Source organism: Cervus canadensis, chromosome 20 (genome assembly GCF_019320065.1).
Source record: "Cervus canadensis isolate Bull #8, Minnesota chromosome 20, ASM1932006v1, whole genome shotgun sequence".
Lineage (NCBI taxonomy): Eukaryota > Metazoa > Chordata > Mammalia > Artiodactyla > Cervidae > Cervus > Cervus canadensis.
In genome coordinates this window covers 46403595-46547773 of record NC_057405.1, presented here as the reverse complement: position 1 = coordinate 46547773, position 144179 = coordinate 46403595, and the positions used below count along the sequence as shown (strand labels likewise).

Sequence of the window (144179 nt, the reverse complement as noted above, 5' to 3'; positions counted from 1 at the left end):
GCTATGTGATCTAGAATATCTAGAATATGAAACATATGATCTAGAATATGAAATAAGATTTGGAAGCAACTAGAGAGCTATATGGGCTTCCCAGGTGGTCCTAGGGGTAAAGAACCTGGCTGTCAATGCAGGAGATGTAAGAGAAGCGGGTTCCCAGGAGTCAGGAAGATACCCTGGAGAAGGGCATGGCAACCCACCCCAGTGTTCTTCCTGGAGAATCCCATGGACAGAAGAGCCTGGCACGCTACAGTCCACAGGGTCACAAAGAGTCAGACACAACTGAAGTGACTTAGGACGTAAGCATAGAAAGATTTATTCAAAACCGATTTCTAAGTGGAGTTTAAGACTTCAGAAATTTGAAGGTTCTAAATTGAAATATGCCTTCATTATGATTTTGACAAGGCATTCCAGAAAGAGACAGAGTGGCAGACCTGCACAGCACAGCCACTGACCCAGTGAACGAAACTGAAAAAGGAACTGGCCATCCAAAGATGTCAGGCGAGCAATGGCCTGAGAAACTTGAAGTAATGGGTAGAAAGAGAAAGAGCTTCCTTGTGTAGATAGTATCGGAATTCGACAGTCACCTGAGCCTGAAACCTTGCAGTCATCTTTTACTCTTTCCTTGGTTTCTTTGAGCTAATCAGTCACTAAATTCTACTTGTCCATCTTTTCATTTACTCTACATTTTTAATCCCTTCTGAATGACATTTGGGTATTGGATAAAACAAATATTCTTCCCTAGATTATTGCAGAGGCCTCTAACAAATCTCCTTTCCTCCAGCTTTTCTCATCTTCCACACCACTCTCAGAACAGTTATTGTCGTAGTAACAATGCCAGAGGGGATATGAGTACTAGTAAAAGTAGCTATCAGTTTTGAGGGCTTTCTCAGGGCCAGGCACTGTGCTAAGAATATTACACGTGGTGATTTATTTAACTATCAGGAAAAAAAAACCTACGAGGAAGGTAGTTTTTGCTGTTGTTGTTTTTTCTTTTCTTTTTTTAATGAAGAAGAAACTGAAGCAGAGAGGTTAAGTTACTTGCCCAAGGTCACACAGTTCCCAAGTAGCTGAACCACAAGTAACACCCTGGTCTCAATCTGACTCCAGCCCTGAAATGTTAACTCCTTTGTTTCAATGACTCTTTGCCTGCATGCTTTGTCGCTAAGTCGGGTTGGACTCTGTGACCCCATGGACTGTAGCCCGCCAGATTCCTCTGCCCATGGAATTTTCCAGGCAAGAATACTGGAGTGGGTTCCCTATTCCTCCTCCAGGGAATCTTCCTGACCCAGGGACTGAACACACATCTCCTGCGTTTCTGGGTCTCCTGCACTGGCAGGCAAATTCTTTACCACTGAGCCACCCAGGAAGCCCCTTCAGTGACTTTTTAAAAGGCTAATATTCTTTGTAAAATCCTTTGTAAAATTCTATTCCAAAGCATGTTTGGAATAGAATCTAATGTCTTTAGCAGGACGCACAAGCTTCTGGCAGTTTCTTGGACCTCACGGCCCCTTGCTCCTGCACAGGCACACTGTGATCAGTTCACAAGCCACCAGCGGCCCCGAGGCCCAGGCTCCTCTTTCCTGGTGCATCTTTGCTCCCTCTTCCACCTGCTTCCCTGGTGATTTTTCCAGGCCGGTTAAAGTAGCATCTTCTCTGCCATAATGAACTAGAGGACCCTACTCTCTGTGCCCTTAAAACCTGGCACACACACTTCCACTTGATCCCCTATTAAATTCCACTTGATTTCCTTACTTGTTTGCATTCCCCAAGGGAATAAAATTTCCTTCTCTGACTCTGCAGTGCCTTATACAATGTCCAGTATGTAAGTAGTAAATATTCACTAAGTATTTGTAGAAAGAAAGGAGGGAAGGAAAGAAGAAAGAGGGAGGGAGGGAGAGAAGGGAGGGAAGAGGGGTGGGGCAGAGGGGAGGGGAAAAAAGGAAGGAAGGAAAGAAGGACCAGGAAGGAGCAGTGGGGTAAGATAAACACTTTGACAAGTACTCACAAATGAGAGCTCAGAGTGTGGAAAGAGCAGGGAGCACGAAGGTTAGTGACCTTCTGTCCATTGCCTTTCAGTCCCCTCCTTTCTATGCATTGTTTCCCGAATGTTAGTCCTTTGCCAGCCTCTTAAACCAGTTTTCCCTTCCACAACCACTCTCTTCTCATCCTTACAGCACCCTGCCTCCACATCAGTCTTCTTAAATCACTCTCCTGCATAGTAACCTTCAACAGGTCCTCATTACCTGGAAAATACAGCCTGGAATTCAGGACTAAAGAATTTGTTCTTTATTCGGTCTTTATTAGATGTACTCTTTCAACATCCACCTTCTATTACTGCCTTAGATTAACCCTCCTACTCAGCCAAATAGACTTACTGTATCTCCAATAGGTCTTACTCATTCCCATCCCTGATCCTGTTTCCATTCTTTTGCTTGGTGTTCCTTTCCTTCTCAGCAGACTCCTGCCTGCATTTTGAGGCCTGAATAAAAATCCCACACCTCCTTTAGAATTACTTTGTCCGTTTCTGCCAAAATAATTTTTCTCTTCCTTGATTTTTTCTAGGTCCTACAGCCCCACATCCAACACACACACAATGTTAAATGAATTTAGCCACGCTCCTATATCTGATTTGTTGAGCACTGAATAGCTGAAAATTCCACAGCTACTCAGTTCTGTACCAGGACAAATTAATGATCTCCAGCTCCTGCTAAGCCCTTATCACCATTCTTTTATGTGCCGGTCCACTAAGATGTGGTTCTTGTCATTTTTTCATAGCATTATTCCAAATCATCCCCCATACTTCTCAGACTGTCTGCAAATATCCCTTTTCTCTAGTGATGAACTTGTCACTGAAATTCACAGAAATTCCAAATCTCTTCAACATTAACAGATTCAATGTCCTTCTCCTGCATCAAAAAGATATATCTACATCTGCAAATCCCTGCACCTTTCTTTCCTTCTGAGACAAAAACATCTACTTGCCTGCCCAGTGTCCAGTTTCTTCTTCCTACTAACAGAACCTTACTTTTACAGAAGTGAAATGCTGGAGACTACATTTCTCACTCTTCCTTACAACCAGAAGCGGTCAATACTTAGGGCAGGTTCACATTGTTGTATAGCAGAAACCAACACAACATTGTAAAGTGATTATCCTCCAGTTAAAATTAGAAAAGAAAGTAAGTAAAAGTCATTGGTTGGAGTTTCAGAAAAATCCCTTATGAAAACAGACTCAGCTGGAGAATCTCCTCTTTTCCCCTTCCCTCTCTTCGTTTTCCTCTTGCCTGAAACTCGGTTGAGTTGAGATGGCTAGAGTTCCAGCAGACATCTTGATTATTAGAAGCCAACATGGACTCAAAAATGGAAAAAAGAAAAAAAAAGATGCCAAATTCACTCCAATTTTTGCAAAGGGAAAATGTTTCACTTATAGCAGCACTTGTGCATGCATGCATGTTCAGTCACTTAGTGGTGTCCAACTCTTTTGTGACCCCATGGACTGTAGTCTGCCAGTCTCCTCTGTCCACAGAATTTCCTAGGCAAAAACAGTGGAGTGGGTTGCCATTTTCTACTCCAGGGCATCTTCCCAACCTAGGGATAAAACCTGCATTGGCAGGTGGATTCTTTACTACTGGGCCACCTTGTATAGAAGCACTTAGGGGAATATCAAAGCCAAATCTGTTTTTCAGAATTAGTTGAAACAAGGTAAAACTGTTGAAGGATATGAATTTTGAGGGACATACTAGATCCTTACTGTAGCTAAGGCATCCTTCCTGATCAATGACAATAGACTACTTTGCTGCTGCTAAGTCGCTTCAGTCGTGTCTGACTCTGTGCGACCCCATAGACGGCAGCCCACCAGGCTCCCCTGTCCCTGGGATGCTCAAGGCAAGAACACTGGAATGGGTTGCCATTGCCTTCTGAAATGCATGAAAGTGAAAAGTGAAAGTGAAGTCGCTCAGTTGTGTCTGACTCTTAGCAACCCCATGGACTACAGCCTACCAGGCTCCTCCGTCCATGGGATTTTCCAGGCAAGAGTACTGGAGTGGGGTGCCATGCCTTCTCCAACAGACTACTTTAAACATAGGCAAATGCTGAACTCATTCTGTCCTATCCAGAGGGTATGTTTTTAAGAGTATTGCCAGGAAACTCCATTTCTAACACTTCAGAAACCATCATTTTTTCCCCTCAGTGAACTATGCCGTGAATTTCTTTACTGATATGAATCTCTTACCTGCAAGTAAATCAATTCAGTTTCAGAGAGAAAACTTTTAAAATTTTTAACTAAAGAAAGGTAAAACCTATTTAAAACTCTTTGTTTTGTTCTTGGCACTATCAAAGATTTGAAATAGACATAATATGTCTAGATTTCAGCATGATACTAATGAAATATTCTAGAGATATCTGTAAAGGGGTAATGAATTTTCTTTCTTTCTTTAATTTTTGTTGGTGGCACTACTTGGCATGTAGGATCTTAGTTTCCTGACCGGGGGTCAAGCCTGCAGGGGAAGCGTAGTCTTAACCACTGGCCCACCAATGGAAGTTCCACTTGCTTTCAAAAAGGAGTTAATATTCTCATATATACAATCTCCTAGAAGCAACTGATAAGCCTTTTCTAAGACAGAGATAGATATGCATGGTTCACTCAGGTGGTTTGTCCTTCCCTGTTAAACAAACACTTCATTAATCAAGGTTCTCATTTATCTAGCAGCAAAATTATTTTAGTAATCTTCAGGACTCTCTCTAGTCTGTTAGCGACCATCACGATTTCCCCAAATGATAAAAATGAAAACAGCTAGAAGTCTCTGTTTGTTTGTTTGCTTTTTCCTTAAGCCCTTCTGTTATTTCAACAAACTTGAGATAGAAAATTTCTGGCTGGATAGACAGAGCATGAGCATGTATAGTATTAAAGTATGCTTCCTACTGTTAATCTTATAAGTTTCTTGACTAATTCCAAACTTCATGTGCAAAATAAGATTAGCAGAGCCATGCCTCTGTTGGGGCTTAACTCCTGTCAAAAGATTAAGTCTTAATCAACATTGCTAGGAATAAGATTTTTCTAGTGTACATCAGATAATAGTGAAGTTAGAATCACAACTGGCTGAAGAAATGAACCCAAATGGCACTTCTTGTTAACAATGTCATTTGGGTGGAGGGCTCTGGTGTACTGTCACAGGGAGGCATCATGTCTTGTGGGTGAGATTTCCTGTTCCCTTGGCACTCTTTGGCCGTGTGTTCTTGGATAAATTCTTGACTGCTGAGCCTCAGTTTCTTCTTCGGTAAAACACTGACAATTCCTAAACAGTAATGTTTACCCTATAAAGTTATAAAAATTAAATGAGAAAATGCATTAAAATTTTTATCCCACTGTCCAGAACACAAAGGTGTCCAATAAATATTAGTCATTAATGTGAAAATATGAACTGGGCCACCTCACTTGTATTACTGAAAGCGACTAAGGAAATTGTCACATTTCCAACTCAATTCCCTCTTCAAACAAAAGCAAAAGGCAGGCTACATATCCAGTTTCAAAAGCATTGCTACATACATAGCCAGAACTATTGTTCTGTGAGCATATGAAGGAAACAGTTAGATTGCATAGGAAAACATCCTTTAAAATCTCTGATTTTCCCCAGAAATTCTCTCCATATGACTACTATCCTACCCATCATTTCTGAGTTCTCACCCTCCCCAACTGTATCCCTTTCCTCATCTCTCATCATTCTTTCATTTGCATTTTTCTTTCAGGAAAATAACAATTTATAAGTTTGTGTGAACTAACAGTAAAATTATACCGGCATCACCCAAGTAGATCAACTAAAATACGTTTCCATCTTATATTTTGTGTTATTTTAAGATTTGGTGTTAAAAGACACCAAAATACGAAAATTTGCTATAAAATTTTAAATGATAAAAGAATGTTACAGAAACACTAGAATGCCTTTGTTCACATCTGTTGTGTCCTAGCCCCATGAATGGGGTGGAGGAGTCTCTTTCTTGCTCTTGTTTCAATACGAAAGGGCCTTTGAAAAGTCTGAGAATGGGTCTGTATGAGCCATGTAAGTTAACAGAGTCACTAGTAAATAGATTGTGTGTGTGCGTGCCCATGTACACACACACCACAATATTTCTGTTAATGAGATAGATTGGAACCTACAGAAATCTATCTCAGATAAACATGTGGGAAAGGGGGCATTTAGAAAAAGTGACATCTAAACTGAGACTTGAAGAAAGAATAAGAGTTACACAAGAGTTTCATAAGAGTTACATAAGAGTTTCTTACTCTTGAAGAAAGAATAAGTGAAATAAGAATAAGTGAAAAAAGAAGTGAAAGGGGGAGTGAAAGATGGAAAGTGTGCCAGGCAGAAGGAAAGCAAGTGTAGAGATCCAGAGGAAATGGAAGAACTGGTGTGCTTTGAAAACTAAAGGCTACCCTCACTTGACCATTCCAGGAGATCTTATCCAGATCCAGAGAAGTCTCAGTTCTGCTTAACTTCTCACATCAAACAAGAAAGGACTCAAGCTGAGGGACCTGCAGATGGTCAAGGGAAACTGGCTGGGCTTTGGACTTCCTTCCATTCGTCTCACCTCTGACACAAAGCATATCTGAGACGGCATCAACATTGATGAATTTGATCTAGCCTGGCTGCTCCTCAGACTTGAATCTGCTTGTGTGAAAACATAAATTCTGGGATTTAGATCTGGGATGAGGTCTGGGAATCTGCATTTCTAAAGAGGCCTCAGAGGATGCCTTCACTGCTGATTTCTAGACCACAGTTTGTGTAGCAGAAATTTGGTGACAACTCTCAGCTTGACTCTCTGAGCAAGACACCAGCAAATAAATGCTCAGTTGGCAATCAGTTACCTTTGAAAGTAATGCTATTGTCTAGTCTCTTAGATTTTTTTATCCTGAAAGAGATTTTAAAGACCATTTAGTCCAGTTACCTCATTCTTTGTTTATTTTTTAATTTATTTGATTTATTTTATTTTGGCTGCACTGCATCTTCATTGCTGCACAAGGGCTTTCTCTAGTTGCGGTGAGCAGACACGACTCTCTAGTTTTGGTGCCTGGGCTTCTCATTGCAGTGAGTGCTCTTGTTGCAGGCTCTAGGGCACACAAGCCTCAGAAGTTGTGCCTTAGTTGCCTCATAGCATGTGGGATCTTCCTGGTCCAGGGATGAAACCCGTGTCCCTGCCTGCACTGACAGGCAGATTCTTAACCACCAGACCACTAAGGAAGCCCCAGTCACCTCATTTTTAGAATGAAAGAAATAGCTCAGAAACAAGAAGTGAGTTGCCTCAGGTCACTGAGCTATTATTGATGATAAAGTCAGGAATAACCAGCATTCCTGCCCTGGAGGATCCTTCCTCTCCACCACATAGAATTCTGCTTCAAGAAGTTCAGTCAAAAGAGGATTCCATGCAATCTTTGGTGTCATAGTTGGGGGAAGAGGAACCAAGAAACAGAAGATGAAGAGGACCAAGGATAATTTTGATATGGCCCTATTCAAGATCCCAGAACCAGGTTATGTTAGCTTCAGGATAGGGCTCCAGTCTCCTGATTTTCAGTCTGGACAACTTATTTTGTATCCTTCTAATTGTGGTGTCTGGACTTCCCAGGTGGCTCAGCAGTTAAGAATCCATCTGCAGAGCAGGATACATGGGTTTGATCCTTGGGTCTGGAAGATTTCCTCAAGGAGGAGATGGCAACCCACTCCAGTATGCTTACCTAGGAAATCCCATGGACAGAGGGGCTTGGTGGGCTATAGTCCATGGGATTACAAAGAATCAGACACAGCTTAGTGACTGAACAACACCACCAACAATTACGGTGTCCATGAATCATCTAACCTGAACCCAGGCTTCCCTTTCTTAAAATGCTTCATTTATGGTACGATAGGTCCCAATAGTACTTTTTTTTAGTATTCTTAGTACTTGCAAAAATTTTTTCACAAAATCCTAACCCAAAGGGTGAAAGGTATATTGCCATGTGTCCAACAGGCATTCTCCAATTAAAAGAGATTATATTAGGTTTATTTCTGTTATTCATTACCAACAATAACAAATGCACTGGTTCTTACTTATACATACGTGATTTTATATAAACACAAAGAAAATATTATCAAATACACTAAACTTCCCAGATTTAGAATTTTCCAATGTTCATGCCAAGTAATTGGGCAGAGCTTCAAGAATTTCCTGTTCTGCCAGGCCTTTTTTTGTGTCTCAATAAATAAGTAGTATATTTGGCATTCTTTATTTTGATATTGAACTATTCCTAAGTAACCGCATTTAGATTTACACTGCTTACATAAGTGGCTATTATCTAATTGTCTCATTTTTAAGCATTTCTTTTCCTTTGTTCCTTGATTTAAAAGAAAAACAAATCCTATTATTTTCATAAATTCCTACTATTGAAAGTCAAGGTTAAGGAAATATTTGGGTTGACTTCAGATAAATACCTCTAATAAATTTTCAAAAATAACAAAAGACTCTTTATGATGGTTAGATTTTTTTTCAAACTCCTGGCATTTTAATAACTAAGCTCATATTAATGATGTTTTAGCAACATTTATATTGAAAATCTCTTGTTAAACCATATAATATGTAGAAGTGCGTATGGCACAATGATTTACAGACTTCTACTTGGTGTAATTGCTGTCCTGTACCTTGAAAGATGGTTGATCATCTTGGAAATGTAACCAAGTCTCAGTATTTATGTTCCTTGGAGAATTATCAAAGAAAATATATTCAGCATATAATAAAAGCCTATTAGAAGGTAGTTTGCATTTCCTCAGTTGAAGTTAAACTACAAGTCACATCTTGACCCTCATGTACAGAGTGATACATGCATTTGCTTCATGTTAACATGAAGGACCTATAATCTGTGTGCTATATTCATCTTTGGAAAAAAGTATTCATTATACTATGGTTGATTGCACACATTTTTGTTGTTGTTTGCAACTCCATGGACTGTAGCCCACCAGGCTCCTTTGTATACATTTTTATATCTCCCCAGTTAAAAGAAATTCAGAATACCAAGCTTAAAATAGTATATATGAACTGAGATGCAAATCCATGCTACAAACCTAGCCCCAACTGTATAGACTGTGACAAACCTCCCTCTTGTCACTCTTTACTGTCATCCAGCGGAGGTAGGTCTCCAGACACTAGAAGTCATCTGTTAAAGTTCCACTGCCCCGTTGTGTCCAATGCAATTGGAATTTTGTTCAATTACCGAAACACCCATCTATCTACTAGCCTATCAGAAGCAACTGTGTGTAACACTTATGCTTTAGAAAATTAGACCATATATTACTAATAGACTGACTGAAGAAAGCACACTCTAGGGACTGCTGTATAACAGCGGCTTATCTATTGACAGTTATTTACTTCAGTCATCCTCAGGGCTTATCTCCTTTGCTTCTCTGAGTCAACGAAGGTTACTGAGCTCCTATCATGTGTCAGGCACTGGGTTAGTGCTTGAGGATATAAAATAAGTCAAACAAGCATTGTTTTTCCTGTGTAAGGACATTATTGGGCTTCCAAGGTGGCGCTGGTGGTAAAGAACCCACCTGCCAATGCAAGAGACGTAAAGAGAAACAGGTTCAGTCCCTGGGTCAGGAAGATCCCTTGGAAGAAGGAATGGCTACTCACTCCAGTATTCTTGCCTAGAGAATCCCTTGGACGGAGGAGCCTGGCGAGCTACAGTTCATGGGGTCGCAAAGAGTCAGACATGACTGAAGTGACTTAGCACACACGCAAGGACGTTATTGCAAACCAAAATACTGATCAGATAAATACTGTCAATACAAAGGGAGATACAAGTCTAAATAAGGTATATATTTGTTTGGAGGTAATGTCTCTCTCTTTGACTTCCTCATGAGTTTTTTTCTTTTATAGTATATTCAGTAGATTATCATTGAACATCATCTACTAGGTATTAGGCATGGTGCTTGCTCTTGAGATTATATTAATAGGCATGAAAAGAGATACAGCCCATAACCTATATAGAATATATAAACGGGGGTAGGAGACAACATGACACAAATAGTTGCAGAAATAATCACTGCTTGCTAAGGACTATGAAGCAGAAGTACCAAGCTCTATAAGAATACTGTTGTACTCCATTATACACAAGTCCTTAGATCCATACTTCTTGCATCTTTGTATCATTCACAGCATTTGGCAAAATAGATTGAAGAAGTTGACACTCAAATGAATATTTGTTGAGTGAGCCTTTCATTTGAGAACTAGATCAGAAAACACTGCTCCTTAAAAATGAAAATATTAATCAAAATAACTAGATGTGGTATTTATTATTGCTGTTAAAAGATATTTCTAGTTTTCCTCTTCCAAGTACATAGTAGAATTGTTCTTTCCTATCCCGTTGACTGAACTGAACTAAACTGATCCCGTTGAAGGTAAGCATGACCACATGGCTTGCTTTGACCAATGAAACACTATTAGAACTAGTATGTATCACTTCCAAATAGAAGCCTGTAAGAGGAAGAGTGCAATTAACTACATTTCCTTCCCTACCATGACAACAATGTCCCAGACAAAAGGTGATCTATTAGCCTACATCCCTGACTAAGCAAAACATGGAAAGAAACCTCACTTACCAGGCAGATACATATAACCTAAAGGAGACATAAACTTGGTTGTTTTAAGCCTCAGAAATTTTAAGTATTGTTTCTTGCAGACTTTAACCTAACCCTAACTGACTGATAATGCAGATAAAGTTAGACCTCTGTGGAAATATTACCAGAGAGTTGGGCAGTGGGAGACATTTAGAAGAACATCAAATAAACCTCTGGTAAGATTAGAGTGATTCTCAAATCTCAGCAAAAGACTTAGGGTGCTCCCTGAAAAAGGAAGTAGCCCTTTGAAATAGATTCCAATAAACGTAATATGTTTGTCACGAGGAAATTTGTTAGGTAATTATGAAGGATTTTTCTGGGTATGTTACTGACAAGAAGAATTGAAAGAGAGGAGTAAACAAAAAGAATATTTTAATGTGTCTCTGCTGTATGTACTCTACTTTTGGTTATCAGTTATAATTACAGAATTTTGGTAAGAATGAGAAAGGCTCCCATTCTAGAATATATTAGAGTGAAGTCTCATTTTCTAAGTAACAATTTACTTTTCCAGATTCTGTGTTCAGTAAGCAGTTTTCTTTGTGTGGGGCTCCTGAATGTACCTTACTAATTTCACCAAGTATACCTTTAATTTGGAGTTAAAATTTTGACATGTGTTTCATAAGTCATTCTCCCGTGAATATGGCTAACTAGGATATATTTTATAAATTTAATCATTTGGAGTAAATTGATTTTTTTAAAGTTTCGTAATATATATTGTTGAGAACCAGGCCCTGCATCAGCATTGACTCTACTAAGGTATTGATGCTCCAAGACACTCAGTCTGAAATGCCTGCCATCCTTAGGTGACACAGCATTTGGTGATGGGAGACAGCATTGTCAGTATCTTAACTAAACAGCAGCTATGGCTGGCAAGAGTTACGTATGTTGAAGCTATGAGAAAGGAAAGAAACATTTACAATAATAATTTTGGTCTTAGACATGATACAGAAGTTAAGCAGTTAAGTGTTGAATTGTTAAAACAACAGCAGGCAGCGCTCCTTGCTGTCACAACATATGAGGCAGCATTTTCTTAAAATAATCTTTCTGAAATGGACTGTCTTTTAACATTGAATGTATTTTTTGCCATTTGTAAAATACTACCATTATGAATATTTTGAGAATTGTTACTGTTTTGTTAAAAGGTTTTACTTCTCTATTTTACATAATTCATAAGCTTAACCAAAAACTTAAGTAGAATTTTATTATGCTGAAAATCCCATTTTCTTCCAGGTAAATATACTTTTAATTTTATCCAGAAAAATGTAAGAAGGGGGCAAGAATTCATGTAACAGAAATTTCAGGCAATAATCCTGACTAGAGAAATATCTATTCTCTTAAGCAATGAGTTTCAATAGTTACTCTTAAGTAATGACGAATGTCCCTTTTAAACTAGATAAATTTCAATGGAAGAAAAACCATGGTCAATGATTTAGAAAACCTTAACTGGAAATAAAGAGATGAATTGAACTTAACAGGAAACAAAATGCGTCAATACAATAACAATAAAAATAAATAAATTTAGCAGAAATCATTGTTGGAAACATTAAATAACAAAACACTAAACTTATTAAAGATGAAAGGGGAAACAGCAGATAACTGATCATTATTTTAAAACTCTTCCAAGAAGACACTACAGTCTATGGCTTATTTTCCTTTATGCATAATATTATGTAGGAAACAATTTTTCAATTCATTCAATAATATTTACACTGCACTTCTCCATTTAAATGTGTTCATAAATATTAATCAATTCCCACAACAACACTGTGAGATAGCTAAGAATTATCCAGAGTTGACAGACTGAGAGCTTAAAATGATGTTTGGCTATGATGCCAAGGACTGCTGAGGAAATTAATAAGAGAGCTGACAACAAAGTCCAAAATCCTGGCTCCTGGCGGCTGCTAGGGCAAAAGAGGCTGTCAGAGAATTTCTTGTCCTGTCCTGACTCCTAATCTCCAGAGACACAAAAATCAGAAGCACCTGCTCCTATGTTACCCCTGCATGGTCTGTGAAGCTATCACAGATGCTTCTTTATCACCTAGCTCCTGCTGTTTCACAGACTTAGATATTTTGCATCTTCCTAGAAAATATTAAGAAAAATTTCAAACCCACAATTCAGAGACCTGCTGAAGACTCAAGAAGTCCTCAATGAGTCTGAATGAGGAGAGGCTACTTAGAGCTTAAGATGGAACATCAGTACATTCTGCAGAGCTAAAACCAGTCATACTTGGACTGACTCATCTTAATGTTAGCAAAATATGATTTGTGTGCAGGTGCTAACTACCCCGATTTACTAAAGACTGAGGATCTCCTGATACAAAAGACTTTCTGTGTTAAAATGAGGAGGTCCAAGTCTAATCCATATAGTTGATGATGACCTTACCTCTAGGTAATGAAATATACTAGTACTTCTTTATTTTATGTGACAAAATGAATTTAACCAGTTGTTTTACTTCTGCAGGTCATCAGATATACATGGGACAAAAGTAAATTTGAGCAAAAATGTTAAACTTATTTTTAAAATATTTTTTAAAAATTACATTATGGTCAAGTGTTCATAAATAGCAAAAGTTCACATATAGTAATCAAATTTCTATGGAAACCATCAGTAGACATAAAAATCCATTTTGAAAACTTGCCTTGATTCTTTACTTGCCGTTGAGTCAGACTGGAGAGATCTAACTCCCCTTGTCTCATCCCAAGGCTTCTTCTCATCTTTGGCTCTCAACTGCCTTACATCAAAGCCCTATTTAGGGACATAGGAAACTTACTACTGTTCTCCAAGGACACAAGAGAATTGGAGTGGTTGTCTTGATTTATGTCTTGGCTCCTCCTCCTGTCATGCCTTGCTCGGTGAGGTCTTCTCTGGTTACAACCTGGAAAGCAAAGGATACTCCCTGCACTGGGGGCCCCCACCATCCTCTCCATTGTGAATGCTCAGCTAGAAAAGGAGGAGCAGAGATCAGACTCATTTCAATCACCCATGGGGTTCTCAGCTCTCACCAAGCTCCCTCAGTTTCTCTTCTTCCACCTGCTTGTTGAACTCTCTCTCCCCTTGGGGGAGAAAAATCTGGCTTTTATATCATCATGCATTTGTTTGTCCACTTGTGGATAAAATAGATGAAATAGACTACTAGGTCACCACATTTTGTCTCTTCTATAACTACTTACCATCTATGTGATTATGGACAAGTTTGGGTTTTTTTAAATCTTGTTATTGCCAGTTCCTGATCTATAAAAATGAGGATAATTATAGTATCTACACCACAGGATCACTGTGAAGATTACATGAGCTGATAGCTGTAAAATGCTTATAAAAATTTTTGACACAAAGTAAGCCCTCAATAGGACCCAGAGACCCCACGGAGACTGAGCCAGACCTGCTGTGGAGTGTTTGAGTATCTCTTGTGGAGGTGTGGGTCAGCAGTGGCCTGCCGGAAGGGCAGGGACTCTGGATACAGCAGACCTCGGTGTGGCATAAGTCCTCTTGGAGGAGGTCGCCATTAACCCCACATTACAGCCCTCAGAACCTACACAGGACTGGGGAAACAGACTCTTGGTGGGCACAAACAAAACCTAGCCTCTTGATGAAAGTGAAAGAGGACAGTGAAAAACTTGGCTTAAAACTCAACATTCAAAAAACTAAGATCATGGCATCTGGTCCCATCACTTCATGGCAAAAGATGGGGAAACAATGGAAACAGTGACAGACTTTATTTTCTTGGGGTCCAAAATCACTGCAGATTGTGACTGCAGCCATGAAATTAAAAGACACTTGCTCCTTGGAAGAGAAGCTATGACCAACCTAGACAGCACATTAAAAACCAGAGACATTACTTTGCCAACAGAGGTCCGTATAGTCAAAGCTGTGGTCTTTTCAGTAGTCATGTGTGGATGTGAGAGTTAGACTATAGTGAAAGCTGAGAACTAAAAAATTGATGCTTTTGAACTGTGGTGTTGGAGAAGACTCTTGAGGGTCTCTTGGACTGCAAGGAGATCCAACCAGTCCATTCTAAAGGAAATTAGTCCTGAATATTCATTGGAAGGACTGATGTTGAAGCTGAAACTCCAATACTTTGGTCACTTGATGCAAAGAACTGACTCACTGGAAAAGACCCTGATGCTGGGAAAGATTGAAGGCAGGAGGAGAAGGAGACAACAGAGGATGAGATGGTTGGATGGCATCACTGGCTCAATGGACATGAATTTGAGCAAGCTCCCGGAGTTGGTGATGGACAGAGAAGCCTGGCGTGCTGCAGTCTATGGGGTCGCAAAGAGTTGGACATGACTGAGTGACTGAACTGAACTGAAGTCCTCATGGTTAATAATATTATTTATCTTCTTGTGATTATTTAAATCCAAGTTTTAGAATTAGGAAACTAATAACAACTCTTTTTTTCTCACCTCTTACCTCATTCAAATTTCTAACTTGATCCTTATATGTAGGTTCACAGAGCTATTTCAGTATGACATTTTAGTACATTTATGGTCTCCTCTCCTGGAGAATCCCTGGGACGGGGGAGCCTGGTGGGCTGCCATCTATGGGGTCGCACAGAGTCGGACAAGACTGAAGTGACTTAGCAGCAGCAGCAGCTCCTCTGGTTTAAATTGTGATTACCCCCTTAACTTCTTTCCTGCTTATTGTATTTATTTACACATTCCCTTACTCATTGAACAAACATTTTTGACCACTTCCTATATTCCAGGGACTGTACGTGGAGAAAGCCAATGCTTCTTAATTTCAGAGAAGATGGAAAATCACCTTTGCTTCATCAATCATAATGCAAATCCTGCCTGTGACCAGATTCCTTCCTTTTTTCTGGCCCTGCCAGATCAACGCATGCTCTTAGAGCAGTTACACAAAGCTGAACACTGAAAAAAAAAAAAAAAGCTGAACACTGATGTGTCTTACATGACAATGTACCTTGGAAAATAAAAAACTGGAGGAAACAATTTTTTGATCCAGGAATACAGTGTCACATCTTCTGGATACCCTCAGTATCTTCCAGCAGGTACAAACATGACATGCCAGGATTTGTTAGACAGAGGTATTTAACTTGTTTGCTAATATTATTGTTTATTCACAAGATCAATAACAATAGAACACTCCCATGCGGACAGCCTTGTTCTGCTGTTAATGCCCCTTGACCGATCTGGAAAAAATGAGTCTAGCCAGGCTGGAGTCCAGTTATTGGATAGAGGAAGATTCAGAAGAGTTTGGGATGGACACACAGATACCTAAATGCAAACATTGGCTATGGAATTTTTATAGTTCCAGGGTTTGTGTCAGGTATTTCAGTCCTCACAGCTCAAGCTCAATGTTTGCTATGTCTCCACTCATTGACAAGCCCTCCCCACCCACATGCAAGTGCCTTGTGTGAGTGTGTTCACACACACTCATCACAGAGAGCAAGAGGAAGGACAGAGGTCACATGTGTACCCGGAGACTCTAGCACTTTGTACCCTGCTTGAAGTTCTGTCATATTTGTGGGTGAAAAAAAGAAAAAAGGAAAAAATGGACCTGTTGTTTGTAACACCTACTTGGCTAATTTCCAGAAGAAATTAATAATAATAAATTATGCATATATTGACACTTCCACTGCAAGCCAAAAACAGAATTTATTCAACCATTCTCATTAAGAACTGTTTGCATATCCAAATGACATTTTAAAAAATATAGCTTGAAGAATAAGAATAAATTATAGTGTATAAAAAATACTATGTTCCAAGGGTCAACAGTCCTAATGAAGAGTTTAATGGGGAGTATTATCTCAATATAGGCAGAATCTATAGGCAGAAACTAGAAAAATTCTGTGAACTTTACCATTAAATATATAAACCAAAGTTTCTAAAGTGAGTATTTTTCTACATGGATGTACTGTTAAAAAGTAAGTGTGACTGGGGGAGTTAATTCTTAGGTTCTCAAAATGTTGGCGTAGGCTATTTTTACCCCATGATAATTTATACAGCCTGCATCAGAGCTCTTGGTGCGCAGAGTGAAGAGTCTATAGAAGGTCAAATAAAAAATCTGTGCCTGATACACTTATACTAGTATTTGACAGGACTAAAAATTAATGGTTGTCAGAACCCTGCCTGAAACTGGCTCCAAGAGATTAAAATCTTTATTATAAATCTGTGAAATGTGAATCCTGATTTATTGATTACTGAGAACAGGGATTTAGAGTGTCAGTGAAATACAGTGCCTCCCGCCTTCCAAGTAAAAACTTCCTTGCACCCATTCAAAAATTCACAATGGATGAAGATGGAAATTAGGAAATGGAAATTCATTCACTCAGTGGACATTATGTGCCAGGCTGTGTGCTACAGACTAAGACACATAAAGATGAACAAGACACAGTTCCCAGTCTGAAATAACTTACAGCTGGTAGAGAAGTCTGACAGAAAAACAGTCAATAATGAAACAACCCTGAAGGAAAAATATTTAGTGTCCTTAGTATTGGGTAGTGTGTGCCTTACACAAGTGGGAGGATTTCCTATTACTCAATTCCATTTCTAACTAGAGCTCCTATTATGAGGCAAAACTAGCTAATGTGGTCAAAATGACAAAAGCTTTTCTTTATGCTAACAAAAATGGTGAAAGGGTTAAGAAGCAGCAACCATCAAAAGACCTGAGAATTGCTCATTGTTTTCCTCATCCTTGATCCTGACATGCCTGGCCACGTTTTTAAAGGACTGTTAGCCACTTGTGAGTAGGAACTATGGACAGGTGTGGTCTGGAAACCCACCTTGGCCAACAAGATGTGTTTGTGTTTCCACAAATCCCAATACCAGTTCTGGGCAGGTAGGTGTGAAGAACAGAGAAAGGAGGTTAAAAGCAACTCAAAAACAGACATCAGGGAGATAATACATGACTTCCTTCTTGCTTGCTAACAAGTCTTTTGATGACTGATCTGATTTTGCTTTATGAACCAGAAATTTAGAAATCTAAGCAAAAGTCCCTCTTCATTTATATATTTTATTTTTGGTTCTAATAAGTCAAATTAATAGAAATATGCTAGAGAAAATTAATGAAATGGATCACTATACTAGAGTTTTTCCATGATGGCAGATATCTCATGGTATACCTCCAATTTTTTCAAATGTTATTATAGCTTCACGTGTAAAGTTGGTTTCTTTAGATGGCATACTCGGATCTTGCTTTTTGAACAAAACTAACAACTTCTAACTGGAGTCTTTAGATAATTCACATTTAATATAATTATCATTGGGGGGAGTGGGAGGGAGGCTCAAGAGGGAGGAGATATATGTATACATAGAGCTGATTCACTTTGTTGTAGAGCAGAAACAAACACAACATTGTAAAGCACGAGACTCTAATAAAAAAATTATCATTATACTTGTGCTTAAATCTACCATATTTGATTATTTATCTCCATCTAATCATGCATTTTTAGATGTACAAAGTGTTTCATTAAATCGATAACAATACCTCTCATAATTTAATATTTCTATTGCTCCCAAATGTTTAGCATTCCTTTTATTTTTACTCTCTCTGCCTTCTTTTGTTTTGTTTTTCAAAAATCCATTTTAGAGGAATGGTGATTGGAATGTTTAGCTGAAACACAGGAGTTGGGCAGATTATGGAAATGTCACTACCATTACCCAATCACCCTGTTACCTGAGGTTTTTCTGGGATAGAAATCTTAGGACAGATGTCTAGAATCGGATTAAAGATGTTAACACATATAAACCATCTCTAAGATTCTTGACATTTACACATTGCTTTTCAAATGGGTTAGTGTGGATGATAAGAAAGCAGATGCTGCATGATTTCAAAACCTTTAGACCATGAAATTTTTACACCTTGTTTTATGTCCCTGGATACATTACAGTTTCTCTGAGTTTATAGTCTATGGGAACTTGAGTAGAATTTGTATCCTACTGTTGTGTGAAAATTGCATAAACCTTAATTATATTGAATTAGTTCATGGTGCTTTTCAGGTCTACTATATCCTTATGCTTTTCTGTATATTCATTCTATTAATTTTTGAGATTTGATATTGAAACTCCAACTAAAAATCTTCATTTTTCTATTTAAAAAATAATTGTAATATATAGTGGGACTATATGTAACTTTATTCTGTATTTTCCAAGTCTACTATAAATGTGTTATCATACTTTCATAGTTTAAAAAATAAAAAAGAAAGAAAAAAAGGGTTGGTGTGAATATTTTTGTTAAGAGACATTTATGAAAAAAACAATGGTAGAGAAGGATGGACAAGCAATAAAATAATCAATTTTGAATGTTGTTGTTAAAATAATAAATAGATACTAGTATTTTTTTTTAATTTCAAATATCTGATTCTACAGATAAAGAAACTGGGGCAAAAAAATAAAAAAACTGGGGCAATATTAAATTATGAGAGGTATTGTTATCCATTTAATGAAACACTTTGTACATTGTAAAAAATGCATGATTAGACATGGATAAATGGTCAAAGATGAAAATACAGAGGTAAGATGCATTCAGTCATTTAAATCATGAAAATAAACATCCTGCTTAAGAGGTCTGGAGACAAAGAAGCTCTTGATTCATGCCTGAGTCATGCCTCCACATTGACTGGATCACTCTTTGTAAGGGGTTTCTGAGATATGTTCATATTTGGATGCCTTGGAAGACTCAAAACTTTTACTCACCTCTGTACTTTAAAGACGGAGAAGGCAATGGCAACCCACTCCAGTACTCTTGCCTGGAAAATCCCAAGGGCAGAGGAGCCTGGTGGGCTGCAGTCCATGGGGTCGAGAAGAGTCGGACACGACTGAGCGACTTCACTTTCACTTTTCACTTTCACGCATTGGAGAAGGAAATGGCAGACCACGCCAGTGTTCTTGCCTGGAGAATCCCAGGGATGGGGGAGCCTGGTGGGCTGCCGTCTACGGGAGTGGCACAGAGTCAGACACGACTGAAGGGACTTAGCAGCAGCAGCAGCAGTACTTGAAAGACATTCTGTATCTTATCGACAATGTGAGTCCTGAGGGAAACAGGATGGAGAGCATCAGAGTGAGTCACTTGTGTGGGTCTCTGAGAAAAGGACCCTACATTCTATCCCATTACAAGGCTAAATCCCCTGTATGGGAAACAAAAGAATCTTCCACATGAGCTTGAGGATCCAAATGCAGAGAGAATTGAATCCTTGTTCTCTTTTCAAAAGCTTTGCAGAATGTCCTATGACAACATGGGGCCATCACTAGAATAGGAACAGTGGGTGAGGTCACAGCTAGGTAGAAAGAGGGTCTGAGGTAGCCACCCGGCCTTCCCTCACCGTAACATGTACCTTCCTTTTCTGTGGCTCCAAAGCTGAAAGTCTGTGAAGGTTTCCTTGAACTGCTCAAGAGAGGAGCAGAGGTTGGCTGAGTGAGGGATGATTTCATGGTTGGGGTCAAACTAACCATTTTCCTGAGGACACTGTAACTAGAGGTGTTTCAGAATTTAGGCAGCATGGATGGATGCTGATGGTGTGGCCAGTGTGGCCAGAGGCACCCAAAGACTGATACGGATGGTCTAGGTGAGGAAAAGCAGTTATATGGATGCCAGTAACCAACGACCTAAAGTCTCTTCCCAGACTCCTTGACAACATGGTAGACCTTCTGCAATTTAGAACCTTCATACCTCAGACAGCCAAGGCAAAGGGGAGTATTGTGAAGTGACAGTCAATTAAAGAGGAACTGAATTCAAATCAGAGCTGGCTGAGTTCACCTTGAGTTTATCCATATTTTATTTCTGACAACATCTGATCAGTCGAGATGCTCCATAACAGACTGATAAAGTTGATTACTTGACCCTAACCCCAAAATTAACATTTGTCCTAATTAAATTTCAATCCACTGTTACACCATTTGAGATCTTTTTGAGTCACAGTTTTGCTAGTTAGTATTTTAGTTTTCTCTCCAAGAGGCACTCATTTCGCATTGTAAACATTTTGGTTTTTTAATTCACACACATCTTAATAAGCAGTTTCTTACCGAAGGACTTCATTCCATCACATTCTCCCCCTACACCATCACAAATAAATATACACAAAAAAAACCTACAGTAAAATTTCTAAGTAGGCCTTTCTTCTTGTGGCAAGAGGAGAAATGGAGAGTAGAAATAATGTATTTAAATTTGAGGATTGTTAAATTAAAGAAATCAAATGAAAAATATTCCTAATGCAGAACTACTGCCATCTTAAGGCCACAGCCCAGTATTATAAATCAGCTTTTGGTTCTATTTCGCTAAATGACTTAGAGAGATTAATTTTTAGGCATTTGTACATTTTAAAGTACTAAATAATATTTATTATTCCCCTTTAAACAAATTATATGATCCAGAGAAGATGTGTAGATTGGCTTAGATTACATAAAAGGTTAAATATTATAATGTTTATTTTGGAGTATTTAAAAAAGCACATTTTAAACTAATGAAAAATTAAACAGACTATTTCCCTCCCTCCCCTTAATAAGCCTGGTAAATATTTACAATTTATATGTTAAAATACAGTATTATAAATCCACAAAATATCACTTAATGTGCCATTTTAGTATTTAAAATTTAAGCTAGCTGATCACAAAGTTATTACCTAGGTAGTAATAAATTAAGTAAAAGGCATACCTAAGGTTAAAGTTCCTAAATTATAGTATTTTCATTATTAAATCATAGGTCATTTATAATGGTAATATTCAAACATACAAAATGATCAATAAAAATCATAACCTATTTACCTATTTCTGAGCATTTCAAAATTATTTTATAACTTCCTAATTATAAGAAAAAGTGTATACGTATTTATATGTGGAACAGTTAAAAAAAAAAAAAAAAAACCCTAAAACTCCACAGCATGGTATCCACATTACATACAAATAGAAGTATCAAAATTTTTAAAACTAACAAATAACTTAAGCAAAGTTCACATCACTTAAGGCTTCCCTGGTAGCTCAGCTGGTAAAGAATTCGCCAGCAACGCGGGAGACCTGAGTTCGATCCCTGGGTTGGGAAGATCCCCTGGAGATGGGAACGGCCACCCACTCTAGAAGTCCATGGGGTGGCAAAAAGTCAGACATGACTGAGCGACTTTCACTTTCCAGTGGCTCCCACGTTAAAGAATCTGCCTGCAATGCAGACTCAATCCTGGGTGGTGAAGATCCCTTGGAGAAGGGAATGGTAACCCTTCCCAAGAACACTGGAAGTATTCTTGCCTGGAGAATTCCATGGACAGAGGATCCTGGCGAGCTACAGTCCACAGGGTTGCAAAGAGGTGGACACCACTGAGCAACTAACACTTTTCCCAACAATGTTTCAGACAATATATAGTAACATTATTTGCTACATTTAACAAAACAACATCTATAAGTCAGTCTTCTGAGACTGCCTTAACAGAAGGGCACAGATCGAGTGGCTTAAATAACAGGAAATTATTTTCTCATGGTTCTGATAGCTAAAAGTCCAAGATGAAGGTGCAGGTAGGGCTGGTTTCCGGTGAAACCTCTCCTCTTGCTAGCAGGTTGAACCTTCTCCAGGTGTGCTCATGTGGCCTTTCCTCTATGCATGTGCATCCCTTGTGTTTTTCCTCTTCTTATAATCACACAAGCCATATTAAATTAAGTCCCCACTCTTATTTAACTTACCTCCTTAAATCTCTATACCCAAATGTAGTCACATTGGGGCTTAGGGCTTCAACATATGAACTTTGCTGAGAAACAACTCTTACATGTCTTATATTCCTCAAGGTTATGTAGGGAGTGAAGGAAAAGAGGGAGACCATCTCACATGTTCTTACAGAAGTTAGACTGAGGTTTAAGATAATGGCCAATAAAGGTGAATGGAAAGTCATGATGAGTGACAGCTCTTTCAGGATGATGGGGTCAGGTTATTTTCTAAACCCTCCTACAAAATGTAAACGTTGTAGGCAAGGCCTTGAGGAATATAAGACATGTAAGAGTTGTTTGTCAGCAAGTTGATATAACCATTGATAAGCATGTCCAGGTCTTAGGACCAACTCCAGTGCCAGGATCATGACCACTTAGGCCATGAAAAACCAATCCTTGCATACTCTTCCTTGTAGCAATAAGTGCATATGTACATTTATATTACTAAGAGAAGTCCCTGAAGTGTCTAGTCCCACAACAAAACAAAATATCCCCCAAGGAGACTTGTGGCCTTCAATGTGTAGTCTACCTGTAGTGTGACCTTGGGACACACTCTACTGCAGGGCCCAAATAAGAATGCTAAGGTCAATTCTATGGCCAACAGATTCACGAAAAAGAAACAGGCTCAAGTGATGAAATAATACAGCTTTTTCTTTTTTGATTCACAGACATTAAAGACATGGCTGTTGGGCTCTAACCAGTGAATAGCTCGATCTTCTTGAGGATTCCTTCCTGTTCCTAGTCCAGACAAATTTGTTTGGGACTTTCACAAGTCATAATGGAACAAGTTATTAATTTATTCAAATAGGTCCACTGGGTACAATAAGTGTCCTACCAGATTGAACTATTTATTGTACTAAATTAATTCCTTAGTTGGTCTATTAGCCTCATAAGTATTTGTAAGGGTTAAGTATAATTCTCAATCTATTATATTTTCATTATGTCATGACTATTGATTTTTTCCCCTTTGGGCAAAGACTTCTTTTAAATTTAAAACAGAAGCAGTACAAAGATAATACATTTATATTCTCTTTTTAATGTCAAGATTTGTATTTTCTCTTGTAAGCGACTTTAAAAATCTCAAAGTCCTAGCCCTTCATATCCAGTTCTCAGAATTAAATGCCCTGAGCATCCACTGTACATAATGAATTAACTTTTCTTCTGTGCATCTAAAATGATAACTCGCTATACACAGTTCCTTGAGAGAATTGAGAACATTGTCATTCAAATCGCTGTGTGTTATATAAATTTTAAAACCTCTTTGCATAAAGTTTTCTTTTCTGCAGCATGTTTTAGGAAGTTTCTAAAGTCCTTTCATAGGAAAAATTCTTCACTACAATAAAAGATAATCAAATAACAACAAGAATATTGGTTTTCTTAGTCATCATCACTTTGCAAAAATGGTCCTTCACGGTTTCTAACAAATTTATTTTCTAATACGCTCCAGGGGGTGAAATGTTGAAGTCCCCCATTTCACTTAGCAATATACTTAGGAATGTACTATGGGATGTACAATTTTTTATTCAATCCATGGTTGGAAATCTCGTGGGCAAATAAAAAATCTCCCAAATTATAGGCTACCTGGGGCAGAGGAGTATTAGTGGATAACAATTTCTCCAAAATCTTATATGATTTCGCACACAAGAGTTCAGGGTCAGTCTTAAGTCTCCCGGTTTCCCTGGCGTTTTGATAAGCCAGGGGAGCCCGAGTTAATTTTGCGGCAAAGGCTATGCACCAACAGGTACTTAGCGACGCCCCCGATTCCTGCAGCAGTGACTCCACTGCTGGCCACATCCCGCCTTTGGACAGCGAGGCGGGGATCGGAGTGGTGACAAGGCGGCAGGAGCCGGCCTGGCGGGACCACCCGAAGGCTGGGCGCCTGGAAGGCCGGCTGCGAGGGGCGGGGCGAAGCGTGGTCGGGGGCGGGGCTCGCGGGCGCGGGAAGCGCGCGGGGCCGCCGTGCGGCGTCCGGAGCCCCGCCCCGCCCCGCCGCGTCCCGCCGGGGAGTCCCGCAGCGTCCTGCCCGCGTGCTCTCCGCCGCCTCCCGGCGTCCACGCAGTCGCCGGAGCTCCGCGCGCAACTATGGCTCAGCACTTCTCCCTGGCCGCCTGCGACGTGGTCGGCTTCGACCTGGACCACACTCTGTGTCGCTACAACCTGCCCGAGAGCGCCCGGGTGAGTGGCGCTGGCTGCCGGGCGCCCGGCGTGCAGCCTCCATGGCGGCGTGGGCTCGAGTTTCCTCCCGGCTTAGGCGGCGGCGGGCGTCGCCGGGGCCCTGCAGCCGCCGCGCCTTTGCGCACAACTCGGCCTCCCGCCGGCAGGCGGGACGGAAGGAAGCGTGCATACCCCACCCCCCGCCTCCCCACGCCGTCTCCGCCTTTGCTCTGGGTACCGGCTTCTTTAGCCCAGCCCTTAGCCAAGTTTGAGAGATGCGTAGGGAAGAAAAGGGGCGAAGGAAAGACAAATTGTGCAAGATTGGGTTGGGGAAGCGGTTCCTGGGGCAGAGGAAGGGCGGGGCCAGGGAAACTGGGGGTGTCCTTTGCAGATCCCCGGTTTTGGAACGTCTCAGAAGATCATTCTGGCTACTGCAGAGCGCTGATACAGCCACCTGGTTAGCGACTTTTGTCTTCGTTTTTGGCTGCATTTTTTTTCTTTTGCACTTCCATGCGACCACCTGTCAGTTTTTAGATGCTGCCGTCTGGGGAAAATTGTGTGGTGTGTTGGAAAGAAGACTAACCGGAAAGTCATTAAGATCTTGGCCCTAATTTTGCCTTTTACCAAGAGAAGGAACTAAATATTGCTCTACTGCATGCTCCACGCAAGTTTTAATCCTGACAACAGCCCGGACCCTTCCTGAACTTAGGGAAGGAGCAGGAAGTGGAGTGTGTGATTCCATATCGGTACCCTTAAGTGAATTGTTCTCCCTCCCCCATTCTTTTAGTTTCACATGGATACTGATTTTGAGAAATTAACTTTTTTTGTGTGTGTGTAAGTCAAAGATTTAAGTATCCAAAGCAGAAAAAACTGGCCATGGTCGTCAAAGCCAGGATTTTGCAGCCAGACTGCCTAGCTTAAGGCACTAGCTCCTCCCTCACTAGCTCTGTGATCTTGGGCCGATTACTTAACCTGTGTCGAGTTTTCAGTCTCCTCATCTGTAAAACTGGGCTAGTAATTGGATTTACCTGGAAAGGTTGTTGCAAGGATTAAAAAGGTAATGGATATATAATGCTGAGAGCTGTGTCCGACCCAAGTGGTGGCTTTTGTAGTTACCACTGGAATCATTGTCCAACCTGATCACTTATGATAGAGCGATAAGTAGCTGGTGCAATCAGCCAGGGCAGCTCCTCATGAAGATGAGGTTCACTGCCCCAGTCAGCAGTTCAGGTACCCGACAAAGGTCAAAACTGTATGAATTACTCCTGTTTTCTGTGTACAGATGGTTTAAAAAAAAAAAAAAGTACTGTTCCTAATGTTGTGTGTTCCTGCTTTCCCACAGTACAGATGTTTCCTTCCTCATGTTGAGAGTTAAGGAGACTTTTCCCCTTGATTCTCTGGCCACTACTTCCTCTAGGTCTTTGATTCATATTTTCCTTCTTTTGCCTTTCAAATCTTCCCCCTGATTAACATTTTCTTGCATTTCCTCTCTAGTCAGCTTCTTTTGAAGGAAATATTGTTCAAAGTCAATTTTGTGCATGTGTGAGCCTAAAATTTCAGAATCCCAGATTTCCCAAAAGCAAGAGTTCTTTACTACAAGCTTCAAATATAAGTGATATTTAAAGGTTGAAAACAGTAATCTGGTGCATTTTCTTTCCTGTTTGGTTCAAAAATCATCTGTGTGCTGAGCACCATAATAGAGTTAGGAGTACAGAGATAACACACAGGTCTTCAGGTGGCCTTGTCACGGGTAAGGATGTTGGAAGGTGAGCTTTGGTCCCCTGTGCTGACGGCAGCATTGCCTGGCCCTTGCTAATGCTTGGCTGTTACCTCTGCCTTTCTTCATCACACTGAGCCCTCATCTGGCAGGTCTCAGATTAAGTAGCCTGGCCCCATAAAGTTTACCTTCTTATCCTGATCCTACCTCCAGTTTTCCATAAAACCTTAATTTCTCATAGCACTTACACACTGCCTTGAATTTTTCCTATTTACTTCTTGGAACCTTCCCCTAGATCCTAGAGCCATGACCCTTTGACCTCAGTATCTGTGACTTTATCGTATGTTCTGTGTGCCAAGCTGACTCTGCACATGCGGAGTTCAGTAAATAATTATGAAATGATTGAATAAATAGTAGGTGTTTCAGTAACTGAATATGGCACTCACAGTCACTATTCTAATAAGCATTCTGCTGACACAAACTGGTTTGATGCTTACAACAGCCGTATGAGGTAGATGTTATTAACCTCCTTCAGAGATGAGGACACAGGCCCAGAAAGGATAAATAGCTTGTCCAGGGTCGCCCAGCATGATGGGCTGGCCGGCAGGTTTCTGCTGCCTCCCACGGGCTTTCTGTGTGCTGCAAAGCCCAAAAGGGAGGCCTTGGAGTGAGTGATGCTTGAGCTGGGTCTCAGCACAGGAGTGACAATTGGCAGGTGAGGAGGCAAAGAGGAACATTTCAGGCAGAGGAAATATGGCCAAGGCAAGGACCGAGAGATGAAAAACAGCACCTGGATCTGCTGGGTATCAAGCAGAAGGTGGGGAATGGCAGGAGAAGATACTGGAGCTGGAAGTGGTGGCTGATGTTGGGTCACTGAGTGACCACCCATAGCCCACCAGGCTCCTCTGTCCTTGAAATTCTCCAGGCAAGAATACTGGAGTGGGTTGCCACGCCCTCCTTCCAAGGGATCTTCCCAACCCAGGGATTGAATCAGAGTCTCTGTGTCTTGCAGTGGCAGATGGGTTCTTTACCACTCTCGCCACCTGGAAAGCCATTTAATAAGTGCAGAGTGTTACACAAATGTGGAACTGGATGTGTCACCTCCCCAGGGGCTCAGGAAAAGCATCCTAGAAATGATGACACCTGTGTTGTCCTAGAGTTGGAGACTCAGGAGTGTTTGGGGCCAGGCAGTTAACCTGAATGTGCGACTGGGAATGTGGGGGTCTCTGGCCGCCAGGAGGATGCACATGCAGCGTTTGCCGTGGGGCGTAGAGGCTCAGTCTTGCCAGATCTGATTATCTCAAGACAAGTTAGAAATCGAAGCTTGTGTGAGAAGTCTGTCAATTTTTTTTCAGTGCCAGCTCATTTTCAGAACAGCAGAATTGTGGGGTTGCCAGATATAGTGAAGAAAAATACAGGACATCCGGTTCAATTTGAGTTTCAAAGAACAAAAACATTTTTTGTGTATGTGTGTTCCAACTATCTCCTGGGATATGCTTATATTAAAAAATTATTTGCTGGTTAGCCGAAAATCCAATTGACCTAGGAGTTTCATATTTTATCTGGCATCCTTCAGTGGGAGCCAGATATAATTTGTGGTCCGCCTACGACCCACAGGGCACCAGTTTGCAACCGCTGGCGATTCTGCATGATCATTAGTCAGGTGAGACTGTTGGGAAAGTAAGTGGCAGCTAAGGCCGGGAGAGGAAGGGGTGGGTGGTGGAGGCCCTGTGCCATGAGGGCTTCTGGGGTGAGTCAACGTAATTTAAGAAAAAGCTTCAAGGGCCAAGGGCTTCGGACTGGAAGAGGGCTTTCAAAGACACAGCCTTCCCGGTGTTTCTCAGCACTGCTTTTCTCTGCTTCTCCTTACTCATTGACCCCATTCTCTCCTATTATAGAACCTTCTCCAAACACAGCTGTGGGCGCCCCCATAGGCAGCCCTACTGGTAAGGATTCTTTGCCCTGGGAAGGAATCTGACCTTATTGGAATCACGTATCCATATCTTGATCAATATTGCCAAAGGGTGAGAAATTCCAGTTGTCCAAGGCTGAAAAAACTTAGCTTGACCAGAGGCAAGTCTAATGGTGTGCAGTAACCATTGGTAGCTTGAAACGGGCCGTGGTAGGGGGGTATCTGGACCATGGCTATGAATGAAGGTTACGAGTCAGGGCTTTTCTGTTTTTTTTTTTAACCAGCACATGACTGAGGATAATAGCAGTACCTAAATTGAATTTACTTGTATGCCATGTGCTGCTCTAAGCATCTGAGGATTTACATTACACATGGGATTTACATCTGTTAATCCCGGGGCACTGGTTTCTTGCAGGCAGGATCATGACGTGTATCTTTTATTGTCCATAATACTTTGTACTTTCGACTGACTCAGTACATTTTATGATTGATAATTCATATGAGTGAAAATTCATATAACATAGAAGTCAGTGATGTGATTTTCAATGTCTCAGAGTTTCAGGAATTCGGTAGGGGCCCCACCCTATCCTGGAGGCTTGGAATTTCTGGGTGGCTTTAAGAACTATCACCTGTGGTTCTGACTCACCTCCAGGGTTGAGGACTGTTCATACATAGTGTTGACTTAATGTAACTCTGAACAGCTGACCTGGATCAGGGTCACATTGTGTGGGGTACGTGGATAGCCATTTTCATTAGCTTTATGACAGGAAACAGCTCTATTTGACAAGGAGCCTTTGCTTTCTCTGTACTCATCTCCTGACACTCGCAGTCCCAAGCCCCACCTTGAACTGTGTGCCTCCTGGACTTGTGTGGCCCTCTCCCTCTGGATTCACCCAGCTAACTGCTCTGTCCTGCAGGTGTCAGTGTGAACGTCACTCCCTCAGGGAGGCCTTCTACTCCTCCTGCTGTATCTATTCCCACTTCCCCTTTGTGCCATTCCAGTGCTAAACCCGTCATGGGCTAACATCTGCAGAAGAAGGGTCAGGATACTCTGTGTATCCTCTTGGACACTGTTCACTCTCAAAAAACCTGGAATTTTGTTGTTGAGAATGAAATCTGTCGACAGTCAGCAGAGCATTTACTTTTATGCTTGCTTCCAGAGGTTGTTTATTTTTTCTTTCCCCTCAGCTTTTCTTACGGGGGATTAAAAGAGAGAGTCCCTGTGTCTGATGAAGGCGCCGTGATTCCTCCTGTAGATTACCTGCCTGGTCCCCATGTGTATTTCTCTTTGAGATTCCCCTGTAGAAGAAAGAAAGAAGGGGAAAGTTGCTCAGTCATGCCCAACTCTTTGTGACCCCATGGACTATACAGTCCTTGGAATTCTTCATGCCAGAATACTGGAGTGGTAGCCTTATCCCTTCTCCAGGGGATCTTCCCAACCCAGGGATCGAACCCAGGTCTCCTGCATTGCGGGCAGATTCTTTACCAGCTGAGCTACAAGGGAGATTCCCCTGTGTCAAGTGGCAAAACTAAAAGTAGTAGCGAATTTGATGTCCTTCATTTAGAGAAAATAATTCATGGATTGGGATAGTGCGGTGGCCCCACAAGCAGTGGAATACTGTTCCCCAGAGATTTTGGACTTGACTATGTTTTGTAGACTCTAGACAGAGGTAACGCAAAAACAGGGTCTGATTGGCTAGGAGGTTGGAAATTTCCTGATGGGAACTCTGGGTCCTGTTTTCTAGGGAGAGGTAAGTGAGCTAAAGCTGACACGGCAGATTGCGATTGGTGTATGTTAGGTTTCCTTGACAGGGGTTTTCTGTAAGTGCACACTGACTTAGGTTTAGATTGTGCCAACATCTGGGCCAATGGGGTGGCCTCCACTATGTGGGGCTCAAGTATATGAAGTAGCATTATCAGCTGCCATGGGGCCTTCTGGAGAGGATGGACAGAGGATGGATATAGAGTGGTCAATATGTTTATCATCTGGTGAAGTGTTAAATCAATTTAGAAAGCTTTGTCCAGTCTTAATGGTCTCCAACCCGTTAGGCTTCAGGAGTAAGATTAATAATTGCCCTTGATTGTATAATTGTACACTGATAGTGTAAAAAAAACAGCAGCTACCTGGGGCTCACAGGGGTGCATAATTTGCTGAGAAGGATTGTTAACCTGCCGAGCTTCACAATTAACAGATAATACAGATTCCTTCCCACCTGTCTCATGACTGATTCCTTTAGGTCTTCAGGCCTGTGAAGTTAAGAAGGAATAGTGAAATTTACATTTAATCTCTTTCCCTTTCTGTTAACAGCTCATTTATAATAGCTTTGCTCAGTTCCTGGTCAAGGAGAAAGGGTATGACAAGGGATTGCTCATGGTGACCCCTGAGGATTGGGATTTCTGGTAAGCAGCTTTTTTTAAAGGTCTGTACATTCCCTCTGGTTTTTAATTCTTGTGGATAAAATTTTAATGCTTCCTCTTACATGGAGACAGAATGTGAAATGTGAAGTTGAGCAAAGGACAGAATGCCTTGTGTATTAAAAGTTTTATATTTGATGAATTAAAGTCCTTTCTATTTTTGGACTTGCTCAGTTAAGTATGAAAATTAAGCTAAGAGCGAATGTGACTAATTTGGGTATTTTTGCATGGGTTAAGTCTGTCATTATTAAGAGTTTCAGAGATTAAGAACTGTCTCTAAAATTTACATCTTTTATTAAAAAGTTCTTTTATTGCCCTTCCTATACAGAACTGTATGAAAAGAGGTGGAAATCAACATGTTTTGAGTGCATGTATGTGTGCACACATGTGTGTGCACACTCATTTTTGTCCAACTCTTTTCGACCCTGTGGACGATAGCCTGTCAAACTTTTCTGTCCTGGAATTTTCCAGGCAGGAAAACTGGAGCAGGTTGCCATTTCCTGCTCCAAGAGATCTTCCCGACCCAGGGATCCAACCTGTATCTCTGGTGTCTCCTGCATTGGCAGGCAGATTCTTTACCGTTGTGCCACCTGGGAATTCCCATGTTTTTAATAGGTGTCTGAATTAGGACATCTGTTTTTGTGTAATTTGGGTAGATATTCCTATAACAGAGACTCTTGACAGCTTGCTCCCTTTCTGACTTAGGAGTCTCAACTTCCCAAGGTTTCCTTTGATGTTCTTCCTCACTTAATCAATAAAAACAAACAAAAGTCCTATTAAACCACTTTAAATTGTTCAGTTAAAAATTAATAGTTGTCCTGAAACACATGAAAAATACATCCAGAAATAATTCTAGAGCAACAGTGTTCCTCTATTATGCATTCTTCCAGTGTTTGGTTAGTCCTTTTTGATTTATCCCTTTCTCTGAAAAGGAAGAAACAGAAACATTTTGCTATATGAAATTCCTATGGAAACGTTATTGTGGACCAAAGTAAATGATGCTTGTAAAGTACCCTGTCCTTTTCTTTTCATTCTGTTGGTATTTGGTGGCCATTATATCTTCTTGTTTTTATTACTCATAATAATGACTCTGAACCTACTTTTCTTCCCAAATCCCATAAGTCTTTTATAGTGAGGAACCTAAAACTTAGTGTTTGACTTTCTTTTAGTGGTTTTCCATAATATGCCTAGCCCAGAGGGCTAGTTCTTATAGCCTGACTAAATTGAGGCATAGTCTAAAGAGTACAGAAAAGATTGTGGCTAAGATCTTAACTTGTAAAATATGAATGTGTGTTAGTGTGTGTTTTATTTAATGAAAAACATTTGTACATTTTAGCAGAGGCATACAATGGTGCTCATTTTTTGTTCTGACTTTTTTTTTTCTGAGCTCAAAAGAGTTTAGACACTAAATATGCTGTCCTTGGTTTGCCCACATAGCAGTTTTCCTCATGTACTTGCTCTGAGGATATTTAATTTTAGAATTCAAGAGCTTACTTGTTTGATTAACATGTTATTCACCTGGGTGGGAGAGTCTTTTTTTAGTATTATGACTTTTTGAAAATATAAGTTATTATTTCTTGAGTTAAGTATTAATAAGGCTGTGAGCTGATTGGTAACCAGACTTTTCTGTTTCAGTTGCAAGGGCTTGGCACTGGATCTGGAAGATGGGAACTTCATTAAACTTGCAGATAACGGCACCGTGCTCAGGTAATAGAATTTAGTTGTGGTGTCAAAAACTTTACTCTTTCCAGGACATTTTATTACCATGTAGGATTAGACTGTTAAGGTATGGATTAAACAGGATTATTACTGTTGTCAATCAGATGAGAGATTGTGTGCCTGCAGGTCTTGTAGGAATCGTTTGAGCCATTTAAATATAAATCTGGGAGCATTAGATTGAAAGGTCTAATTCTTTAAATTTAGCTTATCAGAAATATTTGCGCAGGAAATACAGTAGAATGTTAACTTGCTTTTTGACCACCTCTACTGCAAAAGAGCCTGGGAATTCTATCATGTTAACCTGGAGTAAAATTGAAGCTCTCTTTATTAAGGAAAAAGGAAAGAATGGACATGGGGTAGAATTGGTGGTCTAGGCACATCTCTCTTCCTTCCACTTGTCCAAATTTGCCCCCATCATGCAGAACTCATATTGTGTCTCAGCTTCTGAAAGTGCTTCTAGATTCCTCCAGCCTTCATCAGTGTCCCCCCCTCCCCCGACCCCGAGCTTAGTTCTGACTCCCTTTCCTTCCCTCTTCTTAGTTAGTTAGTGTTAGTTGCTCAGTCGTGTCCGACTCTTTGCAACCCCATGAACTATAGCCCGCCAGGCTCCTCTGTCCATCGAATTCTCCAGGCAAGAATACTGGAGTGGGTTGCCATTCCCTTCTCCAGGGGACCTTCCTGACCCAGGAACTGAACCTGGGTCTCCTGCATCACAGGCAGATTCTCTGCCATCTGAGCCACCAGGGAAGGTGAGTCCAATACTTTGGGTGTTAGTAAGAGTAGGGCAGGCGTGGACAGAGGAGGCTGACCGGCTGCAGTCCATAAGGTGGCAAAGAGTTGCACACAGCTGAAGCGACAGCACAGCTTAGCACGGAGCAAGCAATGGACAAGCAGCTGCCACCAGCGCTCTGGGTGTTACAGAGGTGCCATGGGGGAAGCGTCTGTTTTCCGTCCAATACTGACAGTACAGGCGAGTTAACGTGGCCGTGCAGTTGTGCGATGTATTATTTATGCTGACTCAGTTGGAGTCCAAGAAGAGGATGCTCATCCCTTGCACATACTCTCCCTTCGGGTACATCATGCCTTCTGTACAGTACAGGCTCACATTCTACCCTGACTGTCCCCTAAGGTGGAGCTAGCTGGAGCAGATGTCGTTCCACTTCTGATAATTTTGTAATTCATTTGCATCTTTTTTCCTCAGGCAGCTAGAGGTATGAGTGTATGTATTCATTTGTATGTATAAATGAATATAGATGTATCTATACACACACACACATACATACATACACACACGCAGTGCAGCTTTGACCGTGACCTTTAATGTCCCTTTCAGATTCTTACAGTGTACTTGGCTATCTTCAGTCATGGTTAAAAGAATAGAAAGCATTCCGCAACTTTGCTTCTTTCTTTGTTATGTCTGTCTGTCCCCATTCCCGACACCCTTTCCCCAAGGTCTGACCGTCTCCATTCAAGTTTGGCCAACCTGCAGCTCCTCCTGAATTTATAAACTTATATCCTTGATGCCTGCTTTCAAACAACATAGTAGATACCTTTTCTGATCGTATTTCCTGCTCAGGATTCCTCCACCTTTACATACAATTTTTATTATGTAAATGTTAACCTCTCTGTAAAAAGTATCCTGATTGTGATTTTCCTCCATTTGCCTTTCTTATTTCATTTCCATTTTCTTCATTTTGCTTTGCTACCACAGTCTAACTCTAACAGAAAAAGAAGAATGATACTCCCTAGCATTATAATTTCTCACAGTAAACTACGTGAAATAGTAACTAAACAGTTACTATTTCTCTAGGGTAAGATTCTCTTAACCAGGCCCAAGGATGCAAAAGTATTTTGAGCACAAAAGGTAGCTACTTTCTTATCTTCCTGTTCCAAGTTTTGCCACATTCATCTTGCTGTTTCCCATTGTGTTTTTAGCTGCGTCACGTCCGTGAGTGACACATCACCACCCGTCTTCATCTTCATGGCCCCGTCTTGCGCAGCCCTGGGTACCAGGCACATCTCTCCTCCTGCAGGCCTCAGCTCACGCTCTGACTCTTGCCCCCCCTCCTCCCTGTAGGCCAGCTTCCCACCGAGTCCCTGCAGTTTCCTCATTGTTCCGTTAGGCAAGTCTTATCTGCATAGTTAGTTGACAACTTCTTAGGCCAGGCTTGTCCTATTTCTCCCAGAGAAGTTGTAGTCTATAGATCCATCTGGGGCACCTATCACAGCATAGACCTCAGAGTGCACTTCTCCTGATCACTTGCTGGTTGATGGGCGAAATGGGGGAAGAAAAAGAGCTGCCAAGAGAAATGCTTTTCAAAAAAGAGGGGATATATGTTTATGTACCGCTGATTCACTTTGCAGTATGGTAGGCACTAACACAGCATTGTAAAACAACTATACTCCAATAAAAATTTTAAAAATAAAATTTAAGAAATAACATAATAAAAAAAAGAGAAATACCTTATAGGATCCTAAATAGGGAAGTCATCCAGTTGAAAACCTTTTTCTTAAAAAAAAAAAAAACCCATTAGTAGTATTAGGGTGAATTAATAATAGCAATGCTGGAGGAGGGAGTGTTCAAGGGAACCACTGATGAACCATATGCCTCATCCCTTCAAACCAGGGCCAGCCACGGCACAAAGATGCTGTCTCCGGAGGCGCTGGCGGAGGAGTTTGGCAGGAAGGAGTGGAAACACTTCATGCCCGACACGGGAATGGCCTTCCGGTCAGGTACGGTTCCTCTGTGGGGCAGCGCCGCCGTTCCCTCCCCTGCTGGTTTAGACCCTGAACCTGTGACATCAAGACACAGTGCAGACTGTCCTTGCCCCCTGCCGGGCAGGATGCAAACGAGAGCAGCTGTGGTTTCATAGAGATTGGATGTGTTACTTCCCATGTGTGTCTGGTTTCTCTTTGGCAGTTGGTTCTGTTTTATTTAACGTTTTTATTGATTCACCTTTTACTTGTTCTGGAGTAAAGAAGATTTAGCACTTAGGAATAATAAAATTACTTATTCTGTATTTTTATTAATTCATTACCTGCACAATCCTTTTCTTTCTCTGTTCCCTGCTTCTCCCCACATTCATATTCCTCACCTCTCCTGTTTTCTAGAATTCTTTTCTTTACTGCCATCTCTAGTATCTTCTACCATCGTCTTTTTTTTCCCCTTTATTGTGAGTGATTTTACACAACTTTTTCCCACTCTCCTTAAAGCATTTTACCATGAGCAAACTTGAAAAGATTTTTCAAAAAGCATTTATAGACAACAGATGTGCATAAATTAATAAAGAATGATTAAAACACTTATAAACAGATAGACCTCATTAAAAGTCTTGTTTTTCATTTGTTCTAGGTTTTTTTGGCCATTTTCTCCCATACTACAGTTTTGAAATATACCTATTTTCCTTTCGAAAATATAGTAACTGGAAAATAGTTGGAGTTATTCCTTATTGCTATCGTGGTTTTGTTTGTTATATTTGCTGTCTTTGGGTGGTTTGTTTTCTCATAGTGAGAAAACATCAGGAAGTATGTGTTATTTTAATAAAATAAGTTGATAGGAAAAACATTTCACCTTGAGGTTAGGTATAGAATGCTTTCACACATCTCAACTCACAATAGCTAGGAAGTTAAGTGGATAGATTTACTTTTTATTCAAGTGGTGAGGAAGACTCCTGTTGTCTGTCCAGATGTGTGTGTACAAGCGTGCGTGCTTATTCACGTCCATCTCTTAGACGCCGTGAGCTGTAGCATGCCAGTCTCCTTCCTCTGTCCATGGAATTTACTGGAGCGGGTTGCCATTTCCTACTCCAGGGTATCTTCCCGACTTAGGGATCAAACCTGCGTCTCTTGTGCCTCTTACATTGTCAGGCGGGTTCTTTACCACGGTGCCACCTGTCCGGATGTGGGCACTTGTAAATAGAGGTGAACAACATGGGTTTGAACTGGGCAGGTCCACTTAACACCAGCTGGCTGGTTCCTCTGGTGTCACAGACAGGAGAGTAGACGCACTGCGGGTAGTGAGCCTCGGGAATCTCTGTCCGCTGCCCTAGCCCCTGCAGTCCTGGCGTGTCAGTGGTCTGCAGCATAGCAGTGTGGGCAGACGTGTATGTGGGCCGTCTTCTCCCTTTTCTCCAAATTCTTGCTTTTCCTCATACTGACAAAGACATCCTAACCTTTCTTAAGAATGGAAACTCGTCTGAGATGTTCCCTCCACAATTTCAGCTGTGAAAAAGTAAAACAAACAAGAACACTATGCCAACCAAAATATTCTTAACTGAGGAAAAGGACATACAAACCTATGCAGCCAGTTTGTGAATTAACAGAACTTTGACTTTATTTCTTTTATGTTCTTGGTAATTTGACATCTGTGAGGGGCATTAAGTAACATTTAAAAGGATAAACATCTATCTGGACCTTACAGAGAGTTTTCTTTTAATTTATCGTGACACTTCATTCCAACATACAGCTAACTCTTGAACAACTTAGGAATTAGGGACACTTACCTCAAGAAGTTGAAAATCTGAGTATCACTTTATTATCAGCCCTCCTACTTGGAGTTCCTCCCTGTCTGAGTTTCTGCATCTGTGGGTTCAACCTACTGCAGGTCACAGATCGTGTAATGCTGTAGTATTTATTGTATTTATTTACATGTTGAAAAAAATACACATAAAAGTGGACTTATGCAGTTCACACCTGTGTTGTTCAAAGGTTGACTGTAATCTATTCAATTTTTGGATCATTCAACAAGCATTTATTGAGTGCCTACAACATACTGGAAATTGAGCGTAGTAGACACAGACAGAAGACCGCTATGTTCCATAACCTCATACATAGCTTACAAATGGAGGAAGGGGGCAGGCAGTTGTAATAATCTGAATAAAAGTTATGGTGACCATTTGAAAAGTACTCCCTTACATTAAACTGAAATCCAGCTCCACCTGGTGATTCTGTTTGATTCCTCTTTGTACCAGGAGTTCTCAGGAGAGAGGACTCTGAGGTTTGTGCTCAAAGCAGAGTGGTCACTCCTGCTTGCAGTCTGCAGGAGCAAGATAGCAGTGAGGGTGTGACATGAAAGGAGAGAACAGAAGGGCCCTGGACCCCCCAGGACTTCTGCGGAGAAGCGCAGAGAGCACTTCCCAGAATTGTCAACCCAAGGGACAGGAGGTTGGGGCCTGCATTCCCTGGTTCCTGACCTGTCCATTGAGGCTTGCCACATGGGCTCTAGAGGCTTCCAGAGAGAGGGTGTGGCTTGAGGAGAGACAGTGGTGTTCAACACAGCTGAGGCTGGGGTCAGCCATGGACCGAGGGGATGTGACGTGGGTCCTCAAAAGTGTCTTCTGCCCAGGGACAGCAGATTCGAAAGTGCTGTCAGTGCCAAGGAAGGGCTCAACTTGAATTCTAGCCTCAGGCCAAGGAGGATAAATCAGACCCTCTGCTCTCCAATATCTAGAGTGTGCCTCTGCTGTGCTTGTAAGTTTTTCTAGGATAAGCCCACACTGTGTCCTCGCATGATGTGAGGACACTTTTTTTTTTAAATTTCTTTTCTCACCCTGGCTGTTCTTACATTGTACTGAACTTTGTCTGAAGTTGCATAAAGATTGAATGTGAGACTCCAAGGGATCAACCAACACAGATTAGTGAATGCACTTCGTGGTACTCCAATGTTAGGTTGCTGGTTTTGAAATTCAGTGACCCTGATAATACAAATTGTGACTTTTTCATAATCTATTTCATGTTTATGATATAGTCTTTAATTTTTATATTAAAAATGTTCTTAATAAAATGCTTAACTTATGCATATCATATTTTATTATAACTTTTTTATATTAATAGAGCCATTATAACTGAGGCCTTCTTTAAAAGACAGTGGATGACAGGCTGTAGTAGAGTGGTTCTGAATTTCAATAGAAGCCCCTTTAAGTAACTAAACCAAAATACAGCCTCTTTAGCCAAGTTTCCGTATCACATAAATGAGGCATTAATTTGATCCCAGTTTAAAATTGTGTTCTTTTTAGGAAAATACTACTTTTATGATAACTACTTTGACCTGCCTGGAGCTCTTCTATGTGCCAGAGTGGTAGACTCTTTAACAAAGGTGAGTGGGGACTCATTTCCTAGAAACTGTGGTATGTATTTGGCCATAAATCGGAGGACTTTGAGCTTCCCTGGTAGCTCAGATGGTGAAGAAGCCATCTGCAATGCAGGAGAACTGAGTTGAGAAGATCCCCCGGAGGAGGGCATGGCAGCCCACCCCAGTATTCTTGCCTGGAGAATCCCCATGGACAGAGGAGCCTGGCGGGCTACAGTCCATGGTATTGCAAAGAGTTGGACATGACTGAACGACTGAGCCCACACACACACAGAGGACTTAATTATATATGTCTTCTGAGTTGAGATTTTACTCAATTTCCTTTGTGGTTTCAGAGGTGACCAAGGAGGAAAGACAGAGAGAAGTTGGTCAAAGTATTTTTGGAAAAATAAATAACGACCATACCTAAGGATAATAAACCTGTTCTCCAGCAGGGGATGCAACAATCTAGAAAAAGAAAATACCAAACTTGGCGTGTGGAGAAATATTTCTTGGTTTCATTAGAGTTTTTAAAATAAAGAAATAAAAGAAATGTAAGGAAATTCCATGTGTCTTTTTAAGCATTGTTAAATAGTATAAAACCAGAAAAATGGGATGAAATGTTAAAAATCATCATTTTGAGCATAGTTTAATGTATATAGACTTTTTTCTTTGTCCTAGGTATCAGGATTAAAAAGATCTCTGGTTATATCAGTTTATACTTAGAGCTTAAGAACTATGAACATAAATTGGTTTTATGCCAGAATCACTTTCTTTTGTGCATATATTGTCTTTAAAAATGACAGTGATGGTTCTGATAGGTCTCAGTTCAGTCCAGTTCAATCGCTCAGTCGTGTCTGATTTTGCGACCCCATGGACTGCGGTACTTCAGGCCTCCCTGTCCATCACCAACTCCCAGAGTTCACTCAAATTCATGTCCATTGAGTTAGTGATGCCATCCAACCATCTCATCCTCTGCCGTCCCTTCTCCTCCCACCTTCAGTCTTTCCCAGCATCAGGGTCTTTTCAAATGAGTCATTTCTTCACATCAGGTAGCCAAAGTATTGGAATTTCAGCTTCAGAATCAGTCCTACCAATGAACACCCAGGACTGATCTCCTTTAGGATGGACTGGTTGGATCTCCTTGCAGTTCAAGGGACTCTAAAGAGTCTTCTCCAACACCACAGTTCAAAAGCATCAATTATTCGGCGCTCAGCTTTCTCTGTAGTCCAACTCTCACATCCATACATGACTACTGGAAAAACCACAGCTTTGACAATATGGACCTTTGTTGACAAAGTAATGTCTCTGCTTTTTAATATGCTGTATAGGTTGGTCCTAACTTTTCTTCCAAGGAGTAAGCGTCTTTTAATTTCATGGCTGCAGTCACCATCTGCAGTGATTTTGGAGCCCAAAACAATAAAAGTCTGTCACGGTTTCCATTGTTTCCCCATCTATTTGCCTTGAAGTAATGGGACCAAATGCCATGACCTTAGTTTTCTGAATGTTGAGCTTTAAGCCAACTTTTTCACTCCTCTTTCACTTTCATCAAGAGGCTCTTTAGTTCTTCTTCGCTTTCTGCCGTGAGGGTGGTATCATCTGCATATCTGCGGTTATTGATATTTCTCCTGGCAATCTTGATTGCAGCTTGTGCTTCATCCAGCCCAACATTTCTCATGATGTTCTCTGCATATAAGTTAAATAAGCAAGGTGACAACATACAGCCTTGATGTACTCCTTTTCCTTATTTGGAACCAGTCTGCTGTTCCATGTCCAGTTCTAACTGTTGCTTCCTGACCTGCATACAGACTTCTCAGGAGGCAGGTCAGGTGGTCTGGTATTCTATCTCTTGAGGAATTTTCCACAGTTTGTGGTGATCCACACAGTCAAAAGCTTTGGCTTAGTCAATAAAGCAGAAATACATGTTTTTCTGGAACTCTCCCTTTTTCAATGATCTAGCGGATGTTAGCAATTTGATCTCTGGTTTCTCTGCCTTTTCTAAAACCAGCTTGAACATCTGGAAGTTCATGGTTCACGTACTGTTGAAGCCTGGCTTGGAGAATTTTGAGTATTACTTTAGTAGCATGCGAAATGAGTGCAATTGTATGATAGTTTGAGCCTTCTTTGGCATTGCCTTTCTTTGGAATTGAAATGAAAACTGACCTTTTCCAGTCCCGTGGCCACTGCTGAGTTTTTCCAATTTGCTGGCATATTGAATGCAGCACTTTAACAGCATCATCCTTTTTAGCATTTGAAATAGTTCAACTGGAATCCCATCACCTCCACCATGTTTGCTCATAGTGAAGCCCACTTGACTTCTCATTCTAGGATGTCTGGCTTTAGATGAGTGATCATACCATCGTAATTATCTGGGTCATGAAGATCTTTTTTATATAGTTTTTCTGTGTATTCTTGCCACCTTTTCTTAATATCTTCTGCTTCTGTCAGGTCCATACCATTTCTGTCCTTTATTGGGCCCATCTTTGCATGAAATGTTTCCTTGGTATCTCTAATTTTCTTGAGGAGCTCTCTAGTCTTTCCCATTCTATTGTTTTCCTCTATTTCTTTGCATTGATCACTGAGGAAGGCTTTCTTATCTCTCCTTGTATTCTTTGGAACTCTGCATTCTGATAGGACTAGATGTTGGTGTATTTTTGAATCAGAATTACAGTCATGTGTTTGTGAAAGTTTCTGTTGAGCCAAAGTTCTGGCTTGTAGAAGTTGTTACTATGGGATGTAGTCAGCTTCTCATTTTATAGTGACTGTAAACAAATGCACCGGTCTTTAAATATTTTGGGCTTGATATAATTTAAATACTATCTAGTAGTTGGTCTTTGTTTATATAGAAGGACACTGGTTAATGTCTCCAAGGAAGCATGGGCTATAGGGTTGTGTATTTTCCTGTTTACTTGCTTTCTGGGTTTAAAAAAAAAACCTTAGCAAAAATGATTTGAATTTTGGGTTAGAAACCTCCTTCATCTCACCTGTAGAGATTTGATGCTCTTGTATACTGAAACTCAAGGTAAATGTGCACAAAATTGTAAAGTAACCAGCTTTTGCGGTTTTAAGGCTGCAGGCCTTTTAGCTCCGTTGATGCCATGGTACAGCAAGTGACATATCCTGATATCTCCTAAGCTATAACATTGTAGATTTGTTCATGTGTTAAAAGTAGTGTGTAATGTTTAGACTTCACAATGCATGGAAATTTTTATTTTATTTGGGTTATATGGGTTACATTAATATTTAGTCTTATGTATATACTTCACTATAGCAGTGATTTTCTTTTTTTTTTTTTCTTTTTTTCTTTTTTTTTTTTCAGTGATTTTCATGGAAGATATTTTTCTACAATCACATTTGGAAAAGTGAGAAGTTTATTAATCTGTTCTATTTCCTAAAACATGAATCCCTGTTTTAGAGTACAGTAATATTATAGCTGTTTGTCAAGTGTTTTATACTATGCTTAAAAACAGAATATGTAATAACATGTGTCACATTTGGATTTGGTTTTTTTTTTTTCTTTAGCAGAACAATGGTCAAAAACCATTTGATTTTTGGAAGGACATAGTTGCTGGTATACAACATAATTATAAAATGTCAGCTTTTAAAGGTGAGTAATGTGAAGAGAGACTTTATTTATTTTTTTTATTGGAAGATCATTGCTTCACAGTGTTGGAGTAGTCTCTGCCATACATCAGCAGAAATCAGTCATAATTACACATATATCCCCCTCCCTCTAGGTCGTCACAGAGTGCAAGGCTGGCTCTGTGTTATATGAAGCTTCCCACTAATCATCTGTTTGACACATGATAGTGTATGTATGTCTGTGCTACTTTCTCAACTTGTCCTCCCCTCTCCTTCCCCAGCTGTGTCCATGAGTTCATTCTCTATGTGTCTCCGTTTCTTGAAGAGAGGCTTTAGATGTTTGTTCAATGCTGTGTATCTAATGAATTACTTAGAAGGTACCTATTTTTTATGTACCTTAATTAGGATTTAATTTGGCCCTAGTTACTGCTATAAAGTTGATCCTGGTTATATATCTAAGAGCTTCTTTTCTTCATGTCTGTTTAATGGCCATCATTGCCAGTATTCTAAGAGATGCTGTCTTTTACATGCTTACCGGTAGGACCCTTTTGTGGCTGCCCCAGAATTTGCTCTTTCTTGGCTTGGAAATGAGATTGGTGATATAGCTGTAACCATTAGTGTCGTAATTACAGACAGACAGGAAGAGTGAAAATTCTATTCTCATTGCTTAAAAGCAGGTTGAGCTCACACAGAATGGGAGCAGAGATCACCAACCCAAGCCCAAGTTTTTACAGTTCTATCCACAGGTTTCCTTGGGTTACACAGAGACATTGCATTAAGACATCCCTTTATAGTATGGTACCTGTGTGACTTGAACAGACTGTCCTAATTCAGCCAGTGGACTGATGGATGCTCACAGGCAGTGTTTCTCAGCTGAGAAAAATAAAAATGTTGCCTTTTGATTGGCATAAAAATTCTTGCCTGCCTTTTAATGTCATTTAAGCCATTAAAATGATCCTAAATATTATGACTAAAAACATGTCGAGGCAGTGAATAGTAACTGCAGATACTTGTTCAAACTACATGTTTCTCTGCTGCCTGCTTCTTTCCTTCCTAGAAGAATATCACTGACTTAGGTGATTGTCTTACTTTTCTATTCCCAGTCACCAGCCCTTCACCCTGTAGATCACATGTGGTTCTGTCTGATGGCTTTTCACAGTCCACAGTGAGTGGTTGGGTGTGTGGAAATGCCCATCTCCAATAGAAGGGTATATCCATGACCCTTGCAAAAGCTACCCACCACTTTATCATTTTACTTTTTATTAACTTTGTAAAATGAAAACCCTTAAAAGAGTGGTTGAGAATAGCAAATTGCTGGTTTCAAATAAATTCAACATAAAAAAAATAAAAACAAAAGAAATAAATTCAACATAATCATCTATTGATGTTATTTTATTGCATTGTAAATAAGGAGTAGATAAAACATTTCATGAGGCACAGCTTAAGAGTTTTAAACAGAAACATTAAAATACAGTACAGAGCAGAAATAAATAATCTTTTCATTTCTAGTCAGATTTTGAAACCCTTGATACTACAGTTTCACTGGAATGGGAGGCCCAAGGTACATATGCTAATACTCTATAAACCCACAAAATCATATTAACATTATGTAAGACTCAAGAAGTCATTAAAACAAATTAATCACACTTGTGTCAAATAAATAAAATAGATTAGACACCATTTCCAAGTTGTAAAGGGCATATAGAAAGCTTTCAGCAATCCACAGAAACGTTTGAAAAGGTTCATGACTAAAGCACCTTGCATTTCAGATTAACTTTAACATTAATATTTTGGGTTTCTTATGAGAGCTGTAAAAAGTCTATATGCACCTGTATACTTGAATAGATACTGACAAAAGGGGCCACTTAAACCTTCGAGTAATGCACCATCAGAAAGATCTCAGGGTATATAGTGTTTTTTAAATTTGAATATACAAGTATTTAAGTCCCATAAAGATAGATGACATCTCCTGAATGTTTCCTGAAAATTTTCCTGTTAATTGTCAGAAACAAGACTTACTTTTAAAAGGAAATGCTGAACTTCTGAAATCAAATTTGACATGGTTTAGCATCACATTTCGGGGTTTTCTGCGATGTTTTTTTTAACTTAGCAGGATGAAATTTTTAAATACTGAAGGAGTTCCCAGACAACTTTTAGAAGTTTTAGGACTGCTGACTAGAATCTAAAGAGGGTCTTCACATATGTTTGCTGTATCTGAGAGCTCAGACCTGTACTTTGGAAAACTAAAATCAGTCACAGTTTTTCAGCCTACCTCCATATGCATTTCGTGGGGTGGGGTGGAGTTGGGGAATGCCTTTTCAAGCAGATTTGTGCTAGCTCAGTGGGGGTGGGCTCACATGGGAGCTACCAGGAATCCTGAGAAGGAGGAGTGGACGTACTCAGAGGAGTAGAGCCCGCTGGAGCCTGCATTGGGCAGCTGGAGCCATACCTGGTCGTTCTCGGTGAGGTCGATGACGGCGCTCCCCGAAGCCTGGTCTAGGTAGCCCTTGACGTACTCATCATAGGTGTACATCACAGGGGTGCCGTTCTTATACAGGCCTACCCAAGCATGGGTCCCTTTCACATGGATGTGGTAAGAGAAGTAATATATCCCTGGAATCTTACAGGTAAAGATTCCAGTTCTTGGGTCATAATGCTGTTGCTTGTTATATAAAATCTTATCGAATGGGATCGGAGTACCTATAGCTGGGTAAGCTTTGGAGAGGATAACAGTGAAAGCAGACACAGGCATCCCTGTTACTCCCTGATTGGCACTAACAAACGGCCTTTGGCCTGCCTTTACAAAGTCCTCGGGCAGGGCTGCTTGGCCTGGAGGGCCTGGGGGCCCTGGGGGCCCTGGGAGACCAGGCTCCCCAGCATTGCCTCTTGGCCCTGGAGGCCCTGGAGGCCCAGTCGGTCCATTGAGGCCCTTGACCGCTATGCCCGCTGGGCCAGGAGGCCCTGGGGTTCCCGCATCGCCTTTGGCTCCAGGGAATCCTGGAATGCCTGGCGGCCCAATGGGACCTCTAGTACCGGGTATTCCAGGGACTCCTCTGGGCCCAGCCTCACCATTGTGTCCTGGCATTCCTTTAGCTCCTGCTGGACCCACAGGGCCTGGGAGACCAGGGGATCCTGCGATTCCAGGGTCACCTTTTGGGCCCGGCAACCCTGGGTTACCCTTGGGACCATTGAGACCTGGTTCTCCTGGGTACCCTGGTTTTCCATCTAAGCCAGAGGAGCCCCTTTCTCCCTTTGCCCCGGGGTTTCCTGCAGGCCCCACTGGCCCCATCTCACCTTTAGGGCCTGGGAGCCCGGGGTTGCCTGGAATGCCTTTTGGTCCTTGGGGTCCCATATTCCCTGAGGGTCCGGGCAGACCTGCTTCCCCGGGATGACCTGCTGGGCCTTGTTCCCCTTTGGCACCTGGACTCCCTGGAAGGCCCACAGGTCCTCTTTGTCCCTTCAGGCCTGGCAAGCCTGGTTTCCCAAAGCCGGGAGCACCCGGGAGCCCAGCTGGTCCTGGAGCCCCAGAGTGACCTTTCATCCCTGGGATCCCTGGCTGGCCCGGAGTTCCAGGGGCTCCTGGCTTTCCAATGCCTTCTGGTCCTTGTTCCCCAGGGGGGCCTTGGGGGCCTGGTGGGCCGGCTGGTCCCCTTTCCCCTGGAACACCCTGGTCACCTTTGAGGCCTGGCTGTCCTGGTAACCCATTGTCACCTCTTTTCCCCACTCCAGGAGGGCCAGGTGGTCCTGTGGGACCCTGAGGACCTGGGAGGCCCCTCTCACCTGGGCGGCAAGGAGCACAGTACCCCGTTTCCCCTTTCTGTCCATTCAGTCCAGGGACCCCTTGCATACCCTTTTCTCCAGGAAAGCCCCTGGGACCTGGTTCTCCTGTAGGTCCTTGTGGCCCAGGTTTTCCTGGAACAGAAATTCCAGCTGGGCCGGGGATTCCAGGCGGCCCTGGTGGTCCCCGTGGTCCTGGTAAACCAGCTGGTCCAATATCCCCTTTTGGTCCATTGAGTCCTCTCTCCCCTTGTTTTCCTGGGAGTCCTGGCAAACCTGGCTTCCCAGTGGCTGATGGTCCCGGCGGTCCTGGCAACCCTGGCTGTCCTTGGGGCCCAGGACTTCCGGTGCCGGGTTTTCCTGGTGGTCCAGACGGGCCTGGGTGCCCTCGAGGTCCCGCGGGGCCTGGTGGGCCGGGGATGCCTTGCTCTCCTCTTAGCGACACACCTGAGAGACAAGCAGAGCACATGGGGTAAGGGTCAGTGATGCTAAGAAACCACTGCTTCTCAAAGTATAAATGAGGACAGGGGGTTGCAGTGTCAGTCAGACCATTTTGACAGACTGGTCTTAAATGGTTTTAGACAATTTTATATTGTTTTCAGACATCTATGTTGTTTGAAAACATACTGCTAGAGAAGATGGTTTCACAAGACCGTTGCTACCATCTTACTTTCATTACGTCCTAATGATCCATGAAAATAAGCTGGGATTGAAGAATTCATTTAGAATAAGAGTGCATTGGAGGTAAACTTAGCACATTTATTTTAGGAAAATCATCTACCTAGGAAAAGGAAAAGGGAAAAAAGGCATTTGATAGGAAAAGAGGGAAAAGGCAAGTACAGAATAAGTAAGGAACAGGTTTACAAACTAAAACAACTTTCCTTCACAAAAGCTATCCTATAAGATAAAGGAGAAACGCAGTCTGTTTTAATTTACGTCTGCCACGACCCTGCTGAAAACAGTTTAGATTTCGGGTTTTCTTTCGTTTGGTTGTTTTTGACCTCAGTACAAAGCATGAGCTCTTATGTTCTCTGTTGTTGATTTAAAATTGAAATAAGGAATTAGAGAATTAATGTGCAAGGTACATAAAATAGTATTAAAATGGTTTAATAAAATTTTCTTTGACTAATGCAGATATTGTTGATTTCATAGATCTGTGGGTCCATATGAGCTAAATACTTCTACTAGTAAACTTAAACTAAAAGATTTTTCAGTGCCTGTAATGTGAAATCTGTTATTGAACTGTAAGTATAAGAAAAGCACAAAACATACCCTGTAAGAACCATAGTCCCAAAGGGAATAAAACAAGTGTCCGTGTGATAAGTGTTTTAAGAGGTGTCCAGAGTTTTGGTTTTAGTCATTCAAAGGTGGGGTGTAACAGAGCATGGCTGGCTTTAGGATACACTATTGGGGAAGTATTACCATGTCAAAGGATCTTTAAGCAGCATTATCATATGCCTCTAGATAAAATAGTCTTTTTTTCTCAGAAATTCTTCTATAGCTAGCAAAGATGGTAATGAAGTTACTTATGTTTTAAAATATCTACTTGTGGATTTATTTAAAATTAATTTTCTGTTTAATAAATTCTCAGAAATATAGTTAGAATGTCTGTGTATACTATTAACATTAGATTCTTATGCTGTCAAAAATGGTTAATAGTAACGGCAGATTTAGTAGATGTCAAAGTAGTTGAGTAGTTTGGTCAAAACCCTGAAAATGACTTAGAACTGTGACTTTTGAGCTCCATCTTTTTTTGTATAAAACATGTTAATATGCTTCAACTCCATTTAACTAAATCTTTAATGGCTTTAAATATCAAAATGAAGACTAAAATGAAATTGATATTAAATGAGTTGAATTGAAAATTGCCTTTGAAAATATATTTTTATGGGTATCATTTCTTTCAAATGTTAGTTGGTACATTACTATATTTTTTAAATCTTTCGTATTAATTAACTGGCATGTAAGAAGTAGTCAGCCAACAGTAGTTGCTAATGTATACTCTTAAGTAGAGATGTTCCTGGTATTTGAAAAACATTTGATAACAAATGAAGTATAAAGTACAGAGCATACTCATTAAAACATATACTGAAATAGGAAAGTCATCTGGGTATCTTTATATGTTGTACTAATTAGAAATTATATTTCATTTCTCAAATGTGTAGTTTTATTTACCCATTGATTTTCAGAAAATGACATGAGGAAAAAGACTGAGAAAAATTAATTTATGGAAAAGATTTCCATATATTAGCACATATTGTTGGTGATGTTACTGTACATATGTGATTATATGAATGAGTGTTAATGCCTTGCACATAGAATAAATGAATAAAGGATTTCTTAATGGTTTGCAGTAAAATAGGGCATTTTTAAAATGCAAATCATTAAATTGGGGCTTGCTTCAGAATCTTATAAAGATCATGTCTATATAAAAATAATTGTCTTGGTCTGGTTGGAAATCTGTTTCACTGTTAAAGTAGAGAGGAAAAGCAAGTCTTGCTGTGAATGACTGAATTGAGCCCAATTTGAGACTGAAACTCCAAAGACAGTGATCTCTGTCACTTAGAATGTTACCTTGGTAGGTTCCAGGAGAGAAGTTTCTTAAACATCTACAAAGTGGTTGATTGTGTCAGAGTATGGTTCCCGTGTACTCACCAGTAATGAAACCCTCTGCAGCATAATTTAGTGTGTTTTGACTGAGTTCTCTTTTAACCTTTTTGAACAGATGTGCCTAGCAAACTGCACAGGAATTTCTTGTATATCTGGTAGCAATTCAGTGTTTCACTATATAAATTGTGGGCTTTTGTCTTCATTTAATTGCTGGTGGATATTAATGTATTTGTTTCTACTTTGTATTACCAAGTAGACTAAAGTGGATTTAATAGTTAAAATATGGCTTCTAAATTTTTCATTTGTTAGCAAGATATATTTTTCACTTTTTCTACAAAAGAAAAACCAAAATGATATAGTATATTATTGTGAAAAGATAGAAAATACTTTAAACTTCTAATAGTGGTGGTGCATTTTATTTCAATTCACAACTGTTTTTTATGATCTTGTAAGCTACAAAGAGTCTGAATTTGTGATCATACAGAGTGTAATTCAGTGCTGCTTGTCATAGCATTTCAAATTGCATTTGTTGCTTCAAGCAAAGTATCAGATTTTCTTGTCTTTTATTCTTTTCCTAACTTTTTTCTTTCTCATACTGTATTTGTATTTGATCATTGAAAGGTATCTATTGAGTATTTATGCATTTATTTCTTTTCATTAAGCTACCTTACATGAAACATTTAAAATTTCATCTTTCTTCTTAAAAAGACAATCCTATACATTCAGTTTGCTAAAAATAGTCATCTCCAGAAGCATAATTTTTAAATTTTATGACAACTATTCTTAGCTTTATAGGATAAAATATGTAAGCATAATGGAAAAATACTATGGAAAAGAAATTTGAATCCTACAGTCAGTTCATATTATTCAGTGTAATTCAGTAATGTAGCAGGCAGTTTGTGCCAGATAGCTATTAAATGAAATTGGTGAATATGAACCTAAAAGTTGCCCTTGTTTGGGGATTTGTTAGTATTTTATATACATGATATCAGTACTCCTCATACTAGTCAAGAAAGCTGAGCAGATGAAGAACAGATTCAAGAACAGAGTTAAAACTTACCTAAGGCTACACCACCAGTACTGGAGGAGGAGGAAGAGGAGGAGAGAAGTAATAATCGAAGTAGAAATAATGGAAGTAGTGTGAAAAATAGAAGCAGTAGTAGTAATAGCTAACCCTTTAGCACTTTATATATTAACTAATTTAAGTCTCAGAACAGCCCTTTGAAATAGATGCTCCTTGTTTTACAAATGAGTGAGCTAAAACCTAGAGAGGATAAATAACTAACTCAGGGTTGCATGAAGCAGTTAGGTCTGTGCACTTAACTGCTAAACTAAACCAAAATGCATTAAAAAAATTATGAGAATTGCTACTTCATTTGCCTGTTAAATTTCTCTTGAGGGGATCTCATGTTATTTGATAGCTAAGACTCAATTTTGTATGGATTTGTAAGCTAGAAAAATAAGTTGTAAAAAGAAGTGTGTGTAAGCATTTAGATATATAAACCTGCTACTCTTTTTGTGTACAATGGACAGTTATTTTTGGTAAAGCAATTTAAACATGACTAATTTGGTTGGATTAATATGTCTAGATTATGGGTAATTATTTGTGCAAAAAGCACACATTTGAGGGAAAAAATTCTACACCTAATATTCTCGAGGTATGTCTTTCTGCTATTCTTGTGTAAAGGATATGGATGTTCTTGAATAGACCTACTTTTATCATAAATCATTTTGGGCTATGTAAGGAGTTTGAAGGTAATTTAATGCCAAATAAAATTTAAAAAACATTTTGCTAAAGAGATCATTAAGGTTATATAAAGCAACAACCCACTAGTTAATAGAGCAAAATATGTAGTTCAATTTACCTTTACCCTTTATGGCATAAGGGATGAAGAACTGTGTCTTCGTGTTGGATGGTGGGCCTTTTATGCCTGTAGGTGTTTGGTATCGCTCAGTATAAAACACTCCATGAACCAAGTTCAAGGATATTAGCAGCAAAAGGGCTATTTGTGGCAGCATGATCTCAGCTGGATTCTGAAAAACAGAAAAGAATAATTTCATATAGCTTCATTATTGACCTGTTTTATTTTTCTAATGTTGCATAGATGAATTCTTCATCTATTTTTTAACCTTATTCTATATATCCTGAATAAATTCCATAAATTGAGAGTTATAATTTTGTTAATTATATGAATATATGTCTTAGTCGGTTTTGAAAACCGCATCCAGATAATCAAGTGGGGAAAAAAAATGATTTCAATAAAAGAAACACAGAAACTACAGTTGGATGTCTGTATTAAATAACTCAGGATCTTTGATACAGACTGAAGTTACCAATAGTCTCAAAAACACTGAAATTCAGATTACAGCATGTTTTTGCAAATATAGTTTAATTAAGACTATATTTTACAGACAGTTACAAATTAAACTTTCTTAGTGATTTTAGTGGAAAGCCGTTATTTTAAATCCCAAAAAAAACAAATAAGTGAGACTTTTCCCCAAATACGCTGACATGGAGATCTACCGGCACACTTACCCGGACTCTAGGAGCTCCTGGAGGTGGTTTCCTACCAGCGCTCGTGCCTTCCTCTGTGCCCAGGTGAGCACTGCAGAAGATGCCCTCTCCAGAGCTGTCCTGAAGTATTTATACTGTTCTTTCCCTTGCTCCATGAGGTTACCGAGTTTAAGCTCCTCCCCCTGCCCCAGAGGTGGAAAGCACTAATTATGGTGGAAAGTTCTATTGGGCAGGCATACAAGATCAGGTTGGGCTCTTTTTCCTTGTTTTCTTATTGAAAAATAAACTCTTTGTCTTAAATATATATTAATAGTTTTAGCAATGGACCATCTTTTTTCTGTGATTTTATTTTAGAAGTTATTACTCAGATGTTTAGGTTGTTAGTTCATGATGGGGTAATCCTAGCCCCTTTATTTTTAGAAAGCACCTTCTTGTGTTACTTGGTTGAAAATACTTGGGACCATGTAAAATAGGGAAAGAAGTCTTTTGGAGGGGAGTGTGGGTTTAAACCATCACCTAAATTCTTCACTTATTACATAAAGCCATCAATGTGTCCATGAATGTTGCTAAATTTTTATGAAAATAGCATACCCCAACTCTTATTTTTAGGCTTGGAAGAAGTATAATGGTGAAAATGTAGGTATGCTGTCTTGTATTTCAGGATTTTTAATGTAAGCCCTCAGACGTTAATAAGAGAAATGTAAAATATGGTTAGCATATAAACATTTTAGTTTTTGCATTTAAATAGTAAAAATTTTTCAAACAGAAGCAAGACATCCGTAAATTTAGGAGCTGGCAATGAAATTACCCTGAAGGATTTAAATTCATTGTTCCCAACACTCTACTTACTGTGTTCGGTAGATGGCTTCAGATTTATATTGCTCAATTTTGGGTTTTATTTTGGAGTTGCAGTGGAGGAGGTACAAAAACTCTTAACTTGATGATATCATATCATGTCCATTTAAATGAGGTTGCTGTGTTCATTTCAGAAAATAATCTTCAGACTTTGCTTTGAGCTTTTTGAAAGTATTATCGGTTTACCTTGCAGTTTCCTTCAAGGAACTTGAATCAGCTCAGTTAGAAACATTTTTCCCCCAAAAGATGAAAGTAAATGTTACCATTGTGATTTTCAGTAGTTAGTGTTCTCTTTAACAATAATAGGAGACTCTTAAATCAGTTTTCAGGATCCTAAAGAATCTAATAACAGTAAGTTGAGAGGCCAAATTCTGATTCTTATTTCATTTTGTCATTTTGGAGCTAAATCACATCAACTTTACAGATGAAGTAGGTGAGAAGGGAAATTCCATAATAAGCATAGATATGTTTGTTTTTTTTAAATCTCTGTAGAATTAAAGTGCTATGGATTCAGGATTGATCAATAATTGAAATTAAATGTTTGACCAGTAGATGAAATAAGGGTTTGTTCTTTTTCTTCCCTTCCTCCTCCCCTGCATGTAATTTTCTGCATATATTTTGAACTAAGCCTTGCATAGCATCTTGTAGAAATATAAATGGATAACTCATCTCACTGCCTTCTTTCTTAACTCTCACTTTCAGACCTTTTATTAGTTGCTATATTTAAAAACTTACCATGTCCCATATGTCTCTATATAATATTCACAGATTCATATGAAATATGACTTTTATATCAGTTCTGAGTAACAGGAGAATTGAAAAGTTTATATTGTATTTTCTAATCATTCATTTTTATGGAGGTATAGTTGATTTACAATGTTATATTAATTTCTGCTGTATGACAATGTGATTCAGTTATACATACACACACACACACATATTCTGTCTTTATTCTCTTCCATTATGGCTTCACACAGGATGTTAAATATAGTCCCTTTGTTATGCAGTAGGGCCTTGTTGCTTATCTGTTCTATATATTGTGATCATTCTTTCATCACTTGAGAATTATCTGTGGAATAATACTTTTTGTAATTATATTATGTCCTCTACTACATCTGTGAGACCACAAAAGATAAGAGAGAGAAATGGCTGCCTTCCAGGTACTGTGGTTGGTTCTCTTGGAAAAGATTTTGAAAAAGTAGGTGGGGTAACATCATGGACGCCCTTGAATACTAGGTTATAGAATTTGTTTTAAAAGGATTTATTAGAAATGTATATTCCAGTATTTTTATGTGTATATATGGTGACACATACTTGTTTGTTTATAATCGAGACTGATACCTTGTTCGTTATTATTCACGTGAAAATTCAAAGATTAATTCTCCGCTCTCTATTCTGTGCACCTGTGTAGACCATGTGTTTATCTGTGGTTGCTCCAACTATTTCCAGAACTTTTCACCTTAACCTCTCTAGGTGTTCATTTTTTCATCAACACAATGAAAAGTTTGGATTAGTTTCTAAATTCCTCCCAGCTTTAAAATTAGGTAATTCTTGCACTTGAGGTATTTTGCTGTTTTCTGTGGTGAGACGGTGGGCTTGGCTCCATTTAGTAATTATTACAGACAAAATCCATACCAAGTGGTCATATGTCTTCTTTGGGGGATACGTAAATATATGTGGGTATCTGTCATTCTATATTCCCATTTAATTTTGGGAAATGTGGTGTCTTTATTGAATAAGCCTTGTACGTTCAACCCTTTTTGCAAATAGTGTGTTTATTTCAGTACAAGGAATCTGACTACTGTTTGCTTTGTTAGTCACATAAAAAGCACTGTCTTGTCCAAAACAGATTGTAGAATCAGAATATTTTCTAGCTTCACCCCACCCAATTGTGTATTTAAAGCTATTTTTATTCTAGGAGTTTACCTGTAGCTGTTGAAAGTGACTAGACTGTGGCTTTATAATGAAAACGTATTCTACTTAAAGAACAGAAAGTCATGCTCTTTAAACTCAGTGACCTAAATGTTTTTTTTTTCAATATCAAATATGAAGATGTTTTTTGCACACTAGCATTTAGCTGCTATTAAGCTCACATGTTCATTTTCACTTCCCAGGTTATCATTAATTCACCAAGTATTTCTTGAGTATCTTCTACACGTCAGGTATGGTGGTAAAGGAACTGGATGAATGATGTACAGCCCCCACCCTTGTGGCGTTTAAACACTGTAGGTGGTTCTCAACCTTCTTTCCACACTCCCCAGTCCTGAGGGACACAACACAGTTCCTTCTGTCTTTGGGATTCATTAAGATAATGGTGGTTCAGAAACTGTATTTTGAAAAAGCTCCTCAGCTGAGCATGATGGACTTCTAAGTTAGAATGTCTTAGTCTGATATCAGTGTTCTGTTACCAGCTTGTTAGTATTAGACACATAAATTTTGTTGTTTTTGTTCATGTGGTTTTTAGCTTTACTGTAGAAAAATTTAGTCTTATCCATAGAAGTAGAGAGAATGGTAACCATGAATGTACTCACTACCCAACTTAAAGTAATCTCAAGTCACTCTGACTCAATGCTTCCTCTATTGACCCCCACATTTTTAACAAATCCCATGAAAGAAAGTGAAAGTGAAGTCGCTCAGTCGTGTCCGACTCTTTGCGACCCCATGGACTGTAGCCTTCCAGGTTCCTCCGTCAATGGTGTTTTCCAGGCAAGAACACTGAAATGGGTTGCCATTTCCTTCTCCAGGAGATCTTCCCAACCCAGGGATTGAACCCAGGTCTCCCGAATTGTAGGCAGACGCTTTACCGTCTGAGCCACCAGGGAATATGTTGTACCAATTCACCTGCGACATTTTAGTATATTTCTCCTGAAAGTAAGTTATTCTTCTTTAAAGTAGTATTTTCAGCATACACCCAAAATTAACTGTTTCTTAATATTATCAGATGCTTTAGTTCACTTCAGATTTCTTCAGTTATATGTGTATACACACGCATATGTATGGATGGATATGGATATACATACGTACTTACAAATGTGTATAGAGATACACAAACACATATGTAGTATGTGTGCTTAGTCACTCAGTTGTATCTGATTCTCTCAGTGGCTGCAAGGACTGAAGCCCGCCAGGCTCCTGTCCGTGGTTTTCCAGGCAAGAATACTGGAACAGGTTGCCTTTTCCTACCCCAGGGCATCTTCCTTACCAGGGGTTGATCCTCTGTCTCTTGGATCTCCTGCATTGGCAGGCAGATTCTTTACCACTGGCATCACCTGGGAAGCCCATATGTAGTATACATACATATATTCATAGTTTTTTATTGATTATTGTTTGTTCAACTTAGATTCATGAATTTCCCTGAATTGATATGCCCCTGTTAATGTAGGTTTCTTATCCACATCTCTTTTTTCCCTTTACAGCTTATTTGCTGAGAAACTGGGTCCTCTCGCTGCCACAGTTTCCTACACTTTGGATTTTGCTGTTGCTTAACATGCTTCTCCGTATGCTGTATTTCCTGAAAAATTGGTAGTTAGATCTAAAGATTCAGTCGGATTTAGGTTTGAGATGTACACACACAAATACTTTTTTGGCCAAGGGTACTTTGTAGATCCAGTGGGTGTTGTGTATTTTAATCAGGAAACCTTCATTGCTAGTTGTGTGTGATGTTGCTAGGAATGAGCATTACCTATATATCCTAATTCTATCTTTCCTTCTTTGTTTATTAGCTAGAATACATATATGTGTGTGTGTGTGTGTATAATCCATTTATATAATACTTACAATCTATATACATATATATTTGGATTTCCAGGTGGTGCTAACTGTAAAGAACCCACTTGCCAGTGCAGGAGACATAGGACAGGTGGGTTCAATCCCTGGATTGGCAAGATCCCCTGGAGTAGGGCATGGCAACCCACTCCAGTATTCTTTCCTGGAGAATCCCCATGGACAGAGGAACCTAGCAAGCTACAGTCCATAGGGTTGCAAAGACTTGGACATGACTGAAGTGACTTAGCATGCATGCATATAAGTATATATTTACATATGGGTACATGAGCCAAAAGGTGTAATTTTGTTAAATATTATGATGTCCCCCACCATAGGTATTGTATCATTTTCCATTTCCACCAGCACTGTGAGAGAGTTCCTGTTTCTCCACAGCCTTGCCAATAGGATGAGTTATTTAGATTTTGTTGACCTTCTTGATATTTGCTCATTTTAGAAATGAAAATTGGAGTCTTGGCCTAGTAATTTTCATTCTTCTTACTAAGTGTGTGACTGAGCACCTTTTCACATAGTTAAGACCACATTTCTAGCATACTCCTAGAAGTGATCTGTTTCCTATAAGCAAACCTCTTTTTATGATATAGTTTGCATATGTTTTTCCCAGTCTTATCTTTTTAGTTTACTCATAATGGTTTTTGTAACATTTGAACTTTTTACATAAACTTTTGATGTAGAATATTATTGTTCTTTCAGAGACTCAGAGCTGTGAGTAACGTTAAACGTTATCTAGATCAGTTACTTCATTCTCCAGAGGAGAAAACTAGCTCTCTCTCATGAATGTCATGTTCCCTGATGTTTAATTGAGTTGAGTTTCTGATGTAAAGGGCTTTTGATGAGGAAGCCCATTGAGGTAAAACACCACAGACGAAGCTCATGTGTTCATGGCCTTACCCAAGCAGGATACTGACTTTCCTGTTCCTCTAATCCTTCAGTCTTTTAAGCCATGGAAATGAGGAAAGTGCCCAGGAGTTTAGTGAGGGCACTTGGAGACCCACAGCTTCCACCACCACCTACTTGTACCTCATTCCTCTTGAAAACATTTTAAGAGAACATTCGTCGATCCTATTACAGAACCCAAGAGCTAAAAATGATCTATTTGTGTAAATAAGCTAATGTGGTTTAGTGGCTAGATAGCTGCTGAGGGCTTGAAAGGAGAAATTCATGCATAAAGACAGGTGTTGATGAAAACCCCTGAAACTTCAGGCCAGGTCAAGAAAAACTGAGAGTCGTTTGGAAAGTTTGAACAAAGGCTTCGTATTCTATTTTCTATGGTGCATAAATTGCTGCATTATTTGAAGAACTCATAGTTTTATGTCTCAGGTGCTTAATAAGATCACCATCTTTTCATAGTAACCTGTTGAGTTTAAAATACAGAGCTTCTTGGCTCCTTGACCTAAAATCTTCAAGGATCTCGGCCAGCCAGCAGGTTCTCCTCCATTCAAGTGTGTTCCTATTTTATTTACAAGTTCAGCTTCTCATGTGCAGTCTGCTAAGTTGGAAGGAGAAATTAGAGAATTAAAGTATTCATTGGAGAAATCATGGGGTGATGCTTTTTATTTATATCTCTTTGCGCCCCCCCCCCCCCATTTATTATCATACACAGAACAACTCCACGATCACTATCCATTAGAGGGTGTGAGGCACAGTTTCTGTAGGTGGCAACACAGACCACTAAGAAACCTGCCTTCAAAACTGATGCTCCTTGCAGCAGTAACTTGCTCCTATAAACAATTAAAATACACCCTGGAGTTTTCAGCTGATGTAATGCTGAGGCTTCATCTACTTAATGTTTAGTCAGACAACTTTGTTACCTGGCTGGAAGACCTCTGCCCTCACTGTAGACTCATGCTAAGAGACTACTCTTCCTGCCGTGTCTGGCTCCCAACATGCACCCTGGTTCCCTCTTTAGTAAAATCCCTCAAGTCTGCTTGCTTGCATTCAGATTTTTAAAGTAATTACTATTTAGAGAACATGCAGAAGATTGAAAATAAAATTTATACAGCATAGAGATATAACAGCTATTAATAGTAGTGTCTCCTCTCCACATCCCCCCACCCCATGACCTGTTTAGTTCTAAGCTTCTGTCAGTCATCTTTAATCACCTGTGTCAAAGTAAATCTTGCCACTTCTGATCCTAGTAAGGCTGAAATGTAGAAACTGTATGGTCTTAGCGTGTTTTCTTTTTATTTGTTAGGAACTTGGAAAGGTGAACAAAGATGTATGTGAAGTGGTAGAACGATGTCTGGGAATGCTCAGGAAATGTGAATGATGATGGTATCCACCCTGATGTTGAAGAATTAAACACCTCTGACATTATATTTGAACCTCTTCATAGTGCTAGTCTTCCCCAATGTTTGTTGAACTTTACATCTCTACTTTTGTGCCAGTCGCCAGTTTCGATGCTGCTAACCTGGCTTCCCTGGTGTCTCAGCGGTAAAGAATCTGCCTGCGGAGCAGGAGCCGCCGGAGACGCGGGTTTGATTCCAGAGAGGGGAAGATCCCCTGGAGGAGGGCATGGCAACCCCCTCCAGTATTCTTGCCTGGTGAATCCCATGGTCAGAGGAGCCTGGTGGGCTACAGTCCAGAGGGCACAAAGAGTTGGACACGACTGAAGTGACCTGGCACGCACGCAACCTGCTACTGGTGATCTTACTCTCGTGAAGGAGACAGATGCCAAACACAGCCTCTTACAGTCTTTGCTCTGGCTTTTTTATAATCCAGATTTCATGGATTCTGGTGTGAAACCATCTTCCAGATCATTACACTTTTTAATTGTTTATGAATGTAATTCAGGGACTACTGGTTATTTACCACTGACGCTCCATTGTGCACAGATAGTGCCTGGTGCAGAACATTGACCTTGTAAATATTTGCTGAATGAAGGAATTAAGAGCTTTAGGAGACCAGATTTCTGTGTTTATTGAGTGTGGGCATTTTGTCTCATATTTGTGGGCACTCAGGGGTGGATCCTTTTGCACAGTGTTGGTTTGAATCTGAGTCTTTTCAGCCTCTGTTTTACCTTAAAATAACTCTCAATTCTTATGGAAGTCACAGCTTCCCACATGGCTTTGGGAATTAACAACTGCTTCCCAAAGCCATTTTGCAAAAGAAAGTTAACTGTGGCTTCTGTTCTAGCGACTGTGTACCTTCACCCCTCCTACTGGTAATCAAGTTAGAATTTCAGAGTAAGATCTTCCAAAGATGGTGTTTCTCAAGGTAGCCATGGTCGGGGGTGTTGAGTTAAGGGTGTAGGTATAGGAGAGGGGCTGAATAGAGAGAGAAAGAAGAGGAGCCCATACTCTTGGGAATTTACAGGGATTTCTTTAAATGTCTCAGAAACCTGAACGGTAGAATTTTAGAGCAACAGATAACTTTTAGACTAGCCTGTGTTTTATTTTTCAAAATTTTCCACCCATCCATACCTCATTTACTTGTTGATAACCAATTCATTCAAATCCTCAATGTATTAAACACATATGCCAGGAAATAAAAATAGGCTCATAGACTACTGACAGCATTTATTGATTCTTTCCCTGCCCAGACTACTTATTAGCATCTTCTTTCCTGAACGTGACCCTTAAAGGGAAAATAAGTTATTGTTCGGAGGTTGAGTTATAGATATTTTAGAACATTAAATTTTATAAGATGAAAAATTTGAGACTCACATTCAGTGTCATCAAAAAATGAATATTTGAGCTGCAAGAAATACTAATCTTAGTACTAGAAACTGATATTTACATTTTGTCTGAAGCAGACATAAACCCTTTTTTATGACTCATTAAGTCTTCTAGATAACAATAATTACACATATATACACACACACTTGTATTTATTAGCAAACGTATGTTTGAGCAGAATTAACTTTCTCCCATTAAAACCATAGGTAATACATCACTTCATTATTTAATGAACAACATAATAGAATTTTGATAATTTAACTTATATTACCAAAAATATTTTCCTTAAGTTATATTTAATATTTACTCTAGCTTCATTATACTTTAATTCAATCGAAAGATACTTCTTAGCTAAACCTCAGGCACTGCTATAGCTATGGGCCATTCCTGGTCCCTGGTCATGTTTTGACAAATACTCTTATTTACTGTACCTAAAATTTTTATGGAGAATCAAGTGTCTTAGAGTTTTGAAATCCATTAGAAAATGTCCACCGCATAACTTATATGTATTAAGCTTGTATCACATGCTAGGTACAATTCTAAGAACTTTGCATTATTATCTCATTTATTCCTTGTAGCAGCCACATGAAGTAGGTACTGTTGTTATCCCCATCTTTAGACATGAAGAATTGAGGCTCAGAGAGGTTAAGCATTCTAGCCAAGATCACACAGTTGGTGATGATAAAGTTAATGCTTTCTGTAGATACATCTCTTGAGGACTTACACAGGACCCAGTATAATTTTAAGTATAGTACTATTTAATTTGAAACTATGTGTTGGCCATTCTTTGTCAAGAATGTGTATGAAAGTGTAATCCCGTTACACTCGCTTTCCAGATCAGCTTCTCAGATTTCTTTGCCATTGAAAGAGATGTGTTGTTTCAGTTCTAGATTGTTAGTTTCGAATTTGCTGATTTAAAAAGAAGCTAATTAAAAAGCAAATAGTGCTAATGTTGTTATATTTGCTTTTATCCTGAGGAAGTGTTTTTTACAGTTATTCTTAGCCCATTATGGTCTTTTAAAATGGTTGAAAGACAGGGTGGCATTACTAAAAGATTCTGTGTTTTGGCAGATGTTTAAATTATTAACTTATATTTTAATCCTAACAATGGATAAACTGTTGCAAAAGTTATGAAGCCTTTTTCTTGTGTAAAAAGAGATCTCTAAGTGGGGAAACCTTAATGTGGGATTTTTGATCAGAGAGTTTGATGGTTTTTAAAAGAAAAGGCAGAGAGCTTTTTATAAATTGATTTATCATTTGAATTCTCTTGCTAATATATCCTGGGTGACCTTTGTTTGGCCTACATCTTCAAATGTTATTATTTCTTTAGATTTAATATCCTCAAAACAACTCAACTCTGAGCAAAAGGTTAACCAAAGTCCTATCTTTAGTTCACTCCTGCCCTTCAAATGGAAACATCATTTTTGAGTTGTCAAATACGACATAAAGAACTCACTTTTCCTGTGATTGTATTGGTGCCAGAAACCTAAAATACATTTTAAATTAGTATCACCCTATTTTGAACTGGGACCAATTAAATGGTTATCAAAGAATTTTTTTTTCAAATTTAGGAAAAGCTTCTAAAAATTAATTTAGCAAAAGGCATATTGATCATATTGTTGTTGTTTAATTGCTAAGTTGTATTTGACTCTTTGTGACCTCATGAACTGTAGGTCGCCAGGCTCGTCTGTCCACAGAATTTCCCAGCCAAGAATACCGGAGTGGGTTGCGGTTTCAAGAAGGAATTGTTAAAGAGTTTTGTAGCCTGTGGGGAACAGGCAACCTTATCAAATATGTTTTTTTTTTTTTTTGGGGGGGGGGGGGGAAGCACTCTAGTATCAACAATTTGTGAGTATTAACTTACTGACTTAAAATTCTGTTATTTGGTACAAATGTTGATTAAACTTGGGTGGATTTTTGGGTAATAAAACTATGTTTTGGATAATACCGTTTAAAAACTGACCTCATGGTAATATTGAAAAATAATTGTATTGAGAACCATCTATGTTAGGGTAAATTCTGAGAAATAGCTTTATTTGAGAACCATCTGTACTTAGACTTTATTTTACTCTCAGAACTGATATATCCAAATTCTTGTCCATTTTAATGCATATTATGTCCTATAGTAGAACAGTGTTGAACTGCTTTTAAAATGCACTTGACTTGCAGTGTTGATAAATTCAGGAGAGTTTTTTAAGACATTTTGTATGACAGTAAAGAGCTCTTATGTCTTTTTACATTTAACTTTTATAGCACTTTAGGGTCTTATTTTTCAACTGAAAAGTGCATATGTGGGGCACTTCAATGAGCTATGGTTCTTTAGGTGTTTTTTTCATGAGGGGAAAGTAAAAAATAGGAATTTAATTGTGGTTTTCTTAACAGACATTATAAATACTAAGTCGTCGTCTTCAAGGTAAGGGCCATTTGTGTAGAAGTTGTCAAGACCCTAGTGAAACCCTTGAGTTTGTCAAGCCAGTAGGTGGCAGAGTGGAGAGTTTAGATGCCAGGTTCAAATGCTACACTGGTGTTTTCCACAAGAGTATACAGTTAGGTATTTTTAAATATTCCTCTTTTGTGTAATTTCCTCTTCAATGGATCAGCTTAGGCTGGCGTTCCATCCCTCATAAACTAGCTGAAACGCTGACGTCCAGTTTTCTGTCTTGGCTGCCGTACTTTCTCAGGGTAGAAGCAACTCTTCTGTTCTTCTGGCCACATTATGCCAGTCTCCTTTTTCTGCCTTACCTCATTGCTTTTGACAATTTTCAAGAACAAGGACCCCCTTTTTAATATTTAAAATTGAGAAAGTTTTGATGCATTGATGGTATATATAATTCTTTATAACTGTATAATTCTTTTCCACAAAAAGTGAACATGTATGTATCTACCACCCACCTAAAGAGACCTATATTATCACTACTTTTGAAGCCCCGGTGCCCACCTCCCTGACTTATTCCCTGTATTCCCCTTGTAGGTAACTGCTGAATTTGTGTGTATGTTATTCATCTGTCATCACAGAAAGGACAGCCTCCCATTCCCACCCCTAAAACACATGCATAGCCCACAACAACGCTTTTCATTGATTTTTAAAATTCTGTTTCAAAGGAACTCTAGCATGTGTGAGCCTCTGCACCTTGATTTTCTGATGTGACATTATGCTTTTGAGATTGGTCTGTATTATGTATGCGGCTGTTTGTTCATGTTCTGCTGCTATATAGTTTCCCATCATATATCAGAATTTATTTGTTCATCTGCTGATGGATGTTTAGCTTATTTTTATTTGTTTGCTCTTAAAAATAATGCTGCTTTAAACATTTTTAAAATGTTTCCTATCTATCCACAAAAGAATTTTTCAAGTAAGATACCTATAAGTGGAATATTGAATATACATATTTTGTGTTTTACTGGATTGTTTGGTAAAACCATTTTATGTTTTACCAGCAGAGCATAAGAATCACTTGGTCTCACCTAAATTTTAAGGTTTATCAGTCTTAAAGATGGCTGTAAAGATGCTGTCTCATTAGATTTTTATTTACATGTTTCTGATTTCTAATGAGAGTGAGCGTATTTTCATATATTTATTGGCAAATTGTGTTTATTCCTCTCTCAAATGCCTGTTTGTATCTTTGCCTATATTTTTTGAATTGTCTTTTCTTGTTGTCGTCATTGTTTTTTGAGCATTCCTTCTGTGATTTGAATATTGACTTTCATTAGTTAGTGTTTTGCAGATATATGGCATCTTACGTGTTGTCTGCACCTGTCTAGCCAGGGGGGACCCTATTTTTAAAATTAACTCATTGAGATCCAGTAAGTTATTGTTGTTATTCTTTTCCCAACTTTCAGATGGGACTCTATGCCACTCTGTAGTCAAAGAAAGACACCTCTTTGAATGATGATAGAGAATGTTTCACTAAATTTTAACTTTTGTTGACTTTTTTTTCTATAAGAGAGATAGGTGAGCATTCTTTTTACAGAATTTGAAATTCTAGGTTTACTTGAAAAAGTTCTACGTGAATCATCAACAGAAGTTTATATTCGACATTTGAATTTAAGGAAATGTTGTTTTCATACAATAATAAAGCACCACATTTTCTTTATCAGAGTTTCCAACAGGAGAATGTTTCCATATGAGCATTTTTTGATCAGCATTTAATTAATGAAAATTCTCTTAAAACGTTCTAATTGTTTTAGTAAGTGATTTTCTGAGAAAAGTATGTAAATGTGGTATGTTTCTAATCTGGAAAAATAAGGAGTAATTCCTTTTACAGGAAAAATCTGAAGTTGCTTGGATTAAAAAGCTAAAAAAAAATACTTGTTACCTTATTTTCACTTCATGGCTGATTTCTAATGTGTGATACAGATGGAATTATTGCTAGAATAATTCCTTTTTTTTCTTTCTTTTTTTTACTTATTTATGTGAAAAGTAAATTTTTTGCTTTAATATTTATAAAACTTTAAGGGGGTAAATAGATTCTTATTCTAAAATATGAAACTAATGTTAATACAATTCACAGGTGTTCCATTTTGTTTTTTAGTATTTAGGGGGCCAGTTTTAGGAATTTAATTTTAAAAGATAATCCCACAAACTGTTTTATTAAACATCATTTTTGCTTTTTTTTAACCTAAAAAAGTCATTACCTGCCAAATTCTTAGTAAAAAATAGCAGAGATTGCATTGAGTTGAAAAAAAAATTTAGTAAAATAAAAATCAAAGCCACATACAGCCTAATTGGTCAACTAGAAAGAGTATCTCCTGCTTAGTTTCAGGTTTCATATTATATATAATTATTTTATGTATCATCAGTGTCAGTTCCACTATCAAAATCATGTTTTTTACCCTTAAAATATGTTAAATGAACTTGTAACTTGTGTCTCATAATTTTGTTGACATCGGTTGGAATCTGAAAATAAACATGTACAGGAAAATGAGATGATAGTGTGTGGTGGAAGCCCTGCTTGCGTGAGGGCTGTCTGTAGCGATCCGAGCATCTTGATAGAATGGTAACTCAGAGAGGCTCATGGCAGTGGCTCAAAATAAGCAGGAAGCAGTCAGTGAATTTATAGTGCTCTTCAGACCTTGAAAAATAATTTGGCACTGCCTTTTTTGTTTCTTTTCATTTCTTGTTAACCGTATTCTTCAGACTGCCAGAGATGCAAGGTGCTATATTTACTAGTCCAGGAGATAGCTTCTTATTCAAAGCTCTTTGCTCCAGGTGTCAGCTCTGTGTGCCAATCTGATGTGGACATCAGGTGGATGCCTCACAAAATCTGGGTTAACTATTCTCTTTCAGGTTTTACAGTGGGAAGAATTCATGGATACAAACATAGATGTTATGGTTTATATCTTATTTGGAAGAAGGCTCTAGTTCTATCACACATATTTTGCTATTACTATGAAATTCCCAGAGACATGAATTTTGTTATTTTGTATAGTATTTAGGAGTAATGTCAAAATACCTGACATTTTACTCATTCTATGATAATAATTAAAGGAATTTGCACTGACATAAGTAACGTTAGGAAGAATAGTACTATATTTTTCTGCCTTTTTATTTTGATTGCTTTTTTCAGAATGAATTAAACCTACTACTTATAGATTTTTTTTTTCTCTTTATGAAAACTGCCAACAAATTACACTGTCCTTGTTAGCTATATGTAAAGAACGTGAGTGTGCCCTTTTTTTTTTTAAAGACAAGTGATCATTTTATGGATAAGCCTGTAAGGAAATAAGTCATTTACTCAAAAAAATTAACTATAATGATTTGTTTTATTGTACTCAAATCAAGAAAGGTTATTGCTGTGTGTCATTAATTGCAGTTGGCTGAATTTGTAGCAGTGTTTGGTTGTGATATATTTTCTCTATTAGATTTTAATCTATAACAATAAGATGTTTACTACCCTTTATAAAAATGCTGATGTGAAAGGGATGGCCTTAAACGTTTTGACAACTTGGGGGAAAATTTCGAGAGATTGGAGCTTTTTCATGATGATTTTTCAGTCATTAAGTATTGTAATAGTATTTGATTATTTCACAGATAAGTATGGTCACTGATTTCTGAATAATGATGACATTCAGGACTGATTTATTACTGGTATTGGCCATTCTGCACTTGAACATTACATATATACTTCTAGGGTTTTATGCTTCCCAGGTGGTGCTGGTGGTAAAGAACCCGCCTGCCAATGCAGGAGACGTCAGAGACAAAGGTTTGATTCCTGGGTCAGGAAGATCCCTGGAGGAGGACATGGCAACCCACTCCAGTATTCTTGCCTGAGAATCCCATGGATAGAGGAGCCTGGTGGGCTATAGTCTATAGGGTCACACAGAGTGTGGGACAGGACCGACCTAACTTAGCATGCACACACTAGGGTTTTACATAATTGGAGTCCACTTTATAGCAAAATATGAAACAACATTTGTTTTTGTTACAATGTTAAAATATAAACTTAAAGAGCACAGTTTCCATTCACATGCACTAAGCTGCTGAATATGTTTGTTGAAAACATATCTTTTCTAGTTTTCTGTATTACTTTAAGTAAAAGATTCTAAGTTTAGAACTCAAATATTTGAGTGTATTTAAGTTAATGTTGATTTCAAATCAGCTAGTCACTGGACTCTTAGAGCCTGTTTTAATCCACAGCAGACTTTGTGACACACCCAACTATTTCTTAAGACTTTAATACAATCTTTAAAGGGACTTGATGTGATAACAGGAAGGAAACCAATAGTGAGCCAATGGCATTGGTCTCTGACAGCTTTGAGCTAGTTCACCATAGCCCAGCCACAAATATGCATGATAGGAGAATGAGACCTCTCTTTGGCATGTAGTTCAAAATGAGACTTTTTTTTAACCGAAGCATCTTAGACTGACTGTTGTCTGCACAACTCTGTTGAAAGTTACTGGATTTATTTTAAAATGTGTTTGTTGCCAGCAGCAGGGGGACATGATCTGAGGAGCTAGAGTAAGGATTCAGCTAGAGTATGATGTTGAAGTATTCTCAGAGTGAATGAACAAATGAATCTCAGGTTTAATTCTTACATCAGATTGACACATGAGAAATGGAGTGCCTTTAAAATCTAATATGTGAGCAAAGTAATGGGGTACAGCTTCCTGTGGGCTTGAAGCTTTGTAATAGATTGGAAGCTTCTTTAGGATCTTCCCCTCCCTCTGCAAATTGTGTTGTGATAACTGCTTACCATTAAATGTCTCCAGATGTATTTGTTTTGAAAGATGAGGTGTGATGAAATCAGTCAGTTCAGTTGCTCAGTCGTGTCTGACTTTTTGAGACCCCATGGACTGCGGTACGCCAAGCCTCCCTGTCCATCACCAGCTCCCGGAGTTTACTCAAACTTATGTCCGTTGAGCCGGTGATGCCATCCAACCATCTCATCCTCTGTCATCCCCCTCTCCTGCCTTCAATCTTTCCCAGCATCAGGGTCTTTTCAAGTAAGTCAGTTCTTCACATTAGGTGGCCAAAATATTGGAGTTTCAGCTTCAACATCAGTCCTTCAATGAATATTCAGGATTGATCTCCTTTAGGATGGACTGGTTTGATCGCCTTGCAGTCCAAGGGACTCAAGAGTCTTCTCCAACACCACAGTTCAAAAGCATCAATTCTTAGGCGCTCAGCTTTTTTTATGGTCCGCCTCTCACATCCATACATGACTACTGGAAAATCCATAGCTTTGGCTAGATGGACCTTTGGTTGGCAAAGTAATGTCTCTGCTTTTTAATATGCTGTCTAGGTTGGTCATAGCTTTTCTTCCAAGGAGCAAGTGTCTTTTAATTTCATGGCTGCAGTCACTATCTGCAGTGATTTTGGAGCCCAAAAAAATATATAAAGCCTGTCACTGTTTCCATTTTCCATTCTCATGATATACTCTGCATATAAGTTAAATAAGCAGAGTGACAATATATAGCCTTGATGTACTCCTTTCCTGAGTTGGCAATAAAATATTTGGATTATCTACATCATAAGATCTGAGCCCAATAACTATCCATTGTGAAAGTCTAAAAAAATTAAATAATACTAAATTGATGACTAAAAGGGAATGCTGATTTTTAAAATGCAGTTTTCTGTGTTCTTTATTATTTCTTAGTAAAGAGATTGGTTATATCATTGCTTGAGAATAAATCCATAAGCTTCATGTTCATTTAAGATATTATAATGGGTTCTTTGTTATTTTATTATAAATCCTGCCATTGTCATCTTAACTACTTTTTTTCCATCTCTTACCCAGTATTTATTTATTTATCATTTTATACATTCTTAAATGGTCCAGAGTCTGTCTGCAATGCGGGAGATCCAGGTTCGATCCCTTGGTCGGGTAGATCTTGGGTCTTTCTCTTAGGTATTGTCAGAGATCTAAAAATAGATTTGGGTTTTCCATCCAGTAAAATGTGAAAATGGTTTGTTTCATTTTCTCACTTTATATTTTATTAGCAGTTCATTCTGTTGTTTACCAGTAGTTGTTACATGGCTGAATGGAAAATTGTATTTGCAAACTGACCAAATAGATTTTTTTGGTACCTTCTCACCTTCTTTTAATATTTATGCAACAGTATTTAAGCGCAGTGAACAGGTGCCCAGAATTTTGTTAGGTAATTATGTTAATTTAGTATGCAGTCTAGGCTTTCCTCAGAACACCACCCCCAGGCAGAAGTCTTCCCTGACTTGTTTCTGGAGAGCAGCACAGAAAAAGAGAAGTCCTTCTCCTTCTCCTAACTCAGCAGAGGTGCCGGCCGCATGGCACACAGCCCAACCTGCTGGTTATGGTTATACATAGTGCCGATTAGGAAAAACTTCATACATTGTGGTGGACAGAAGTTGAGGTGAGTGAATAGGATTTGGGGCAGAGAGTCCCTGAGGTATTGATAAAAAGCAGTGTGAATTTTCTGAGATTCCAGTCCAGTATATGATTAAAAAGGAATAAAGCAAATAAGAAGTTCTCCAGGCTGTAGAAAAACATTTTTGGTTATGTGGCATCACCCTGTAATTCTAGATAACTTACAAAATGGACTTGATCATACTTTGACCTTTCAAGTTCAAATGAAAGGGGGAAGAGGAATCTCTCTGCAGGCATATGGCATAAGTAAATTATTGGAGTTATTTCACTCAAGACGGGAAAAGAAATCCCTTTGGGTTGAAACCAGGAAAATTCTCAGATGGCCACTTGGAAATGTTCTTCTTAAAGAAAGAATTACCAGGGAGAGGGGAAAGATAAATGAATTAACAAGTAAGTATTAAGGCTAGGAAGAATATTTATATTATCTACATCTTATAGTTTCTTGTAATTATGATACAACATAGCATATTTCTTAAGCTTCAGTGTACTGTGAATTCTTCCTGATCTGTTTTTTATTCTTCCTGATCTGTAGTTCTTCCTGATTGTGAAAGTGAAAGTCGCTCAGTTGTGTCCGACTCTTTGCGACCCATGGACTATACAATACAGCCCATGGAATTCTCTGGGCCAGAATACTGGAGTGGGTAGCCATTCCCTTCTCCATCAGTGGAAAATGGATTATTCTAGAAGTTTTGTTTAACCCATGGGTAGCTTTTTGAAAAATAAAGTTGTGCCCTGCCTAACACCAAAATAAATTCCAGATATCCAAAATTCTGACCATTAAATTCCAAAGTTCTGACTATTAAAGGGAAGTCATTAAGTTGCTGTTAAAAAATGTAAGACAAATATGTATTTTTTTAAATCTTGGGATCAGAAAACCTTTCTAAGTATAATCGCAAACCAAGAAACCTTTAAAGAAAAGATGTATGAATCTGACATTTAAAAAATGTTCTGCATATAAAGAAAAATAAAAGCAAAATTAAAGACAAATGACAAACCAAGGGTAAAGTTTCCAACTCATGTAATGGACAAGGAAATAATCTTTAAAATATTAAAGTTTTTCTAAAACATACTAAAAAACAATAACCCCATTGAATAATAGACAGAGGATATAAACAGTTAACAGAAAAGAAAGTATGACTTTAAACTTGTGCAGCGATATTCCATTTCATTCATAATAAGTTGCAAATAGAAGCTGCTGTAGGAAGTGTAAATTAATACAAACTTTAAAAATTTTAATTGCACATGATCTTTACTCAAGAATTCCATCTCTGAAAATTTATCTTACACATAAAATTGTATATGTACAGAGGATATGTGTGTGAGTGTGTGTGTGTGTGTATATATTTATTTATTTACAGGATTACTCATTACACCTTTGTTTATAATAGCAAAAGAAGGAAACATCTCAAATATTCATTAATAAATACTAGCTACAATTTCATTCATCTGTGCAGTGGAACATTAAGTAGTCATTAAAAAGGTGGGGCTGCCTTATTAGAGACTGATTTGAAAGAACCTCCAGAATATAGCTGGTAGGAAAAAAAAAATGTGTATAGAGTATATATTAAAACAGTCCTTTTGTAAAATACATGTAATTGTATATGTAAAACAAGCTGTCACACACTTTATGTAAGATGGACCAAAAAACTCCTAAGAGGGCCTGTCTTTTGTGAGGGAAACTGGATGGTGTGGGAGAAAGACTGACTTTGCATTGTATGCCCATTTTTGAATGTTTTAACGTTTTAACGTATTAATCTATTCCAAATCCTATAAAAAGACAAAAAGTAAAGGCGAAAAAAGAATATATGATTTGTTTTCATTGAGTTTACTATACGTGCCTTCCAAAAAAGCAGGAAAAAAAAAGATTTCCTGCTTTTTTGAGTATTTGAATACAGTAGTAAATAACTATAATACTAAAGCTTAATTTTTTTTTAGTAATATTACTTAATCTTACATTGCCTTAGGACCATCATTGTGAATATTAGTTTTCATTGTACTCTTAAAATATGGACATGTTAGTAGAAGTATTAATTAGTACATATGTATTTTTTTTGTTAAGGAAGAAGTGGCTAAAAGTCAAATGGTTTTCCTATAGCAAAGTCATCATTAGCTAAATTTTGAGAGCTTTTTGTGTCTCTCTGTGGGAAAACTGAGCAAAATAATTTTACTATTAAGGTATACTTACATGCACTTTTTAAAATCATATTTTGAGTGGTTGCCTTTGTAGGCAGTCATTTCTGTTAAGTAAATCAAATTGGAAGCATAAAAGGGAAAATAAAAATCTAGTCAAAGAAACATCTTCAATAAATATATATTATCTGACACTGATTTATTACAATTTATTTGAAGGAGCAAATGATCCTTTTTATTACTAGAACATAGTGAAAATTTAAATAATGGAAACTGACCATTCTTCTTAGACTTTCCTACTCATTTGGATTTTCAGTCTTTTTCACAAGTTCCTTGAATTGTTCTTTCTTTATTGTAAGAAAGGTACATAGTCCATGGATAACACATGCATGCATGCTAAGTCGCTTTAGTTGTGTCTGATTCTTTGCAACCCTGCAGACCCTATGGACTGTAGCCTGCCAGGCTCCTCTGTCCATGGGATTCTCCCAGGCAAGAATACTGGAATGGGTTGCCATCCCCTTCTCCAGGGGATCTTCCCGACTCAGGAATCAAACCCGCTTCTCCTTACGTCTTCTACGTTGGCAGGTGGGTTCTTTACCACTAGCGCCACATGGATAAACACAAGTGGACAGCAAACCAACAAAGTTCTCAAAATATTTTTTACTGGCAGGCCATTTTAGGGTAATTATACACTTGAGTCAGAATTTGAAGTTGCAAGTGATATTATTAGCAAATGCAACACAATTTTACTCAGTGACTTCTAAAATTTTAAATTAAGAGCTTTTCATAATTAATAGCATAAATAGCTGTTTTTGTCACTGTACAGCTTCAGAGCATTGTAAGCCATTTCCACATACTGACTTATGCTTCTTCCTACTCTGTATGACAGGAAATCGAGTAGACAGTGTGTTTCTATACTAGACTGACTTTGCATTTTAAGATTATAGTCCTCTAAATTATTTCCTTACCAATACTAACACAACACTGACCTATTCTACTCTAGTAAGATAAATAAGGTGAGTCTGAGATGGAGTCTCCAAACAGTGCTATTTGAATAGTGACGTATATAAGCACTGCTGCTTTTAACAAAGGTGAACCAAAAGACGGCTGTTGGAAAAGGTGGCTAGACTGGAAATTGGAGAGAGCTATTTTCCAAGAGTCCCATTGCCTAGTACAGTCACTGAATTTAAAAGGAAATCGTTGAATTTAATCTCAGTACACCAAATCAGTATAGATATTGGGATAGAACCTCTGAGGCTGCAATATCTATCAAATAAGTGGTGAAAGAGTTATAGAATTGGAGAGCTTGAAAATGCTTAAGAGATCCTTTTGACCAGTGCCCTTTCTATAGAGATGAGAAAATTGAGAAGGAATTTGGTTTACACAAAGAATCAGAATTAGGACTCATGGCTTTTTATCTAAGTCTGGTAATCCCCCTCACAGGTAGGTAGAAGTGACTGTGTTAGTACGACATTTGATCTTTATTTCCTAGGATAGCTCTCTTTGAGGATTGCCCCAAAACTACTGTTCAGCACCTGAAAGAAGGCTTGTGGGCCGTGAAGGATGAGACCAAAAGCCCAGGAGCTAGATCTTATAGTTGTGCAGACCCAGTAGAAGATTCTGACCTTCAACAGAGGCCATGAGGCCAAGGCTTGAAAGATATTTGCAGAAAAGTGACCTATTTTAAAATTTTACACTAGCTGCAATATGCAGAACTTTGGGGAGTCACTAAGAGCTGCAATATGCAGAACTTTGGAGGTCACTAAGAAGATGGTGTCTTAGAATGGTGTGGTGTGGCTGGAGTGAAGTAGCTGGGTAAAAGTGATATTTAAAAGCTAGTATTTAGAGATTGGGGCGTCATCTTGCAATATTTGATAAGCTTATTTTTATTCATGTTGCTTGCTATTGTAGCTCTCTGTCATATATTCTCGTCATATGATAACAGGGAAACTGGAGAATCTTGGAATATTGTTAGTAAAAATATCGAATGTGGTGAGTTTGGAAATATCTAAACAATTAAAATTGTGTATAATGGATACAGAGCTTACATTTAAATATTATATAAATTGATTTAGGTACTATGGTGCTTAAACTTTATGAATAGAAATAATTTCAAGTAATATGTGGTTTTAGGATTTTGGGTAAGTAGGATGACATTTGACAACTTCTCATGGCATTTAAAAATGTTAATCTTTTGTTGATTGAAATCGTGGCATTTCTGGACTTTATATCTGAGTTTAGCAGGAAGTAGGGTTCGCATCTCCTAGTTGTATCACTTACTCATCCCTCTCTTGCTTCCTTCCGCACAGTACCCTGCCCACTGCCCTCAGCCTGCACCGTCCTTCTTTCCTCCCTCCCCCTGTGCAGTGAAGGATTCTCTCAGCATGCACCTTTCAGTGAGTGTATCGGCCATCCTAAGCCCCATTCATATGTGCAAATACGCTGTTATTGCACTGTGCCTATTTTTCCTGGCTGATTTTTTCTCAATTAAGTTACAAAAGAAGGAAAATCCTAAATGTTTTCAGTTTATATTGATTTTGGCGTATGCCCTCCAGAATTATCATATGATTAGAAGCCTTGTAAAACAGGTTTTTATCCCCTTCACTCATTCATTTATTCACTTGAAACATTGAGCACTTGCACGGTGTTTCTTTTATCAGTATATAGTGTCCTTCCTTTATCTTTCTTAATAGCCTTTGTTTTCAAGTCTGTTTTGTCTCCTGAGTATTGTGACCCCACTTTCTTATCATTTCCATTTGCATAAGACATCTTTTTCCAAACCCTTTCTTTTATGCTGTTCCTGTTTAAGTTTGTTAGTATAGGTCCATGGAATGTAAATAATTTATATGTGGTCTCTTGGTATGCTTTTAGAATTCACAGTGTTATCAGGAAAGTTGTACACATAAATACTGAAAAATGTGGCATTAAATTTAGGGTTAGATATATAGATAGTATAAATGTTAGAAAACATTACTTTTTATTTCTGCTTCCCATTTACAGTAGGAATAAACTCTGGCCTTTTTATTTTTTCTGTAATAAATGCCAGTTTAGTCTAGCACAGCAAGTAAAACTTTAATGATAATAATAAACAGCAACAAAATAGTTCACTGTAGCCTGTGAATAATAACAGCTCTTTTCTTGATTATTGAAACATTCATAATCTGATCATTTTGTCTCATCAAATATTCTTTTGTTTCTAGAGCATCAAGGCATTTATTTTGGCTCCTGAAGCTTAATAAGGGCATGTTGTTTGGGGAGTAGTTGATGCCAATTTGATTGAAAACACCTATTTCATTTTACTAAACTACTTCTCTGACTAATATGCAGGGTTACAGTGACCTGGTTTATTTTGGTACACTATTCCTTACAAAAGAGAAGGAGACATGGAAATTTTGAAGGATATAAGTTTGTGAGGTTTGTATTCCTTAGTCTTCTTTAAAATGAAACACTGTCTTCATTTTACTTCATTAAACTTTCAGTTCAGTTAACTTCTGAAATGCAAATGTTAAACCAGTTTGAAGATTCTGAATTTGAAATTGGCGTATATGATTGGCAAATATAGGAGCTGTTTGATTCTTTTCTGTTAATGCTTTGAGTTTTATCACCTTAAAGTTACAACAGTTGACTGTTCAACTTCTTTTACGACTTCATCCATTTCATCCTGGCCCCTGCTTCTTCACCATAAGATAGATCCCTTTGCCTCTTGTCTCTAAATAAGAGACAAGAGGCAAAGGGTTATTATTTTTCAAAGGTAAGAGAAAATATTAGGTAACAGTTTTTCCAGCTCCTCTCTCATCTACCTTTAATTTTTTCTGTTTGTTAATTATCTGTGGTATCATGTCAGAGAATGAGGTGCCTTGCTTTTTTCTCCAGGGCAGTCCAACTCTTGTATCCTCTATTCATCCCCTTCTGTCTCACATGGGACTTTTATTTTACATTTATTGTTTTCATTCTTATGTAAGCCCTTTAACATATTCAGGACTTTGAATGCTGTGAAGTAAGAGGAACCTTCCTATAGTCTACAGTTCCTTCTCTTTTCTTTCCTTCTCTCCTTTCACAGCCATACTTGTTAAGTAATTGTTCTAGACTTGCCTCTTTCCTTTTACAACGCATACAGTTCTTGGCACCATTCCACTGTTCTTAATAAAGTCAGCCAGAAAGTCCCACTTGCCAAGTCCAGTGATGTATTTTCAGTAATAATACTGCCATTCTTCTAAACGTCTGACTTTTTGTAAATCACTCTCAAAACTCTGTCCTCTTCGCTTTCTTCCTTCCTCTTTCCCTGGTTCCCCTGTCAAATCTGAATTTCTTCTTTACTGTTTTCTATAATTTCTTTCTTATTCTTTGCTCCTCCCAAGAATGTTGGTATTCCTAAAGATTCTGTGTGTAGTCCTCTTCTTCACCCTATAGGGCCTACCTGGATGGCCACAGTCATTGTCCTAACTTCACCATTTATTCGCATGCTTATTTCTCCCTTTTCTGGTCTCTACATAAGACATCTGGCCTCTTCTTCAGACTCACATTTCCAACATCCTGTTGGAAATTTACTAGGTACAGAGAGTTAGGAATCTGAAGGTTGTTGTAATCATCCCGATAAAGGATGTTATGAAACAAAACTGAGGCGTCTCAGAGGATACAGAAGTGAGATATTTACAGAATGTAGTGAGGTGGAATCTACAGGATCTTACATTCCACTTGATAGGGATAGTGGGAGTGAAGGAATGACTTTGAGGTTTTTGACTTGACCACGTAAAGGTTTGTGACTCCATCCATTACGATTTGAAGTATGAGAAAATGAGCAAAGCTTTCAAAGATGATCATTTTATCTTTGAACATGTAGGGTTGGAAGTATCTATTGGGCTTCAGTTATTTATTTGATTGTGTGAATATGGCATTCCAGGGGTAGATCTGATATGGAGATAATGGCCTTGGAAGGAACCCATCTGTAGGTGGAAACTGAAGATATGAGAGAGGACATGGAGCCTAGAGGATGAAGAGGATGCTAATGCCACATGTGCCCATCAAGTGGATTCACTTTTAGCCTCCAAAATTTAGCTCAAGTAACCTTTCCTCAAGGAAACTGTGGTCAAGCTTAAAATCATTTCTCTCTCTGCTCCTACAGAGCCTTACATTAGCACTTACTGTATTTCCTGTGACTTACACATATATCCTATTCCCAATGGACTGTATTTCCTGTAGCTTTAAGGCTTGTGTCAGCAAATTTAGAGCTAAATCTGTTTATTTGTCAAAGTAATCAATTTTTGGTAGAATGTTTTATAATAGTATAGCTCATTACAGTACAATAAAAAATAAAAACTGATGCTTTGCTGTGTTAATATTTAAACATACATTTTAGAGATCCACAAAGAAAGTGCTTCTGACTTCTTGACTAGGCTATCTGGTCTCACCAGAGGGGAAAAAAACAGCAAATCTAAATAACCTATAATCCCCCTCCATACTACTAGTCTTATTTTCATAGCATAATAAAATACAGAGAGATGATTGCTTTATACTTTACCACTAGATGGCTGAATTACATTGCTTTTGGAAAAGGAAGGAAATCGTAATCCCTTGAAATAGCCTAGTGTATAACGTTTTACAAAATGGTGCATAAATATATATATGCCTTTACACATGTGCACACATACATGCATATATACACATATAAATAACTTAATCTTGACTAGTCAAGCTAGTTAGAATTGTTTCTTAAAAACTTTTAAAAGTTGTGACCTTGTATGATTTTAGCTGTAATTTATAAAATGTTGTATTTTGATAAGACATTTAAAAGGCTAGTGTATTTTAAAATCATATTCTTGTACAGAATATAAACAGACATCAGCTCTAAAAGTTTCACAAATACCTTGAAGGTGAATTTACCTCTGTAAAGAAATAATATCTATCATCAGATGAGTCTATTCACTTTATATTCAAACACAGTGTTTTGTAGAGTCTGTGTTCAGCTGGAGTTCAAAATGAAACAAAAATACTCCATGTCTTCATTTAAATTTTAAGTTTTAAAACATTTTGTTCCAGTTTTTTTTAAGTCACCTCGAATTACGTTTTGGTTATAAACACCATTCTTTCTGTTCAGGATTCAGAAATATATTAAGTTGAACCACATGAAATTACCATTTTTATGTATCAAAAACAGTCAAATATCAGTAGTTTCATGTAGTTCAACCTAATAATTTTCTTACTGTTTTAGTAATTTTTATTTCTTACATTTCATGCAATGACCTGAATAGTTCCTGTCACTTGAGGCCTGTTAGGCTTTGGTAAGTGAAAGAGTTGATCTTGACGGGATTATTTTTTCACCTTCTTTGTGGGACTTTGTGAAAGATACACGCACACAAATACAGTTTGGCAAACTAACCTTCGGGGTGACAATGGGGAAAAAAGTGAAAGTGATAGTCACTCAGTCGTGTCCGACTCATTGCAACCCCATGGACTGTAGCCTGACAGAATCCTCATCCATGGAATTCTCCAGGCAACAATACTGGGGTCAGTAGCCATTCTCTTTTCCAGGGGATCTTCCTGACCCAGGGTGAACCCGGGTCCCCTGCATTGCAGGAAGGTTCTTTACCATCAAAGCCTCCAGGGAAGTCCCTCAGAATAAAGCTTATTAAATGCCAAAGAGTTTTCAAGGACCATTTTAGTGTAAAGTTATATTTACTGCATTCAGAAAGTGCAGGGTGCATCTTTGAAATTAGGATGGGCAATACATATCTGTAAAGGGAATATTTCTAGGTTTATCTTGTTTATGCGACAGTTGAAGTGATTGACCAAAAAGATGTTAAAGCATGGGTCTAAGGTCAATACATTGATTTGCAATGTATTTTCCCCCTTGGGATAGTAATACTATAATATTCTAATGATTTTATTTTTAGTTACCAGGTGGTAGTGTTAACAATTAAAATATGTGAAATTTTTAAATAGTTGGTAAATAAATACATTTACTACTTTAACAGAGCAGCAAAATGTCTGACGTTCCTGTCACTGAGACTTTGAATCTCTTCCCATTCCTATATCCTGACACTGTCCCTGGTGACCCGGTCTCCTCCCAGGGCAGGCATGCTTACGACCTGTTTTCTCCCCTGAACTCTGTCAATAGATTCACCCAGACATGTACTCCTTGCTACAGGTGATCTGACGGATGTTTTGGAATTTTTCTGTCAACCTTATTTTTAAGTCTTCCAGCAAAATGTTGATTAACAAAATACAGCAAACCTTGTATTTGCTTTTTTAAAAAATGCTAGAACAGTGAGGTAGTGTTATAACCATTTAAAAGTACTCTGTTCGTGGTGTTTATTTGGTAAACTTACAGGTTAATTTAATTATGAATGGGCGAGAGTCTCCTTGAGAAGTATTTGCGATGTTTTTGATGAATTAAATAATTCCTTAATTGTTCTGTTTTATTTCGGCCATAAAACAAAAAATAAAGCAATGTTTGATATGCTTTATTAAATCAGAATTAATAAATAGGTAGTATTTCTTAGAGGCATCTTATTACATTTCTTGACTGGGCTATAACATCCTGTAAATTAGGAAAAATAGTGAATTGTTTTGAGAATAAACTGTAATATTTCTTCATGAGATAAAAATAGAAAGCATCAGTCAGGACTGAAAAAGTGGGGGGGACTTAAAATCACATCGTTCTTTATCTGTTTTGTTTTTACTCCCTGTCCAGATTTGAAATGAGGCTCTTATGATAGAATAGAACTTTACTTAGGTAGGGAATATATAGACTTTATATGTGGCCAACCGAATGCAATATGGCACTGAAATACTTCTCCATTTGGATAGTTAAGGCTACAAATATATAACATGCAAGCTTTAGTGCTATAGGAAACATACAGTCTTCATGGTTACAGATGTGCAGTTTCCTAACTTCTCCAAGTTTCCATATAATCTGGGACAATCTGAGAATGATACAGTCTTTCATTTAGCACTTTAATAGTTTTCATATTATAGTTCTTGTCTCTCATCAGCACAGACACCTCTTCTGGAAATCAGTGCTGCTTGCTAGGTCGTCTAAAAGACTATTGTAAATCAGTCTTTGCCAAGACCATATCTGGGGATTCAATAATGTAATACGTTAGGTCCAGTTAAAGAAGTTTGAATATGTCCTTTAGAGCCTAAAGTGAACAGTTTAAAATGATTTTGAGTCAGTCAAAGATTGCAAATGTATTTTCCTGCCAGTATGCTACACATGAATGAAAGGACACATGAATGAGGTTATCCATTATAACATTGGTCGTAAAAGCAAAAGATGAGAAGTGAGGCTTCTGTCCATCTAAAAGGGACTGGTTAAATGTTTGGCCACCTCATGCGAAGAGTTGACTCATTGGAAAAGACCCTGATGCTGGGAGGGATCGGGGGCTTGAGGAGAAGGGGACGACAGAGGATGAGATGGCTGGATGGCATCACCGACTCGATGGTCATGAGTTTGAGTAAACTCTGGGAGTTGGTGATGGACAGGGAGGCCTGGCGTGCTGCGATTCATGGGGTCGCAAAGAGTGGGACACAACTGAGCGACTGGACTGAACTGAACTAAAATAAGCTACAGTGTATCCACATAGAGAAATAATACACTTCTCCTTTAAAACAAAAAGGGGGAGGTGGGGAGGAAGGAAAGAAGGAAGATGTTCTGCATGGAAGGATTTCTAGGATGTTGCATGGCAATGGAAGGATTTCTAGGATATTTAAGTTTTTTAAAAGCCAGGTACAGAATTATATACATTTTATGCTGTCTTTTTTATAAACAGAAGTGGAGGGTGGTTTTAAAACAAACAAAAAACTAGAAGAATATTCAAGAAACTAAAATAAGAATATGTAAGTAACTAAAATAAGCAATTAAAGGCATTTAGCATTGGGAATAGTCTGGGAAAAATTACATTGACTTAAATCATGTTCAGTAATGAACTATCTCCTGTAATGAAATATCATGCTAGTAGTCAAAAATGCTTTTCTGATTATACCACTGCATAAAATTCTTCAAGTTAAGGTCAATAATATTTCTTTACTTTGAAAAAATAATATTATTGGCCTCTTATTCCCCATCATCCTTTATTTGGGGGAAGAATAAGTAAAATGAAGAATGTTTCCCATTTGTCTCTTGTTTTCCTGTTTCACATTTGCTTTCTGTAGTGTTTTCCTTGATCCCTGTCCCTCTAAATTTCTGACAGAATTAATGAACTTTGAGTGTTTGGAAAGAAATACTAAGTGCTCTCTGCTTTCTATCCCCAAAGTATTAAAATTAATACTGACAGACTATAATTAAAGTAGAAAGGAACCTGTCATAAAGACGATGTGGATAAAGTAAGGGACGGGGTGAGGGAATTACAGTTTCCTAATTGGGAATGATGAAGAGAGCATAAGGTATCCTTCCTGGAGACGGGGTAATTTAAAGTTGCCTTGAGAGATGGATTTAATCAACTTGGGGGGTGAGAGGGGGGTCAGAAGGGATGACACTAACAGTATTCTAATGACCCTTTCATATTTGCTTCTAACACTCAGTATATCTTGAGTAAAAACTACATTTGAAATTATCAAAGATAAGTATGGATATGAAGATAACTAAGCTTAGATGACTGACTGTGCTTCCAGTCCTCACCCCACCTTACTCTCCAGTCACAGCACAATTCCTTGTGTTCTGAGGACCCCGATCTGTGCCTCTAGCCCCTGGTCCATGGAGGAACCATGTACTCGTTAGGAAGAAGGACTGCTCCTCCTGCCTCATTACATCTTGTTATTTTGCTTTGTTTTGTTTTCTGTCTTTGCCTAACTATACTCACTCCATAATACCACTTCTCCTCTAACCAAACAAGACAGGGAAGGGAGATTAACCTTGGGCTGCAGTTACCTGGACTGTTTGGGGTGAGAAGGGGAAAACAACGTGAAACTTCATTTGTATCCCAGATATTTTACACCCTTTCCCTTTGTCTCATGGTTTCTTACTTAAGTTGGTCTAAGAATGAGGATCCCCCCATCCCGTCTTTTGCATCAGTTGCGGTGCTTTAAGTTTCTGTATAAGTGTCAGATTGTCTGAGACCAGTCAGTTGTTAGTGTAACTTGTGTAGGGGAACCCTAGACAAGTAACTTTTATGGGCATCCACACTCATTTTAGTCTGTTAGTCACTGCTGTCTTGGAAGCCCAGACTATGGCAATGAACTGTGGGGACAGGTTCAAAGAGTTGAAACTGTTGAAAAAGCTGTCTGCCAAAAACCAGCATCAGTCTTAAAGCTAAATAGTTTTTTAAATTTTAAAAATATTGACATGAATTATTGCAGAGATTTGACTCCAAAGGGAAATAAAGTATATGTGAAATTGCAAGTTTTTTAAGTTCTTCTTTTTCAGTAGACCACCACCACAACAAAGAAGCGTAGTGAACCACAAGAGAGGGTATCTCCCTATCCTCCCCTTGTTAGGGCTCAGTTTTAAACAAAGAGTCAAATTGAATTAGAATGTTGAAGTGAGCAAGGGTGGAGAGATGAGAGGCACATTTCAGAGGCTTTAAGAGCGAAATTACAGATAATAAAGGTCAGTAGCTGACCTGACCCATCTATTAAGGCTCCATCTGAAAGCCTTAGGTCCTTGAGTTGTATGTCTTGTAGACACTAAAAGCATTCTTAAAGTACAAAAGCAAAATGCCATATAAATATTACAAGAACATTCAGAAAAATGAACAGCATATATTTCAATTAGATTTTTTTTGGTACTTTTCAGTTTGCCCATCTTCTCTTTGACACTTCTCATTTTTAGAAAAAGCATCGCGTGTTAACACCTTGAGCTAAAAACAAGGCAGTCCCTCTGAACTCCCAAGAACTTTGTAGTATTGATAGCCGTGATAAGTGCAAATTGCTCTATTGCCATTTTTATTGCATAATAAACTAATTAACCATGCTAATTGTCTCTTACCGTTGAGAGATCTTTAGTATCCCTAAAGTGAGTGCAAAAGGTTACAGAGGATCTAGGAGTACCTTAAAGATGATACCTCATTTGAAGATACATGAAATTTCAGACACTAGCTTTCTTGTTTGTTCTGTACATCTGCATGGATGCTTTCCTCCTGCTTAAATTGCCTATTCCAACATCTCTTCACATGAAGAAAGAAAAATATTGAAGTTGGAAATGGTTTGTTTTTGTTTAACGATTGCTGAGTGAAGACAAAAAGTTACGAAGAGCAATCTTATGATATTCAGAAAAAAGTATTATATTTTCCGTAACTATATTTTATTGTCTCTTCTGAGAAGCGTTTAAATAGCCACATGTTCAAGCCCTGCTTTCCATTTAATCACATTATTGGCCTTGTAAGCCTGTTATCATACATTTGCATTCCTCCTACCTGTATTTGCTGAAAGGGTCCCTAAGTGTTCGTTGTTGGCTGCTCTGTAAAAGTCACTACTTCGTCATCCTGGTACTCTTCTGTGACACACAGTCAGAAGTTCATAGGCGCTGTCCATAGTGATTCCAGGAAGAGGAAAAGCAGTCCACTACTTCCAAGTTTCTTTTGGGTCCTTTTGAGCTTTATGCTTTTTATAACAAAGCTCTGCTGAATGATATGCTGGCTACCGAATGATGGTCTGTCTTCTGATTCATTTCCAGGGGGGAGTAAATTTCTGTTGTTTTCCAACAGTTGGTGACTTTTTGAGACGTGGATGGGGATTGGGGAATTCCATTTATTTGATCCCTTGTGTTAATGCAAGAATGGAATGACACCTTGGCATGAACACTTGCATTCAGACGCTCAAAAAACAAATCCTTCAGTAGCTTTAGTTAATAAATCTAAATGATGTGTGCATTTTAGAAGGAAAATCATTTTATGTGCTTATTAACTAGCAGTGTTAGGGATTTACACAAAGACTGCCTTCTTAAAGCCATTCTTTTGGGATCAGTAGTATTTTTTAAAATATATAATTACCTGTGACATTTTTGTAGCTTTATTGATTTTTATTCTTACTCCTTTTCAAAATTGACTCAGCTGTGTGTTTAGTCTTATCAAAAGTCAGAGAAAAATAACCTTTTTCTATAAAGAGAAAAAAGAGACAGCTTACCAAATCACTAATATTTTTTTTTTTTACTCACATAATTTTGCCTAATTATCCAGCTTTGACAGTTTACATCTATGTGATTCATTTTCTTGCCCATTTCTTTGTTTCTTATCTGCCCCAGGCACCTTTTAAGAAAAGACAATATCCATGGCCATTGTTGAGTAATGATTTTGCGTGGCTTTTAAGTTGTGATGAATAGATATGATTGTTTAATTCAGCTGAAATGTAAAAATAGTACTTTATGTATTTTGTGTTTGTTCTCTGAATGTTTTTATTTTATCTTCTTTTTGAAGGATATTTTCTCTAGGAATAGAAGTGTAAGGTGCTGGTTATTTTCTGAACTACCTTCTAGTTTCTGTTGTTTTTTTGGGTTCTAATCTGGTTCTTTAAAGGGTAATCTGTTTTGCTTAGACTACTGGAAAAAATTCTTCTTTGGATTTTAGCCTTTTATCATGGTGTACCTTTATGTAATTTTTCTTTACACCCTTGGGACTTGCAGGGTTTCTCAAGGGTATACTTAACACCATTGATTTTTGGAAATTTCTAATTATGATCTCTAAAAATACTGCTTCTGCTCTTTTTTGAAATTTCAGTAATACGTATTTTAGAAGATGCTTTTACTGATTCTTTATGTTTCTTCTTTTCAGTATTTTCTGTTATCTGTTAGTTTTCTTCTGGTCTTATTTCTAATTCTCTCTTTAACTGGGTCTAATCTGCTTTCCCTGGAGAAGGAAATGGCAACCCACTCCAGTACTCTTGCCTGGAAAACTCCATGGACTGAGGAGCCCTGTAGGCTACAATCTATGGGGTCGCAAAGAGTTGGACACGACTGAGTGACTTTACTTTCAATCTGGTTTTAAACCTATCCAGTGAACTTAGTTTTGGTTACTGTATTTTTCAGATCTAGAATTCCATTTAGTTCCTCTTATGTTTTCTAGTTCTTAGGCAAAATTTTAATTTTTATCTTGTAGTTCCTTGAATTTATATGTGTATTTTTTTGTTTTTACTTTTTTTAAGTTTGTCTCATCATAGTATTGGAGCCCTTGTGGGTCTGGTTCTATAATCTGTTTTTCCCTCTTGGTTTTTTATTTTTGTTTTTATTTGTTTCATGTTATATTGTTTTTGTGTATTTGATAACTTTTAATTGATGTCAATTTTAATAACCTATCATGCACTGCATATTCTGCAGAGAGAACTTTTATTTCTGGACGGCAGCTAGGGCAGTAGCCATCCTAGATCACCTTTAGTTCATCTCTCAGTGATTGAGATCATTTGAAGTTGTGCTTCAGGCCACTGAGAACTGCACTGTGTCTGCTCCACACGTATTCACACTTATTCCTGTGGTCGCGTGTTGGCTCACTCTACCTTGGCAAGCACGAGACTCAGTTTTTTCTCCCCCAAGCTTCTTAGGCTTTCCTTTACTTCTTTCAGAATTGGCATTACCCCAGATTGTGGAAAGTGGTCCCAGGTATCAGGCTCACCTCTCTGGTCTGTCTCATCTTACATCCTTGAATCTTCATTGATTTTTTTATTTGGGGGGGGTGCGGTTTCCAGTGCCTTTCAGCATATATTTTTTAAACTTTGTCTTATGTTTTTAGTTTATCTTTTTGTTTCAACTGCATAGTCTTCCACCATCAGCAGCGCAAAACCAATTTTCTCAACATTTAAACCAATAAAACATGTTATAATTTCCAGTTTAAGATTAGTTTTATGTAACCGTTGCCTATTAAATTTCAACTTCTGTAGCACAGTAAGCAAAGTGATTACCCGGAATATCATGATATACACCCAAGTCCCATATAGAAGAATACACCATAGAAACATATATATCTAAACAAGGCTTTGGAGTCTTAGCTATTTATATTGCATACTGATTAAATACATGCAGTACTGCATAACCTCTTTAGCCACGGGGAAGCCTATAGTATCTTTCTGTGCTAAGCTTTTTTTTTTCCCACTGAGAAAGTTTTTCAAATGGATAAAACATGAGGAGTGAAGAGTTAAGTTCTGTTAAGTTTAAGATACCCATTTGATGTCCTGGAAACGATGAATGGACAGTTGAACACATAGTTGGAGCTCAAGATTAAAGATAAAAATGTATTGATTATCAGCATTTAGATGGCATTTAACTTCATAAAAGGAAGAAGGAAATGCAGGGGTAAGCAAGGGACAGTCCAACATTTAGAGTTCCTGAAGGCAGAAGAGGAGCCAAGAAGCAGGGCACATAAGGTAATAAGAAAAGGAAAACAACAAAAATAGGGAGAATAGTGTCCAGGAGCTAAGAGAAACTGTGGGGTGATATGAGGACAGTCGGACCATTGAATTAGCAATAGGGAGGCCATGACCAGCATTGTCCAGAACAGATTCCTAGTTTCTTCAGAAAGAGAACTACTTTGGGAGGAGAATAGGAAGTGAGAAAATGGATGTGACCAGTGAAGACAGCTTTTTATTGGTTTTGCTGTGGAGTGGAAAGGGAGTGGTGGCTAAAAGAAGATATGGAATCAAAGGAAATTATCTTAGACAGTCTCCCCACAGTTGCGAGTGTGATCTGAATGAGAAGAAGATAATAACAGTACAGATATATGTGCTTTTTAAAAGTTGTTATTCAAAGAGAGGGTCCCAAGGGCACAGGTTTAATTTGAACTGCAATTGAAGTCCATCCTGCTACTTACTTGTGTGCTTGGGGGCAAATTACCTAGTCATCATAATCTGATAGAAATAATTCCTGTTCCTAGGGTTTTGTGAACATAAATAGCAAATGTATGTCAGGTACCTAATCCATAGTTATAAATACACTGCGGCTGTTAGTTTTGTTTTTGTTACCTTTAAATGCTGAAAAGGATCTGTGTTCAGAAACAGTCATTCCTATTCCTAGGATTGTTAAGACTATAATATTAAATGAGAAATGTATGTAAAATGCCTGACTCATAATAAGTGATCAGTTCACTTGAGCTATTGAGTTTTGTTGTGGTTGTTACCTTTAAATTCTGAAAAAGGTTTGTGTACAGAGACAGTGAAGTATGGATTGAGTTATGTTTCTTAGCAGTAGCTAAACCTTGGAGGTTGCTGGACCTCACGCCCTCAAAATCTAGCCTTACCAAACTTCTTAGGTTTTCCAATGTATGTCATAGAACTCTACCCAGTACTTCAGTGGATTGGCTTGGAAGATCAGCATCCTGCCCCCACCCTACATGTATCCCATCTTCATTATCTATGAGGGCCAACTTACCTTTCAAACGTCAGCTCCCAGGGTCAGCCCTCGCTGAGATTTTTCCCAACACTTATGCTATCCCACATAGTTCTCCGTTCCCCCCACCCTTTCTCCTCAATGGCTTCTTCTACCCACTGATAACTCACCACTCTTCTTTGAACTTGTTGGCTCCCAGATCTTTGTCTCTTTGATGTTGTTGTTTAGTCACGCAGTCATGTCCAACTCTTTGCAACCCCATAGACTGTAGCCTTCAGGCTCCTCTGTCCATGGGATTTTCCAGGTAAGAATACTGGAGTGGGTTGCCATATGCTTCTCCAGGGGTTCTTCACAACCCAGGGATCAAACTTGCATCTCCTGCATTGGCAGGCAGATTCTTTGCCACTGAGTCACCAGGGAAGCCCCTCATCTCTCTTTTGTTGTTGTTCAGTTGCTAAGTCATGTCTGACTCTTTGCGACCCCATGGACTGTAACACGTCAGGCTTCCCTGTCCTTCACCATCTCCCAGAGTTTGCTCAAACTCATGTCCATTGAGTCAGTGATGCCATCCAACCATCTCATCCTGTCGCCCCCCTTCTCCTCCTGCCCTCAGTCTTGCCCAGCATCAAGATCTTTTCCAATGAGTTGGCTCTTCTCATCAGGTGGCTGAAGTATTGGAACCTCAGCATCAATCCTTCCAATGAACATTCAGGGTTGATTTCCTTTAGAATTGTCTGGTCAGATCTTGCTTTCCGAGGAGCACTCAGGAATCTCTCTTTGCTGCTCTATAGTATCCCTAAAAGTAGTGAACATTCATCTTTTTCTTCTATCCTTACAAAGTGTTCAATAAATGACTGTTGAATAAATTAATAAGTGTGTGAATGAACTGTTCAAACATAATTGTCATCACTGTTATGGTTTTGTATATTTTAATGTTTTCATCACGTAATTTATTTGTTAATTACTTGCCAGTTATTATTTTACAAGGAATACAAGTCATACAATCAGTTAAATATGTATTTTTTGCTCTGGCTTAGAAGAACATTTTGTGAAAGGAAATTACAAATAGACACTATTCCAAAAGGCCATTTATACCCTAGCTATCAGAAATTTGAAATTTACTGTCAAAAACAAATCATGCTGTGCAAGGATTAGTGGTTGTAAAGATGATGATTATCATAATAATCAGATTTCAGACCTGTACTTACAAAGTGAACAAAAGTGAAAGTTGTTCAGTCATGTCCGACTCCTTGTGATCACATAGACTTTACAGTCCGTGAATTCTCCAGGCCAGAATACTGGAGTGGGTAGCCTTTCCCTTCTCCAGGGGATCTTCTGAACCCAGGGATCAAAACCAGGTCTCCCGCATTGCAGGCAGATTCTTTACCAGCTGAGCCACCAGGGAAGCCCAAGAATACTGGAGTGGGTAGCCTATCCTTATCCAGTGGATCTTCCCGACCCAAGAATCAAACCTGGGTCTCCTGCAATGCAGGAAAATTTGTTACCAGCTGAGCTAACAGTTTAAATCATAAATGTCATATAACTTAAGAACTAGCTTTTGGGAGGGATCTGGAAGGTGGCATTGAGGTGAGAGGAGAGCAAAGCAGCAAGATAGCTTTTTCCAAATTTGATTTGGCTGAATTTTCCATTAGAGATCCTCTGTGCCTCTCTGCTTTGCTCTGATAATTTCTATTCTACTTTTGATTTTAAAGATCATTCTGAACTCTTAAGTTTTTAGCTTTCTTCCAGTGGTGAGAATAATGGGGCTGTGTTGGGCATCTGGGGTTCAGTGAGAAGCCTTGGGATAACCACTGGTATGAGTGTGTAATTGCTAAGCCTTGTGTTTTGATGTTGACGATGTGCTTAAAGAGTTACCTTTAAATCCAGTTCCTACACACAGAGAAGTCCGAGGATGGAGCACTTTCTGGCTCCCTTTGCTTAGCAGTGAGGATACTGCTCATGGTTGGGCACCAGATGAAGGCCCCAGTTTCTTAAAGAAGTTATTTGTGGGAAGATCCTGAGGAACAAAGAGAAGTTGGTTCTTGCCCTAACACTATCTCTTTTCTTCCAAACTCTATAGAAACTTAAACATGTTGGATGTTAACTTTTTCCATCTATAAATCCAAATAATTGAACTTGCTGAATGTTTCATAACCTCTTATGTATTTGTAAACCCTTTCTCTGGGAACTCAGTCCATGGGGGTCACAAAGAGTCCAACATGACTTACCAACTGAGCAACAACCAATTCTTTTCTAAGTAATATGATGTTGTGATTCCCTCATAGAAATTTTGAGAATTATTATTTCAATTTTATATGGTATAGGATATGATTTTCTGTGAAAAATTATGAACAGATTAGCATCCTCTTAAAGATTATGTTGTAAAGTCATTTTAGGACAATTCTTGGTAATATTTATACTATAAGAAAATTATTTGTTGAGAATTTTTAGTGTTTATTGTATTTTTTATGTGTTAAGCCATCAAAAATAGTGGGAAAAAAAAACAGTTTTCATGTCTGGGTGTTGGGAATTCTTGAATTTTGACTGTTAGGAAAATCTCTTTGTTCCTGTTTGGTTTCTGAGTGGAAAGATAAGAAAAGAGTGTTTCAGGATTCTATTTGCAAGCACTTTTCTACAGTTTATCATGGCAGATGTGATAATCAGTTAGGATAAAATCCTCTGTATATTGTTTTCTTTTAACATTTTTTACTGAAATACCAGAGATATTTTGGTTTGTTATATAAGAAATTTGACCAGATGAGTGTGGTTTATAGGTATAACTATTTGGGTATGAGTCTGTAGAATTAGTCATTTTTACATTCTACCATATTTTGTTAAAGTTCAAATTTTGTGGGTTTTATGCTTCTGGTCTTTTTCTAGGGGCCCATTATGTGAATAAATTAAACACAGTGTTCTAAAAATAATCAAAAACTCTATATAAGTGTCACACCACAACCCTTTGCAGTGTCCATCTGAGTGATCAATTGATCATGTAACTGTGTTGGAGGGTGCTCAGAACCACTCACTTGAGATACAGATTGAAGCTCTCAAAATTTTGTCTTAAAGGTCAAAAAATGGAAACTTAAAAAAAAAAATGATTAAAAATAGGAAGAAATTGATATATTTGCCTTTCACAGCCTGAAACTGAAATAACTGCACCCATCTGGGATGGTGGTGAGAAGTTGTGGTGTGTGAGTGAAAACACTGAAGGTGTCTTTTACCTCTGTGCTTTTTGGACAACAGAAAAGAGTTTTCTTGTGCTGTGGTGTGAGGGGATAAGCAGTCTGTCAGTCCGCTTCAGAGCAGTGAGCTTCATTCACATGGAGTGTTCTATTCCAGCAGCAGGAACAAGACAAGTATATGAGGGTGAATGTGCTCGTGGACACCAGGCATGGGTCAGAGAAACTCCCTTGGTCTCCTATTTTCCTAGACATATTACTTTTGTGGGTTTTTTAAAAAAATATTTTGTTTTATAAACTTGAAAATAATGCCTCGATTTACAGAAAAGTGTCAAAGATAATATGAGATATAATGTATATCCCTCATCCATTTTCCTCTAAGGTTAGCTTCTTTGTCGTGATGCGTTTGTCAAACCTGGGAAAACAGCGCTGATACGCCACTACAAGCTAAGCTCCAGGCTTCATTTGGATTCCACCCATTTTTCCACTGATCTCCTTTTTCTGTTCCAGGATCCCATCTAGGAGGATACCACATTACATTTAATCATCATGTCTTACTAGTCTTTTCTTGTTGGGATATTTTCTCAGTCTTTCCTTATTTCCCATGACCATGACAATCTTGAGGAGTCCTAGCCAAGTATTTTGTAAAATGTCCTTCCACCTGGGTTTTTTGTGGGGGTTTTTTGGGGTTTTTTTTTAGTTTTTTTCCCCCATGATTAGACTGGAGTTGTGGGTTTGGAAGAAGACTACCATAGAGATGAAAAGGTATTCTCACATCATACCAGGGAGATATACTATCAGTGTAATATCACTCATGATATAATCTTGATTACCAGCATAGCATTTGCCAGGTTTCTCTACAATATTATTAATATTTTTCCCTATTTTATACTCTGTTCTTTGAAAATAAGTCACTCAGTCTGGCCCACAGCAAGGCTGGGAGACAGGAATTAACCCCCACTCTCCCCCCCTTGCTTGAAACAGGGTTGAAAATGTACTGATTTGAAATTCTTCTGTAAGAACATTGCAAACAGACTGTTTTGACACTGCTAATAGGAGTCTTCTCCAATGTTACTGTTTTCCCTCTCTCCTGATGCAAAACATGGTATGCGTGTTCAGTGCAACATTTAACTCAAATTATGCCCATGACTAGATGCAAATGCTTAGTGAATAAAGTATTCCTTATTCTTGCTTGCTTTCGTAATGAAAAGAATGGAACTTATATGAAGAACAGGCAGTCTGGAGAATTCTGGCTTCTCCCCTTTATGACACGACTGAGCGACATCATTCTCACTTTCTCCCCTTTATGATTTTCAGTAAGGTTTTGGGGTTTTGGTTTGGTGTTTTTTTTTTTTTTTTGGTCTTTTTTGTTTTTAATGGAAGCCATCTTGAATTTTTGTCCAGATAACATTTGGACTGCTTCTGGCTCCCATAATTTTTGCTTTGTATCTTGCTTTTGTTGGACCAGAGTTCTGTCATGCCTCCTGGCCCTCCCCCAGTTTTGTCGTGAGAACCTGGTGGAGGCCTGTGGAAAACCCTGTGAGTGCAGAATACCCCCTCGGGTGCTCTCAGCTATTTCAGACTGACATGCTGTCCCACACTTAGCTATGGCAGCTTTCTAAAATTGTAGCCAGTGTCTTCTTGTCCCCTTTTGTTGTGTCGGATGCCTTTCCTCCAGTGCTGTGCCACAGGTGAGCTAGTTCACATGTCCTATACCCAACCTCTACTGCTTCTTAAACTCCTCATGTGTAGGACAGTGCCTGAGCAGAGAGTATTGCCTTTGCCTTTGGAGCCCCTCCGGATTTAAATCTGAGAAGTGAGTCCACAAATATATTCAGAGACCCTCAATTGATTTCTTCTTGCCTGACAAACTGCCCTTCTGTGATGGGCTCACTTCTCCAAGCTCAGCAGTGGATCTAAAATATGAAAGTGGCCTCTTCCTGTTTAATTCTTTTACATTTTTATGTGTTCGCACCTCTTCTGTGGAAAGAAGTGTGTTGTGTTGAGGTTTAGCTGGGAATTTGTTGTGCTTTCAGCAGGAGCAAAAGGTCTTCCACATCTCCTCAAACCAGAAACAGAGCTTGCGTTTGTAAAATATGAACAACTCCATATTTTACCTAAAGTTTTTCTACCAAAGAAAGATACTCAGTTGCAAATTACGTGGATTCTTTAGAAATGCCTGCTAAGTGTTTATGGGGCAAAATAGAATTCATTTTCTTAACTGAAATTGAACAGGAGCTCTCTAATGAAGAAGCATTCCAAGTTTGATCGTGTTTTGAAGAAGAGCAAGAATTTTACAGGCTTAAGTACAGTAGGCTTCTGGAGAAGGGAGAGGCTACCCACTCCAGTATTCTGGCCTGGAGAATTCCATGGACTGTATAGGACTATACAATATATGTGTGTGTGTATATATATATATATATATATATATTTTTTTTTTTTGCAATATAAGACAAAGCTTATCTTTTGCCAACAGGTTTACCATAGTGTTAGAGACTTTCTCAAGCACTTAACAATGTTTTTTATGTCAATATATCTTATTATCTTTCCTGAGATTTCTTTTTGGAAGTGTTTATGTAATTACAAGTGTAGAAAAGTGATATCTCTTTTGTAGGAAGAATTTGTTATAACAAAAAAGTCATAACCGTAATTTAATTCACATAACCAAGTTAAGACTTGTGGTGTACTTTGAGCAGTTATTACATGGTATATGTGAAACTAGTTATTTTGGCTCCCAATTTGATTTATTGAATTAAATATGTAATCAGAACAGAAATGGAATTATTAAAGACGTAAAGTGGTTATTTAAAACAGAATTATAACTTTGGGGCTGTTTTGACCTTTCGAAGTAGTTGACATACAATATTATTAGCTTCAGGTGTGTAGCGTAGTGGCTCTACATTTACATACATTATGAATTTATCACCACAATATGCCTAGTAACCATTTATGTTTGGACTTTAGAAATCAGACATTTATCCAAGAAAAACTGTCTTTATATTTTAGTGATATATTTTGCTCTAAATAGATACCTGAAAATCATTTTGAGGGCTTATGGTTAACATAGTCATTGAGAAATCTCATAGCAGTTTAGTACATATGCTTTGGGAATAGTAGTATTGGAAATAGTTATAGTAGCAAATAGAATATTTAAAGAAATTTAAATAGAGGATGAGATTGCCACAGCTGACTTAGAAATAGAGAATAATGAAAGTCTTGACTTACTGTATCATTCACCTGTTACATATCTGACATGATCTTTGAAGGCACTAATGTGTATTATTATCATCATTACCATTATGATGCATGGGGCTTGCCAGGTATTGTGGAGAAGAAAAATCTACATAGTGACATATCAACCCACAAGAGCTTAAAATATAAAGAAGATATCATTGGAAGCCATCTGAGTACATGGTTTACCAACAGCCAAAGAAAATACAAGTACACAATTTCTGGGAAAAGGGGGAGGTTGTATTTATAACTGGATATACTAGAAAGAGGAACTTCCCAGGTGGCACTAGTGAAAAATCCACCTCTAGTGCAGGAGACCCAAGAGATGTGGGTTCAATCCCTCGGTTGGAAACATCCCCTAAAGTAGGAAATGGCAACCCACTCCTTACCTGGAAAACTTCATGGGCAGAGGAGCCTGGCAGGCTACAGTCCATGGAGTCACAAAGAGTCAGACATGACTGAGCACGCTACATATGAGAAAGAACTATTTAGATTTTCATAAAATAAGGCATTTTTTTCCTTAGATTGGAAAGTCTGGAGTTAGACTATCAAATGTTGCACTTAGCTCATCCTTGGAATTTATATTCTAACAAGAACTAATGGAAACTATGCCTGCCTTCTAGTGGATGCACTTGTTATTCTCTCTATTTTAACTGGGAGCACCACCCTGACTTTCTGTCTGTAAATGTCCATCTTTCAGTGACTACTTTGCCCACAATGGAAATACCAAAACATCATTTCTTGAAAATGGTATTTTGGTACTTAATTTGTGTGTGTGGGTATTGTATGAAAAAAGTTTTTTAAGACATTGCAAGATAAATGTTTAAAAATTTGTTTGCATACAAGAGTATATATATGTCCTAAGAATAAATCCCTCCTCTCATTAACTATTCTCAACTTATGAAGGATCATAGCTAGCTTGGTAGAAGTTCATGAGCCATCTCATCCCTTGAGAAAAGAAAAAAATCCCAGTTTTCATTGTCTGCCTTTCTGTTTGCTTCAGTGGTTCTAATACTTCGCCCCCCACCCTTCAATTCATAAATGATGGGGTCTCTAAACTGTGTAAAATTGCAAATGCTTTTTAGAGTTTATCACTTTTAAGTAATAACATAGCAAAAAAAAAAAAAGCCCAAACAGAGTAGTGAAACCATTATGTATAATATACAGATTTCTTTCAAAACCTTTCAGGTTTTACCTTAAAGCCGGCTTTTTTTCCACATTTGTTTTCTACTTTGTTTCAAAATATTAATATATTAAAAGGAAAATTTATAAACAAGTTTCCATTAAGGATTTAAGTACTTAGTAAACATCATTAGCTTTTCCATAGCAGTTGATAGTAAACTGATAGGCAGTAATACAAACTGTTTTGCACTGTCCTACATTTAGTATATTTCTCCCTCTTAAACACCTCATTCTTCCCCAATAATATTTCAGAAACTTAATGGAAACTTTATATGTAATTTTAATACAGTTTCTTATCATATTGAATTGAATACTGAGACACGTGGACTTAGAAAATGTCTAGAGTACCGCAACTAAAATCTGAAATTCCCATTTATAGTGCAATTTCTTTATGGTATAGTATGTAGTTTTGATACAGACCCTCTCATAAAATGAATTCATGCACAAGACTCTAAAAATTAAGCTTTTATTACATGAACTTTCCATTTCCAACAAAGTCTCACTACAAATAATTCAGTTTAGCCTCAGATTATGTTCTTTTGCTTTTTCTCTTCACTGTTTATAACATTCATGTCATACTTTTCAATTAACTGTGTTTTTCATTCATGGGTATTATAGGCTTTAAGGAAGAAACTGGATAGAGTATATCCAAAGACAGGCACCACTGTAAGATCTAGACTTTATTATTTCTGTGATCAGAACTCACCACTCTCTTAAGTATTATAAATAACTTCCATCTGTTTTATTGTAAATTGGGTGTAAAATATTCATGAGCTTTCTTCTCTTTAATCATACAAATTTTCTAGTTAAGCATGAACCTTATTGCTAAATTTAAAATGCTGCTTAGGTAAAGAAAATTATATGACAAAGTGTATTTAGAAGTAAAACAAGGGCTTTTTTGGTAGCTCAGTGGTAAAGAATCCACCTGCCAGTTCAGGAGATGCGAGTTTGATCCCTGAGGCAGGAAGATCCTCTGGAGGAGGAAATGGCAACCCACTCCAATATTCTTGCCTGGAGAAGCCTATGGACAGAGGAGCTGGCCAGCACAGTCCATAGGATCACAAGAGTCAGACACGACAGCTTCTAAACAATGTTTGCCTTTTAAACCCTTTTTGTGATTTCTTTGAATTGTCATAGTCGAGAACACTTGTTATTTTTTTTTACTGGATATAGTTATAGAAATAAGTATATATACAATAAAAAAGCAGACTCACAGGTATAGAGAACCAACTAGTGGCTATCAGTGGAGAGAGGCAAAGGGGGAGGGGTAGTGTAAGGGTAGGAGACTAAGAAGTACAAACTGTTGTGTATAAAAGAAAGTGTAAGGATATGTGGTACAACACGGAATAGAGCAACTAAACCATCACCACCAAAGGACAGATCCAGAAAACCTGCCTCAACATCTTAACACAAAGTCTGCCTTACTGATTCATGGAAGGGATAGAAGGAAGCCATAGACATATCTGGATTTTATGTCTAGGTATAGGAATCCAGAAATTGGGTGGTCAGAACACAGCTAGGTGGTTGTCATAGGCCAGGTATGGGTGAGAGGAGTTGGCAAAAAAAATGGGTGAAGGCAGTCAAAAGGAATAAACTTCCATTATAGAATAAGTAAGCCATGGGAATGTAATATACAGCTAAACAGTTAATACTGTACTATGTATTTGAAAGTTGCTAGGAGAGTAGATCTTCAAAGTTCTCATCTTAAGAAAAAAATTTTGTAACTGTATGGTGATAGACATTAACTAGACTTACTGTGGTGACCATTTAGCAATATATACAAATACAAATACACCTGAAACTAATACTATATGTCAGTTACTCCTTAGTTAAAAATGATTTTGGCCAGTTTCATTAAAAGGGATTTCTACAGTGAAGCAGAAAACCAACTTTCAGTCTTTGTTGTTAAAGCAGGTATCACTAGGTTAAGTTGGTGTGTGGAAGTCAAATTACCTAGAGCTCCACCTTCTCCTCTAAGGATTGCATTTATCTAACCCAATGTAAAGAAGCATGATATTGGTGAAGTCAGCTTCATTGAAAAGTCTAAAATTTTGTCTCCTTTCTAGAAACATAGAACAGTTTCCCTCCAATGATAAAACTCCTTAATTGATCTCCCCCCAAAAAATGCAAGCATGCCAGAATAGCAAAAACAAAAGCAAAAACAACTCTTGGGCTTATTGGCTTAGGTGAGAACCAGAAAAAGCCTCCAGCTCTTAACAAATTTGATGTTTGAGTGTTCACATTATAAACCATCATGCCCTAAACAACTCTTCCCTGACTCGATGCACATTTCCAGATCGTCTCTGTTTTCTCTCATGGGTCTAAGGACACAATGCTAATTAGCAGTAGAAAGAAACAATTTCCATAATCCTCATTTTTATGGTTACACAAATGACTAAGTCTTGGCCCTAAAATAGTCAAGTTGAAAAATTGTAAAATAAAATGTTTATCTTTTTGTAATTTATTTAACATAACGAGATACTTACCTTGAGGTATTATGAGGGTAGGGATAGCTGTTTATTTCAGAAATAATGTATAATAGGTATTCTTCCAGTGTGTTTCACTATCACTGTCAAAATGCTCCTTGCCTTAATATTAAAGTAGAGAATTCTGAAAACTGCATCATGATAGGAGTGAGTGAAAGTCACGCAATCGTATCCTTCTCTTTGCAACCCCGTGGACTATACAGTCCATGGAATTCTCTAGGCCAGAATACTGGAGTGGGTAGCCTTTCCCTTCTTCAGGGGATCTTCCCAACCCAGTGATCAAACCCTGGTCTCCTGCACTGTAGGCAGATTCTTTACAAGCTGAGCCACAAGAGAAGTCCAGGAATACTGGAGTCGGTAGCCTATCCCTTCTCCAGTGGATCTTCCTGATCCAGGAATCGAACCAGGTTCTCCTACATTGCAGGTGGATTCTAATATTAGTATATGTGCTGCCAAAGCGAGCACGGCAGGTGGATTTTTTACCACCTGAGCTATCAGGGAAAGGATTTACTTTATTTTTCTGATCAGGCAGTAGTACTTCTATTCAGAGAATTGTGGTTTTAGCGTTCTTTTTCCTCCTTGAATATTAGCAACCACAAAGACTTTTTTAATTAGCGTACTTACATTAAATTATTTTAATCATCCTTGAGGCTATTCAAAAACATTACAGATTTTTAGTAACCATTTGGTAGCATGATGGTTGGAATCTAAAGCAGCTTAGTGATAACTCAGGATTATAAGATTTCATTTGATTGAGATATACCTCTTTGGGCCCTTGTTTTTTCTGTTATTACTTGGAGTGATTTTTTTTTTTCTCTTTTGAAAACACACAAGAATGTACCTAATGCTAGCCAAGAATGTTTATGTATACAAAAGCCCCTTACCTTAAAGGATTGTTAACCGGTGATTTCTCTGAAGCAAATTAACATTTGTTAGAACTATAGAAAAGTGTCAGTGGGCATAAAATAGCAAGAAGCCGTCATCACAGTAAAACCTTGGATTTTTAGATTGACAAATACCATCTGGTTTTCTATAAAATTGAGGAATTTAACCTAAGAGGGTAAAGATTTCTGTTTCTTTATTTTACATGATGATTATTCTAATTTTTTAGCTATATAATCTGAAAAAAGATGTATTTTACTTTATTCCTTTAAGGGAATAAAATGTTTTATTATTCATATTATATTAATGTATATTGTATGCATATTATAACTTATTATTTTATTGATTATTTTGAGGATACAAGGGAACTAGCTTTGAAAATAGTAAATAAATGGAAAGAATCAAAGGATTATTTCTTGTACAGATTATAATGCACGGTAACTAAATAGTTGATTCAGGAAAGCTTCTCTTAATAGAAGACTTTCAGCTTAAAAAAAAGGAAAAGGAATAGTAGAATTCATTACCACATTTTGCAGTTTCTGATGATAAAATAGATGTGGGCACTATACCTTTTCTACTTAAGTTTTGCTCTCTTTTTTTAGTTCCACTCCTGAGAAATTTTTTTAGGTGTAAAGTGTGATAGAAGATTTACCTCGATTAACCAGAAATTTCTCTCTCATAAAACGTTAGAGTTGTGTGACTGACTATGTGTATGTAATTTTCCCCATTTTGACTACCAGTAAGTAAGCTCAGAGTTCAGTTGGTAACTTACATAGAGCCCCAGTATTGGCATATGTGTACATTTTATTTCTTGTCTTTCTTGTATTGGCATTTTACTTTTATTTCCTCTGATTGTGATGTTTATTCTTTCTGTATCTTTATCTTTTCCTAAGCATTTTTTTTTTCCTAAGCATTTTGTGCAGGTAATTCAGATCCTTTGTACATGGAGAGGACACATGAATGTACATATAAACAGATGAGCTCATGTTGGATGACACTGAGTTGTGTTTATGAGACTGCTGGTCCTCTCTTGTTCTTGTGGATGAAATAGAGTTCAAAAATTTAAACCAGCTGTGCAGACTGTTTTTCTCTCCTTTAAAAAGACTCTTGCTTGTCAAGTGAGAGTAAATATTTGTAGTTGGCTATGGTAAAATGTTTTGAGGGTGAATAAAATGATTTTAATAGAACTGTATCCTTAAGGAAAAGGATACAAAAATCTATTCAGATGCAGCAGGTAGGGAAGTGAAATAATGGTAGGCAGAGCAGATCCCTAAATAAATGCCAAGTTCATATTAGCATTGCTTCAGAGCAAGTACATAATTATTTTATTGTATATTTTGCTATATCATGCATTTGCCTTTCAAGATGTTTAAACTGATTTCACAGGAGAACTAAAATATATGCCTTTCTTTTAATAGTTTTCAGAGCATGTCAGAGTAATATGAACATCATGATATAATGGAAATGGCACAGTCTCTGTTTAAATAATGGAGAAATTATTTTATCTCACTGAATTAACCTCAGGGCTTTTTTTCATCTGTGATAAGGGTATAACAATATCTATCACAAAGGCTGTCAGTTCAGTTCGGTCGCTCAGTCCTGTTTGACTCTGCGACCCCATGAATCACAGCACGCCAGGCCTCCCTGTCCATCACCAACTCCCAGAGTTTACTCAAACTCATGTCCATCAAGTCGGTGATGCCATCCAGCCATCTCATCCTCTGTCATCCCCTTCTCCTCCTGTCCCCAATCCCTCCCAGCATCAGGGTCTTTTCCGATGAGTCAACTCTTCGCATGAGGTGGCCAAAGTACTGGAGTTTCAGCTTCAGCATCAGTCCTTCCAGTGAACACCCAGGACTGATCTCCTTTAGGATGGACTGGTTGGATCTCCTTGCAGTCCAAGGGACTCTCAAGAGTCTTCTCCAACACCACAGTTCAAAAGCATCAATTTTTCGGCACTCAGCTTTCTTCACGGTCCAACTCTCACATCCATACATGACTACTGGAAAAACCATAGCCTTGACCAGACGGACCTTTGTTGGCAAAGTAGTATCTCTGCTTTTTAATATGCTATCTAGGTTGGTCATAACTTTCCTTCCAAGGAGTAAGCGTCTTTTAATTTCATGGCTGCAGTCACCATCTGCAGTGATTTTGGAGCCCAAAAAAATGAAGTCTGACACTGTTTCCACTGTTTCCCCATCTATTTGCCATGAAGTGATGGGACCAGATGCCATGACCTTAGTTTTCTGAATGTTGAGCTTTAAGCCAACTTTTCCACTCTCCTCTTTCACTTTCATCAAGAGGCTTTTTAGTTCCTCTTCACTTTCTGCCAATAACAGTGGTGTCATCTGCATATCTGAGGTTATTGATATTTCTCCCAGCAATCTTGATTCCAGCTTGTGCTTCTTCCAGCCCAGCGTTTCTCATGATGTTCTCTGCATATAAGTTAAATAAGCACAGTGACAACATACAACCTTGACGTACTCCTTTTCCTATTTGGAACCAGTCTGTTTTTCCATGTCCAGTTCTAACTGTTACTTCCTGACCTGCATACAGGTTTCTCAAGAGGCAGATCAGGTGGTCTGGTATTCCCATCTCTTTCAGAATTTTCCACAATTTATTGTGATCCACACAGTCAGAGGCTTTGGCATCGACAAGACTGTAGTGGCTGTTAAATAAGATGAGGCATATAAAGTGCTTGGCATGTAGTAGATAGTATGTGTTTATTTTCTTTTCCTAGCTCTGTATTTTCAGTGAGGGGAAGCCAGCACTCCCTGAGTCAGAAGAGTATTTTTAAAAATAATCATCCTATGTTTTCTTTCATTATTAGGTGAAATGCTGGGGAGTTTTTTTCTTTGAAAAGTGAAGTTATTGCTGCAAGAAGAAGGAAGTAATCTCTGATGGTTCTTAGGTTGGTAGATGTAGGGTGAGGAGCTGTGGATAGTTACTTGGATGCAGAATGAGAAGTAAGGAGACACTATAGTATAGTATAGAGGAGCCAGGAGCATTGTATCTTGAGAAAACAAAACAAACACCCTCCCATCCCATTTGTTGCCCTTTTTGCCCAGCTAAATTTAAAATCAAGAGCAATAAAAGTGAGGGTGGATATGGGGATAAACACCCAGTGAAGAAAGCTTGTACTTTGGCACAACCTTTTGCTTAATTAGGTCTTGAATAAAATCAGACAGGAAAGATTTTAGACCTGTGAAGCTGCCAAAAATCTGTTGGTCTCTGGATTCTTGACAGCTGAACTGCCAGAATCATGTGGGATGGAAAGAATCATTCTTCTGAGGAGCAAGTGACAGGTCTGCTAAATGTCAGTAATCTGAGTAGGTGCCAGAGATGTGGTCTTAGTCTCCTTGGGTGGGGTTCTGTGTGATGCTTCTACAAGTGTCCTCAGGAGTAACTTGTATGTTCCAAGTTGCTTCAGTCATGTCTGGCTCTTTGTGACCCAATGGACAGCGTTGTCCTCCAGGTTCTTCTGTCCCTGGGATTGTCCAGGCAGGAATACTGGAGTGGGTTGCCATGCCCTCCTCCAGGGGATCTTTCCCACCCAGGGATCAAACTCATGTTTCTTACGTTTCCCGCATTGGGAGGGGGGTCCTTTACCACTAAGTGCCACCTGACTTACCCCTGTTTATAAAGACCATTGCAAGGAAATCCTAGAATTATGAGCTGGGGTTGAGTTGAGAAATTATCCAACTCCAGTTCCTTATTTTAAATGAAGAAACTGGGGTTGAGAGGTCTAAGGTGACTTCCCCAAAGTTGCCTAGTGAGTGATAGAGTAGAATCAGGACCCGAGTCTCTGAACGCCTGGGCTCAGTGCTATTAACAGGAGAAACCATTCCTTAGAAATGTAATATGTGCTTCTTCGTATTTAATAGTATTCAGCCTTGAACGTCAGTGTCTTAAAGGAAAAGAAAAAAAAATAAACAACTGTTTTTCCTTGGAATTTGTTGCTTCTGACATGAAACAAGACCTATTGCTTCAAGATGCAAAACAAGGAGCAGCATCTGAGATCTTCAAAAAACGTTAACCATAAGTAAACAAAAAACCCTGTTGTACTTCATGTTATAGCTCCTGTCTCTCTGTGGAAGGAAAGAGAAAGGTCTCACAGTGCAAGTGATTTCTACTTCGTAGGTGCTTTGTAAATAATTACTGATAGATTATAGTTTATTGATAAGATGAAATATCCTTCAGCAGTCACTGTCTAACTCAAAAAGATATTTATGATTTGATACATAGAAGTAACCACACCTTGATTATTCAACGTATATGGTACCCCCATGTATATGAAATGACTTGCAGTAGGAACATAGCCTGTTTCAGCAGTCTGTAAAGAAAATCTTTTGCTGAAAATAATCTACAGAATTGTCTTAACAATTATGTAATAAAGTAGGTTAAATAAATTTCTACAATCAACATCAAACTCTGAAATGTGTGTCCTATGACCTGACTCCTAAAATTGTTTACATTTGTGGGCAGTATTTCTGTACTCCCTAGACCTTCATTCTACCAGGTTCTCATTGTTTATTGATGTCCTCACCAGCAAGGGAGCAAGAAACATTATCAGAGATGAATTTAAATTAATTTTGCTATCTTGAGCTATACTGGCTTCCCTTTCTATCCACACAGAATAAAGATAATAGAAATTATCAGCAAATGTGAGAGTGAGAATTTGGTCTTATGAAAGTCATCTGATTAATCTCCTTTTTGCCTATTACTCAGATGAAAATTGATAATCAATATCATGGTAAGAATTTATCACATGAACTTCCAATCCACTGAATAGTTAGTGGTAGTGTATGTGATGTTTTCAGAGATGGATGTCAGTTTGGACTTAATTCTAGGTTTGGCAAGTTAACCCCTGTAAGTCTTCAGCACACATTTAAAATTGGGATAAATTGTATTATTATTAGTGAGATAGTGCATATGATGGGTTAAACAGAGTCCCTAACATGTAGTGATCTCTCAGTAAATATCAGCTAATACTGTTATTGATGAAAGGGATGATTCCCTTTTTGTATGTAATCAAATATTCTTATGAAATATGTTTCTGCTTTAGAGAGTTATACACATTTTCCCTATCATTTGAATTTTTTCCCTCCAGTTTTATTCTGATATAATTGGCATGTAGCACTGTAAAAGTTTAATGTATACAGCATAATGATTTAATGTACATACATCATGAAGTGATTATCACAGTAAGTTTAGTAAACATCCGTCATCTCCTATAGATATAAAATAAAAGAAAAAAATGGTTTTCCTTGTGATGAGAACTCTTAGAGTTTACTCTCTTAACAACTTTCATATATAACTTAAAGCAGTGTTAATTATGTTTATCACATAGTCCATTACATCCCTAGTATTTATTTATCTTACAACTGAAAGGTTGTACCTTTTGACTACCTTCATTCAATACCCCCTTCCTCCACTCCCCACCTCTGGTAACCACAAATCTGACCTCTTTTTCTGTAAGTTTATTTTTGAAGAATAATTGACCTACAACACTATATAAGTTCCTGGTGTACAACATAGTGATTTGATATTTTTATATGTTTCAAAATGATCACCACAGAAAGTCTAGTTATAGTATGTCACCATATAAGGATATTACATAGTTATTGACTATATTCCCTACACTGTACATTTCATACCTGTGACTCATTTATTTTGTAACTGGACGTTTGCCCTTCACCTATTTCTCTCATCCCCTCAAACCCCTCTCCCCTCTGGCAGTCACCTGCATTTGTTCATTTGTTTTGTTTTTTAGATTCCACGTATAAGTGAAATCATTATTTTGCTTAACATAATGCAATCTAGGTCTGTCTGTATTCTTGCAAATGGCAAGAGTTCATTCTTTTTATGGCTGAGTAATATTCCATTTGTTGCATTTCTATACACTAACAATGAACTGTCAGAAAGAGAAGCTGAGAAAACTGTTCCATTTATAAGCACATCAAAAAGAATAAAATATCCAGGAATAAATCAAAGGAGGAAAAAGACCTATACTCAGAAATCTACAAGACACTGATGAAATAAATTGAGCAACTCAGAAAGCTGTAACGCACTGATGAGATAAGTTGAGCATGACACACACAAATGGAAAAATCGTTCATGCTCATGAATTAAAAGAGTTGATATTGTTAAAATGACCATAGTAATAACCAAGGCATTCTGCAAGTTCAGTACCATCCCTATCAAAATATCAATAGCATTTTTCACAGAATTAGAATAACTCTAAAATTTGTATAGAAATACAGAAGACCACAAAACAATGTTAAGAAAGAAGAACAAAGCTGGAGGTATCGTGCTTCCTGATTTTGAACTATACTGTAGTATAGAGCTACAGTAATCAAAACAGTGTGGTACTGACACAAACATCAGACGTACAGATCAGTGGAACAGAACAGGGTCCAGAGATGAACTCACACTTATATGGTTGATTAATTGGCAGCAAAGAAGACAGCATATAATGGGGAAAAGGCTGTCAGTTTATAAATTGTGTTGGGAAAACTGGATAGCTACATACAAAAACAATCAAACTTGACTACTTTCCGCCATTATTTCAAAAAAAAGTTGACATACTAGAATTTAAGCATATATAAGATGAAAGCCTGGACATTTCTTTTTTTTTGTTTGTTTTAGCCTGGACATTTCTTGCTCAAATTGAGTTCTGTGTTTCTGTTAATATTTACATTAAATAAGTTCTTGTTTTAAGAAACTTTTTTTCCTGAACTGTTTTCTTCTGATGTAAAGTCAAAATCAAGTCTTAAATAACTTTAAAGAGTATTTGCTTTATTAGAAGTGGTAAACATGAAATTCAAAATTCAGAAATTGAATTTTCAGCTTTTGCCTTACACCTGTATAGAGAGTCTAAAGCTTCAGCTAACCAGAATCTAGCTGGTCTGAATGCTGTTACTCTGTCAGTTTTTGAGGGCATGCTTCCTCTGTCAGGAATTCTTCCTCGTGTTATGCGGAGACCCATTTCTTTGTGCTCAAAAGACTGTAATGTGAGCCTATTTCTCTGTGCTCAACGTCCTCTGGTTCCTCACACGGCATCTTCTCAGGACCCTGGTTCTCCTGTTCGGCCTTTCAGAGACAGCACCCAGAGTTGTTCCTCAGAAGCTGTTTGTGTGAGACACGCTTGGTCTGTGAGACTGTGACTGGGGTCAGTGTCCCTTTCATGTCAGCACTGTCTTGCCGGAGTTGTAATTCCAGTGTGTGTAGGCGCTCATTTATTACCTCAGAAGCCTCGTGCTTGGGAATCTTTGGCCTCCTTGACTATTCAGTTTGTCGTTGTAGCATTTTTATGTAATGGCCTTTTGATTCATTTGTGTTTTTCTGTGTTTTCTAGTTCTGCCAGTTTTTCTATTGTTTATTTACAGAAATCCTTCCCTGCCTTATCCTTAATAAATAAGGAGTGAAAGCAGTGTGTTGCTTTCCATAGGAGTGCTCTAATTGGTAACAAAACTTCTAAACCAAAATCATGATGTTTTATTTCTAAACAAAAGGCAGAAAGAGCCCATGTGTTAGGCAGCTGTGGTAGAAACAAAGAACGTTGGACTTTAAGGGGGAAAAGAAAACTTGGTTTCACGTTTGGAACTTGCAGCTTACTTGCTGTCTGATTTTAGCTAAATCTTTCAGTCTCTCTGATGTTAAATTGCTTTATTTGTGAAATAGAGAAGATTCTGCCTCCTCCATGCGTTGAGAGCACAAAACAATATTTGCTAGCAGTGTTTTATAAACTGAAAGTATCATATAAATGGATCTTACTAATGTATATCTAATACACTTCATCTCTTTGTTAAAGGACACATAAGCAAAAAGTTATCTTTAAGAATTTTAAAACAAAATAGTGTTTTCAAAAGTTTGCTTTCATTTTAAGTTTGCTATAGTGAACTGTGAATTTTTCATCTTTATTTAGTGAGCCAAAATATAATTTTGCTGTAAAAATTTGGTGATATGAACAGTAGAAAAGTAAAGACAATTAGAAACTCCAGATTAAAAAATGTATAATAATGTCATTTTCCAATCACAATACAACAAAAATGTGTGATTTTGAGCAATTATGAAAACTAAGAAAAAGAAATCCACTTGACCTTCATTCTAGCAACATGTTCTTTTGAATGACAGTTCAGTAAAAAATGGACCTCTGGAAATAGAAACGTAATTCTAAAACATTCCTTATTTCTGTTATGAATATTTACAGATCACAATACAGTAAACATAGATTATTTACCTTTAATTTTTAGAAGCACCTCATAAACAAAGCACAGAAAAGTTTGTGGGTAATTAGAAAAAAATAAGATGATCAGAAGGTAAGATGGAGAAGGGGAAGGGGACTTCCCTGGTGGTCCAGTGGCTAAGACTTCGCACTCTCAAAACAAGGGGCCCGGGATTCGATCCTTCAGCAAACTAGATCCCACATGCCACAACCAAGACCCAACACAGTCATATAAATAACTATTTAAAAAAAAAAAATGTAGAAGGGGGTTGGAGAGTTGGTGGGAAGGAGAATTACTAATAGCCTATTTTATGTTGTGGGGAGTTAAATTTTGATGGAACAAGAAATAGAGCTGGATGTGCCATATTTAAAAAGTGACCAGTAAGAGAATAAATCTGAATATAACTATAAATATTATAAAGAGGAAGGAAAAGGATAATAAAGGTTAATGTGAATTAAGTGAATCCTCATTTCTTAGTAGGAAGTCGGTGGATATTGTCTAAAGCTTATGAACTAAGAACTTAAGTATATTACTTAGAGCTGTGAATGTAAATTATCAGAAGAGTTAAGAACAAATGACTAAAGATGGTGATTTTTGAGTGCAGGACTGAAGAGGGGCGTGTATAGGCCTAGAAACTTTTCAATTTTTTTTCTTGCAGTTCTATTGAGATGCAGTTGACATACAGCCCTGTATAAGTCAGTGTGTATGGCATAATAAATACATTAATGGTTATCACTATAAGTTTAGTAAATATTCAGAGTCTCATATAAATACGAAAATAAAGAAATAGGAGAAAAGCTTTTTTTCCTTGTAAGAACTCTTAGGATTTACTCTCTTAGCAACTTTCATATGTAGCAGTGTTAATTAGATTTATCATATTGTATGTTATATCCCTAGTATATGTTTATCTTATAATGGGAAGTTTGTACCTTTTGACTGCCTTCGTCTGATTCCCCATCCCCAACTCCCCACCTCTGTTAACGACAAATCTGATCTCTTTTCTGTGATTTTATTTGTTTGTTTTGAAGTATAATTGACCTGCAACACTACGTTAGTTCCTGGTACATCCACCCATCCCGTCCAGTGTTTGACACCTCCTGTAAGACTGTGGTTGGTAGTGTGGGGATGTTAAGGGGATAAACTTGGCATTTGTTCATCACTGTGGTCTTGTGACCTCATGTCATCTCCAGGAATAAGATTGTATTGCAAGATGACAGTTTTCCTTGCTTTAACTATCATATATTCCATAAGCATCTGACTTCCTTCATAACTTAGGTAGTAATAGTGATAATGGCACTTATCTCATAGGCTAGTTATGAGTGTTTGATGAGATAAACATGTACTTTGCACAGGGCCTGACACCTAGGAAACACTAAGGAAACATTTGGGTTTGTATTGTTGCTACAATTGACAAGCAGTTACTATGTACCAGACATTACCGGTGCATGGAGTATTTTTACATATACCTATCTGCATCATCAGGATCTCCCCAAATAGGATCACCCCAAATTATACTGCCTGTAAGCTCTATTTTTTTTATAGAGGGCAATGGTGATTTATGATCCCAGGACACACCTAGCTTTGCTCAGAAAATGGCCTCCATTGAGTGTTAGTACCAAGAATGAGCAAGCTTTTCTAAAGCTTCCAAGAGAGGTCGTAGTAAACAGGTGCTCTTTTCTTCTGTCAAACTGCTGGGTGGTCACTGATAGAATCAACAAACAGGGACTCAGTCACTTACTTCCTCTCCAAACTGAGGTCACTGAGCAATGAACAGCAGTTTCTGGGGAACAGCCGTCTGCTTAGTAAAGCTGACCAGTTCGTTGGCAGGCTGTCTAAGCCCCCTTACCGTTCTGCACCGCTTGTTCCTGAACTAGAAGATGGCAGACGCATGGCCTACTAGTAAACGATGGCATGCGTGGTGAACACATGAGCCACGGCTGCTCATTTTAAAGAGCACCCATTCTTCTCTTTGACCCACGTGTCAGAACCAAAAGTGTTAGTCACTCAGTCATGCCCGACTCTTTGTGACCCATGGACTGTAGACCGCCAGGCTCCTCCATCCATGGAATTCTCCAGGCACGAATAGTAGAGTGGGTTGCCATTCCCTTCTCCAGGGGATCTTCCCGACCCAGGGATCCAACCTGGGTCTCCTGCATTACAGGCAGATTCTTTACCAGCTGAGCCGCCAGAGAGGGCTCTTTTATCTGTTGGTGAGCCGTATCCCTTAACCAAAATGGTTTTTTTTTTTTTTTTCTTTTTCCTGCTAATAGACTAACTCACTAGGCCACAGAATCCCCCCCGAATCTTCCATGATTGTCCCTCATAGCCACCAACGGGAAAGTAATTCAGCAAGAATAGAGATGGCTGGCATGAAACTGGATGAAGTTCTTTAGTGGTCCCTGGGTTTAGGGTCTCTCAACATGAGCACTGTTGTCATTTTGAACTGGATAATTCTTTGTTGCAGGAGGTCTCCTGTGCATTATAGAATGTTTGACATCATCCCTGACCTCTATCCCTTAGACTCCAGTGGCAGCACACCCTTCCCCAACAAAATGTGTCCAGACATTGCCAGATGTTTCGGGGTAGGGGAGAAGAGGAGAGGGAAGAAAAAAATCACCTCCAGTAAGAATCACTGTTGTAATACAATTAGAGACCTTTTTCCGTAGAATACAGAATCTCCAGTTGTTTCCTTCTAGATAGATAGAGTCTGTCACATACCTCTGTTAATATTTTCTCTCCTGGAAGGACTATGTTCTGGTAATGTCAGTTTCTCTTCTCCTTTTTCCTACAAGTTGTGAGACTGGTCTTTGAGGCCAGGTCCTCATCCAGAAATCACCCAGTAATGGAAAAGAACAATATTGTCATCGAAAGACTGAATTTTATCCCAACCCTGCCATTACTAGTCTTGATCTTGAGCAAATCCCTCAGCTACTCGGAACCTTGGTTTACCCATCTGTCCAAGAGGCTGTGAGTGTGAGAGAAGCGTGTGTAGGAAAACACTGTTAGAAACTAAAAAGGCACCCGGATCTGAACCAGAGCTCTTTTGGAGGAGTGTCTGACTCTAGGCCTGGGGCAGGCAACACGCAAGATGGCTGGAGCATCCTATGGTGGCACAAGGTAGGGAAGTGGTTCGAAAGGAAAACCAAAACCTAATGATGGGGTGCGTCAGAGGGACCCAGGAATCAGATAATAGAGCTCCCAGTGGCCAAAGCTGGGACCATTTAAGGACAAAGTAAATAAAGTAGTATTGGATTATAACCCAAAGTATAAAATAAATACCAATGAGTCTGTTGATATAAATAAATGATTGAGTGAATAAATGAGGAGAAGAGACTGCTTTCCTATGCAAATGAATTCCAAATAATTTTTGCAGACACTTCACCTTCAAGGAGACGGAGCTTAACTCCCCACTCCTTAATTGAGGGCTGTGCTTAATGACTTCCCTTCCAAAAAGTGCAGTATGGTAAGAGGGAAAGAGAGTAACTTTTCAGTGGAAAAGCCTGATGAGCATTGCCTCATCCGGGTGCTCGAGATCATCAGCAGTGAGATGTCATGTTGATCGTATATATACCCTTGATATGATGTGAGAATGGCACCTCTCCTCTGGGCTCTTTCTCCCAAAAACCCATAACCCCAGTCTCACCACAAATCTCAGTCGAGAGACATTCTACAAAATACCTGACCAGGACTCTTCCAAACTGTCATGGTCATCAGAAACAAGGAAAGTCTGAGAGACTTGTCACAGCCAAGAGGAGCCTAAGGAGACATGACCACTAAATGCAGCATGGGATCCTGGAAGAAGGAGAAAGACATGAAATAAAAACTAAGGAAATTAAAGTGTGACCATTTTAATAATATGTCAATATGGGTTCATTCATTGTGACAGACATGTAGTATTGTAAAGTGTTAATAACAGGGAAAATAGTGTGAGTGATGGGAATTCTCTTACTATCTTTGCAGTTTTTCAGTAGAGCTAAAGTTATTCTAAAGTTTATTTTTAAAAGTATAGCTAAATAAAATTAAGGTACTATTATAAACAGTGGTTATTTTATCCAGAAAGATATTAGCAGGCTCCAGTATATGACTCCTAAGGTTTAAAAGTCTGTTTGTGGACTTCTTCAGACATCATTCTCATGGTGATGTTTAATGACTTTATCTCTGGTACTTATGTATCACATGACGGTCTTCACCATGTGGGTGTAAATCTGATGGCACACCAGCTTTACTTTCTGTTGTGAGGAAATCCACATTTCTCCCTTCTTACCGCACCTTGTCAGAATGGCCTTTACTGGTTATAGGTTCTTTCTTCTAACCAAGATCTGGAAGATTCCCTGTATGGTTTCTGTTTTCTCAAAGAGGGATGGAAAAATGAGGTACCGTGGCAGCACCCCCTTTCAGCTGTCAGGCGAAGCACAGACTGCCCAGCGGGTAATGCACCGAGAGGCATGCAGAACAGGAATGGGAGACGGGGGAGCCTTCCGGATGGTAAAACCTCCGTGAGACTCTGTATTACAGGACGAACAAATATTTAATGTAGGGGCTTCCCAGATGGTGCTAGTGGTAAAGAGCCCGCCTGCCAGTGCAGGAGACAGAAGAGACACAGGTTTGATCCCTGGGTCAGGAAGATCCCCTGGAGAAGGAAATGGCAACCCACTCCACTATTCTTGCCTGGAGAATTCCATGGACAGAGGAGCCTGGCGGGCTACAGTCCATAGGGTTGTGAAGAGTCAAAAGTGACTGAAGTGACTTAGTACACACCTGGTTTCTTTGTGATACTCTCACCTTTTTACTCCACCTTCCTTATTTCAGTGAACAGTTTATTCATTCCAGGCATGTAGCACTGTATAGAGGTATGTATACGAGCATGGTTCATTTAAATACTGAATTCAGAATCACTCCATTATACAGAGAGCAGTGTTCTGTAATCTCTTAGTACTTAAGAACTGATCAATCAAGTTTCCCTAATAAAACTACCGACATGAAATCACCCCGGTAATGCTTTTTGGTTTCAAGCACCACAGTGAGCTAAACATTTGCTGTAGTTAAGCTTGCTGCTGATAACAGAAGCATCGTTTAACCTAAGAATAATGACATAAACAAGTGGTTACCACTCTCCTAAAGCACCCGCATCATTTAGGTTTGTCATCCATCCCACCCAATACCATGATTATTAACCCTAACAATGACTGCCATCTGACAGGTGAGGACAGAGACACACAGCTGGAATGCAGGTGTAAAGCCAGAGCCACCTGATTCTGGGCATAGTGTTTCTCCCACAAGTCCACACTGCAGCCTTGGCATGGCTTCGTGATTATAATTATGGCTTCTGCTTTTTTAAATGCTCTATTTCTGGACCGGATCATGTTTGCCTGCTATTTTGATCCCAGTGCCACACCGTAGTTTTATGCAGCCACGGCTGATAATTTTAGGAATCATGGACTGAAGTTATCCTAGAGGAGTTCTGACCAGTAGAACCTCCCAGGGATGAGATGGTCTATATCCGTGCTGTCCAGCGTGGCTGACACTAGCCACATGCTGCTGCCAGGCACTTGAAATGTGGCCAGGGTGTTGCAGGACTTGACTTTTAAATTTTAATTTTAGTTAATTTAACTTTAAATAGCCACGTGTGGCTAATGACCATATTAGACAACACAGGTCTAGACAGTATTGGATGTAGGCTTCTCTTGTATGTTAGCTCTCAGAGTTGCTTGTGCACGCTTGGCCCTTCTTTTAGAAAAAAATTATTTTTTGAGGAACTTTCTTTTCTTGTGCTTAGGATGTTTCGAATATATAACCATTGGCCAAACAATGTTCCTACTAAATTTTAGCCCATTTAAATGGAAAGTTATGAGAGTTTTTTTTTTTTTTAATTGGATGAAAATTGCTTTTCAGTGTTGTGTTGGTTCTATCTAGCAACGTGAATCAGTCATAATTTATATATATACATATATCTCCTTCCTGTTGAGCCTCCTTCCCCTCCTAGCCCTCTAAGTCATAGAGCGCCAGGCTGGGCTCCTTGTTTTATATAACACCTCCCCACTCACTAGCCATTTTATGTGTGGTTTTATATATATGTCAGTGCTACTTTCTCAATTTGTCCTACCCTCTTCTTCCCTGACTTTATCTACAAGTCCACTCTACATCTGTGTCTCCATTCCTTCCCTGAAAATAGGTTCATCAGTACCGTTTTTCTAGATTCCATATACATGTGTTAATATACAATACTTGTTTCTCTCTTTCTGACTTGAACGTCACGAGATCTTAAGTCCACCCTGAAAAATAAAAGCTGCTGAGTTTTAATTCACCATACCCTTTGGGGGAAATGAGGGAACAGTGGTCTCATATGCCCTTGATTCTACCTTTAAGCATCTGAACCTTTAGAAAATTAATATTGGCAAGAGGTTTATTTCTTTAATTCTAAAAACAAAGGACTATTTTCTTTTACAGGTACAAATCTGTTATTTGATGCCTGCAAAATTCAGGGACACTTTAAGTCAGGATTGAGTGATACTTAGAGAGCCAGACAAAAATCTAGCTACATGATGCTTCTATTAAGTTAAGAACAGGATTCTGAGATTATAGTCTGGGAAAAGGGGAACTGTGGTTTATAAATTCAGAATGCATTTACTGATAAATACTAAAACAATGACAGCTCTTTCCATTACTACTGCTGTTGAGTTGAACAAGTAAATTCAGAAGCTCTGTAGAAAAAATTAGAATGACAGTTTTTGATTACTTAACAGTTTCTGTACTGGAAATTCTCAAAGCGTAAGGAAAATACAAAGGTAACAGATATTATTAGGGGCAGTATTAAATGCCAAAAAAAACTGGGGTCCTATCCCACTAGAAGTTTTCTTCCTTAAAACGTGGCTTTTGACGTCTTAATACAATGCTTTCAAATTAAGTGTAATGGACAACTGTCTCCCACAGATGGTAGAAAAACACGTTTTGTGCTGGGAGACAGGAAATAGTAAAGCTACTCTAAGAAGTTATTTAATGAAAATTTAAACAAACCAATTTACCAAATGCTTGCTTTTTTGTTCTGAAAAGTTTTACAATGCTGGGTTACATAGATTCTCATTTGACTGGACTCTTGAATTTCTGATTTAGCACTTATTTCTACTCAGTTTCTTACCTTAAGTTTTATGGTCATGAAAATGTTGTGCCAGTTTTTTTATAAGCTCTGTTATTAAATAAATTCATGAACATATTTTCAGCTGATAGAACAATTTCTGGTTCCCTAGAAGCCCTCCTCATTCTCCCTTCTAGCCAATACCCCTTGCCTGGAAGGATCTCTCACAACATAGGTAAATTTTGCTTGATTTTTAACTTTATAGAAGTAGAATTAAGCTATATCTGTGTTCTTCTGTCTGACTTCTTTTCCTGAACATTTTGTCTCTATAATTTATCCCTGTTGTATAATGTAACAGTAATTCATTCCTTTTCGTTACTGCATAGTACACAGTTATATGACTCTACCACAATTTATTTATCTATTCTACACAACTGACAGAAATTTGGGTAAATTTAAATTGGGGGCTGTACAAATAATGCTTCATGAACATTATGTACATGTGTTTTGTGTACCTGTTTACATGCTCCTGTTAGATCTATCCCTTGAAATGGAATTGCCGCATTATTGGATAAGAGTGTGTGTGCATTCAGTTTTGGTGGGTCTACCAAACAATTTTACTTGTACAGTGTAGGAGAGTTCTAGGTGCTTTATATTCTCAATATCCTCACCAATACAGGATATTGTCAGAATGTGGTGGGACCCCTTAATTTCTATAATGGTAATTGTAATTAAATCATAAGTAAAAGACGCTTGCTTCTTGGAAGAAAAGCTGTAACAAACCAAGACAGCATATTAAAAAGCAGAGACATTACTTTGCCGACAAAGGTCTGTTCAATCAAAGCTATGATTTTTCCAGTAGTCATGTATAGATGTGAGAATTGGACCATAAAGAAGGCTGAGCATTGAAGAATTGATGCTTTTGAACTGTGGTGTTGGAGAGGACGCTTGAGAGTCCCTTGAACTGCAAGGAGATCAAACAAGTCAATCCTAAAGGAAATCAGTCTTGAATATTCATTGGAAGGATTGATGGTGAAGCTGAAGCTCCAATACTTTGACTACCTAATGGCGAAGAGCTAACTCATTGGAAAAGACCCTGATGCTAGGAAAGATTAAAGGCAGGAGAAAAAGGGGATGACAGAGGATGAGATGGTTGGATGGCATCACCAACTCAGTAGACATGAGTTTGAAAAAGCTCCAGGAGATGGTGAAGGACAGGGAAGCCTAGCATGCTGCAGTCCATGGGGTCACAAAGAGGCAGACAAGACTGAGTGACTGAACAACAGCAATCATAATTTAACTTTTGGAAAAGCCAGTAGGGACCAGCTGGCTCAATAGTTTTAGTCCACGGATATGCTTAGATTCACAGACACACCCATACATGCAGAGTGATCATCAAATGTACACACTTCTAAGTTTCCATAGGCCCATCTAGAAAATGCCTTGAAGACAATGGCATTTGGTCCTTCAGGGAAACAGTTGGATAAGAGAGAATAATGCTTTGATATGAGCCTGTAGGCATTTGGTGGAATCAGAAATACTTGAGGAGTTAATAATACTTGAGTTTACCAAGTGCTGTCCAAGTGAGTTTGGTGAATTTTTGTAATCAAGTAATTTGACATAAAAAGCTCTCAGTTTGCCTAGTTGGTTCAACAAACTCTTTTTGGTTTTTTGGGGTTTTTTTGGTGAGTGCTTCATTCCCAACCTTGTGTATTACAGAACTGCAAAAGGAATGAAAGATGGTGACTAATAACAATACAAAAAGATTCTCTACTTTATTAATGGACAGTGAAATGCAAGGTATAATAACAGCATTGTGTGATGACAGGCAAGCCAGCCTCTCTAGGCCTTGTGTTCAGTATCCACAGTGGGGAGATGGGGTTTTGTGGTCCGCAAGGTTGTCTGCCCAGAGCTATGAGAAATGTCAGATAATGGAGCAGTGGGCATTCAGTCCTGTGTTTTTCTCTGGAAGGGGCAAAAAGAGACACTGCCTTGCATCCAGGTCAGTAGAACATTTGAAGTTTTTTCCAAATATGTTTTGAAAGTAAGTACCATGTTGATCACAAAACCTTGCATTTTCAACCCTTGTGGGACAGGCTCCTGATGCAACGTGGCCCATAGGAGTGGGGATTTCACAGTTGATTGAAGCCTATATTTAAGCCAGGGTGGCTCGCAGAGAGTGTTTGCCATGTGCCAAGCACTGAGCAGGTGTTTCACATACAGTATTGTGTCTCATCCACCTCATAATCTTACCGGGAGGGTTCTGATATCATCATCATTTCACAGATAAGCCAACAAAGTGTCTGAATGACCGGGACACTTACCCAAGCCAATTGCACAACTGAGACTTGAATCAGGACTGTCTGATTGAGATTCAGGCCATCCAGGATCACCCAGGCCTGCGTCCTGTAATGTACTTGTTATATGTGTTGATATGCTCTGCACGCAACTGCTCTGTCCTTTGAAGGCTTTTCAGTAAGAATGGAGTAGCCTCTCTCCATCAGTAGCAAGAGCCATTACTTAATGACTTCATCTGAAAAATCACAAATTCCTTTCGCCCTCCCCTCCACTGCTCTATAATGATTTAATTTGCTGGCACAAGACATTTACATTAAACTCCTGTGGCAGTGTAAATGGAGTTCTTATCTGGAAGGAAAAACATTTTCTGTGTCATAGTTTTCAGATAAATGGAATTGTTACTGGGCATCTGTGAGGTCTAGTGCAATTACCTTTTCATTCACATTTTTCTTCATTTAGTACACATAGCTCATTTGGTGTTTATTACTAACTTTTGCCAAATACTGTGAGTAAAATATTTGCCTTACTTAAATTGAATTTTGAATGTTTATTTCTTTCTTGGTTATTGAGTCATTCTAGGCTTTCTGCCTCTCTGGGTTTATGTTGACAGCACCTTTCCTTTAGAAAGAAATAGTCTCATCATTTATGTCATATGCTTTCTTAACAGATTTTTTCTTAGGTCAAGAGAAGTCAGAATATAATTTTTCATAGTGACAAAGTTTGATTAGGGTTTTATTTGGGTTTTATTTGGGTTGTTTTATTTGGGTTTTCTGGGAACTTGGGCTTCCCTGGTGGGTGGCTCAGATGATAAAGAATCTACCTGCAATGCAGGAGACCTAAGTTCAATCCCTGGGTCGAGAAGAGTCCCTGGAGAAGGGAATGGCAACCCGCTCCAGTATTCTTACCTGGAGAATCCCATGGACAGAGGAGTCTAGCGGGCTATAGGCCATGGAGTCACAAAGAGTTGGACACGACTGAGCAACTAACACACACTTCGGGGAACTTACAGAATCCCTGCCTTGATAACTAGAACTATTATATGCTTATAGTGGATTTATTGTGCTTTATTCTGAAACACTGATGATACTCAGTAAATATATACTGAGAATCATATCTGCACTATTTCTCCTAAGAACTTTAGTCTTGAGATTCCATTTAATTAAATTTTATATGTGCATGCATGCTAAGTCACTTCAGTCGTGTCTGACTGTGTGTGACCCTATGGATTGCAGCCCACCAGGCTCTGTCCATGGGATTCTCCGAGCAAGAATGCTGGAGTGGGTTGCCGTGCCCTCCTCCAGGGATCTTCCCCACCCAGGGATTGAACCGTGTTTCTTAAGTCTTTTGCATTGGCAAGCGGGTTCTTTACCACTAGCGCCACCTGGAAAGCCCTAAAATTTATAAGTAGGCCTCATTTAGATTGAGCAGAAGTAAAGTTCCCTTTGACTACAGAAGAAATTGTTTATTTCATTGAACCACATAATACTTTATACTCACCAAGATTTCAAGCAAGTATGTGTAACATCCTTAAGAGAAAGTTTAATTACATTACCTTTATTGAATATTGTCTATGCTCAGAATCTAATTGTTGTAATGCTAATCACTATAATGACACAAAGAAATTTGATTTATAGAGATTAAATAGAAGATAAAATTCTTACACAATAAACTATATAGAAAAATATATAAATAAGAGTTGGAGTATGAAAGCTAGAATATCATAGTTGGCAGATTGAAATGGAGAAAAGTAGAAAAAGTGGAAATTATGTTGACTCCTGAAAGCAGAATGGAATTTAGAAAAGCAGAAAAGAAATTGGTTTTGAGTAATGGCCTAAGATTGATAGTGTGATGGAGAAAGCAGAAAAATATATTTCTTTCAAAATCTTTAATTTTATGTATGTATGTGTATGTATGTATGTATAAAATTGAATTTTTAACATTGTTTCTAAGACTTTTTCATGTTAACCCGGCTGAGTTGTTTTTTGATTTTTAGTTTTAGAAGTCTTTCATATTTAAATATTTAAAAAATATATATGGTTGTCATCTTAATATGACTATATGTCTGTTAGTTCATAAAAATACCCCAGATATGTAAACTTATTTGTATTAGTCAAATTGGAAGGAGGTAGGCCAAAGAAGGAAAAAGAGAGACTGAGAAGATTAAAGGCACTCCTTAGAGTAGAATATTCTCTGGAAGCCAGTGGAACCCAGCATGATTCAGCTGGGAACCCCTCCAACCCTTTCTCCCCAGTTTCTACCTGAGGTCCTGCCCCCTCCATACAGAGGCTGCAGGCTGTATATTAGTGGCTGAGGCTGGGTCAGCTGTGCCCCCAGGCTTTCTCCACTCTGTTCAAAATGGATTATTGTAGAATGAAGACTGGGTTCCCATAATGGTTTTTTTAGTTATTTATGTTCTTTAGGGAGCTGAATTGAGCATTGTGTGTACCTTCTAAAATGCTGTCTCGGCATTCTGCTAAGCCACCTACTCCAGAAGAAAAACCAGGTGGGAAGAAACACAGTTTTTTGGGTTTTGGTGTTTCTGTGTTTTTTTTTTTTTTTTTTCCTTTTTTAAAGAATTGTTAAGTAACTGAGCATTGGAGTCCTTGGTAGGAGGAAGATTCCCTCCAAACACTTACTGTAAGTGAACCCTAATGTCTGGCACATGCCTGCTTTATTCCTGTTAGTGTTTCTGATCTCTGTGTGCCTCAGAGCTAGAGAAGCCAGCTATAACTTTCTTTTAAAGGATTAAGCATTGGCACTTCTCTGAACCTGCTTTGCCCCAAGCTATCCTGTTTTAGTTCTCCTGATTTTTTCCATCTTCTTTCTTCTGGAGGAGCTGGGAGGTTTTGAGTCAGAATAATATGTGGGTCCATGTCCTCTGGTGAAGACAAAAACCATGCCAGATGGTTTCATGCCTGGCAAATACATTTAAAAACCTATTTTGAGACAAAGTTTACAGTGCATCTCCTTGAAGCTGGCCCCTAAAACTTGTCCCAGGTTTTGCCTGGGGCATCGCTGATTTGCTGTACCAAGGAGAACATTCCTGTTTCTTGTGAAGCTAACTTGTGTGTGTTTAGGCACTAGTGCCTTCATTCATCCCAAGCGACACGCTCTTTAGGTCCTTCTGATGACATCATCTTGTGTTCATGTGTCTTTCTTGGATTTTTCTACTTCCTCTGACCTTAACAAGGGAAAATATTACCAGCTGTAAGCTTCTGGCCTGGACTAGAAGTGTCTTGCTGTGGCCCTTGCTATAACTGCTCCATTAGTAAGCAGAGCAAATGAACCTGGAAATATTTTATTCAGAGACTAAAAAATAAGGTGTATCAGAATCATACAGGCAACGGCAAAGGCAGATTTAGGTTTGTTTTAACAAGATGGAAAAGTGACGAGAACCTTCTCTGGTTCCGTAGAAGAGACTGTTAGAAGACCCAAGCCAAAAAATAACTGAGGGGCAAGTAGGGATTCCCTGGCAGCTCAGCGGTAAAGAATCTGCCTGCCAATGCAGGAGACACAGAAGACGCGGGTTTGATTCCTGGATCAGAAAGATCCGTTGGAGAAGGAAATGGCAACCCATTCCAGTATCCTTGCCAGGTAATCCCGTGGACAGAGGAGCCTTGTGGGCTACGGTCTGTAGTGTCTCAAAGAGTCAGACATGATTGAGCAACTCAGCACTTAGCAGGTATGTCATGGTGAAAAAATACATAAAAGTATTTATGTTGTCTTTCAGAAAGCAATTTTATGACACATGATCTAATAACCACTCTGCTGAGATACTATGACATCTTTAAACAGGATCTCTCAAATGAACAACTTCATTAGTCTTGCTGGCATTTTCTAAAACTGAGTTATAACTATTGTTTATTGTTACTGTCTTAAAATTATGAAATACTGTATCAGGAATCAACTGACTTTTTCAAAGGACCGGATCATGTAAAGATTATGGGCTTTATGTAGATCCTTCTATAACCATATTAAGTAAATACCTTTCTTAGCTTGCGGGCTGGGGTTTGCCAGCCTCAGGTTTTTCTGATCACCTGATAAATCTTACTTGATAGCTGCCCCCCACACACACAGACTTAGTTCAACAATTATTCATCCTCTGCTGTTTCCCTGATATCAAGAATGTAAATACCAAGGTAAAGACAATTCTTTTCCTAAAAGATCTCAGTCTTAGGAGAAAGAAAAATACATAAACACACTTATTACAAGTGTTTATTATCGTGCAGTGTGATGAATGATGTCCAGAGGTGGTATGACTGGGTGAGGGTATTGGGAAATACTCCTCAGACAAGCGGCAAGCATTTCTAAAGCATCGGAGAGAGGACAGTGCATTCCACAAAGGAAGGTAATGCTTATACCTCAATGTGTAAGACATTTATTTGGGTTTTCTTTTTCTTTTTTTTTGCCTATCTCAATATAAAATCTCAGTTCCCAGATAATAGCATAGATAACATTAGCTCAAGAATACTGGAAACCAAAAAAAAAAAAAAAAAAAGAATACTGGAAGCCCAAGAATACTGGAGTGGGTAGCCTATCCTTTCTCTAGGGGATCGTCCTGACTCAGGAATCAAACCAGGGTCTGCTGCATTGCAGGCAGATTCTTCACCAACTGAGCTATCAGGGAAGCCCAACATCAGCTCAGTCACTACAAAAAACGTCTGTAGGTATTGTGAGGAAAAGCATATTATTCAACAGTTATAGCACTGAATATGGATTTGAAGCATTTGACTTCTGCTTCTGCACATGTTATTTTTCTTTAACAGACACTGATCACCAGATAAGTTAAATTTAAAACACAAAGTTTTAGACACGTAAGCAATGAGGTTACATAGCTCATGTTAAGTCACAAGATATTATAAAATTAAGAAGTCCGTGCTGAGAGCCAGTGATTCCAACGAGGCAGGCAGAATATACAGATAATAATAGCAAAAGTTCTAGTTCTTCTGTTTAGAGCCATAATTCTTAATCCTACTTGTACATTGAAATTACTTGGGGAGCTTTAAAAAAAATATCAGTGTCACGACTCCAGACCAATTAAATCAGAATCTTTGGGGTAAGACACAGATACAGAGATAGAAGTCAAAAATTGTTCATGTAAATTTTAGATTATGTTTTTCAATACATTTACCCTTCATTTCTCAATTCCTGTTGTCCTTTTCCAAGCATTATGTTTAGTACATAGATACTCAATCTAGATATTCTAGATGTCTTTATTTACAAATATTAAAAGCAAAACATTTAGGGCCCATATAGGGACCATAAACAGAAAATCTGTTTTAATATTAAATTTTAGTTTCATCTTTTGCCTTCTATAAACAAAAAAAAATTAGAACATTTTTTAATCTATTGTTTATCTCATTCATCCTTCAAAAACTATTTCAGTATCTCTTGGCCAAAAGAAATTTATATAGTATATGTGTATTTCAGAAAATTGAATCATCCCTTACTGCAAATATATTTAAACAGTTCATGGCTGAACATTTTAGCTGTTCACTGGCCTGCTCTTCTATAACCTACAAAGGTTGTAAATATTTCAGTCTCTCCCAAATTATGTTCTGCAATGGAAACGATAACAGACCTTAATTGGAGGCTGATGGTGGAGCTGATAGCATTCCAGAATCTCTGATCCTCCCGCACGGCAGCTTTGAGAACACGAACCACACGTCACACTAACACTGGCAGTATAGTTAACAAGGAAAATGCTTACTTATTCCATGATGATAGAAATCGTGATGTGGCACAATTGTCTATTAAACTAAAAAAGCATTTTTAATATTCAAGTTGTACTTATTTTTTTTTACCACGAGAGGTCCCTCAATCCTGAATTACAGTGGTTACATGCAGGTCATTTTCTCTGCCCGAAGGACTGTCACAACACTTTGCTGTTATTCCCATGACTGCATTAATACTGAATTTTTAATATAGGAGAGTGAAACCTTTATTCTTCAGAACTAGCTTTTTAAAATTTTTACTTTTAATTCCTTCTGGATACAGAAAATATCAGCATCTAAGGATAGAAGAGGAGTGGAAAGGCCAGGAAAATGAGTTATATAAAATGGCAGTGGAATAGAATTCTTTTGAGGTTAAGTGAAAACACAGGCTGCTTTGTGAGTGAAGAACAAACAAGACCATTCCTTTCTTTCCACCTTAGGTCTCAGTCTCGATTCCCTGTCTTGTCTAGTCAGTGTAAATCTCTCACTATAAAAATAAAATAAACATGATTATTTTTATCAATAGGGGTATAGAAAGGAAGGTACTTTAGATAGGATGACATTAATAGGACATGAATAATAGGTTATATGTTACAAATCGTTTAGTACTTTGACTTTAAATAAACATAAATGTTCCTGTGTCTGCCCCTCCACTTATTTAAGTATTCATTTATTGAATGATTGCTTAATGTCAAACTGAAAGTCAGACTCCCTGCCTTTAGGGAAATAATAATAATTTAATAGGCAGTTATTATTCCAGCATAATATGTTTAACATAAGTTCCTCTGGTTTAATAGCTTGACTGTTTCAGTAAAAATAATGGGTATGTATTATGGACAACAGTACTAAATTATAAGCTTCAAAATTGCTCAGAGACTAGACCTTAATTGTTCTCACCATGAAAAAAGAAAAAGAAATGATTGTGCAACATGATAGAGGTATTAGTTAAATACAGTAATAATCTCCTGCAGTGTATAAATGTCAGATCAACACATTGTACACCTTAAACTTAACACAGTGTTATGTGATAGTCACATCAGTAAAAATAAACTTTAAAAGATCAGTGTGTATTTATATTAACATACCTCCTATTCCCTTAAGGGAATCATTAATGATTTGAGGTTACAAGGATGAAAAATATTTTCCCCAACCACGGTTAGTGACCTTTTAGATGAAGAGCAACCCATAGTCTACCATAAAATATCCATTTGTACAGGATTTGTCTTTTTTAGTTTGTTCATTTCTCTCTGGCTTGTGAACAAAGCAAGAACATCTCCATTATTTCCTCGGGGAGCAGTTTTCTCCAGCTAAACTATTATGTTTGCACTCTTTTAGATTAGGCTTACTAAGGAAAACTAATGTTAATCTAGGCAGGAATTTCAAAATGCTCTGTTTAAATGTATATGTTTTATTTTTTTTAATTCATTTGGAAATATAACAGATTTTTAACAGTAATTTACATTTTGACCACTAGGTGGCATTTTGACCACACTCGTGTGGTGAGCACACGTAAGCTAAGAAAAAAATAGCCTTTTCTCAGCAGTTGTTTCTGAATACAGATGCTTAAGTATCTTCAGCATTATATACTACAAATCTTTTGTTATCCAGCACGTAATATTACTACAAAAGCCTTTGTTTTTCTGGATGAAGTAATCTTACATATGACTGCCTCAGATAAATTCTGGGAGAAACACAGCTTCTGCTATTGCTTTGATCATTACTCATCAAACTATTCTGTTTTTAGCTATTTAAATATATTATTTTTCCTTTCTTCCTAGTACCTTCTCATTCCTGAAAAACAGAAGATATATTTTAATTTTTTCAAGGGCCATTACATAGCTTCTGGGATATTAAGAGATCCAAGAACACATGTTCTCTGTAGGGCAGAATATGAGGCATGAAGCTTGTTTTTGTTGTTCTGGCACTCTGACGTCTGTTTTTCTCATTTTACAACATTCTTTTGTTAAGTAATACTTTGGTCTGATTATGAATAACTCTTACATTGTGTTACTTTCTGAAGAAAGATGTTGTAGGCTGCAAATAATAGATATCTTTAATGGTTAAGCTGTTGCTAAATTGGGTTGTTTCACATGACATGGGAAGGAATTACCCTGTTCGGTTGGACTGGTAGAGACCCACCCTCTCTGAGCAGCCCCTCAGGAGGATGAAACCGCCAACACGATTAGAGTGCCCTCCAGCAAAGAAGAGGGAGAGTGGATTTGGGCAGTCAGATTACAGTATTTGGTGCCATTTCTGTTTTTGTTGTCCGCGCCCCCCCCCCGCCCAGAGATTCTTCTTTCTTGTCTTAACATTCTTGAAGTAAAACTTTTCACTTCTCTTATTTTAAGTGCATGACACTGAACAGAATTACAGATACATAGACTATATCTGTTGCAGAATTTTATCATTCCGCACAAGCTCTTTCACTTCTTGTTTTGTTCATGCACGTGTCTTTTCTGTAGCAGTTAAGGAAAGTAAGAACTCAGGTTCTCTTTATGTGCTTACCAGTGCTATCATGCCCCAAAAGCTGTATCTCTAAAGTGCTGTATGAATCTAATCGCATTTCAACCAAATCTACAGTTTTCTGCCTAAAGCACACATAACTTTTAGGGCTCCGTGTCAAACACTGGGTGCATCTGACCAGGACTTCTGGAAACGTTGGCACCAGCGGCCTCGGGCCACCCCCTGGACTCTTTATAGACCCGGAGGAACAGAGCTGGGCCAGCTCCGTGACTCAGGTTCTTCAACTTTGTCTGTCGATCGCGCTGCCTTCCTGCCTTTTCTGGCTTGTTTTTCATTTAATATCACAGCGCCTCCCAAGGGCTGCAACAGACCCAGGACATCTAGTCTCAATTCCATCTGAAACAGAACCCGGCTCCTTTCTCCACTGCTTCATGCCAAAGATGTGTTCCTGCTGCATTATCTGAAAATGTATTTGTTATCTGAATTCAGCAAGTATTTGTTGAATGATTGAAAGAATATTTATTGACATTTCAGCTACAGTAAGTTTTTCTCTGATTTGAAAGTGCTGATATATTTTGTTTATTATGTTATCTATTTTAACACTTGTCAAACAACCAGAAAATGTTTTCAACTGACATTTTCAGTCATCATGTTTTTAAGTAAAGAACAATAAGTATTCTTAAGAAGCAGTTAGTAATGGCATTGTTGCTAGATTGTTTGAACAGTTTTTATCCTTTTAATTTTATAATTTGAGAGAGAAGAACTTATTTGAGAATACACTGAATCAAAAAAAATTTAATCTCTGTGATATTTTTATTTTTCAGAAAACTGTGGAATATATTTTCCAGAAATAAAAAGAGATCCAGGCAAATATTTACACACTTGTCCAGAATCAGTAAAAAAGTGGCTTCGACAGCTAAAGAATGCTGGCAAAATCCTTATGTTAATTACCAGTTCTCACAGTGATTACTGTAGACTCCTCTGCGAATATATCCTTGGGTAAGTGGTGAGTGGTCTGATAACAGATTAGACCAGTGCTCTTTTAAAAGTGTTCAACCATGACCATGTCATTATATTAAATAATACTGAGTGACACGTGGTTGTTTCTCATAACAGCCCTCAACATCTGCTGACAGCAAGATACCCCAAGTACATTTTAGCAAAGCAGTATTGCCAGGCCCAGCATGCTCATAGCTGGTGGACTTTAGATTTTCTGAAAAATATTGTGGACAGACCACAAATCCTTCAAGCAGTCCTCCATGTCTCTGGTGTCTCAGCTCTGGGTGATTCTTGAGGAACACTGAGTTATAGATTATGCTCCCTGACATCACCTGGAGTACAGCCCCTCTGCAGCCGTTTTCCTCTGGAGCCAGGCACTTCACCATTGACCCATCCAGGTGGGGTTGACATCCATGAACATCGAGACAGTATAAATATGTAGACTCAAGGCAGATGTGGGCGCAAGCCCTGCCTTGCAACTTACTCTGTGACCTGGGGTAGGTTCTGTAACCTCTCTAAACCTTCATTTCATCATCTTAAAATGTGGGACAGTGAGCAAACTCCAGGAGATAGTGAAGAACAAGGAAGTCTGGCATGCTGTAGTCCATGGGGTCACAGAGAGTTGGATATGGCTTAGCTACTGAACAACAGCAATGCCTCATAGGTGTTGGGGAAATTTAAATAGCATAATACAGGTTAAAGTATTAGGCGGAGTAGTTGATAAATTTTAGCAAGCATTAATACTTTTTTATGGCATCCTTATGGGGAATATGCATGGTCAGACCTAGATTCTGAAATGGGCTATTAGATTTGCCCTGATGTTTCCTCAAATTTTATCAGACACTGTACTGAACTGCTGTAAGTATGAAGCAAAATTTAGCCTCCAAACTGACCCCTTGCAGACTGGTTTAGTTTCCTGATTCCCATGTTTTTCAGCACCTGTGGTACAGTTACAGTCTGTTGGTGGTTTTCTGCTTTCTTATTAAGGGATGGGATCCTTGAATGAATTAAGGCTGCAGTCCCAGATGCCTTGGGAAGTAAATGCCTTTTATTATAAGAGACATTCATGTCCTGGTACCGGGACCATGCTTCAGAGTAAACACTCGGGAATATTTTTTTTCGTTAGTGTAGGTTACCAGAATTTTTCTTCATATCTGAATTCCTCTGTAGCACAGTTCTGCTGTTATAAAAGGATTCTAAAGTGTTGGCTAAATATTATCTCCCCAGTGTAATAGTGAGTCTGTCAGGAACAAGAATTATCTTCCCTTTACTGTCTCAAATAATCCTTATATAGTATTAAATACAGACTAAAATAACATATTTATTATTATCTAAAAATAACCATATTATAAGGCTACCTTGATTTTTTAACACTCTGAAAGATGTCTCCTGACTCAATACAATGCTGGCTTTCTGTAAGACCCATGAGATACACAAAATTATTAATAACTCTTGGTGCTAATAAATTCAAACAAAGTTCAGGCCCTAAACTTGAAAACAGTGTGTGACTACTTAGACGTTAGAACTGTTGAATTTATAACTGTTGCCATAATGAGAAAGTCAGCTTAGCACCTAGAGTTAGTGAATTAATGTGCTTTTTTTCCCCTTATGTGTATACTTCAGGGTGGTGTCTGGATAATTAGTGCTCGACCACCTTCTATTTCCTTTCTTATTTTTTTCTTAATCAAAAAATAAGAAATGATGCTGTGGTCAAATAGGCAAAGATTAAGTTCTGTTTTTTATGGACCTTTTCTAGTTCCTTAAAATAAACTAATGAAAAGTATCATTGCTTTTTAGGAATGATTTTGAAGATCTTTTTGACATTGTGATTACAAATGCACTGAAGCCTGGTTTCTTCTCTCATTTACCAAGTCAGAGGCCTTTCCGGACACTTGGTGAGTTAACAGTTTGTGTCTTTCCTCTCCTGTTTAAGATTTATTCATTGACTTAATAACCTGTTGGCTGACAGCCATGTGCAGAATTTCATGTTAGATGCAATGAAGGGAATTAAAGAGATGATAAGTGTCCTTTCCCCTCATGAGGATACAAACACAAACACATAAGCAAGTTGGTGAATGCCTGGGATGGGATTACAGGCCGTGTCGCCTGTCAGGGTGGCAGTAACTGCCTGGTGACACAGAATAAAGGGGGGGCCCACAGGGAGGCAGCTGCAAGGGACTGATGTCAGCCGTTGTCATGGAGACCCAGAAAGGGAGGTGTTGCTTCCCATAGACCAGGAGAAGAAATGCTTAAGTGTTGTATTTGGGTTTATAAAGATGGTGCTTGAAACTTCCTTGAGTTGTTCCCTTGGAGTGTATACCTCTTCAGATCTGATGCTTTCATACACCACCTTGGCTGTCTGCTGCTGGACTTAATAGTTTTCTCAGTCCCATAGCTTCCCAGTTACGGAGGTTCTAAGCCCTCCACATTGCCCTGCATGGATAGGACCCTACCGAGCAGCTTCCAGTCTGGGGGCTGAAAATGGGGAAGGGAAGGGTTATATCTGTGTGAAGTGAGTTTTTTGTTTTGGTTTTTGTATAAAGACGAAATTTTCTCTTTTTTGTTAATAACTGAATCCCAGTATCTGAGAAATGATGATTCTGTAGATTTATATTTTTTTATTAAGCAATAGAAAGCTTCCCTTCCCAGTGTTTCCTGCACAGGGAGCCTCTAAATATCAAATGTAGGTTTGCTTTCAAAAATAATTGTGTAAGTTAATCATTTTCCAGTTGCCGTCAAACCCACATTATTTACTTGGGAAGACATTCTGTACTAAGTAAAGACAGACAGACATGAGAAATAATTGGTTTTCACCATGTTTCTCCAGGAATATGCTGTCTTCGTAGACTTTTTTTTTTTTTTTCATTTATTTTTATTAGTTGGAGGCTAATTACTTTACAGTATTGTAGTGGTTTTTGCCATACATTGTTAGACTCTTAATGTTAGGCTAAACATGGCTAGTTTTGAAAGGTTGTTGCTAAACAATAAGATGCTGGGATTCTTGGCCTCCAGAGGAGACGAATTCAATCCGGGGTCAGAGACGAGGCTGGATCGCTCAGAGCTTTTGTGTAATAAAGTTTTATTAAAGTATAAAGGAGATAGAGAAAGCTTCTGACATAGGCATCAGAAGCGGGCAGAAAGAGTGCCCCCCTGCTAGTCTTCAGCTGGATGTTATATAATCACTCACAATCTGTTAATGAAAGAAAGGAATGTCTTAAAACTCAGAATGGCACCAGATAATTCATCCCAGGCCATGAAACGATTGACTTGAATCTTGTAGAAGGGCAGATTACTATACAAATAGTTTTGTTTACATAGATTAGGGGAACAATATCTGAGTATAACATACTGGTTTGTCAAGTAGGTTCTGAGCCATTTGGCAGAACTTGAAGACAGAGTCTGGGGTACATTAACATAGCTTAAGACAAACATTTCCATAAGAAAAAATGTATAGGTTAACTCAAGGTTTGAGAATAGTTAGCTTCAGGTGAAACCAGGTGTCATGGCAACACAGCATTTTAAGAGAAACCTCCTTTTAAATTTGTATAGAGAAGGGAAAAAATATCGCTGGTTTGTTTCCTCCTGCCGCTTAAGAGAGAGAAAAATGTCTGATACTTGCAGCCTATTTCCTCTGTTTGGAGACCCCTGGCCTTCCTGCCTCTCAGTTTTTGGCCTACTCTTTAGAGAATAGTAGGATTTTCATTTGATTGTATAAAAGAATTTAAAAATGGCTGCCGAAATGTCAGCCAAATAGGCCTGGATATCTTTTGACCTTTAGCTGTGATGTGGCTTTAATTATCTGTAATTGTGATTTTAGAATTCCTTGTTCAAAATAACTGAGGTTATGTAGAAATTCATCTTACATTATTATATGTTGGACTATTTTATTATCACCGGTAATGGGAGAGGCTGTGCCTTTGTGAGGGCAGAGGATATATGGGATATCTCTGTACCTTCCTCACAGTTTTGTGTGAACAAAACTGCTCTTAAAAATTTTTTTTAAATTAAAAAAAAAATAATGTCTTTATGTCAACGAAGTGCTCGTGATGTATAGGTGATGACTGAATGGTAGCTGCCATCCCCAGTGGTTCCTTCTTATGCATGTCCTTCAGCCACACAAAGTGTGGTCTGTCCAACTGAGTGCTATCACTTGATGAGAACGTGTATGATTGTTAACCTGTGTTCTCAGAGAATGACGAGGAGCGGGAGGCACTGCCTTCTCTGGATAAACCTGGCTGGTACTCCCAAGGGAATGCTGTCCACCTTTATGAACTTCTGAAGAAAATGACTGGCAAACCTGAACCCAAGGTATTTTCTCATTGAGGTAGAGTCCTTGTGGCCCACATGGAGAGAGAAACCTTTGTCGACTAAAGCCGTAACTCTAAATGCATTCCGCATAACTATCTGCCAACCTCCTTGCCTACCTCTTCTGCTTAAATAAGTCTTTCCTTTGATGTACATTTTTATCTCTAACAAAGAAAAGCAAATATTCCAAGCAGGAACACAGACCTAGAATAGTGTGTGGGTTACCTGAGGAATGTTATCCTGCTAACTACCCATCAAGGACCTTTTTATATGTGAAACCAGCAATAACTGATTATACTACAGACTAAAGACACATTAGCTTTTAACATTCTGTCATATTGTTGATGTTGGACATTGGTATATTTTTAATAGCAGGACACTTTCTTCTAAAAAATGTTTGCCACGATCCCCATGAGAAGGATGGGTCAGTCCATCGCTGAGCCCTGATCCACTGGCTCCCACAGTGAGCCAGCCCCCTAGGGTCTCCTGACTTGGAGGTTCTAGCTCGTATGCTCTTAACCTAGTTTCCTCATCTGTTAGTTAAGAGGTGTGGACTAGATCAGTGGGGCTTTGCCTCAGAAAACCTAGGAAGTTTCCTGGAGCCCACCTGTCCCGCCCCACCCACTCTCAGAGACTGTGTTTCAGCAGGTGTGGGTGGGGCCCATAAACTTTGGTAAATTGGTTCTGTTGTGAGTGTTCTTGCTAATCTAATCCTCTATAACAGGCTGTCTCCAGTATGTCACCAGCTCTTCAATGCCAGGGGCAGGTTTAACTGTAAACATTTGGGTTCTTTCATTTTCATTTCAGAAATTTGAATTAAGTTCACTTATCTTCTGCTGTTCTTCTGCATGCAAATGAATTGTGTAACTTCTTAAACCTGACACCCTATGAATCAAATGGAACACGTCAATGGTCACTTGTGAAGTTACCCAAGGAAATTTAAGATGTTTATGTAACTTTTACATGACTTACTCTGATAGCTGTTAAGGAATTTTCTTGTGCCTTTTGTAAAATGAACACCACTCCCCTTCACAATCCTCATGTCTCAGACAAAATTTGCTGTCTGACTTATAGGTTGTTTACTTTGGTGACAGCATGCATTCAGATATTTTCCCAGCCTGTCATTATAGTAATTGGGAGACAGTCCTTATCCTCGAAGAGCTCCGAGGAGACAAAGACAGGAAGCCTGAGGAATCAGAACCTGAAGAGAAAAAAGGAAAATATGAGGTAAGAGTCTCCTTTAGTTTTTTCCTTGAAAGAAAGACCTTTATGTTTGTATCGTATCTTAGAAGGTGCTTGTTTCAGCCATGAGCGATGAAGTCTGTTGGCACTTAACTGTGATCTTCATGCCCTCGAAACTCTGCAGTTGATTTTGTGGATAGCTTTTAAATGATGCTGAGATAATGCTGTTGACCATCTGTCTGTCTGGGCTTCGTGCTTTCATCCAGAGCTGTGGCACCATGGCTGTGCTTTGGCTGATGACGAGGCAGCTAGATCCTGACCCACTGTAGTACACTCTGTCTCTTTGGCTTAGCCACGAAAGCCCTTGTGCTCTGTTTTCATGGGTCTAACTTCCGAAATTGGTAGCTCCCTTAAACTTACTCCTCCCAATGAACTTTGAGGGAAAGAAAAGTAAACTTACTCCTCCCAATGAAGTTTGAGGGAAAGAAAAGTAAAGTATGTCATCAATCTAGAAAGGGAAAGTAGTGTATAAAAGCAAAAATAAGCAGGAAAAAAAAAAAAGAAAGATCAGAAAATAAAATGCACTACGCATTCTTCTAAATTCATTCCAGGGGAAGAATCTAAAAAGTCAGAAACCAAAGATCAAATCAAAAAATAACAATAGAAACAATCAAGCCATGGAAAAACATGGAGGAACCTAAACTGCACGTTAAGGTGAAAGAAGCTGGTCTGAAAAGGCTGCATCCTGTATGCCACTGTATGCCATTCTGGAAAAGACAGAACTATAGGGACAGGGAAGAGACCAGTGAATGCCCCAGGGCTCAGAGGGGAAGGGGATGAATAAATGGAGCACAGTTGTAACAGACATAACACACTAATTAATACAAAATGTTAATAACAGGAGAGAGTGTGTTAGGGGTGGACCAGAGGCGATGTATTTAAGAAGTCTCCATACTATCTGCCTATTATCTGTATTAATACATTGACCCACAAAGGGTAGACAAGTCTGCTTTCCTCTTTTCAGAGGAATAACGTGCAGCCTAGATTACCACTCAGTGTTGGCAGAACCATTATCTGCATATAGTCTGTGCAATGAGAGTCATCTCTTCTTAGACTCATTAGACAAAGAAAGTGAACCAAATAAAGAAAAGTTACACTATAAGCTTCTCTTTACACCTTAAGAAATTATATTTAAGTACACCTTAAATGTATACACAGAAGCATAGATATTTGTATTCCATACTGCTCTTAGTATCTTTGATGAAATCCAAATAGATTCTTGCTAAAGGGATTTCTAAACACCATCTAAACAGCATCATCTGAAAAAACATGTATTTTCATCTTGCTTCACAAATTGAGTTCCAGCACGAAGAATCATGAATCTAAAGGCATAGTTGGAACTCTCTGATGCTCTAAAACAAATTTTTCATCCGGAAAGGATGACAGATTTTATAATTCAAATTATATGGGTGTGATGGGATTTTTTTTAATTCTTAATTTTATACTACACCTATAAAACACTGAGAAGTATTTCTTGAATGAGCCTTTTATTTAGTCTACATTTTTTCTGTGCCTGCTATGTCCTAGGCACTAGGCCCTAGTGATACACTAATATATGAGATAGTTCTTAACCTTACATAGTTCATAATCTGTCCAGGGCAAAAAGTAAATAGTATGATAATTTCAAGATGGTTTGAAAAGTACTGTATTAGAATAAACTCAAGAGTGTGAGAAAATGGAGAAGGAGACCTAATCTCACCTAAGTGAGAAAGTCAAGGGAAACATCCTAGGTGGCATCCAAACCAGATCCCAAAGGCTGAGAAAGGCGTTCCCAGAAGAGAGTACTTCAGAGGACTACTTTGTTGTTGTTTAGTTGTGTCTGACTCTTTTGCAACCTCATGGACTGTAGTCCTCCAGGCTTCTGTCCCTGGGATTTCCCAGGCAAGAGTACTGGAGTGGGTTACCATTTCCTTCTTTAGGGGATCATCCTGACCCAGGGATTGAACCTGTGTCTCCCACATTGGCAGCTGGACTCTTCACTGCTGAGCCCCTGGGGAAGTCCTTAAAGGACTACTAAGCTTTGTTTTACTTTTTATATAGTCTGGCTAAACAACTGAAATTTCTGCAGAGTTGTTCTATTTTGATTTACTTAGTTGTGGGGAAAATGAGGTTGAACGCTAATTAATCAGTTTCATTATTCTGTTTCTTGTTTCAGGGATCAAAGGCAAAGCCTCTAAATACATCATCTAAAAAATGGGGGTCTTTTTTTATTGATTCAGTTTCTGGACTGGAAAATACAGAAGATTCCTTGGTTTATACATGGTCTTGTAAGCGAATCAGTGCTTACAGCACTATTGCAATTCCAAGTATTGAAGCAATAGCAGGTAAGAGGGAAAATACTTAAGAAGCTTTACCTGTTACTGTGGACCGAGTTAGGAAGAGTTTTAAAATGACCTTCCAGGAGGTAGACCTTGTTACTGGACAGTAATGAGCTGAAGTGCTGAAATTCTTTTTTTTTTTTTTTTTAATTTATTTTTTTACTGAAGGATAATTGCTTCACAGAATTTTGTTGTTTTCTGTCAAACCTCAACATGAATCAGCCATAGGTGTACAAACATCCCCCTCCCTTTTGAACCTCCCCCCCATCTCCTCCCCATCCCACCCCTCTAGGTTGATACAGAGCCCCTGTTTGTTTCCTGAGCCACACAGCAAATTCCTGTTGGCTGTCTGTTTTATGTATGGTAATGTAAGTTTCCACGTTACTCTTTCCATACATCTCACCCTTTCCTCCCCTCTTCCCATGTCTATAAATCTATTCTCTATGTCTCTTTCTCCAAATTCTTCAGTACCATTTTTCTAGATTCCATGTATATGCTTTAGAATACGATATTTATCTTTCTCTTTCTGACTTACTTCACTCTGTGTAATAGGTTCTGGGTTCATCCACGTCATTAGAACTGACTCAAATGTGTTTCTTTATGGCTGAGTAATATTCCATTGTGTATATGGACCACAACTTCTTTATCCATTCATCTGTCAGTGGACATCTAGGTTGCTTCCATGTTCTAGCTATTGTAAATAGTGCTGCAATGAACAATGGGATACATGTGTCTTTTTCAATTTTGGTTTCCTCAGTATATGCCTAGGAGTGGGATTGCTGGGTCATATGTTGGTCTTATTCCTAGTTTTTTAAGGAGTCTCCATGCCATCTTCCATAGTGGCTGTATCAGTTTACATTCCCACCAACAGTGCAAGAGCGTTCCTTTTTCTCCACACCCTCTCTAGCATTTATTGTGTGTAGACTTTTTGATGATGGCCATTCTGACTAGTGTGAGGTGATATCTCATTGTAGTTTTGATTTGCGTTTCTCTAACAATGAGTGATGTTGAGCATATTTTCATGTGTCTGTTAGCCATCTGTATGTCTTCTTTGGAGAAATGTCTGTTTAGATCTTTTTCCCATTTTTTGATTGGGTGTTTGTTTTTCTGGTATTGAGTTATATGAGCTGCTTGTATATTTTGGAAGTTAATTCTTTGTCAGTTGTTTCATTTGCTGTTATTTTCTCCCATTCCAGGGGTTTTCTTTTCCCCTTGCTTACAGTTTTCTTTGCTGTGCAAAAGCATTTAAGTGTAATCAGGTCCTACTTGTTTACTTTGGTTTTTATTTCCATGACTGTAGGAGGTGGGTCATAGAGGATCTTGCTTTGATTTATGGCATCAAGTGTTCTGCCTATGTTTTCCTCTAAGAGTTTTATAGTTTCTGGTCTTACATTTATGTCTTTAATCCATTTTTGAGTTTATCTTTGTGTATGGTGTTAGGACGTATTCTAATTTCATTCTTTTACATGTAGCTGTCCAGTTTTCCCAGCACCATTTATTGAAGAGGCTTTCTTTGCCCCATCTTATATTCTCGCCTCCTTTGTCAAAAATAAGGTACCCATAGGTGCATGGATTTATTTCTGGGCTTTCTATCTTGTTCCATTGGTCTATATTTCTGTTTTTGTGCCAGTACCATACTGTCTTGATGACTGCAGCTTTGTAGTATAACCTGAAGTCAGGAAGGTTGATTCCTCCAGCTCCATGCTTCTCAAGACGACTTTGGCTATTCGAGGTCTTTTGTGTTTCCATATGAATTGTGAAATTTTTTGTTCTAGTTCTGTGAAAAATGCCATTGGCAATTTGATAGGCATTGCATTGAATCTGTAGATTGCATTTGGTAGTGTAGTCATTTTCACAATATTGATTCTTCCTCCCCAGGAACATGGAATATCTCTCCATCTGTTTATGTCATCTTTGATTTCTTTCATTATTGTCTTATAATTTTCTGTGTACAGTTCTTTTGTCTCCTTAGGTAAGTTTATTCCTAGATATTTGATTCTTTTTGTTGCAGTGGTGAATGGGATTGATTCCTTAATTTCTCTTTGATTTTTTCATTGTTAGTATATAGAAAGGCAAGTGATTTCTATGTATTGATTTTGTTTTCTGCAACTTTGCTAAATTCACCGATTAGCTCTAGTAATTTTCTCATACAATCTTTAGGGTTTTCCATGTACAGTATCATGTCATCTGCAAACAGTGAAATTTTTTTCTTTAAAAGAAGAAAATTTTCCCATGACATTTGTAGGTTTCTCTTGGATAGCATATGGATACGGCAGTTGAGGTAATTAGGACCTATCTGTCTGCTGGAACCAACTGCAAATGCTGCACAATTTTTTTTAATCAGCCTGGAGTCATAGGATAAAGCTAGGGGAAAGTTACAAGGACAGGATACTAAGGAGGCCCAGTTGGGCGATGCTGACTTTGGGGCCTGCTTTTCCTCCTCTTTGCCAACTCCAGAGAAGACACCCAAAGAAGTAAATGGCTTTTTTGTAGTTTCATGAATGTACAGGGATAGAAAGTGGGGAGGGTAAGACCTGCCAAAGGAGGGATAGACCTGGTGGACTCTCTCAATCCATCTTGAGACCCTGAAGGATGAATTAGAAGTAGGCTTTCACAGGAATTGAAGCTCAGCTTTTTGTATATATATATGTATATATATAAGTAATATTTAAGCCTTTTAGGTTGTGGTTTAACCATCCAACACATCAGTTCTCAGTTCTTCCTTTTCTTGCCATTTGTGGGATTTTCCTTCTCTGATCTCTTTCTCCTTCTCTTTTCAAAGAGAACTTTAAATCCATCACTTCCCGGTCATACAGGACAACTTAGCAAGTGATTCCTGTTTCTTGAGCATGCATCTACACCCTGTGGGTGATCCTCACCTTTGACTAATAATGGTTAATTCAGACACTTACTCCAGGACCAATACAATGCTTTCTCTAATAGAGATTTTGGTGACTGAGATTTTCTTTCATCTCATTACATTTTCATGTACTCTTTGAAGCGCAACTTTAAATCATTCTTCTTTTGAGGCAGATAACATCTTTTAGGACTCAGATTATTTAAGAAAAACAATTTATATAGTGTTCAGCACATAATGAAAAAATGGCCAGGTCTGCAAGGATGTGAGACTATACTAACAGAAGTAACCAAGTTCCAAGATAGAAAAGAAAGGAATGAGAAATTTGGTAGATATATTAAAACTTGGAAAAATGGAAATTCTTATTAAAAAGTCAAAATTAAGAACTGAATGGATGGGTTTAACAGAAGAGTAGCCACAGGAAAAGTACACTGGTATCCTGGAAAATCAGCCAAAAAAAAAAAATACCCATAGTAAATCCTGAAGAGGAAAAGGCATGGGGGATACAAGCAGAGACACCGGAGATAGAATGAGGAGTAAGATTCCTGTCATTAGAATTTTAGGTGATGAGAGAATAAGCCAAAAGCAGTAGCTATAGACTTTCCAAAAATGATGAAAAAAAAAAAATAAGCCAAAGGTTCAAGAAGCCCAAAGAACTGAAACACAATAAATAAAAGGAAATCCTGAAGTTAACTGCTAAAGACCAAATAATTAAGAAATACTAAAAGCAGTCAGAGAATAAAGATAGATTGATTTCAAAAGAGTGAGAAACAAAAGCCAAAAGACAGTAGAGTGATATCTTTAAATTGCTGGAAGAAAATGGTTATCACCCTTGATAGAACTCTATACCCAGTAAAAATATCAGAGTGAAGTAAGCCAGAAAGATAAACACCAATACAGTATACTAACGCATATATATGGAATTTAGAAAGATGGTACTGATAACCCTATATGCAAGACAGAAGAAGAGACACAGATGTGTAGAACAGACTTTTGGACTCAATGGGAGAAGGTGAGGGTGGGATGATCTGAGAGAACAGCATCAAAACATATATATTGTCAAGTGTGAAACAGGTCGCCAGTCCAGGTTGGATGCATGAGACAAGTGCTCGGGGCTGGTGCACTGGGATGACCCAGAGGGATGGGATGGGGAGGGAGGTGGGAGGGGGGATCAGGATGGGGAACAGATGTAAATCCATGGCTGATTCATGTCAATGTATGGCAAAAACCACTACAATATTGTAAAGTAATTAGCCTCCAACTAATAAAAATAAATGAAAAATAAATAAATTAAAATATCATTAAATAATAAAAAAAGTATTTATAGACAGAAATGGAGAAAGTGTATCTCCAGAAGACCTGCACTGTGGAAGATACTAAAGGGTATTGTTGCTCATGCAAAAGTAAGAATGATCCCTATTGGAAGACTGGAAACACAAGAATAAATGAATATATAGCAACAAAAGGATATGTGAATAAATTGGAACTGTAAATATGTGAATATTTACAGTTAGAAACAATTTTTTTTAATCCTATGAGGTTTGAATAAGGAAAGGATTTTAAGACATGACACCAAGGGCATATAAATCTCATAGTAGAATGGCTGGAGTTAAAGTGTTCTAACATATATGGATGAGAGCTATTAAACCAAAAATGCGTATCATAATCTCTAATAAGATATTAAGAACTATGAAAAGAATTATAATGATACACATACCAATCTAATTATATAAAATAATTTTAAAATTCAAAATAAAAATGGGGAGAAAAAGATGCAGAAAGTTTGAATATCAAAAGATGGAAACAGACAATACCATGTTTGTTGTCGTTCAGTCACTGAGATGTGTCTGACTCTTTGCAACCCCATAGACTGCAGCATGCCAGACCTCCCTCTCTTGCACTATTTCCTGGAGTTTGCTCAGATTCGTGTCCATGGAGTGGGTGTTGCTATCTAACCATCTCTTCCTCTGCCACCCCCTTCTCCAGTACCATGTTAATGTAACCAAAAGAAAATTAAGAGTTAGCTCTGTTAATGTGAAGGGGAAAAAAAATCCATTATTAACATGAAAGAGCATCACTTCATAATAATTTCATCCTCTCTTCATAATGATAAATTCACCCTCTCTTCTCTCGGGTCAGAACTTAATCCCTCCCTGTTTTCTCAGTACCAAGAAACTCAGTACCAAGATTACAGAGGGGTGTGTTTCTGCGTGCTTAGTTCCCTAAAGTTTCCTTGCAGAGTTTGGCAAGACAGCTTGAGCCCACAGTTCAGTTCTCCACACCTTCCTCTCTGTCAGGCTCCAGGCCCTCAGTTTTTTGTCTCCGTAGCCCCTCAAGACTACCAAAATCTCTTCTGGTTTCCTGCTGCTGGTAACTGCCCCTGCGGCGCCTCCTCCCAGAATTCAGGTGCCTGAAGGGAGAAGCGGTGCAGGATGTTGACTCACTTCACTGCTGCTGTTCCTTTCCAGGAACTGTGTGTCCTGGGTCTTAGTGGTCTCTTCAGTTCTCCAGTGACTTCACTCTGATGTTTTTATTTTATCCAGTTCTTCTGGTTGGTATCCCCTCCAGTTCAGATGTGGTTTTCCTTGAATCTCAGATTCTTCTTCCTTAAACTGGGAATATACCACCCTCACAGGACAGATGTGACAGAAAGGAAAGCAAGATATTTATCTGATATTTACTGGTGGGATGATAGTGATGACTAAGATGTGTGGCCTTCCAAAAGGTCCATCTTCTACGTCAGTATCCAAATCCAGTATGTCAATACATCTTACTTGCTGAAATACTCATTTTCACTAGTTTCAAAAACTTTTTTTTCATTTTGTTCCATGCTTACACATGTAAAATTAAAGAATGTGTTTCTTTCTTTTACATACAATTTTCTTATTGAAGAAATGGACCATGTAACATGAAGAGAGGGACTGGCCCAGAATTATACTGTCATTTTCAGTTTTTATATTTCACTTTCTTTCCTTCAAAGTGATTCAAATTTATAGTGAGAGTAGAATTTTGTGATAATGGAAGTCAGTGAATTATTCTAAAGTACTTGAATTATTCTAAAAACTGTTCAATGGGATATGGTTCTGAAAGAGTAAGAGACTTAAAGAAAAGTGACTCTCCATTATTCTAGGATTTAAATATTCCTCAAAAAAAATGGGAAAATAATCCCCTATCTTCTAGGGTAATCACTTCTCCTTAAAGAAGCAATAATAACATTAGCGTGTCTCCCATTTTCATTTCCCCAAAGTTTTCCTCCTCAGCACCCTGAAAAAGAACTTGGCAGAGCCTTTGTCTTCTAACTTTTTTCAGGAGAAAATACTTAGTTGTACTCACCAGTAGTCAAACAAAGCTAAACAAGTAATTTTTTTTGTGGAGAAAGAATGAGAGTTGGTATATTATATTCAGTATTGATTTTGATGTCTAAGACATTTCCTCAAAAAGCAAAGTATTAGTTTCTCTTTAACTTAGCACTTAATGCTTATGATCACATTCTCATAAGGAAATCCTCTCACTCAGAACTTGAAATTATTTCAGTAACATATTCAGTAAATTTGGATAGTACTGTGTAATCTACCTCCAAGTAAAAAAAAAATGGCTGAAAGAAAAACAGTATGACGGTCATGGCTTTTAAAATCTTTATATAAATGTTATCCTGGCAATATCTTTTAAAAAAAAGTATCACAAGAGTTGTTGTATTTCTGTGTTTCATTATTTTACACTGAACTTACTGTTTAAAAATATTCATTTTGGTTCAGTTCATGTAATTATTAGATAATGTGGTTGGTATTATAGTATATTCAGTACCCAGTTTAACAGAAAGTTACTGTGGTAAACAAGAATTTGGTTCTTTGTCTACCATTCTCTTTTCTTCCAAACAGCACCCAACAGTGATTTTTCTGAGACGCAAATATCTCCCTCTTGGTGAATCCCCAATCTGGACATTCTTGTTTTTAACAGAAGAGTCATCTGACCTCAGTTTGGCTATTCCATACCCAGTTTCTTAACCTTAGCAGACTTTCTGCTTCCTGTGCTACCTGGAAGACAGAATAAAATTTCTGTTTTAAAGGAGATAGGGAATGAAAAACCTGATACTCCCCATTGTTGCTTGAAATCTTCCTGAATTCATGTAATGTTTCTTTGCATGCTTAGTCGTGTCCGACTCTTGGCGACCCCATGGATTGAAGCCTACCAGGCTTCTCCGTCCATGGAATTCTCCAGGCAAAAATACTGGAGTGAGTAGCTAGTCCCTTCTCCAGGGGATCTTCCTGACCCAGGGATCGAACCAAGGTTTCTTGCATTGCAGGCGAATTCTTTACCATCTGAGTCACCAGGGAAAGTTCCCTTATTCATCCATATTCTGTTAGATGTGATTCTCTCATTGACATTTAAATGCTTCAGTCAGTTCAGTCACTCAGTCATGTCTGACTTTTTGTGACCCCATGAACCGCAGCACGCCAGGCCTTCCTGTCCATCACCAACTCCTGGAGTCCACCCAAACCCATGTCCATTGAGTCGGTGATGCCATCCAACCATCTCATCCTCTGTCTTCCCCTTCTCCTCCTGCCCTCAATCTTTCCCAGCATCAGGGTCTTTTCCAATGAGTCAGCTGTTTGCATCAGGTGGCCAAAGTATTGGAGTTTCAGCTTCAACATCAGTCCTTGCAATGAACACCCAGGACCCATCTCCTTTAGGATGGACTGGTAGGATCTCCTTGCAGTCCAAGGGACTCTCAAGAGTCTTCTCCAACACCACAATTCAAAAGCATCAATTCTTCAGTGCTCAGCTTTCTTTATAGTCCAACTCTCCCATCTATACATGATTAGTAGAAAAACCATAGCCTTGATGAGATGGACCTTTGTTGACAAAGTAATGTCTCTGCTTTTTAATATGCTGTCTAGGTTGGTCATAACTTTCCTTCCAAGGAGTAAGCATCTTTTAATTTCATGGCTGCAGTCACCATCTGCAGTGATTTTGGAGCCCAAAAAAATAAAAGTCATCCACTGTTTCCACTGTTTCCCCATCTATTTGCCATGAAGTGATGGGACCTGATGCCATGATCTTAGTTTTCTAAATGTTGAGCTTTAAGCCAACTTTTTCACCCTCCTCTTTCACTTTCATCAAGAGGCTTTTTAGTTCCTCTTCACTCTCTGCCATAAGGGTGGTGTCATCTGCATATCTGAGATTATTTATATTTCTCCCAGCAATCTTGATTCCAGCGTTTGCTTCCTCCAGCCCATCATTTCTCATGATGTACTCTGCATATAAGTTAAATAAGCAGGGTGACAATAGACAGCCTTGACGTACTCCTTTTCCTATTTGGAACCAGTCTGTTGTTCCATGTCCAGTTCTAACTGTTGCTTCCTGACCTGCATATAGGTTTCTCAAGACGCAGGGCAGGTGGTCTGGTATCCCCCTCTCTTTCAGAATTTTCTTAGAAGCAATTTTTATAGATGTTATAAAAGTTTGCAATATATATTACTGCAATGTTTGCTTTATAAGCGTTTTGATAACATAATCATTTTAACCTTTTAATAATAGCTACCTTTACTTTAGGAAGTGTATAGGAAAGACAGAGGAAGGGGTTGTTGGGTCAGTTCTTAGCCTGTATCATTTTGGTGGCTTATGAGAAATCCAGAACCTCAGGTGCACTATTTTTGAAACTCAGTTTTATCAATTATTTCCAGTGCTTTTTAATGAGCCTTTTTAATGGCTGAAAATACACTCCAGCTAACTTGTAGTGAAGAACAGTGAAATTCACTAATACTGAAAAATATTGAATGTTTTTCTGTTCATAGTAATCTTAGTTTTCTCTGACCTCAGAAAGGCAGTGTTCCTTCTTCACAGTTTTCAGCACTAGTTTTTTCCTCATAAGGATTAACTGTTTGAGTCTTAATGATTCTCACTGGCATTTAAAATATAATTTTTATTTTAGTATTGTTTTCGGAACACTCAGTACTACCAAATCATGTTTTACCTGTAAAATTTGTGAAATAAGGATTACTAACCAGTATCTGCATGTGGAATGAATATCATTACATGACATAGGTCTTAATGTTTCACTTGTAATATTTCTGGTAATGGTTCTTTGAAGAAACTTAGGAAGAATATATCTGAAGGCTAGCTTTTGAGATATTTATATGAAAATGACACAATGTCCTACCATTGAGAAAGTATGAATTTTATGTTCTCTCCACCCATTCCTCTTGTGGCTGTGTGTGTGCGCGATGCTTATCATATGGAAAAAGTTGCCATATTGTGCATATTGGAATTATTTAGCTAAGCATTCAAAGATTATTGTTCATAAATCTTTTACTGTTCAGGGCTATGAAGATTATTGCCTTCCCAAGTGGAGCTAGTGATAAAAAAAACCTGCCTGCCAATGCAAGAGACATAAGAGACACAGGTTTGATCCCTGGATTGGGAAGATTCCCTGGAGGATAGCTTGGCAACCCACTCCAGTATTCTTGCCGGGAGAATCCTATGGACTGAGGGGTCTGGCAGGCTGCAGGGTCCATAGGGTCACATACAGTCAGACATGACTAAAGCGACTTAAGCATGCACACATGCATGAAGATTATTAGTTCTCATTTACCAGTTACATAATTTTCTGGATAAAATCTTAGAGATATTTAAATTTAAAAAACAAATCAGAGAAGTATTCCTATTTTATGTATTTACTTTTGTGTAGAGAGTCAGTAAAGGAGTTTATTCACTGGTTAGAGCTCTGAATATAATTTGCAATATCTCTAAATGTAATTTGACTTAAATATGACTATACATTGTATAGGAAAAGCCATCTACACTGTTCATTCCAGGTGCAACCTATCCTAGTGACAAAAGAAATATTAAAATTATGAAACTCTAAAAAATGTTTTATTATAAATAGCTTATCAAATATTGATTTGTTTATATTTATCAAAGGCCTTCTGAGATCTGCAGAATAATTATTTTTTTCTTTTCAGAATTACCCCTGGACTACAAATTTACAAGGTTCTCTTCAAATAATTCAAAAACAGCAGGCTATTATCCAAACCCTCCATTGGTCTTATCAAATGCTGGAAAACTGACAGCCAAATAAATGATCTTTACCAAAAAATGAAGTGAAAAACCATATATGCAGCAAATGTACTGTAAAAATGTTCATTTTCAAAAACTACTGTAAAATGCTTTATAGAAACAAAATTATTAATGAAACGTGACCAAGAAATTGGTATGTTTTCCATAGGTCTCCTTTCTATAGAGATTATCTTGATACCCAACAACATTGATTATGTTAAAATTTCAGTATCTTAGAGTTGAAAAGAATCTTATTAATATTTTCTATACTAGTAGTTCTGAAATTAGAATTACCTGGGGCTATATATACACATATACATACATACATAAATGTGCACATGCATATTTACACATTTACCTAGACCTGTGGCCCTCAAAGTGTGGTCCCCAAACCACTAGCATAGCCGCACATGAAACTTGATAGAAATGTAAATTTGCACACCCCATCCTAGACCTACAGAATCAGAAAATCTGGGACTGTGACCCAGCAATCTGTGTTTAATTATAGTATGACTCACACTAAAGTTTAAGAACCACTGGCTAGACTATAACCTCCAGGCATTGGTTTAATTGGTCTGGGGATACAGATGAACACTGAAATCTTTAATATGTCCCAGGAAAATGTGGCTAAAATTGAGAATAACTGATCTACACCTGTTGTTTCAATTTATAGTTAAAAACACCAAGTCTAGTAAGATTAAATTATTATTCCAAACTATCAGATTTTATGCTGTTTTCCTGGTTTCCAAAACAAGGAGATAGACATGATGTCTTCTGAGACCATGCAGCCATGATGGGACCTGGGTGATAAGTATTAATCATTAGGGTTTGTTTTTTTCCCTCCCTAATGTTTTCTTCATTTTCCTCCCTAGTGTCTACTTCACTTTTCATTCACTTTAAGTCATGTATTCTCAGAGGGGCAAAAATTGGTTCTTGGTATAAAAAAATCTTAACGCAGTGGATTATGGTTCTCCATATCTCTACACAATAAAATCTTATTCCTTAGTATTTCTCTCATTAGGGAGAAATGTAATTTAAAGCTAAATTTATTAAATATATTTTTTCTTCTAGGGCAAGGGGCAGTGATAATGAAAAAAGAGGTTGAAAAGAATTATTTTTTAAAGGTTTTATAGATGTACTGCAGTCCAGGATTATTGTGTTCTATGTGCTACATGTAGTCATATTAGTAGCGGTTTGTTGCAAGATGTTTGAACCCAGATAATGTTTACAGTATAAATTCCTGGCTACTCTTTATGCTGTAATTTCACTCTGTCCATTATGGATAGAATCAGAAAACACTGGTCACCATCATTTTACTTGGTTTGTAGCCAAGAGTTTAACATGTTGATAGATGCAATGAAAAGATAAATATTTTGTTAAATTTTTAAATGCTCAAATAATCCCAAGTATATTGTGGGATTGAATATCTCAGGGTAGGTAAACAGTTACTGAATTTTTTTCTCTCAAAGCCAGTAGCTTTCTTCAATATCTATTAATAAATGTTAATGTCTTTGAAATTGACTTCCAAAATCTCATTGGAATATAATAAAGAGCATGCACAATCAAGCTTAGGGCTCAAGTGAAATATGCTGTTTTCATGTATACTTTCATGTAGACCTTTGATTTCTTTTAAAAATAAAGCTATTTTTCCTTATGCATGTTTATTTTGTCAGTGGCAAATAATAATACATCTTTAACACTTCTAAACTGCTATTGTTAATATGAAAAATGAGAACCTCCAAATAAGTTAATTTCATTCTTTTAGCCACTGAGGAGCAGAAGAAATTCATTCACATCAGAAGTTCTGGTGCTCCTCTTATCAGTACCTACCTAAGAAATCTGAACCCTAACCTTTCAGTTTTTTCCATCTTGTCAAAAGAGAAAATTCAAGTTTATATCCAAGTTTCCTCCCACTTTACTAACAGAGCAGTCAGTGCTTCTAATGAATGATCTTCTGTTGAACTGTAATTAAACTTTTAAAATTATTATTTGTTTCTAAAAAGTGCCAGAAAAATAATCATCAATATTTTTAAAGAAGATATTAGAGAAGAAAAGCTGTATATTCGTTAATAAAGTTACATGAAGTGGAAAAGCAAGAAAATTGTGTAAATGGACAGAGGACTTAAGTTTAGTATTAGCACACAGGCCTATGAAGCCACCATCACCCAATACCCAAAACAGACAAAGACACTACCAAAAATGAAAATTTTAAGACAATATCTTTGACAAATATAGATGCAAAAATTCTCAACAAAATATTAGCAGACCGAATCCAACAACAGAAGAAAGATCATATGCTTCAGCCAAGTTGGATTCATTCTAGGGTCACAAGGATGGTTCAACATATGTAAAACAATCAATATGATATACCACATCAACAAAAGACAAAAACCACATGATCATCTTAACAGTTGCAGAAAAAGCATTTGATAAAATTCAGCATCCTCTCATGATTAAAACTCTTTAATAAAGTGGATATAGAGGGGACATATCTCAACATAATAAAAGCTACTTATTACCAACTCAAAACCAATATAATGTGAAAAACCAAAAGCTTTCCCACTAAAATCTGGAATCAGGGAAGGATGTCCACTCACAATTTCTATTCAACACAGTATTGGAAGTCCTAGGAACAGGAATCAGACAAGAAAATAAGATGTTTTCAAATTGGTAGGGAAGAAGTAAAACTCATTACATACAGATGACTGTATTACTATAGAGGCTTCTATATATTGGACTACTGTATACTGGAGACCCTAAAGACCACACAAGAACTACAGGAGCTGATAAACTAATTCAGCAAAGTATCAAGCTACAAGGTTAACATATAGAAATTGGTTGCATTTCTTTACACTAACAAAGGGAATGTAAACAATCCCCTTTAAAATCACATCAAAAAAAAAAAAAAAGAATAAATCTGACAAGGTGAAAGACATAAGCTGAGAGTTATAAAACTAAGAAAATTGACAATTCACAGAAATGGAAATACATCCAATGCTCTTGGGTTGAAAGAATATTGCTAAAAGGGTCATACTACCCAAAGCAATATACAGATCTTAATGTGATCCCTGTCAAGTTACCCATGACACTTTCCAGAGAACTAGAATAATCCTAAAGTTTATATGAAACCATAAAAGACCCAGAGTTGCCAAAGCAATCCTGAATAAAAAGAACAAAGCAGGAGGCATAAGCCTCCCAGATGTCAGACAATACTACAAAGCTTCTGTAATCAAAACAGCATGCTATCACACTATTTATACTGTTGTTTTGATTACAGTAGCTTTGTAGCATTGTGGCACACATATGGAGCAGTGAAGCAGAATATAGATAGCCCAGAAATCTACACATCTAAGGTCAATAAATCTTTGACAAAGGAGGCAGGAATA

The 144179-nt window shown here is 38.2% G+C and overlaps 2 protein-coding genes across 3 annotated transcripts; one reads left to right on the top strand and one right to left on the bottom strand.

Moving 5' to 3' along the window:
- The first annotated feature begins 24202 nt into the window (after positions 1-24202).
- NT5DC1 (5'-nucleotidase domain containing 1) lies at positions 24203-142447 on the top strand. 2 transcript variants are annotated; one of them, XM_043438960.1, is made up of 12 exons: positions 24203-24458; positions 30375-30466; positions 32117-32188; positions 34827-34933; positions 38215-38294; positions 41793-41874; positions 122841-123015; positions 124813-124910; positions 127205-127323; positions 128395-128547; positions 130718-130886; positions 140700-142447. In XM_043438960.1, exons 1-12 carry the CDS (start codon positions 24366-24368, stop codon positions 140813-140815), a joined length of 1356 nt encoding a protein of 451 aa, XP_043294895.1. In that variant the 5' UTR covers positions 24203-24365; the 3' UTR covers positions 140816-142447. The 2 variants fall into 2 exon arrangements, with proteins under 2 accessions (XP_043294895.1, XP_043294894.1); XM_043438959.1 differs by having other exon boundaries at positions 41790-41874.
- Positions 43226-50916, bottom strand: COL10A1 (collagen type X alpha 1 chain). Its single transcript, XM_043438957.1, has 3 exons — positions 50773-50916; positions 50102-50270; positions 43226-46073 (listed from the first exon to the last, which is right to left on the bottom strand). Exons 2-3 carry the CDS (start codon positions 50253-50255, stop codon positions 44203-44205), a joined length of 2025 nt encoding a protein of 674 aa, XP_043294892.1. The 5' UTR covers positions 50256-50270; positions 50773-50916; the 3' UTR covers positions 43226-44202.
- Positions 142448-144179: the final 1732 nt, after the last annotated feature.

Excerpts from the sequence above, each read along its gene's own strand:
- NT5DC1 (XM_043438959.1), top strand. The coding sequence starts at position 24,366 with ATGGCTCAGCACTTCTCCCTGGCCGCCTGCGACGTGGTCGGCTTCGAC. Across the intron at positions 123,016-124,812 it reads CTCTGCGAATATATCCTTGG|GAATGATTTTGAAGATCTTT; the intron begins GTAAGTGGTGAG and ends ATTGCTTTTTAG. Across the intron at positions 128,548-130,717 it reads AGAAAAAAGGAAAATATGAG|GGATCAAAGGCAAAGCCTCT; the intron begins GTAAGAGTCTCC and ends TTCTTGTTTCAG.
- COL10A1 (XM_043438957.1), bottom strand. The coding sequence starts at position 50,255 with ATGCTGCCACAAATAGCCCTTTTGCTGCTAATATCCTTGAACTTGGTT. Across the intron at positions 46,074-50,101 it reads TTATGCCATAAAGGGTAAAG|GTGTGTCGCTAAGAGGAGAG; the intron begins GTAAATTGAACT and ends CTTGTCTCTCAG.